This window comes from Pagrus major, chromosome 14 (assembly GCF_040436345.1).
Source record: "Pagrus major chromosome 14, Pma_NU_1.0".
Taxonomy (NCBI): Eukaryota; Metazoa; Chordata; class Actinopteri; order Spariformes; family Sparidae; genus Pagrus; species Pagrus major.
Window position 1 is genome coordinate 7,863,899 of NC_133228.1, and position 144,179 is coordinate 8,008,077.

At 40.6% G+C, this 144,179-nt stretch overlaps 3 protein-coding genes across 3 annotated transcripts; 1 reads left to right on the top strand and 2 right to left on the bottom strand.

Moving 5' to 3' along the window:
* Positions 1 to 1,292: 1,292 nt before the first annotated feature.
* Positions 1,293 to 83,412, top strand: ano2b (anoctamin 2b). Its single transcript, XM_073480668.1, has 26 exons — positions 1,293 to 1,329; positions 8,625 to 8,818; positions 12,655 to 13,038; positions 26,861 to 26,959; positions 27,083 to 27,234; positions 28,623 to 28,677; positions 28,778 to 28,829; positions 32,465 to 32,520; positions 33,649 to 33,696; positions 34,499 to 34,563; positions 36,001 to 36,135; positions 38,205 to 38,365; positions 38,840 to 38,922; positions 39,228 to 39,314; positions 41,653 to 41,736; positions 50,085 to 50,159; positions 50,414 to 50,615; positions 52,879 to 52,990; positions 53,254 to 53,311; positions 53,414 to 53,514; positions 57,169 to 57,311; positions 65,102 to 65,254; positions 66,042 to 66,094; positions 68,036 to 68,214; positions 82,121 to 82,226; positions 83,023 to 83,412. Exons 1-26 carry the CDS (start codon positions 1,293 to 1,295, stop codon positions 83,410 to 83,412), a joined length of 3,264 nt encoding a protein of 1,087 aa, XP_073336769.1.
* Positions 83,413 to 101,027: 17,615 nt separating this feature from the next.
* On the bottom strand, positions 101,028 to 111,378 carry LOC141008658 (uncharacterized). The gene is made up of 4 exons (XM_073481106.1): positions 111,337 to 111,378; positions 109,624 to 109,923; positions 101,997 to 102,092; positions 101,028 to 101,202 (listed from the first exon to the last, which is right to left on the bottom strand). Exons 1-4 carry the CDS (start codon positions 111,376 to 111,378, stop codon positions 101,113 to 101,115), a joined length of 528 nt encoding a protein of 175 aa, XP_073337207.1. The 3' UTR covers positions 101,028 to 101,112.
* Positions 111,379 to 136,203: 24,825 nt separating this feature from the next.
* On the bottom strand, positions 136,204 to 137,092 carry ntf3 (neurotrophin 3). The gene has a single exon (XM_073480800.1). It carries the CDS (start codon positions 137,075 to 137,077, stop codon positions 136,217 to 136,219), a length of 861 nt encoding a protein of 286 aa, XP_073336901.1. The 5' UTR covers positions 137,078 to 137,092; the 3' UTR covers positions 136,204 to 136,216.
* Between the last annotated feature and the right edge of the window lie 7,087 nt (positions 137,093 to 144,179).

Genomic DNA, 144,179 nt, shown 5'->3' on the forward strand with positions numbered 1-144,179 from the left:
TTTGTCAATTCAAGTCAATAAAGTTCGGTTTGTCATCAAATGAATAAAAAGTAAGCCTGTAAAAATATGTAATTATAAAGACTATACAGCAGACAGTCGCGATTTATTGTGATTTCACCTTTTTTAGTACCTTTACTGAGCCATGTTGGTGTTGGTGACGTGTGTTGAGCGAGACGATGTAGTTCACTGAGCGGTTTCACACAAAACTAGATGATATTTTACTTTAATTACAACAAACTGCGACTTTCTTCACTTGGAAAATGATCTTTTCAATAGACATACATCATACGTGTAGTTCATGTCACTATTCAAGCGGGATCAAGAAATGATTCGTCTTTCTGGGAAATAAGGTCCCATGGGGTCCACCGGAGGGAGCGTGACTCTTTATACTACTTCACCTGACTTCCTCCTTTGCTGATGCTATAATTACTACAGCCACTAGAGGTCGCCGCCTAACAAGAAACGTAAATATGTGTAGTAACAAGCTGCTTTCACAGTCGAGCTACATGTACGGCCTGCTTTCGTCACACTAGCTGTATTTAGACTTTATTTGAACTTTATGGAGTCTAGCAGCTGTGTTTGGAGTGATTTGCAGCTCTTTTAAAAACATCAGAGAAAATCCCTTTTATAGTCGTCCAACCTGCTTGAGATAAAGGTGAGGATTAGTTTTCTCTAATCTTTCCTGGAGATAAATTCTCTGTTTCTCTGCTATAAGTCTCAGGTAATATCCTGACTTTGTTATTGTCTCCATGAGGCACTTCAGTCCATAGTCCATACATCACATTGTCATTATCTCCTCATTGTATAACTTTAATTTGCAGAAGGATGCCTCTCCCCGGGTCTTAAGCTCTATGTGGAGGACCCTGGAGACCCCACAGGTTTGCAGCTAAACCCTAACAGAAGGCGCAGTAATTAATGCACATTACAAGGCCCAATAATCTCTGCTTGTCTTTATGTGGCTCTAATTCCTTTTGAGAAACACCCAACCAGCCTGCGGGTCTGTTAGCCACAAGCCCGGTGTGCGATGTATTAAGGGAGTGTACACAATAAGCTGAGTTGTGGAGTTTCTGCTTCCCAGGCAGCCAGCCATTTGGAGAAGGGTATTATCCCAGCAGAGCTAAGCCTCCACTGAGCTGAGGATCGCACTACTGAGTCAGTGTTGCCGTCGTTCCTCTCACCTGCTGCTGACAGCAAACCAGCATGGCTGACTGACTGACTGACTGACTGACTGGGAGCTCAGAGGAACAAACGAGGCCTGCCTCTCAGCCGGAGTCACTCAGAGTTGAGGTGAAATGGCTCTCCGCAGATCGCCCTCCTCCACCTGTGTAGGTGAGTGCCTCGGTAACGTATAGGAAACCCAGCAGGACCCTCCCATTGTGTGGCCTGTCCTGCCTGTCCCTCCTGTATCCTCAGCCAACAAAAAGGGACACACTAGACAGGACCACCGTAGAGTAACCCGCCTATTGTCCCTTCCCATTTCCCCCAGTGTGTGTGCGTGTGTGTTTGTGTGTGTGTGTCAGCAGGGCCGTGTGGGGCAGCCATCAACAGGCAGCTCTGTACGGCAGGCAGGGTATACAGTTGCATGCGAGGCTGCTGTAGTTTAATTTGATTATTCATTCCGACCCCGCCGCGCTGATGTGGTGCTCCTGTTGTTCTCAGTTTCCTCTTTTTGATGAACTGTTTTGCCTCATTTGAGGAGAAGTATTCAATTTTAAAGGATGAGATGTCTCAGACACGTGCTCCCTCTCTGTAAGCAGGGCGGTAATCCCGGTTAGTTTACATGGCTTTACTGTAGCTGAGTTGAAGAAGCCAATAGGGCTGAATTCAAATCATCCTTTTGGTTTCAGTGAAACAGCAGGATAGTGACAATAACACTCTCATCAGCCCTGAAAAGGCAAAGACTAAACAAAGCATCCCCTGCTGTTTCGAAACCGCCTGCAGCGGAGTAGCTGACTTCAGAAGAAGCAACTTGTGTGCTGTAGTGCATTTTATCGGGCTGCTCCGGGGGAAGCATTCTGAAACGATGCAGCCAGGCGATATTGACTGTGGCAGGGGAATGATTTTGGCAGTTCGGCAACGTCAGGATTTACTATCGAGCCTCCTGCAGGTTTTATGTTCCAGAGTCATTATAATACCGTATCCTTGATGGGAGACGGCCGATTGATAGCCAGTAATGACGCTCCAGCTGTTGCACACACAGCCCTCCTTTGGCAGCCGCACCAGGCTTCCACGTAGTTTGTTACCAAGAATAGCACATGTGGAAAGTTGTATCAGTGCTGTTGTGGGGAAAGTTAAAGACTCCCTCCAGACACATTTGAAGACATAAAATATACTCTGCGTGGAATAACAATTTGTGTCTGATATGGTTTTTCCTCCTCATTCAGTCTCTATCCTGAAAAAAATGAATGCAAATATTTCTTATATCAAAGATTATATCAGAAAATGTCTTTTTTTTTCCTAAATAAAAGTTATGTTGACATAAAGTGTCACTAAAACACATCGTGTGCATCCTTCAGGTTTCACACATGTGTTGATTCCCTCTCCTTCCTCGTAATACATCCGCAAAGCAGTATTTCAAATCCTGCATTGTTTACATCCATGGTTACTTGCTAGCAGTCTTCTTCTTTTCAATTTTTATGTCTTTCTGGGCACACTTCCTCCAGATGAGTGGAATAAGGTGTAATCATAGATCATATTCACACAGCGGCCATTTTCCTCTGATGTCACGCTCAGGGTGGGAAGCTCGAATCCTGGGCCGTTACGCTGCTGTTTTCTAGGTTGCAAGTTGTGCAAATGAAGGGATTCTGACAGACTGTTATCATTTCACCACTTCCTGATCGATTCAGCAACTGAAAAGATGATGGATAGTAAGAATCTTGAGGGAGATCAGGCCATATTCAAGGAAAAGCAACCTATTTGATAACCCTTTAGCTAACATTAGCTTCAAACCACTGTTTCACTTCCAGACTTAAATAAATGTATCCTGTAAGTCTGTTGTTATTCTAAAATTAATCTATTCCTCTCCTATCGTATTGACACTGGCAAACAGTAATGTTAGCTAGGAAGTGGCTGAATGCTAATGTGTGTATGTTGTTTTACCTTGAAACATGCTGCGATTTCCCTCTGGATTTTTACTATCTATTGTCTTTATAGTTGCTGATTAATCAGGAGGCAATGCAATGATACTGTAACAGTTTATCCAAAACAGTATGTTTATACTGTATGACTTGCAACCTTGAGCACAGCATTAAACAATGGAGCTTGGTTTTGCAGGACATGGCAGCACATGCTTCAGCATGCTCTGTGATAGTTTCAGCCTGTGCTCTGAGTGCACTTTGTTATTCAATAATTTGTGTACCCTCTATATATGTGCATGGAAAGTAATAGTCTGCTTTGTAAGACCATTTGGGTGGATATATGAGTTTTATGCTGGAAAACCTGTTGGAAAGGTAGGCCTTTAGGTGCTATATTATAAAAGATGCACCATTACTCCTTTCACAGCAAATTGTGATGGATGAATGGATCTTGTACATAACTTTCAAGTGGGCGACCTGAGTCTGAGTCCTGTGTGACAAAACAGTTTTGTTGTATGGATTTTTACTTTAGGACTTTGTGAATTTGTTGTTTTGAAAAACTACTTGGTTAGGTTTAGGTAACAAAACTACTTGGTTAGATTAGGTAATAAAACTACTTGGTTAGGTTAGGTAATAAAACTACTTGTTAGGTTTAGGGAACAAAACTACTTGGTTAGGTTAGGTAATAAAACTACTTGTTAGGTTTAGGGAACAAAACTACTTGGTTAGGTTAGGTAATAAAACTACTTGGTTAGGTTAGGTAATAAAACTACTTGTTAGGTTTAGGGAACAAAACTACTTGGTTAGGTTAGGTAATAAAACTACTTGGTTAGGTTAGGTAATAAAACTACTTGGTTAGGTTAGGTAATAAAACTACTTGTTAGGTTTAGGGAACAAAACTACTTGGTTAAGTTTAGGTAACAGAACTACCTGGTTAGGTTTAGGTAACAAAACTACTTGTTAGGTTTAGGTAACAAAACTACTTGGTTAGGTTTAGGTAACAAAACTACTTGTTAGGTTTAGGTAACAAAACTACTTGGTTAGGTTCAGGTAACAAAACTACTTGTTAGGTTTAGGTAACAAAACTACTTGTTAGGTTTAGGTAACAAAACTACTTGGTTAGGTTTAGGTAACAAAACTACTTGTTAGGTTTAGGTAACAAAACTACTTGGTTAGGTTTAGGTAACAAAACTACTTGGTTAGGTTTAGGTAACAAAACTACTTGGTTAGGTTTAGGTAACAAAACTACTTGTTAGGTTTAGGTAACAAAACTACTTGGTTAGGTTTAGGTAACAAAACTACTTGTTAGGTTTAGGTAACAAAACTACTTGTTAGGTTTAGGTAACAAAACTACTTGGTTAGGTTTAGGTAACAAAACTACTTGGTTAGGTTTAGGTAACAAAACTACTTGGTTAGGTTTAGGTAACAAAACTACTTGGTTAGGTTTAGGTAACAAAACTACTTGGTTAGGTTTAGGAAAAGATCATGGTTTGGATTAAAATACTAAGTCAACATTCAATTTTGGTTTTTACACTGAACAAGAACAGTGATGATCACAAAAATTATAAAAATAATCTCCTCTAGAAGTTACAAGTGTTGACACAACCAATGTGACCTGATGAGAACGCTCATCAGGCACACAACACTCTGTATGACCTAGGACTACAGGCACTGCCCTCGGGCGGAATACAGAATTTTTTTAGGGAGTCCCCTATTGGCATGATTTGTGTATTGTATCATCCACATGCACATGCACATGCACATGCATATGCACGTGCATTCTTGTGCATTTGCAGTAGACAAACAAAACCCACTCAGAGAAGAACAGCTCTGTAGCGCTACTAGATGTCAAAAACTCCACAGGGAACCTTTACGATGAGCACAGTGAAACTTTGGCCTCTTCAGTCAAACTCTGCACATTCTGCATTTTTCACAGTGATACTCCAAAGACCATGTAACAAAAAGCACAGCACATTTTTGAATGGAGGGAGACTTTAATAATTAGGACAAAATTCTTGTGAAATTCAGCACAACAAAATGCTCTTGTGATGCTTCCAACACTGGTGTTCTTGTCTTGTAAATCACTTCAAAATGCTGAAAATCTTCCCAGCTGTAATACATGAGTATTTTCTTTTAATTAGGATGTTATTAACATGAAAGCAAATAAGACAGGGTTAAAAATGTATTCAGCTGCGTCCTGGCAGAGGCTTCCATACAATCAGTGCGCTTGAGCTGAGACAACATGTGATAAAAGCATCAGCATTAAGTCTTTGTGGCAGTGCTGCTGCCCATTAGCTGTTCCCTCAAAGATGCCCTTTGTCTCTGCCATTAGAAATCACAGTGAGAGTGTTTATCTTACACAATCAGAAACAGAGGCTGTGTGAAATTCCTGAAGGTTCTGATATAAATATGTAACAAGCTGAGGAAGCTTCACTGTTCGGCACTTTAAAGGGGAAACTAAGCCAAAAGTTAAACCTCAATTTAGTGTATTTTGTGTACAAAAAGATTTTACGAGAGGAAATATGTAATAGGATATGATAACACTGCAATATAAATGTGACAAAATAAAATATCTGGGCTGAAATAAACATTAGTCTTTATATATATCTGCATTAATTACACTTAATTGATCATTTGTGAGGGCTGAGATAGACTGCCCAAACATTTGTTCTTCATTTTAAAATCATAAACGTTCAACAGAGCCTCATTTTATATTTCCTGTTCTGCTTTTTTATTTATACAAGAGGGATTTTCTCAGTCATTTCCCCTCCTACCACATTCAAACTGGCGACCTTCCAGTTCCCGGGCCTGCCTCTCTGACCTCCGGGCTACTGAGCTGCTGTCAAGTGAGCTGTGAGGAACAGGAACAACAACTGTTGCCATAAATGATCGTCTCCTAATAGCTCGAAAACGCTTCAATAGAAACTCGTCAAACATTTTTCTCCTCTTGACCTGGCTGTCAGATCACACGATCGTACAGTATGTTTAAGCGTTGCTCGGCTGCGTGTGGAATGAGGGAGAGCAAGGTAGAAAGAAACAGGGAGAGAGCTGTCCGTGGTGCTGAAATGAGAGCACAGCACGTGGCCTGGTGTGTTACTATGGCTACAGCTGTCTGTATCCCTAAAATAACCATACACACACATAGTAACCTTATTGCAAAAAGGAAAAGAAGTGGCAATCTGTTGCAGTCAAATTGATGAAGATGGAGAAATGTCTGTTTTGTCACCACTGACAGAGAAGTGCACGATACACAGGCTGAGCAACAAGTCATCTGCTGCTGCTTTTGTCCTCCCAGCGCACTGTGCAAAATAAAATCAAGACTTCTACAACATTTACAATATTTCTCGTCTTGCGCTTTTTGTTTCCTTGTATTTCATTGTGTTCTTTGAGTCGGATTGTTGAGGAGTTGGCTCTACGTAGGCTTGTCCTTTGTAAAGTGCTCTGAGACGGGGTTTGTGTGATTGACTGACACACGCGTCAGTTCGCATGGTTTGAAACAAAAGCTTCACTAGGCCACTTTGCATATCTGTGGCTCCAGTAACGACGAGCAGCATCTCAACATGTTGATCCTCAAATCCCAGAAATCGTGAGACCGCGCCGTAATAAAGAGGTCCATTAGGAAACTGCCACGTCAAATTTCCACCGTACTTAAGAAAACGTGTGTGAGAAAGTGGATGAGTAATGCTTTCAATTCTCAAATGACAGATCTCAAGATGCTTCTGAGCAAGGCACGTAACACCTCAACACTCTGTTAGGCTGGTTTTGTAGAGCCAAGATACAAGACTGTTTACAGTCCATTCAGTTCAATTCAGTAGACTTTACTGGCATGACATTTTACATGTTTTGCCAAAACACAACCACAATTATGAAAAGATGAAGGAAATTAAAGAAAATTGTGTATTGTGTACAATATTAGCTAACAGAATAAACTAGATAATGAATGAATGAAATAGATCACATACTGTATATATCTTATTTCATTATGTATACACAGTTTACTCTTTTCTTGTGGCAGGAAGTGACATACTTACCAACCAACAGTGCACATTATTTCTTTTCCCCCCAGGATGAGTGGTAATTTATCCCAGGGCTTTTTTTTCCAAATATTTCTGTAATTTTGACATTCTTTCTCTCTAAGCTTAGCTTAGCTCAAAGACTTTTTTGTTTTTACAGTTTAAACAAGTATGATATAAGGTCTTAGTTAGGTAGTGCGCTTTAGGGATGCTGGTGTAGGCAGATCTGGCAACCTTAGCTGTTTGTCCCTGTTTCCGGTCTTTGTGCTAAGCTAAGCTAAGCTAACCAGCTGTTGATTGTAGTCTTATAGGCAGATATGGGTCTGGTACTGATCTTCTCATCTAACTCCCGGCAAGAAAGCAAAAAAAAAAAAAAAAAAAAAAAAAAATGTATTCCCCAAAATGTCATGTTTCTCTCTGGAAGCTTTTCTTAAAGCGACTGTCCCTCTTGTTGCAGTAAGTTTTTTTGAACTGACAGCTAGCAAAGCTTTTCAACCAGTTGTGGAATATAACTTTTATTGTCATGCTGTTATCTTTGTCACACAGTATATATTATTGTTTCATTAGTACAAAACTAAAACATAAAAATGACAAGTTGTATTTTTATAGGGGATTTTGTGGGGGACTATTCTTTTGGCCCTGGGCAGTGACACACATCACACCTCTTCTTCTTCTTCTTCTTCTTCCTCTTCTTTTCTTTTCTTTTTTTTGTTGTAGATTACACAAGTAAGATATAAGATATTACTTAGGTAGTGAGCTTTACGGGTGCTAGTAGGCAGATTTAGTCATCTTAGCTGTTTGTCTCTGTTTGCTGTCTTTTTGCTTCGCTAAGCTAAGCTAAGCAGCTATCGACTGCAGTCTAGGCAGGGACTGGTAATGATTTCTCATCTAACTCCCAGCAAAAAAACATAAAAACATATTCCCCAGAATGTCAAGTTCTCCCTGAAGGTTTTTTTTAAAATGACCCTACTTCTTGTTGCAGAAAGTGTATTTGAACCGCTACCAAATCTTTTCAACCGAATGTGTGAAAATGACTTTTATTGTCATGCTGTTATCGCAGTTATTTTTATAGCAGTATCTTTTTATGTTCATGTTATTACCATTTTGAAGAGCGCAAATGTGAAGCAAGCTTTGAAAATGTAGTACAGGTGGTTGAATCTTCTGGGATAAATAAAAAAAAAGCTTCACAGGACAAGATGTGAAAATACACCTGAATCAATACAGCTGAATCATCCAAGAAGCTCCACATTCACCCTGTTTGAGTTTTGTGTTGTGTCCCTGGTGGGAATTACTTACCTGGAGTTAACTGGACCCACTGCCTGAAGAAGTACCTCTTCACCACCTCCATGTTTTTGAGTTTTAGTGACTGACAGCACAATAAATAATTCCTGGTGAGCAAATTGCTCAAACCTTCAAAATGTTAGTTATTTCAGCCTTCAACCTCGTGCAGTCTTACATGACCAACAGTCCAATCAAGATGCTTAACTGTGATTTGTAAACATGTGTATTTCTCTTAATTCAAATTAATGTCTTCTAGAAACATGGACCAATGGTGCGGGCTATGTCCAAGTGGCCACAGCACTCAGCGAGTCTTCCTCCATCCACAGCGACGCCTTGTACCATCTGAAGGACATGCCCGGGGTGGTACTGGAGCCCATGCCCTACAGCATCCTGGAGGCTGAGCCCTTTAAAGAGGAACCATGGGCTGAGGAATCACAAAGTTTGTTACAGGTGATTAAAGGACCACAGAAAGTGTGTGTGTTTGTATAAAACTTTACACTGTCGGGGTGCCTGCTCATACACACCAGGAGGAACTTATAAAAGTGAGCTAATCATCTAATATTTCCTCTGTGGGTAATGTATTTCACAGCATTGCATCATTTTATGAGTTAGCATAAAATAGAAAAAATCTCATTACACGTGTCCATATATTACAATCAGTGATGATGATGAAGGCAGCTGTTCTCTTGAATTTGGCTTTCAAGGTGTTCAATCTTGTAGTTTTTCAAAATAAGAGTTGTGAAAGAGGTATTTGGGCGACTCTGACCTGAATTTGAGTGAAAAAGTGTGAGCACAAGAGTTCAAGGTTAATGTTAGTTTAGGGAAAAGACTCCAGCTGAGGATTTTAGGCTGATATTAGAAATAGGTTAATGGTAAAGCCTGGGGTGAGCGGTGCCACAGAAGGCATCTCTCTCTCTGTGAGTGCGTATCATTGAGTGAGATGCGTTTGAGGTCTGTTGTGTAGGCCGTTTGAACGATTTCTTCTAAAAATGCACAGAAATCTAATCCTGCGACAAAATGCTTTAAATACATGTTATATATGTTTCTGTGATCATGGTGCAGCACAGGTCTCTGTCCAAGTTACATCAGTGAGCTGTCAAAGCTCAATCTCTCCACACTGCAAAAAATATCCATCTTAACCTGACATTTTAGAAATCAGAGCAAAAGAAATAATGAATACAAATTTTTTTTTTATCAAGAAACAGAATAAAAACACACAGGAAAGGAAAACTAGTTCCATGTTTTATTGCAAAACCAGCTTGTGAAAGGATATTTTTTATATAGTCAGGTGAAATTTGAGGCCTAATATATTTCATAGACTTCTAAAAGCATTTGAAACCACACAGAAAATAACCTGAATTCTCACCAATGTTGCAACAAAACCAAAATGAGTTGGTTTTCTTTATTTAAAAAGACATTTTTTAGACTCAGCATCAAGACGAATTAACATATTGCATCCGGACATTTTTTACAGTGTGGCGCGCTGTGTGCCAAAAGCGCCGGCGGTGCGCAGGCAGCCTCCAGATCACACAGTTGGATAGATGGGTATCACCAGCATGTGATCAGGCTGCTGAGGCTTGTACTCGCTGCCTCTTCAATCTGACAGATCCGTCTTTAACAGAACAATGTAAAGGGGCGCTGACGAGCCGTCACTCCTGTCGGACTGTGGACTATCTGGAGTGACCTCGGGTGTCATTTGGGGGATGATGGGGATGAAAGTGGTGATGGTGAATCGGGATCCCTATTTCTTCGAAAGCCGCCAACTTTCACTCTCTCTTCTCTTCCTCTCCTACTTCTCCGTGTGTCTTTAAAGCGCAACAGCATGCAGATCTCCCCGGGTGAAGACAAGACCCCAGTAAGTACATCAGTATCCATCCGCCGACACTCTTTTTGCCTTTCTCGTCTTTGCTTTGAGTTTAGTTGGCGACACCTGTGACCAATCTGTGTTAACATCTTCTGTACGACCCACTGAGAGTTTTCATGTGAGGTAACCTGGCTGTGAGCCACTGTCCAGGAGCTGATTCTGGAAATAAATGAGATAATTCAACCCAGTATACCTGACAATATAAAATACAGTTTTTATTTATTTATTTTACCTAAAAATATATTATACAGGTTCTTTCTAGGATTAACAACCTTCTGGCAACCTTCAGGGAACATCCCCCAGAGGTTTTGTTAAGCATCTGGGACCCCTCTTGAAACTACAGCTACTGTGAACCAAATGCATCTTCCTGGTACATTTTTCTTTATAATAAAGTGTCAGCAAACACAAACCCTGAGGAAAAGTTCCAAGACTTTGAAGCTGTATGTTTTTATAGAGTGTATATATGGGTGACAACTTCCAAAAATAATGGATATTGTTATTTTACCTGACAGTAGACTTCTGCCAGAGTAAATGTAGTTCAACTGATTACATGTACTAAGACATAATGAGAAATCTCACCCCAAACCTTAACTAATAATTTTATTTTTCGACATCTGTTGATCATGAAACAGTGAATGTAAAGGATGCACACCTCTGAAAACACTGACGTTACAGTTCTGCCTCTTCATAGCTGACAGAAGTCTCTCATCTCATCACTTGATACGACTGATTGATTCATGTTTGACAGTGCTAGCCTATATAGATCATGAATTCCACTATGAGAATTCAGACATTTAAATAAAATAGCAACTATGTCACCATTTTTGACCAATATCTGACTTGAACAAGCGATGAATAAGTGTTTCGGTTCAGTCACATTGCTCAAATACCGCCTGAGCCCCAAACAGCAGACAGACACTTGAGCGGCTGAATATTAGCCTTTCGCTTGCTAGGTTTACCAAACCATGACTCTTGCTAGATGCTAGTGTTGCTTTGTGACAGCTGGATGTTAACTTTTTACGCAAAGTTGACTGTATTAACCTTAAATGCTAATGATATTTTATTACATTTTTCCCAAAAATACTATTCTGAGGCAAAAATGAAGCAATCTCTGCTAGCTTTTGTTACGTTTTAGTAAGACAAAACCAGTGGCAGCAGTTTAGACACACATCTGTGAAAAATGTGCCTATTTAGCTTTCTATTCTGAGTGAACCTTAAGCTTGACTGTACATTTACTCCCATTTATTTATCCATCCGATTTATGTGAGCGACGTTAATGTTTCAGCAAAATAAAAACATCATGGCTTTGAAGCGATATAGCTAAGCTAGCTAGCATAGGGTCCTGGCTAGCAACGGTGTTATTCCATTATTAGCTTGTTTTTGAGTTAAATATTGCACTTTTATGAGTAGTCAGGCAGAAGACAACACTACACAACAGTTCATGTGGTTTTTAAGAAGGAGGACATTACTAAATCTCACACACACACTGGGCTGATGTTATTATAGTCAATGTATTCGTCTAATTCCAACAAATACATTTAGTATGAACATAGCAGAGGATTTATTAGACAGTAGCAGAGATGCACAGCACCATATTGTAGAAGTCTGTCCTGCTGAATAGTAAGAAACCAGCTCTCTGGAAGTGAAATAAATATCCCATCCTGCCCTGTAGAGCCTATAGAGTGTTCCCTCTTGTGCCCTCCATGTTTAGTCTCCCTCTCTACTTTCCCTGTCTAAATAAAGAATCAAACTGCCAAAGGTGAGCTGACTGCCCACTCTGCTGCTGAAGGTTCTCACTTCAGTGTTTTTGAGAACCTGCCAAAAGCCACTTCTGTTTGCGTGTGCTGACAGTGCAGTAGATGTTTAAGTTCATTCAAACGGTTATTACATAACTCCACTGCTGCTTGAAGGTTCTGTTTATTGCCGGCTTTAAACAACTTGTTCTTGTTAAATTGATTGTGATACCTCGTGATGATTAGAGTATGACGAAGATGGCTGGTTTCCTCTATTTTACAACACTTCGTCATAGCATAAATCTATTCAGAAATGTCAACACACATCTTGTGGACATTTGTCTAAACCTGGAAGTGAAACACAAGAGATGTAATCGAAAGGTAATGTCAGTTAGGATGTGGTTGAATGCTAACAGTTGCTAATGGGCTATATATGATTTTCAGTATCCATCATCTTTCCCGTTGCTGATCATTTAGAAAGCTGTAAAAAAATGACAACATTTTGTCAGACCTATGTTTATACCCCTTTCAACCTGGAACACAGCAGCATTACATTATCCCATAATTCAAGTTTCCCACCCTGAGCAAAGGAAAATGGCTGTCATGTGAATAAGATCTATGGTTGGTTCTGCTACAGTATTGTGGGTGATATTTTACATTCCCCTTTGATTTCTCTTGGCTCCCTACAGGTTGTGGGACCAACTGCGAGCCCTCAGAGCAGCGGAGAAGGCCTTTGTTTTTCTGATGGCCGACGGAAAGTTGACTACGTCTTGGTCTTCCATCAGCGACGGCACAGCTCCATACGATCTCCGGCCAGCACCTCAGTTTCACATGACAGGTTATCCATTGTTTCCAACGGCAACTTTCCCCCTTCGGTAGGCTCAGATGTGGAGGCTGGAAGAGGAGGCGGCGTACAGGGAGAAGCTGCGAGTGCCGGCGAGGTGTTCATGGAGCTCGGAAGTTCAGGAGGGAACGAGCCAACGGAGCCTGCTGACCATGAGATGCGTCTAATCAGACAGGAATTCGAAGCCAACCTGCTGGAGGCCGGCCTGGAGATAGAGAGAGACAAAGACGTGAGTGTTCATGTGTGGCCATGACACAGACTGTATAAAATAGTGGTCGGAGCTTCTGGGTCTGAAAATTGAAGCCATTGCAGAAGTGCCTTAAACCTGCATTCTTTCAAATGGCTAGCAGGGGGAGACTCAGAATCAGAATCAGAATCAGAAATACTTTATTGATCCCCGAGGGGGAAATTGCTTGGGTTACAGCTGCTCCCATTCAAAGTCCCAGAAATATGCAGAAAAATAAAAACTATATATAAACAAGAACAACAAAAACAGAGCAAAAACACCAGAAATGTACATTCTACTGGAATATATCCATATATAAAATATGTGTAATAAATAATGCTACAGTTGAAATATGGGTTATTGCACATTGTTTGTCTTAATTATTGCACATTGGAGAGAAAGAAAGCGTCCAGAGAGTGTCTGACACTCAGAGCGAGGAGTTGAACAGTTTGATGGCCACAGGCAGGAATGATTTCCTGTGGCGCTCTGAATGTACTCCTGTGGCTGACCACCACGTCATGGAGTGGATGGGAGCCATTGTCCAAGATGACATGTAACTTGGACACCACCGTCAGAGAGTCCAGCTCCCTCTGTTCAGTCTTTTGGCGTCCGCTACCCTCAGCCTGCTGCCCCAGCACACAACAGCATAGAGGATAGCACTGGCCACCACAGACTCATAAAACATCCCGTGCATAGTCTGGCAGATGTTGAAGGACCTCAGCCGTCTCAGAAAATAGAGACGACTCTGTCCCTTCCTGTAGAAGGTGTTAGTGTTCTTTATCCAGTCCAATTTATTATCAATGTGGACCCCCAGATACTTATGATCCTCCACACTGACCCCCTGGATGGAAACAGGGGTCAACGGCACCGTGGTCCTCCTCAGGTCCACAACCAGTTCCTTGGTCTTTGTCACATTGAGCTGTAGATGGTTCCGCTCACACCATGTGACAAAGTTCTCCACAGTAGTCCTGTACTCATCCTCAGCACCCTCACTTATACATCCAACTATTGCTGAGTCATCTGAGAACTTCTGGAGATGGCAGGTCTCTGTGCAGTAGTTGAAGTCCGTGGTGTAGAGGGTGAAGAGGAAGGGAGAGAGGACAGTCCCCTGTGGGGCCCCGGTGTTGCTGACCACTCTATCTGACACACAGTGTTGTAAGCGCACATACTGTGGTCTGCCAGTCAGATAGTCAATAATCCAGGTCACAAGAGGGGAATCCACCTGCATCGCTGTCAGGTTCTCACCCAGTAGAGCAGGAAAGATGGTGTTGAATGCACTGGAGAAGTCAAATAACATGACTCTCACAGTGCTCGCCGGCTTGTCCAGGTGGGCGTAGACACAGTTGAGCAGGTAGATGATCGCATCCTCAATTCCAAGTTGGGGCTGATAGGCGAACTGTAGGGGGTCCAAGAGTGGTTTGACCAAGGGCCGGAGCTGCTCCAAGACGAGTCTCTCCAGGGTCTTCATGATGTGGGAGAACAGACTCCACTGGGTTCAAAGTCTACAAAGAGTACAGCTGTGTGTTGCAGCTGGAAACAACGTCGAGGAGAGCAGTGAGAGTTAAACAAAATAGTAAAATTACAGGCCTTAATAACCAAAACAAGAACTCAAAGATGCAAAAATGCATCATAGCACTGAGGGTTGGTTGGGTGATAATTAGAAAGTTTTTAGAAGTCATTTTTGGTGCAGCTGTAAGTAGAGCATTAGTAGCTAATGGTCAAGAACATATAAAACCACTAGCATGTCCCTTTTGCTGGTCCGTTGGTAGATTAAGATGTTCTTCCGAAGAACAGTTTGATCAGGATTATAATTCCAGTCTCTAACTAACAGCCTGTGGTTTGATTCACAAACTAAATGCTGTAGTTTTTACTGAGTTTTACAGGATTTTTTTAGGCTAAACCTTGACAGAGGATCTGATGTAACCCTGTCTTGAGCTATTTAAGATGAGCGCCTACATAAGAACCTGGCTCAGATGGCAGGGAAAAGAAGTGGGTGAGACTCGAGGTGTAGTTAAGGATATAAGGTGGTTATTACACCAGCAGGAGCCTAGTGTCATAATAAAGTTTCTATAAAACTTGAAATGTATACTTTATTTCACATTTGAAATTTCATATACTATCTTTTTGTACCATAATCGCCCTGCTGCCAATGGACAAAATAACAGAAACCCTTGTTCTCTATATGTGTCAGTTTAGAGGAAACAAAGTGCAGGCACAACAACAGCCAAAGGCTCACTAAGATTTCCACCATCCATTTCTGGGTCGTTTGTTCACAGTGGACATAATGGAGAGCTCCATTTTACACCCAGTCGTCGAATCAGTCATCAAGCTGTTAGTGTATAAACAGCACTAACAATGGGCAGTAATCTGCACCATGCTACATGACAACAGTTTATTCAAATGACCCAAAAAATAGACTTTTTCAACTCCTTTGAGCAGAGAAAGGACAAGTTCACTTAAAAATGAAAATTAAGTCATTACCTACTCACTCCCATGCCGGTGGAAAGTCTGAAGTTTCGTAGTCCACTAAACATTTATGTAGCTTCACAGTAAAACTGTGTTGCAACGTTCTCCTAAATAACTGATGTAGATGTGGACTTGTTTTAAAATGTAAAAACAACTGAAAGGAAGCATAAGATAGCTCCACACAGCTTGCCTGGTGCAATCCAAGTCTCCAGAAGCCCAGTGATCACAAATTGATGTGAAAAGATTTTATTTACACCCTAGACGTGCGTTTGAGCTTGTGCACCCACTTCAGACGATGCATGCTAACGCTTTTAGCTTAGATGCTCCTGTGAAGATTACGATTTAAAAAAGGGTGTAAATAACGTCTTTTAAAATTGTATGTTTTGTTTTCTTTCAGTTATTTTTTGCGTTTTAAAACAAGTCCCCAAACTACTTCAGTTGTTTTAAGATAATGCTGCAATGCATTTTGGCTCTGAAGCTCCACGAATGTCGTGTGGACTATGAAGCTCACCCAACTTTCTATCGGCATGGGAGTGAGTCGAAAATGACAGAATTTTTTATTTTTGGGCTAACTTTTTCCTTTAAGCTCACCAAAAGACAGAAAAAACACATGACAGGATTAAAAAAATAAATAAAACACCAAACCTTTTTCCCCAAAAAGCCCACCGAGCCACGGAAAAATTCATCAAAAAACCACTGTAATAAAATCCTTCACAGAAAATCCTTCTGAAGTTCTCTGTCAGAGCAGCTCGTATCCAGGGCAACACACAAATGCATAACTCGGTGCAAGCTGCACCAAACCTGCAAACCTGAGCGATGGGAAAAAAAAATCAAGTCTGGTGAGTCATTCAGCCTTGTTCCTTCTCCCAGAAACACTTGCTGGAAGACATAAACCGACGATATATACTGCCAATAGTGTGGATGTGTATTGATCCTACGGCAACTGTAAAGACTGACGACTGATCTACATGGTCAAAATATATCAAACATCACCACAACCAGATTGGAGCAAAGTTGTGTAGCTCTGTACATTTTAAAGCATTTTAATTGTATCTTCCCAAAGTGCAGTGAAGTCTCAGTTTGAGCTCAGTTCAATTCACACTCCTATTGTTGATGGTCTGACCTCTTTTATAGATGGCCGACACCGCTAAATGACGAAATATAGCAAATATAACTCACATTTACCTGTTTTGTAGCCATGATTCAGTTTTTACACTCCTTCTTGTCCATGCTGTCTCTGTTATTTTGAGTCTACTGCCTCTATGACTGGGACTTTATTTTGGAGCCTGGATCTGCACGCGGGCCTCACGGTTCCATGTGTGCTGGCAGACTTTAATTCTACTCCCTGCAGCCAACACAGCTGCTGGGCTGACCTCTTTGTATCGATTTACTAATTTAGCCCCGAAACGGGTAATTTTGTTTTGACATGTACAAATCGCTTCGCCGTGATTGTTTGTCACGTAGCAACCAGTGCTTGCGCATGAGAGTGTGTAGTTTCGTTTGGCTTTTTCTCTGCGCGCGCGCGCGCGTGTGTGTGTGTATGCGCGTACATAATAGGCACTTGGCAGAACACACAGTCTGTGTGCTCTGTGTACTTGTAGTGCAGCTGCAGACTCGCTGCCACACAGTTGTACAAATGTAGTTATTGTTAAAGTTCCACTGTTTGCAAATTGAATGCTGCTGCTCTTTGGCTGCGACACCGAGCCGAATCATTTGGGACAATAAAGTGTCACATTGGAAGCTTCAAGGAACTGTCTTGCAGTTTTGTGAATTGTTACATCACAACAGCACAATGTGGTCACCAATTGGCTCTTACTCTGTGTTGTTCAGGGAAGAATTATCTGGGCTTTAAATGCAGGATAAAAGGATTTGTGTGTGTGTGTGTGTGTGTGTGTGTGTGTGTGTGTGTGTGTGTGTGTGTGTGTGTGTGTGTGTGATATGTATTTAGCTAAATACATGTGACTGTGTGGACATGTGTGTGTGCTGGACAGCAGCCAGTTGGCAGTGTGTGAGGTCTGCAGGCTAGTATTAATCAGATTGTTGACAGTGTGGCCATGGAGCCTAAGCCAGGATGAGATTAGCTGACTGACTGATAGCTCCTTATCGCATCTCATTGATAGAGAGGGGGAGATCGAATCTGCTGCCGAGAGCAGCCGCGATGAAGAGGAAGACTCGCACTCCAATATCCCTCATTTGAATGTAGCGACGGGCGCTCCAACAAAATGACTGACAAACATAATTACACTCCGTCCATTAGGGTGTAGCTGGATGTGGTTGTAGGAGGTGCTGACAAAGAGAAGGAACATTGTCAGATAATAACTGAAGGTTTGCCGCTCACTTAATCACTCGTACAGATACAATCAGAGAAGTGGAAATCATTAATGCATTTAGTCTCTTTAATCTGTGTGCACATATTAAGATAATCCAGCAAATCAGGTTTAGTCTTTTACTTGGACGCATTAGAATTAGTGAAGCACATGCCGTCACAGCAGTAATGAAGATGTCTGCACCAGAATGATGCAACCAGATAATCTAATTTGAAATAAATGATCTTACATCACAGTGACCGGGTATTATTTGCTGACCTGTTGGGTTATAGGGGCTTGAAATGTGTGCCAAAGGGTTTTTAACGGACATAATAGTAGTTATTGAGGGATTATGGTTAATCTGAGGGGTCAGTTAACACTGTTTGTGGGGCTGGTATTCATTAATGAAAGTTAAAATCTGCTATTTAGCACTTTTAAATATTAAACATTTTTGGCTTTGCTTCTTAAAGCAGGTTGAAGATGCGGCACTGAATGAATGAATGAATCACTGAATGATCCAACTGTTCAACTAAGCAACACTTAATGTTTCACAAAGCACACTGAATAATGGAAATGGACATAATGGAGCCTCCATGACCAAGCCAGTTAGCTTGGTTAGCTGTGAAGCTGAAAGCTAAAAGCTAGGTGGAAATAAGTAGCTGTTATACTGTGTTGTATTGTCCTATGACCATGTATTGAGTCTTCACGGCTAACAACTAACCGCGCTAGTTAACTTGTTCAGCTGTGAAACTAGCACTCCTATTTGGCCAACCGCTGAATTCATACTCCTAACAATTAAGGGGCAACATATCGCCAGAGTAATTGCCAACTGCTGCTAACTATATTCTGCAGCTACTGTTAGCTTGTTAGCTCAGTTAGCTGTGCAGCTAGTCAGGCTACTGGGGTAGTGTTGGTGTTTCCACTATTAGCACAAAGAGGTTTTCAGGGCCAGGGCTAGCTGGTTTGCAAATACTTCTGCAACACAATGCAGACTTCTTTGACATAACGACAGACGTTCTGTTTATAATTTTAGTTCATTTTTGAGTGTTTTAAAATATTTTTTTATATGTTGCACCTTTAATGTTCATGACAGGTGTCATGTCAGTGTTATGTACACCCCTTCAAATACAGTGGAACCAAAAGTTCCAAGTAACCAGTGACATTTAGATGAAAAACAAACCCAAAGTATTTTTTTTTCTCCACGCTTGCATTGTACCAAACTTCACTCTCCTGCCTGCTAGCAACCTGTTTGACTTCACATTAATTGGATGGTAGAAAAAAAGAGAATGGCTTAAATGTCAAACATGTTGACTGTGTCTGAGGATTATTGAGCTGACCTTCGATCTCGAGGGACATCCTCTTACAGAACACTTTTAATTAAATCAGAGCAAGATGTTAATTTAAGAAGTGGAGCTGGGACTTGTGAAGAGTTCAGTCTGTGGGGGCTTGGGAACAGAAAGAGCAGGATTAACTGTTTGGTAAGACTTCCCTTTGGTACAGACCGATTCTGTTCAAACAAAGGCAGCAGGACAGCAAACTCTTTTCTCTTGGAGGGAAAGGCATGTCAGGCAATTACTGCAACAGTTGCATGTGTAGGGCGGAAGTGTTACGACTACACGGCCCTCCAAACTTCCTCTCTTCTTCCAGAGGCACACTTCAAACAGAGGGTTATGAGAACTCAGTCGTGTCAATGTATTATGGTCCTTTTCTTTATAACAAGCACAAAACAATCGCTACTTTGCTTATGTCTTGGTAGCTAATGAGCTAGCAAGCTAATGTTACATTGTTTTTGCTGATTTGTACATGACAGTCCCACATTTTGACGTATGTTAATGTTGCATTCCCCCCCTTTGATGAAATTCCACTCAAGTCCAGCAGCGAAGTTGCTGTGGTTGGTAGCGCTCCTCTTACATCAGTGCAGACTGGCAGGGTAGGAGCAGGCTAATGTTAGCCTATAAAGCACCGCTATTGGCCAGGTAATGAGTGTGTTCTTTATTTATGTGATGACTTGATTGAAAGTTGTCAACAAATTGTATATGTATATATATATATATATATATATATATATATATATATATATATATATATATATATATATATATATACACATATATATTGTGTGTGTGTGTGTGTGTGTGTGTGTGTGTGTGTCTGTCTGTCTGTCTGTATGTCTGTATGTAATCAGCATATCTCGAGAACCGCTCATCAGATCTACTTCACACTTGGCAGGTGTGTCGCTGAGGTGCCAAGGAAGTGCAGTGTCAAATTTGGCGCCATTTGGACATGTTCAATATTAATACATTTTGAATAAACAGCAAACACTGCTCTATGCAGCAGCATTGGTGTAAAGGGTAAGGGTAAAAACTGGAAATGGGATTGAGCCATAGAACCACATCCCACAATGCTATTATTCTTAATGTTATGTTAGTATCGTGAAACTTTCAGGTGCAGGCAAGGCAAACTTTATTATAAAATCTGAATACAGCCCATTCAGACTTCCATTTACTGCCAATGGACATTACTGAGTTCCTGCACGCCCCATAGACTTTACATTGTGATGACGTCACAAAATAGCACATAAAAATCATAATACAAAGATTCACAATTAGCCTGTTGTGTCAAAAGCTTTACAGATTTCTTTTTTAATTGTGGTGGGTCTATGAGGGAAGTGCTTTATTGGCTGCAGGGGATTAATCGTTGCAATACCTTAAGTACCATTACACCCAGCTTGAGTCCGGGAGAGCGACAGATACTCAATAGAAAAAGTTGTGAGTCTGTAATAAGGCTAACACATGCAGACAGACTAACACATTTTCCAATTCACCTTGCCCACATGCTTTGTACTCTACGTTTCACCTATTCACAACCAGTCATTCGCAACAAACTACTGAGTTACTGAAAGGCACCTGACATAAAAGGTTTTGAGGCTGCCTTTTAAAAAAGATGATTGTCAGAGCACAGCAATCGGGAGCATAAAAAGTCACAGATGAAATGTAACCGTAACTGTTATAGTGGCAACTCCAGCCTCCATTTATTTGTGTAAAAACGTAAAAAAACCTACATTTTGTTTCTATGTGCTCGAAGAAGGAGTCGTATCAGCTTTTCCTTCAGTGTGTTCTGCAGCCGGTGTTACAACTCTGCAGCAGGATGTAGCTGCTGTAAATGGACTAAAAATGAATGCTTTGCATAATGAGTTAATGCATAATTAAAATAAGGTGTCCGACCAATATTAGAACAGGGTCCTTGGCCCTAGACAATTTATGATCAAGTTCCTATTGTGTGTAGAAACAAGCAGCAGCAGGTTTTAGTGATTTTACAGTGAGTCAACACAAATGATCAGATGTGTGATTCAACAGGTAGCCACAGTTGTATCCAGGTTGATCCCTGCATCCGCCCACCTGCAGGTCTGGAGGAGATCCTGTAATGTCACCCCCTCCCTCTCTCCCTGCTGCCTTTACCTCAGCTCAAAGGCTCCTGCTAATAACCACCTTTCATGCTGTGTTTCTCTTTGTGTCTTTTAATTTGTCTTTCTCTGTGTGATACGTTTAGTCTCCCTCACACTCGTCCTGTCAGTGTCTTTATCTTTCACCCATTCTCACCATCCGTGCTCCTCTTGACTCGGTTTCTCTCGCCGCTCACCACTTCACTCTCAACCAAGCTATCCTATCACCCAACCGATCACCCTCTCATACTCGATGCCCCCCCCTCCATCTAAAGACGCCCCCGGCTGCGTCCTAGTTACCCCCCCTACAGAGATAAAGAGCTAATTGGAAGTCCCGCTACTAATTAACCTTCTCCAGGCTGAAAGGTATTTATATCCTCTGCTTTTTGATGGAGCGATAGAGGAGAAGGGGAGGGAGGGGGAGGAGGGGGAGAGGAAGGGAAAAGGAGGTGGAGGAAAAAGGGGGCGAGAGCAGCTGAGAAATGAATGCGAGCAGGTGGGTGGAATATAATGGATGATGGTGGAAGTTGGGTGCAAGTAAGTGAGAGAGGAGAGCGAGGTGTAGATGACAGTAGAAGAATGAGGTAGCTGCAGTGTTTTCACAAAACATCAATGAACCATTGCTTATTTATGAGTTTTGTGTCTGTGAATCAACAACACTGAAAAGGTGGTATGGGAGGGTAATAGGCCAATAAAAAAACTTCCAACATGTTTGTGTTCTTCAAGGAGAGACAAAAGGAAAGTCAGGCAACAGGGCTTATGGGAAATGTAGTCAGATTTGTGTGAGATGCAGTTTAACAGTTGTTCTAAGTGCTGTATCGTAGAATCACCATGACCTGGATGACTGAGAACCTTCATCAACACGTTTAACAGTTGTGTTGACCATTATTTTTTGTGTTAGCAGCAATTACACTAAGATATACGCTTCATTTGACATTCATTTATTTTAAAAATGTTGCATTAGAAAGTAAGGTTGCGTTCAGACCGATGTGAGCTCTCTCACTAACTGCAACACAATGCATTTCTTCCAGAAAGGTGGTTAATTGGCCCATCAAACACATGTAGCTCACACTCCTGGTAGATCACTTTGGGGAATATTTTGGGTAAAATAATTGTACGCAAGTCATAACCACGAGAACTAATATGCGTAAATGTGTAATGAGTCCTAGGATTCATTTTGCCTTTTGCTGCTGTGATCATGTGGGTAAATGAATTACAACGAGACAGCATAGACTTAAACCAATTACAAATGGAGGTGTCACAATTGTCAAATGATCATACAGTTTGGTGTTTTTGGCATTACTGATTGTACTTCGTATGATTGCAAAATTATTGTACAAATACGATAATTATTGCACACCTGGACGATGCAGCCCCCCTGTTGTTTTGCTGCCCACTTTAAATTTGAGGAGGAGTGTTGTCTGTTGTTCGGATGGTGTCTCGAATCTATGACCACACAGCTGCTATGTTCTACTTGTAACCATATTCATCAGACTGGGTGCAGTTACTCTATCATTGAAAACATAAATTGATATTTATTTTTCCTCCTGAAAAGAATCTGACTTCAAATTTTCACTCTTAAAGCGACATTATGTCAAGGTTGGCATTTTGTGCAATTTTGCACCCCCCACAGCTTCAGAGTGCAACACCGCTCGTAAATACAAAACCCAACAGAATCAGAGCAATTTGTACAAACAAAACTCATTACGTCATAACAAAGTTATGTGTTGAAAACTTGTATGTTGAAGTAAACATGTGTAACGCTGTGATCCTACCCTCTCACTGAAGTTACGTAGAGCAGAAACAAGTGATAGCGGGGCTGAGACAGAGACACCATTCACCATATTACAAGACACTCTACCATCAACATGATTTTGAAGCTGTTATTCAAAGATAAAAAGTTACATAATGTTGCTTCGATGAACACGAAGGAAACATTTTGATAAAAAAAAAAAAAGTCCTCAAAAATAACATGAGGTTGGCGTTCTTTGATTGCTGTTTCTTGGAGAAACAATCAAGCCAACAACAGCTTTGTAGGCAGGTTTGTGATTGAGGATTTATTTTTTTCTGTAAAGTGAGAAAAATTGCCACAAAAATAGCATCGAGTGTGGATGAGATTGACCTCCAGAAAAAAAACAACTCCATCTCTATTAACAGTCTACGGAAACTGCGAATATTTCTCTGATCGACATGACAAACAATAAGTTAACTGTTCCTAGCAGCCATCTTATATGCTGACTTAAAACCGCGTCCTGGGGAATAATATGTCACTCTGGCTTATTCTACCTTAACACTGATTGGTCAAGGCCAAAATAACACCCCCTGCCAAACAGATAAACAGCTACATAAACACAATGTTGCACTGAATAAAGGAGGGAAGCAAAACAAGCACGCACCATTGAGTTTATTGAGTTGATTTTTAAAGTTGTTTTCCACCCTACACTGACGGCCTTTAGTGCAAGTTAAAACATTAAATTAAACCTTCATGTTACCTATAAACAGTTGTCTCAGAAATATACATACATGTGTTTGTAACAAATGCATTTTAATCAAAGAGTGTTGAAGGTTTAGTTGATTTCCACTCCACTGTATCCCATTGTATGGCAAAGAACAGTGTGGATGTGACTGAGGCAGAGGATAATGAAACATTAGAGGAGCAAGAGTGACAGATAGTGAGTCAGCCAGTCAGTCAATCAGTCAGTGAGACAGTGTCTAGCGGGTAGCAGAACGTACAGTAATATGTGAGGAGGGGTGGTGGTGGTGAGGGGGAGTGAAAGATCTCAGGAGAGTAGGAGTCGAGAGAGGAGAAAGGGATCGTCTCGGGTTTCCATCATTTGCCATGCCACCTTTCTCTTGTCACTCCCCCCTTCTCACAGAAGCTGATGGGGGGTCTGAGGAGGGTAAGGTTACCTGGCTGTAGTCCCCTGCTGGCTCTGCTCTCTTTCATTTCTGGTTATACTCTCACTCACGCTGCAGACCAGGAGCCTCATTACAGAAAAAAATCCTAACCACTTGTCCTATCTTAGACCTGGTATCTTAGCTTAAAAAAACCTAACTAAAACTGGAAACTCTTCTTCAATAACCACTTGGTCCAGTCATGCCTGTATCTGTGTTAAAAATGTACACAAGACTGCCTGTATCCATGACAACGGCTGTGTCACCCACATGTCACGTGGTTAGCTGGCGTGCTATAATGGACATGAAAAGACAGGCGTTCAATTTTAGCTTCAATGTGTCAGAGGCATTCATCGCCAGGGTCTGGTAAATTTAAAGCTAACACGCTTACATCAATGTTAGCTTCTCCTACAGGCCAATGTGCCTTATTATGGACCCCACTGCTTTTCTTGCAAGACTTGCCCTACTCTGCCTCTGATTGGTTGCTCTTTGGTGGTTGAGTTGGTTAGAATTAGCCATGAATATGAGTTAACAGCCTCAGTGCGTAGAGGCGTAGATGCTGTATAATGTGTAGCTCTGGTTGTATCTGTTGTTTTTCTTGCGGTTCTGATACAGCGGTTTATGAGCTGTGGTTTCCCCGGTAAACACAGCAACCTCTTCGGCATCCTTCCGGTCTGCTGTTGTTCTTCTCAGGATCACTCCGTCCTCTGGATCCACTCTTTTTGCTGCTAGAGTGTCTCTTAGCTTAGGCAGACCCAACATGGATGTCTGTGGATGTCCACAGGGCTGCCCTAGTATGCTCTGCCTAGCCCAGAAACACAGCAGATGCGACAACCAATGTGTTTACCTGGGAAAGTACAACTCACAATCTGCTGTATCAGCTCCCCTGTTGGCTGTCTGCTTTAAAAAACCCACTGTGAGAAGAAAACAAAACACAACCCATTAACACCAGACAGCCACTGAACATACAGTTAGGAAATAGCACATCAGCTGGCTAATTCTTGTGTCATCTCTGGTCTGATTAGACAGTAAGCCAGGGGTGTACCGACCTCCCACCCTCCCTTTTGTTGTCTAGGGACTACCAGGGCCATGGAAATTTCTGTCAGATTTTTTATTTTTATAATTTATTTGACGGACAGACAGTGCCTATCAGTTGAACTCGCAGTAGAAGTAGCTTCTCCTGTTAAAAATGTGTGATGGAAGCATTTAACACGGAGTACCAGCACCACAAAGCCATCAAGGCTTTTGTCATATGGAAGGGGCTGTGGTTTTACTGTGGAAAAACAGTGTAGGGTGGGTGTTGCATGAAACTGACTGTCATCAGTGTTAACTTCTCCAACAGTTGTGGTTGAGTGGCCTTTCAATCATAACACCAGTGATGCTGTTGTTTCCGGCAGTTATTTTTAATTTAGCACAGGGTCTATGCCATCTTAGATTAGGATTCCTAACTCAGGACGGTTCTGTAATAGCTAAATTCAAATCTTAAAATAAGATTTTTTTCCTAAATGCATTTAGGAAACATGTTTCTTATAATACCAAAAAGCCTAAATTGTCCAATTTAACTCAGTTAAGGTAGGACTCCAGTCTTAGGAAGTCTCTGTAATGAGGCCCTGGCTCTTAATGGAGGAATTTGGAGAAACAGTTTTTCGTACTGCTCACAATGAACATGTTGTTTTTTTCTATTTTTGTTAAATTGTTGCCTTTTAGTCAACTATAGAAGACCAGAAATTAGTTTGTCAGTGCAGTGATATTCAGAATTCAGTCACGGACCTTTTGATGCTATTAAGAGCTGCCAATTATCACATTTTGCTAATGCACCTTAATACTAAATAATAATTACCGTGTGGGCATGATTCATTAGCAGAACAAGCTAGATGAGTCAGGATTTTATATTACATTCAGTAAATACCTTATTTCTGTTTGGTGGAGATGTTTTTAGGAGGAAAAATGCATCAAATGTGTCAGGAACAGGCTGCTACAACAAAGCAGTGAAGAAAAACAGCTCCAGGCTTTGCTTTGGGAACACAGGCTACATCTATCTTTTATAAACACCAGTGATGCTGCCGGCCAAACTGGTTAGCCAAAGTGTTTCAGTGGGTCAGGCTCATGGTAGGGATTGGTCGTGTGTGGTTCAGATGTAAAGTACAATTTGGATTTTTGTACAGAATGTTGAGCTGCAGCCAATTTTGAGGTCTGAAGGTAAAGGCAGCTGAGAGAGAAGCAATTGACTGCAGAGAAGTGCAGCACATACTGAGGTCTCTCCTGCTAAAGTCTGTCGGCTATATTGGATTGCAAAGCAGGACTGACAGATGGTCTGGTAAGCAGGTAGTTTCAGCCAAGCAATCTGGTGATGTATTTCCCAAAAAATGAAAGTTTAGGCTTTGAAAATATTCTTTTATGTAGAAAACTTTGGCTCAGTCACTTGTGGACAGGGAATAGAGACACGTTGGGAATCAAACCCACAATTCTATCGTTGTTAAAGCTGGTGTTTATGCTTGACACAGAAATGAATGTAACTGAGTGTGTGTGTCTTCATGGGGATCAATTTGAGGACACAAGGAGGACCCATTTGCAGCTCTCAAGCTAACGCATACCCAGTAAATCTGACCACATGACTGGGTAGACATGTTTTCTTCTGTTCCTGAATGTTCCTTACTGCATTCAGTTGCGTAAACGTTGTATCATATCTTTACATGAAGTTCTGTTTGTCTTTCAGTTAAAGACCCATGGCCCCAGCTTCACTCGTCTCCATGCGCCCTGGCCAGTTCTGTGTCGAGAGGCTGAGTTTCTCAAGATTAAAGTCCCCACCAAGACGGTGAGATAGCAGTTCTTGTGGTTCTCTGTCCGTATACAGCGCCTGTTTGTGTCTGTATTCTGTAAGGCGGAGTGTCCAACATGCGTAATAATTTGACTAATTCTGTATTTTGTGTTTCAGCAGAGTTATGAACTTAAAGAGGAAAGTGGTTTTGGGTCCAGTATGAGCACCGTGTGGAGGAAAATGAACCAGCCTTTCCAGCCCAAAGTCCAACATCAGGACCATGAACGTACCAAGTTTCTCTCACACTGCTTCTCCAGAGACAAAATCCACTTGTAAGACAAATACACACGCACACACACACACACACACACACACACACACACACACACACACACACACACACACACACACACACACACACACAGATACACTTGCTCCAGACACACAGATAAACAGCATAGCCAAATTTTAAATAAAGTTTAATTTAATTTTAAGGGTCTCTAACAATTTGTAGCGATTTACATGTATTACTCACTTTTTACTGGCCTTGTGTGAGCTGATTGCAACATGACCTAAAAAATGAGACCTTCCCTGTCCCTCTCGGTTGCCTATACAAGCCTGTGGATGATTTCTTTAAGCTGTTTAATGTTGCTGGACTGTGGATTTCTTTGCGATGGACTCGGGTCAGATTTTCCACGGCAGTCCAAAGGATGTGACTTTATGCATGTTCTCAAGCACCTCATCTCAGCGCCTCTCTTCGCTCTGCTTACAGGGAGCAGTAGTGAACGTTAGTTCAGAAATGGAGTCTGCTTACATAAACTGGCTTCCAGCACAACACAGAAGTTCCACAGAGCCTCTTTAAACAAAAAAAACACACTGTTCAGTTTAATGCCTCTAGTGATTACTTGGACTGGTACCAGTAGGTTAGGTGGCTAATGTTAGCTAATGTTAGCAAGCATGAGATAGATTGTTCTGTAACTGACACTATTGTGTCATTTTACTGACTTTATGAATCATTATGACACCACATGCTAATGATGCACTACAGTTTAGCATTAAACATGGTCCATGTTGTTGTCTTATGGTCATGCACCTGCTATTTAGCAAAGGTCACAAAGGCTCACTTTAAAGAAATACAGGATGTGGGGAGATTGCCCTCATGGTCAACCTTTGTTGAACATGTACTAAGTGATAAGAACAAAATGAAATGTCCCTGGTTGATTGTTACTCATGTAGTCTGTGCTAAGGTGCTATCCCTAACATAAGTGGCTATTCCAACCTTGTGCATGAAGTGATACTGATTGATAGTAGCCAAACAATATAATTTGAAAAAATAAGATCCTCTTCAATTGAATTATAAGAATTACCTATATATGAATTTATCATATATTTATTATTGTTCAAATAATGTATTTAAGTCTTAGCATAGAGCTTCAAGGAATGTCCTTCATGTTTTAAGATAAACTCTTACATAAGTATGAGTATAAATGATCGGATCCAATGATCTCCTCGACAAACAATGAGGATTTTTGTGTTCTGATCCATTAAGAAGGTTGACTTTACCAATAGGATTCTAATTAAGCTGGTACTTACATTAAAAAGTTCTGTATATTTGCATGTGATACGCTATCTAAATACAATAATGTAAAGATATAAATGCAGAAAATGCACGCTTTAATATGCATACAGTTTTTATATCCATTGTTTCTGTTTCTTTCAGGTACAACATCACATCTAAAGACACGTTCTTTGACAACGCAACAAGGGGCAGGATAGTAAGTGTTCATTCACATTTGAATCTGTTTGTCCTTTATTTAGCATGTTTGTCCAGGATTAGCTTGTATCTCTGGTTTAATGTTTCTTCATCTTTCTCAGGTATATGAGATCCTGAGACGGACGGTGTGTGTACGAACCTGTCAAACCATAGGTGAGGTGAAAAAACAGTCCATGGGTAAAACAGGATGCGTGCGAACACATGCAGCCTTTTTTTTTAGCCCTATACATTCTTCACGCTGACATGTACACTTTGACACCTGGTTAGTGATTAAATGAATGATATCAGATGGACCCACTGTAGATCTAATATGCTTGCTGCAGGCATAAGTGTCTGACAAACATTAATGATTTTTCCATTATGTTGGTCCTAGTCGAAAATGGTGCACAAAAAAATCGATGGCTTTACCCTCCTCTGTTGGCAAGCAGCAAGAATTGCAGGAACACAATCTGAAATCCTTTTCTACTTACTCTCCCCTTTCCCTTGAAGTATGATGGCCTGTAATTGCTTATAAACAGTCTAATTTTGGGGTAATTCCCAAAAGAGAACAGAGGTCTGAGAAGAATCTACTGAAGAGGTCATGAGTCACAAAACTGGTTTGGCAGCTGCTTGTTGTTTTTATGAGCCTTTGTAGTGGACATGTTGAAACTGGCCAGTCATTCATACTGAGGCACTATCCTCCATCAGTTCAAAAGGTGTCCAAAATGCCAGGAAAACTAAAATCCCAGCAACGAGTTGGGTAACAGTTGAGTCACCAAGAATGAACAGCATCTCTATGAGCCACCTGCAGACATATTGTTGTTATTTCCTGCTGTGGGACAGTAAAAAGCATGCGTATGGTCACTTCAAGGTTCAGATTAAGAAAGAAAAGCAGGTGCAGTGGAGCGCTTGTGTAACATCTTTGGCTGTGACACTGCAGGATAAAGTTGGCTGTCAACTGCATTACGAGGTTGTGCTGAAACTCTCAAATCCAACTGGACTGTTTGATAGACTGCAGGTAAGGTGGGAGGTGATATTGATATGCCCGCTGGGAGTTCAGTGGGGAGGTGAAGTGGAGTGCAGTAGACACAAAGAAGGAGTGCAATGATTGGATAATTGCATGAGACAGACACCTTTTTAACCCTAATTTGTTTGGGGATTGTTTGGGCTTTTTAGCAACACTTTGTACGTCACCAGGCTGTTCCTAGAAAGTTGCCTCAGCTGCATACACCCGATGCGATAAGGCTTTGTTCAGACCGCAAACAAATCAGATATGTCTGTCAGATCACAACCTCAAGACAGACTGACTGTCTGCACTGTTATTTGCAAGTCATGAGGTCAGATTTGCATGGGTTGCTGTGGCAATGAGGTAGACATGAATGACTAAGTATGCTGTTGACGTGGCTGTCCAACGCAGAAGCACAACAAATGGAGATCCATCGTTTGCCCTCCGGACAACCCCACTGTCAGGTCGCTGTGTAGCAGCATGGACTCTGCCTACTTCCACAACTTTGAACTTGATGTTAACATTATGTGTCATTTAGCGAACGACACAAAAGACATTTTGAAATCTGATTGCAGTGGCCAGCATCCAGACTGAGAGACATCTGCAGAAATGTGCTTGGAATTGCTTTTCAAATCACCTTCAAAACAACCTGACGCGCCGGATGGTTTGTTACCAGACACGGCCAGAAACTGTTTGGTAAAGGGCAAGAACTCCCCAAAAGATACTTGGCAGGTGATTGGACGACAGTAAGAGAGCGCTACCACCATCGGAGCCAGCTGGTGAATCAAACTCTTAACAAAGTCAGTCGAGATCCCCTTCTTACCGTGTAATATACTATCTGATGCTATACACATTTCCTGGGGAGGTCTCTGGGGAAACGATTATGGGTGATACTTCTGGTGCTTGACAGAAGTAGTGAAAGTAACAAAGTATAATAATAACTGATGCACAGGCTAATCAATGATAAAGTCGCTAACCCAGATTTTCCTGAATGAATTATGTGCCATACCAATCGCTCTAAGAAAGAGGATTAGCGTCCTGTCGCCATGGAAAATCCTGTTTGTGGTTTAACAGTCGACAAGTTCTTCAAAGGATGTTGATTGGTTCAACCACTCTGTTTTCGGCCACAAGAGCATAGCGTGAGACCTGGCAAGATGGATTTGCGAGATCATGATCACGTGATCTTGTGCCTCCAGTTGCCTTGCAAGGTAACCTTTAAATCTGTCTTGGATCCAATTTGCATGTGTTATTTTGATGTCCGACCTAAAATCAATCTGGATACAACCATAAAACTGGATACAACCTGTCTATGCCAAAAAACAGATTTGGGGTAGTCGTCTGAACAAGGCCTTAGAGATTAAAAGCCCGAGCTTACCCCATCAGCAGTTTCAGTTGTTAATGACTTTTGTAAGCAAAATTGTCTATCGAGATGGCAACAACAGCTACAAAAAGACACTATACATACAGCACATACATACAATACATGACATGATTGTGTCCATAAGAGACAAATGCATCAATTGAGCACACACGTTCATTTAGGTTAAAATGGGTCTTGCCTGAATGGTTACATATCTGTAGATTTTAATGACATGCAGATAACAGCTGCCTATGCATTCATGAGACCCATCAGTCCCATATAGAAACGAGCTGACACCGGTTTCATTTGCAGTGTTCCACCATATGTCTGCTTGGCGTCACCATCACAGCAGAAGGTCTCAGCCAGCGGGTACTGATGGAGCTGCAGGGCAACAAGGGGAGTGAAAATAGAGTTGCATCCCTTTAACCTCTATTTTCTCTTTCCTCCTCATTATTAGTGGTTGAATTTTGTCACACATGCACATGCAGAGCCCACTCCATGCGCCTCTGCTGCCCTCCTACATCTCCTCTACAAGTGGGTCATAACTTCCTGGGTCAGGCTGAGATTGAAGCAGGGGCCTCTGGGAGTTGTGGTTGTTTCTAGCCGGTTCAGTGAGCATTTGTGCGTTTGTGTGTGTGTGTGCGAGCGTTGGTCGTAGGATTCATTAATAGCACAGCTAATCACTGCATAGTTCCCCGTCCCCTTTGAGGCAACAATAATTAATTGATTCATTACTTTGATGATAGAGCCAGCTGCGTGTGCCAGGTCATCTGATGTGTCGGCCCTGACATCCACAGGTCAGGTCATCACTTCCCAAAAGAAATTTTCCAAAGACTAAAAGCGTACCAACGTAACCCAATCCCAGTCTGCCTGACACTGAAAAACTGAATTAAATTGCAGATACGGCTAATTTGTAATACATGGTGGTTGAATCTAAGCCTCCACTGGGAATACAGGGAAAAAAAACCTTCAGTTTCAGTTTTTTCAGTTAAGTTAGGGAAGTTTGGGGCATAATGGTGAGATCCAAGTTTAAAACCGCGCTGCTGTGGTGTCCTTGAGTGTCCTTGATCACAATCTGAATCTAAAGCAGAGAGAAGATGAATGTCATTTCCAGGAATCCGTAAAAAATCGAAACCACTGAGCAGTGTGCAGTAAGATGTATAACAGAAGGGGGTCTTTTACAACGGCTACCACTTTATTTCACGCCACATCTTGGTTACATTTGGTGTAAACTCACTCCTTAACGCCACTGACCGAACTATTACTTCACCAGCTGCTTGGATTTCTGTTTTAAAACTCAATGTTCAGCCCAAGCCTCAAAGTCTCAAGACAAATAAAGGTTAAAATGATTTACATAAAAGGTATATTAAAGATTGAGTGATGTCATCCAAATACTCCTTTGGGTTTGTCTAATGTCTCCCGTCCTCTCTCTCTCTTTTCCAGGCATCAGCACATTGATAGCTAAAGGCGTGTATGACTCTGCCTTCCCTCTCCACGATGTAAGTGTTCCCACTAGACGCCCGTTGGTTTCAATTTGTTTCACTACAATATTCAATTTGCAGAGAGTGGGAATCACACTCGATGCTTTGTTGGATCTAGTTCTATTAGATTTTTTGCACTGCATGTGCTAGTGGGTAGTGTGGCATTTGTTCTTTTACCGTAGCTGTGTGACCAGAAATAAGAATGGAATTAAGAATGGATTTTAATTTTTAACAGCTGACATATATCCTCAGTAGCTGATCTACAAGGGAGTGTTCTCAGAACAATCCCTGCTCTCAACATGATATGATAAAATATCATTGAATAAAGGAGAGAATATTGAGTGACATACACCATTATGACATATGCCTGAAGCAGGTTTTAAGTCTCTGCAGGTTGATTTCCCAATAGAATAAAGGAGCAATGTAACAGAATGTAACAGTGTGCATGAAAATGTGCTGCCTACATGAGCATTTTTAATGTTGAGTGATCTTTCTTTGACATTTTTTATTATATTGAGAACATTTTGACAATTTGTGTGTCATAAGCAACCCAAAGTACCCAGAATTTTGAATCCTAGGAACTAATTTTCAAGGAACTAAAAGGTTCGTTCAGTCCACGAAGATGAGTCTGCTGACGCACCTTTTGGTGGCCACCCCAAGATTTTCAGTGACTCCTTCTGCCCCACCCCAAAAAACTTCTGGGGGCGCCTCTGTGTGTGACTATACAATCGGTCCTTCTGCTGTATGCTTTCTTCTGTAATTCCATGTTGATCTGTTGAAGCATAATGAACAAAAAAACAGTGCAAATTTTGAAAAATGGTGGCTCAAATAAAATGCTGCATCTACTTGACCAATCAGAAATGTTCAGCGCTGCAAGCCCCACCCCAAATTTCTTGTACTTTTAGAAAGTACTACCCCCTGAGCAGGGACTTTTTGGGGGTCAAATAATGTCCCAGAAATTGAATTTAGACCCTTGTCCCTGAGGTGGAACTGCGCTGAGTTCCTCCAAAGATTCCCTGGGAAAAGGTCCTGGGATGGAAACGTGCCTTTAGAGCATGTCTTGTTGCGTGAGTGAGTTAAGGACAGGTTTCTGTGTTTCCATGCCTGTGTGCACTCATGTTTTCACCGTCTCTTCTCGCTCCTCAGGGTGACTACAAGGTTATCGGAGACCTGGAGGAGAGGAACGACCGACAGGTAGACCCACCTTTCTCTTTCTCTTCCTCTGATTCTCTTCCCTCTCTCCACTTTTTTGTCTAATGAAAAGCTACAAAAAGTCTTTTTCTGTAGACAACCGCTGCTCCAGTACTTCAGAGGTTGACCTTGCTAGTGTGATTTCCTTTTAGTACGCAATAAGACGAAGATGTCTAGTACCTAAAAGTCTGCACCTTTTAAACTTCCAGCAGCTGAAAAGCAAGTCGACCTCCACCAAACAATGGTTTCATCTGTGTCTATCTTTTCTCCCTCTTTCTTTTCTGAGATTGTTCCTCCGTCCCATCTGTCTAACACTGTCACAGATTGGAGTTTAAGTTCAGTAAATATTTCTCAGACAGAGATGCTCTCGAAGCAGACAGACAACAATCATTGTCTGAATGTCATGAATTTCCAAAGACGGGGAGAAAAACAAAAACTGCAGAGTGGAAAAACAACAGCAGACTATGAACTCTGGTCAAAGTCTAAGCTCAAAGTTTCTTCTTTATTCAAGCATCATTGTGGGAATTATGTTAAGAGCTGTTGAAGCAGATAATCCACTGTGATGAGATGATATTCCTTCAGCATCAAGAGGCTTCATAATATTATCTTCCTCATACTTGATCTTTGTTTCTCTTGCCTTTGGGATATTGTTCAACCACTCAGGTGTAACTCAAGCATTCTGATTATTCTTGTCTCCAGATCAGCTCTATCTCTGAGGAGTCCTTGTTGATTTTCAGCTTGCCACAGCTGGTAAACGGACACGACAGCATACACCCACACTCTCTCTGTCTCTGTCTGTTGTCAGGTTCTGCATGAGGAGTGGGCCAGATACTCAGCCTTTTACAAGTACCAGCCCATTGACCTTGTCAGGTAACATGAACATCATCAGTCAGTCAGTAACTCACATTTCTTCAGGACTAAATGTTTCTGTTTCATCTAATTTGCATCTCAGGATAACTGTCATAGCTATCTTACATCTGACTAGCAAAAGACATGCAAATATTCAGGAGTTGCAGTGCATTGTGGTTTGTGTAGTTCACTAAGAGACTCTGTTATTAGGCAGGGTTTTACCTTTGAATTCTACACTGATTCCAATTGCCAACTCCATGAGCACACGTGGAATATTTTCAGAAGTCAATTGTGTTACAATATTCACATGCCCCTACAGTATGTACAACATGTCATAGTTAACATATTTGTTCTCCATACTGGTCATGAAGTGATCCCTTTCCAGCATTTTGACTCCATTGTAAGACAAAATCCACTACAAATCAATTCTAATGCTCATCTAAAGTTAATATGAAGCTTCAGCGGTCTGAGTTAGCCACATCAAGGAGTTATCTCCCAAAGTTATTGTCTTTTTAAAAGGGAATTCTCTCTCTGGGGATTCTCTCGCTCCCTCTTTGGCTAAGGCTATAATGACCAATGTATTTCAGTGTACATATGAATATTTGCATGTGTAATAATTAATAATTCCTTGTTAATTGTAAGACTGAAAATCTAACCTTTCCTTTCAATCAGAAATAAAGAGGGTAACACTTTGTAGGGGTGATCCGTGCTACTAGTCCCGGCAGAGTCAGCTAATACGACCGCTAGCTGCATGGTTAACCGTGCTTGCTACAGTAGCCAACAGCAGCTGCAGTTAGCAGCAGGTGGCGGTTAAAGGCCATGAAAACGTAATTTCTCAGTCAGGACTTGGTCCTACATGAACACAAAACATTCTGCTGAAGTTTATAGTCTTTTAAAAGAGAGATTTAATGAATTTATTTGTTTTTGTCTGCAAAAACATAATGTTACATACTTCTGTGCACCAATGAGGATCTTACTAAATTTAAATCAGCATGTGCTGTAATATGTGGGGTTGTTTTGTAATGTTGCCAGATCACTGTCAATCACATCTGATCAAACCACACCCACACAGTCTTGATAAAACAGATAAGCTGAGTGTTAAATAACTCATACCCATGACTGTTTTCTTCCTCTTAACTTTAACTTTTATTTCACATTGTGTAATGGATATTTAATATTCAGAGAAACACATTTTGAAACAAGAAGGCAATTTAAGGTCTGAGTTAAGTCCATGTTTGGGGATCAGGTTTATCAGTTGTACACAAATCCAAGCATCGGAATAGCTCAGCGTAATGAATGAAAGTCCCAAATTAAACTGTGTTAAACTTATTTTTAACACGGCATTAGGACTCTCACTCCTGCGTTGCGTGCTCCTTAATGCTGCACAGTCTGCTTTGCCAACACTGTGTACTCCGCTGTCACTCTCACCTCCTAATTCCTGCCCTTTTGACTCTACAGAAAGTACTTTGGGGAGAAGATCGGCCTGTACTTCGCATGGCTCGGTGTTTACACTCAGCTGCTGGTTCCAGCTTCCATCGTGGGGATTATTGTGTTTGGCTACGGGGTGGCGACAGTGGATACTAATATACCCAGGTACTGAAAAATGCACTGCAGCTTCATTTGTGGAAGAAAACAAATCCCAGTAAAATCTCAGTTTAAGCTGAATTACGGTGGAAAATATGGACGACCAAATGTGACATTCTTCCTGAATTTATCTTTGAAGATGCTAAGTGATAAAAATGACAGGATGTCAGATTAAACACGACAGAAGGATGCAGAAAATGTCCTCCTGCCACATTTAATATGTATGCACACATGCCCTTACACACACTAGACAGGGATTGCCCAGATACCTACTGTATCTGGCTTTAGTCAAGGTTGTGTGGGAGGAACACAGAAGGTACAGCCGGCAGTGTGTGTGTGTGTGTATGTGAGTGTGTCATGAAGCAAAAGGCTGATAATTCAGCCTACACTGACTATGAATAGGGTCAAAGCAGAGAAGCTTGTATTGTAGTTATGTGTTAAAAGTTCCATTCATTTCTAATGCTTAAATGTAACAGACAGGGCCGTCCATAAGGGGGCAAATAGGGAAGAGCTTTCTGGGGCCCAGCCGCTAGTGTTCATCCCAACATACTGTAGCAATAAGAATTTTATTTTGAACCAAAATACTCACCATTACATTTTATTTATAGTTACTTTAGTATATACCCTGTTAAATGCTATGCCAGGTAGGGTTGGGTACCAAACGTTTAAGGGTACTGACTGAGTTACATTGGTACTACAGAGTACAGATTTATATGAGGGGTGGATGTTACATAAAACTCAATGTCATGGAATCAAATACAGTGTAACTTCATATAAAACTGTAGCTCATTGGTTAAATATATTTAATTTTTAAATAATCATTGCATCATGTAAGTCGATATATTGTAATCTGAACTTCTTTCTGTGGACTTTACAATCGGGACATGCTTTTATGTAAAAAAAATTAAAATAAATAAAATAAAAGCTCTTCCCAATTGTAATGTCCACAGACAGAAGTGCTTATTTTAAGATATCAACATGATACTTTATTTTGATTTTGATAAGTAACTGTTTTACATTAAAAGTGTAGAAGTGTTTGATAGCCTGAAAGCCAGGTCCCCTGCAGCAGCCGCAGCTAACGTTAGCACACCTGCATCCAGCGCTGCGCTCTTTCACAGAGAGTTGAACCCTCCTACATGAACGACAAGGCATCAACTTCCTAATCAACATCTTTATGTAATTAATTAGCTAATCGGAGAAGTTGTTGTTGAAGATACTTTGGCTTTTTTCACTGTCTTTGCTGACGTTAGCTTGGCATTTTTGCTAGTGCTATCTGAAATTCCTTACCAACATGCGTTTGCTGCGCATTTAGTTTGCTGAAACAGGATGTGAGGTTTTTTTAGCATGTCTGAAACCTCAGTATGAAACCAATAGTACATTATAGGGAAATACTACAGTATAAAAAGTAGACAAAGCTAGTGTTTCTTCTTCTTTGGAGGCAGACCAGACGCTGCAGCAGCATACTGCTGCCCTCTACTGCTTTTTTCACAGTTGTTCATATTTATGTAGTCTAATACTGTGCTGATATTCCACCAGTTTCTTTATTGTATTCCAGGTATCCAGTTTGAGGAGGGTGCAAAGAGTAAAAACAGTTCCTCAAGCTGCTTCTAGGTCATTTACAAGCTTTCTGCTTTGAAGCAATGCCAGTCAAATTTGATGACTTATTTTTATCAACTGAAATGACAGTTTTGTTATCAGGAAGAAAGTAAAGTACCGATAAAAGGTACCATTGGGCAACAGTACCGGATTCCAGGAACCAGTACTGTGTGGGTAGAGGTTCAAATGTGAACGGTGCCCACCTTAATGCTAGCACCTGCACATATATTAAGGGGCTGGCAATAGCTTTAGACCCAAATAATAATGTAATATTATTATTTTTTCACTTCATAAAGTACATTTGGGGAGGGTCCAATCACTGGACCTTTTTAGCTGCCCAGCCTTGTGTGGGTTCTGATAACAGGCACACGGATCTCTGGGTCTTTTTCACTGGGACTCAATCCAATACCTTTTTAGGTTGTTGTACAAATATTGTCACATGTAGTTGTTCTGTCACTTATGTCTTAATTTCTCCCCCTCAGTCAGGAGATGTGTGACGAGAGTCTCAATTTCACCATGTGTCCTCTGTGTGACGGAGCCTGTGACTTCTGGCGCCTCAGCACGGCCTGCGGCACCGCCAGAGCCTCGCACCTCTTCGACAACCCTGCAACCGTCTTCTTCGCCATCTTCATGTCTCTGTGGGGTGAGGTTACCTGTGTGTTTCAGTGCGTATGTGTGTATGTGAATGAGAACATGTGTATGAAGTTGCTTGTAGCTATCTTATGACTTCCAGGCTGACACAGCACACGTTTGTAAAGGAAATTCTACTTGTTGAAGTTTGAGAGTTGCAGGCTCGGTATAATGAATCAGATCTCTTCAATACATGCGGCATGGAGAGAAGACCCACTGTGTTTTCTGGGTGGGGGGGGCTTTTTGATTTCTGCAGACAAGAAGAAATGAAATTGAAAATCAGTTTAAAGAATTCCTCCTTTTACAAAAGTGGAGATTTTTCAGCGAAAATTGGTTAAAAATATAAGCTGGAAGGATGTTTTTGACCCTGGAAACAGTTATGCAATTAAAAAAAAAGGTCTACTCCCTACATTGTTTTCTGGGCTTTCACATATGGGAAGCTACAAGACTTTCATCAAAATGATTAGAAATTTTTCTGTTTGTGTAGCGGTTCTTTTCCTGGAGCACTGGAAGCGCCGTCAGATCAGTTTGAGCTTCAGCTGGGATCTGACCGGCATCGAGGAGGACGAGGTAACTACAGTATAAATGCACACACACACACTCATACGAGCACACAAGGAAACTCACATATGTAGACACTAATACTGCACTCTGAATACACACAACTAGTCAAGTGTGGATCCATATAAACACACAGTTACAACATCAGTGCCTGGCAACTGCAGCATGTTAAGTCATTTTCCCTGGCCAGATAAAATTACCTGTATTGACACCAAACATCGGAATTGAACAAATCATCTGCTTCAGAATCCTTCAATATGAATTCAAGACTGGACTGAAATGAAATGAAAATGTTGATCCTGTTTTTCTCTCAGGAACATCCCAGGCCAAAATACGAGACGATCCTCCTTCAGAAGAGACAGAGGAAGCAGAAGATTAAGAAAAAGAAGAAAAAGAATGAGGTAGGGAAGATAAGAAACCTCTGTCTTTTTCAGTAAGTGCTTAGGACCACATTTCCTATAAATCATGAATGTCTGCATAATGAAATGTGAACATTATATGAATTATTTTCTTTTAGCTGGACTTGGCTGTCAGCAATATTACTGGAAAGGCATTATACAGTACATCTCGTTAAGTTGTTTCAAATCTCTACTTAAAAACACCTTTCTGTGCTGTTTGTGCTTTCTGTGAGGAGACAGACAGTTCAGTCATCTGAGCGTGAAGCTCTTGGCTCAGTCTTCACACTTGGAATCAGATGGTTACTGTTTATCCAGATGGATCCTGATGGTTTGGTTTTCCAAAGTGTGCGGGACGACATTACTGTGATAATCTAATGATTTGGGACGATCTAGATTCTGTCTGTAAATGGGGTCAATCACATAGAGTCCCGTTGGCCCACATACACTTTGCAACAGATGGCTTCCTGCCACGTTCGGAGTGAGGCAGGAACTACTTCACATGGTACAGGATGCCGGGCACGCCATCACAAAGACCTGACCCGGGGGGGAATGTGGGAAACCTGAAGGATGTGATTTGTCTTTTCTTGAGTTGTAGGGTGTGTCAACTTACGCCATCTAGTGGTTGTATGTCAAGAAGAAGAAGAGGCACCACATAGTCCCACCAGAAGGAATAGAAATGGTTGATTATCCAAATATACCATGGCATCAGCCACTGAGAATCATCTCCAATGATTGGCGTTATGTTGGGTAGTTCTTTGTCTCGATGTCAGCTATTACAGCCAAGGAACGTATATAACTTGTGAGGTACTGAGGCTGGCCCATGTTGATAACATGGTGATATGAGACTATATATTGTCTTGGATTTTGGATATTGTTGTATAGTGACATGGCATAAGTGTCTTTTTCCTTGTTTTAAAGGCTGCATTACAGTAAAGTGATGTAATGTTCTGAACTAACCAGACGACTGTTATACTTGTTTTAACACTTTTCTTTACCCACTTAGTCATTATATCCACATTACTGATGATTATTTATCACAAATCTCAATGTGTTTATATTTTATGAAAGTACCAATAGTCATACCTTCAATATGAAGCAGAACTGTATAATTGAAAACATTGTAGAAGGGAGAGAAGTGAGTTTATGGGTCAGATAGGAAAGCTAGGAGATCATCAGCGTAAAGGGAGAATTTATGTTCGCCTTAACCAAAAAATGTGATACCAGTAATGGTGCTGTTAGAGTGAATAGCAATAGCCAACAGCTATAAAGCTAGTAAAACAACAGTGGTGCACTAGGTTAACCTTGGTGGATGCCTCTGGACCACAGAAAAGCATCCTACAGGACTCCATTAGTTAGAATTTGTGCTTTAGGGCCACTCAAAATGTTTCAATGTATTGAATAACTGTTGTTATGAAAAATAAATGACTGGCGAGGCTGAGAATAGGCTACACATAAAGAGTCACATAAATGCTGAAATTTAGCTCCAAGGGCCAAACTTTAAAAAATTCATAACTTTGGAGTAAAGCTGTAGGATTTTACAAGGTCCCATGAATTTAATAGAAGTTTTAACAAGACTCGTTTTTTTTTTTTTATTTTTACTGAGAAAATCCATGACATGAACTGAGAAAAGTTCGGAATTGTGGGTGAGTTGGCAGTGAATGACCCAGATGCGTCTCAGTCCGACGCTCTGGCCTGTCATTTCGGATTTCAAAGTCTATTTCGTTCTGTCTTTTGTGTCACTTGAAAGACGAGACACAATGACGACAAATGTCAAATCCAGTGTCACGGAAGTGCCTCCGAGCAGCTGAGCAGAATCCATGCTGGAAGACAACACATAGAGCGGTCCGTGGACTTGCGCTGCTCTGAGACGAGATGATGGATCTCCAATCCTCATGCTTTTGTGTTGGAAAGCCGCGTCACAAGCTTACGCAGTGACTGACGCCTACGTTGTTACCAAAGCAACACATGCAGATATGTTGGTGATGTGTTGACACAAAAATCCGATCTTGATCACTTACAAATAACAGTGTGGACAGTCGGTCTTTCAGATCCGATTTGAGGAACAAATCTGATTTGCCTGCTATATGAACAGAGACATTGAGATTGGCATTCACAGTCAGATACACTGGATATTAGTTTGAACAGGCTGCTGCAAAGAACTGATAAATTACCATATTCATAATAAAGACATGAGAGGGTCTGTACAGTGTGCAGAAAATGGCAGAATTGCAATAATGTTTTAGTACATTTGTGCATGAATGTGGTTTCTGTGTGTGTGTGTGTGTGTGTGTGTGTGTGTGTGTGTGTCTGTCTGTCTGTACCCCGTCCCTCTGTCTTGCAGCCAGAGAAGCAGGAGGACGGGACAGTGACAGGGAAGGACAGATGGAGACAAAAGCTGCTGTCTGCCATGGCTGCAGGAATACCGGTAACCTCTCCCCTCCTCCCCTCCCTTCTCTCCTTTCCTCTCCCCTTGCCTTCCTCCTTTTCTCCTCCCATCATCTTCCTTTCCCTCTTTCACTTCCTCTCTTCCTCTTCCTCCTCACGTTCCTCTCCTCCTTTTCCTCTCCTGCAGGCTGCAGTCTATCTGTTCTTCTCTTCCTGTCCCATCCTCTGGCTTCTACAGTCTCAACTCCTCAGGTATTTTGTTTGTGTACATTTCTGTGCAGTTTTCTTTATGTTAATCCAGATATGTGATGGTCACTGCAACAAACAGAGCAATCTTTTCAAGTTGGACTAAAAGCAAGATTGCCTTGCATATCACTACCCACATTTCTCACCTCGTGGAGGTGCAGGTTATCAATGTTGTTAAGTATTTTTGCTTCCAAAATTCTAAATATTTCCTGTGAATGATCACAGATGGAGCTTTGTTTTTTTAGTTTGCCTCATTTGTGCAAAAACGTTCCGTTCATTTGCCAGCAGCGAGGGAACAGAATGCACTTAACTTCAGCAGAAGAGGAGGCAGACACCTGTTCCTTTGGAAAAATAGAGTTGGTATCAATGAAAACAGAGGAACTGTGTCTCACGCACAAACTCACAAAGAATTGAGTCTGAGAAGCCTGTACTTTCACTGAGGTCAAGTAACCAGTCAGCTGCTGAGCTTTTTTAGGCCCTGCCGGTGGTTAATGACATGTTAAAGCAGGAACTGATGGACAGCTAACAGTCTGCTAATGAGGGTTTATCACTGTCTGGGTAGTGTGCAGGTGTGTGTGTGTGTGTGTGTGTGTGTGTGTGTGTGTGTGTGTGTGCGTGTATGACCCACTAATACACTAACACATGGCTAAAGTGTGACAGAGAATAATCAGTGCATTATTGATATTAAATGATAAAGCCGGATATATATTTTTGTTGTTGATATCAAATCCCTTGAAAAGACCAGAACCAACAATGACTTGATCCAACTACTAAAAGTGCCACATAGCTCTATATAAAAGGTGCAATTAGAACATGGCCAGAGCTCCAAAAACATAGGGGGCAACATGTCACCACCAGTTGCTGCTCTTTGTTAGCTATCCCTGGCTGTGGCTGGCTAACATTGGCTAATTGGCTCATGGCTCAGTTAGCCGTGGAGCCAGTGGCATATTTTCACATCTCACTCTGTGAATTGACCAATTTTCGACCAAATCAGAGCTGATTGTGGAAAGACAAATCAAGACTGTGTTGATGAGTTTAATTTAGTTTAATGTCGAGTTTTAATGAAGTTAGTTTAGATAACTAGGCAATTAAGCTCGTCTTAGTTCAGTAAAAGAGAGAAACTTGAATTCAGGAGGTATACGGTTGTATTTTTCTGCTTGGTAAGGAAGAGTATTTAATTTCTTGATATTATGTGAGTTTATTTTGTTTGTTTATTATACATTATTATATTAACAGCTGGCATATATCTGCTAGCTGAATTTAAGGGGGCTATCAGACTGTCTCCTCTCTCTGGTACAAAGTGTTATTAGGAGACAGGAGGGACCAGAACTAGCTGGTTAGCACGCCAACTTCAGCGCACATCTCCGCAATCATCACTGCCGTGTCTTCACACTGTAATAATGTGAGTTCAAGCTAAATTTCTGGTAATCTCTTACACATTGCTCCTTTAAAGCGACAAGGAACTTACATTTTTTGTTGATTCTGGCGGCCACTGTGGTCAAAAGCAGTGTGAGCACCAGCGCGTTGTGTCTCTCGCTGATGGTCTTGTTTCATTTTGTGAGTAATAAAGAAGCATCAGTATTAAATTAAAAAGTTTCACAACCAGTTAAAAGTTCCTTGTTGTATGTTTAAAATTGTCAAAAAATTTTAAAAAACAAAACAAAACAAAGCACGTGAATGAGCCACACTGTTGCACTGATTACCATGAACACACACACTGAACACACTGTAGTTTATTTTCAGTCTGTGATACTCTCTAATAGCCGAAAGCGTATTAATCCACGGCTGAAAATAGTCCCCAGCAATTTAGCGCTTGCTCTTGTTTGAGTGAGGTTTGCTAAAAACTACAGTTCCCAGCTGCTTCAGAACATTACCGAGTGATTTTTAAAAATGAAACTATTTTGTTACCTTCTGTTACAGATTTACACCCTTGGTAGAAATGAATGACTTAAGGGCTGAGTGTTTCAGACAGCTTAAAGATAAAGACACTGGTGTAACTAATAACATTAATACAAGCTTATTATAAGTGCTGGCTCGCTGTTACATCGAAATAAAACAGTTGTCATAAATTGATGCCATTAGTTACACCTGTGCTTTTCCTGCACTGACAAGTCAACATGACTGCTCTGAAAAAACGTCCAAGTGCTGTTATGAACAGAAGCTACTGTATTTCTTCACCTGCCTCTTTGGCAGAAAAACAAAGCATTTGGCAGCGACTTCAAACCAATTGTCTGTGGGACTGAATTAAAAAAGACAAAGAGCGCAAGACATGAAAAGACACAAAGGGGAAAAGACATGAGAGAGACATTTAAATAAACAGAGAGAGACTTGGATGAGTAGAGATGGAGAGAGACAGAGGGAGGGCAGCTGAGTGGGAGTGAGGCATGCTGGGCAGGAAGCCAGGGGTAAGATTAGTGAACGTCACTATGGCGACACAGAAATCTCTCTCTCTCTCACACACACACACACACACACACACACACTTGGACCATTTCATCCTGTACCTGAGACTGTGAAATGTGCTGTAGGATCTATCGTCTACTATATCTCTAAATTATGACTGGAGTTGTTATTTGTGTGTTTGTCTTTATTAGTGTGTGCTGCACCTTTTAATACAAGATATTCTACAATATACCAAACAACGTTAAAGGGGCAATATGTAGTTTCGGAGAGAATTTTAATATTTACAATATTAATGATGCAATAATAAAAACCATAAGTGAATAAACAAGCTGTACTCAGAGGAAAATAAGGTCTCCAGAACCAGAATAATGTTCATTTGCCGCTTTGAAAGTCTCCACATAATATGACGGACACACTGTTCCTCATTACGTTTTTTTTCTTACCTTCTGTTTTACTTATGAGCTGAAGCCAGTCCTCTGTCAGGACTTTTCAAATCATTTCTTAAATTAGGAACTGTCACTGTTAATAATGTGAGACATGCCCGCAGAGGTAAAACAGGATTTTAAATACAGGATGATTTTTTGTGTGTGTGTGATCAATGTTTTAATGGTATAACATGATAAAATATGAGTGGGGTTACAAGTTGATGGATCACAAATAAAGCAGATGAAAAGTTATATTATTATAAGGATTTCATTTAGCAATGGCTTGTTTCCAGTGTAAAATGTCAGAGTTCTATGCTTGTTTAGTCTATGAAGTCGAGATGCTACATTTGTTTATTGACAGAATGTGGAGCTTTCCATCTACAAGCTATTAGTCGCTTGGCAGCTGTAAGTCCAGCTCACCAGAGATGCTTCTGCTAAACACAGAGTTCCAAGTCTGAGCGGTCATTTTTGCTGCGTTCCAGACAACTCTGAGCTAAAAAAACCTAGAAAAACTGCAATAGAACGCCACTCGAAGTCGGAATTCCTCCTTGTTAACTCGGGGCTTCATGAGAGAGAAGCTGTCTGACACACAAAAATGGCAGCAACCAATGGATGTTACAGTCAGTTAGGTTTGGGACTTGGAGCCACTTGGAGGTTAGAAGTTGAAAATTGCAATCAGCAGCCTTGCAGTTGTGGTTTACACACTACACTGATCAGAGACAGGGGGTCGCACATTACAACATCACCCACAAGACATGTGACGGGAATGACATGGTCCAAGTTGTTTGTGCCCTGATTTGCAGCAAATCAAATCTATATGTTTGACAGAATGGAGTAGGATAACAGCTATTATTGTGCCCCCTCCGTACAAATGGAAATCGTTTTTGATAATATGCTTGAAACCCTCAACCAGAGCTCTGTAACCACTGGCCACTCCCACGTTATTTGAAAAAAATGGGCCCAATACATTTTGAGTGACTAGCTAATGTGATAATACAGTTGTTGCTGTAGACTTCAGCTTTTTTTAAAAAAAAATTCCACAAACTGGCAACTACCAAGACTCTTGATGCTGCTGTATACCACGTGATACCAACGGGGTTATACTGTTGACTCACACACCTTGATAGAAGCTGGATCCAACCATCAGAATTGTAGATGTAATGTAGAAAAAAATAAAAATAAAATAAATATATATATATATATATATATATATATATATATATATATATATATATATATATATATATATATATATATACATATATATATATATTTATCTACATTAAAATATTATCGGTATGACCTTTAATATGAATAAATTAATAGTTTGGGTTCTTGGAACAAGCTGCATTTTCTACAGTAGTTAGTTTCCCATTTGGGTTAGTGCTATCTGAGGTGAGGTCCGCCTTCCGCGGTCTGTTGAGACCAGTCCACTGGGGCTGGCCGGAGCTGTATAAAATGGACATGGGGACAGATAGAAAAAGACAGATGTGGCAGGTAAACTGAATTGTTACTGCATGTTTTGAAATGCTCTGAGGCCCTCAGGACCATAAATGTCAGAAAGAGTGTGAACTCCTACCGCTCTGTTGAGGAAATTAAATGGGTCGGCTTCCCAGCGAGTAAAGATGCCAGTTAGACACAATTTTGTAATGTTTTTCAGCAAAAAGAAATTGTTGTTTTACAGGAATTCTTGTCGTATATAACAAGATATTTATTCATCACTTTATCTTGATATATCTTAAACCTTAGCATTATTTTATGAAATGAATTTATCTCATTATGATAACATACTGACACCTCCTGCCAAGCTAAAGTGACACTACAAAAATTTCACTGTCTCAAAACTGGGTATATGAAAGGACGACTGGGGTTTGGACACAAGGAGAAAAGGATGAACAGAGGGGACGATGAAACGATGAAAGCTTTGTTGGGTTTTCCTCAGCGGAGGTTACAAGATAAATATAACACCTGACCCATTTAATACTACCCTTCTCTCTGATGGCTGTCCCCACCAACCGACACACACACACACACACACACACACACACACACACACACACACACACACACACACACACACACACACACACACACACACACACACAGTCTGAAGGTCTCTTTGTCCTTCAATATCCCTCAGGTGCGGCAACCTGTATGAGCGTGTGTGTGTATGTGTGTGTGTGTGTGTTTAAAGCACAACTAGGAAAGCTCTTAAATATCTTGCTTGAAATTAAGGCTAGGACCCAAAAGGCAGATCTTAAAGTGAATACTTAATTGAGACTTTTGGACAAGAAGCTGGACATACATGGTTGTTGATCATAAAAAAACAAACACTTCCTTTTTATTATTTTCTATACTTTTTTAGAGTCCTGCTGAGTGACTGATTTATTTCAGTCTCTCAGCCTGACTGGGAGGTACAAGTATGAGTCATAGCATCTCTTTTTTAAGCAAAAAGGCTCATTTATTAGCACATTCACTAGTGTTATTAGACATTTCTGATGATGGAAGTTGCAGTTTAAACAGTGTTTCTTTGATATTAAATACTACATGTTTTATTGACTACTATCTATGATGACATATTTACTGGTTTAACAAAACAATGTTAAAGTAAAGAGCAGCAGGTGGGATTTAGTGTCGTGTCAGTGTAAATGGAGTAAGCGTGTACTGCAGGCTGCACTGTGCCAGTGTGTTCACTAGATGGTGCTGTTGTCTTGCTAATAAGGGTATTAAAGGTCCTCAGACTACAGACTCTGTATCACTCTGTAATCTGTGTGAGTTAAATTCCTGAGCCTGCTCCTGTATGTGTATGTGTGTATATGTGTGTATATGGGTAAAGTGGGTCACATACCTGAGGATGGAGATGGAGGATGGACATTTGTCTTCACAGAGATTAAACCATGTTTAAAAGCTGACCTTCCAGTGATGTTGCTCTCTTTTTTGATGCAAGTAGGTCAGCTTTTCCCGCTGGTTTTAAGTTCAGGGAATCACACCACATACACTAGTCTTAGGGGTTATGAGGGTGGAGTCACCAGGTTAGACAACATTAGGAAAGTCTGAAATGTTTGTTCATCCTTCTCCATCATAACTTTCAACCATTTTTTAGCACCGGGCCATCCAGAACTTTCGTTATTGAATCCAGTTTTCAGAACATTGTTTTTGATGATTTGTCTTCCGTGGGCCTTCACTTAAAACGGTCTTGCTCATAGCTCTTATTAAGATGTTTGGCTCACCTTTCCACTGCCAGAGCCGGTTGGACACATTACAGTCTTCCCTTTCTTGCTTCAGCCACCACCATGGTGGAGGAAACCTACTTCCAGCTACCACATCTGCCACAGACCTCTGTTTGTTTCAGTGGTCACGCTGATAAATTCTTTGCACTTGGTTTCTTCCACACAGAGGTCTGAGGTCAGCCAGTCAACAACAGCCAAGGAGCTGTGAGGGATTCAGTCCCTTGTGGTGATGATGAGTGTCACAACAGGCTTGGCACTAGAACCTGATTATTGATATAGCTACTGATTAACCTGTGAGCAATTTGTGTTCTAGCATCGATTTAATGGCTACAATAAGTAATAGACACTTTGAGAATATGCCTTCTTGCTATCTTTCCAAGAGTCAGATGAGAAGATTGATACCACGCTAATGTTAGTCAGGTAGTTGTGGAGCTACAGCCAGGAGACGGTTAGCTTAGCTAATAGCAGGCTAACATAAAGACTGGAAGCAAGGAGAAATAGTTGGCCTGTAGAGCTCACTGACTAATACATTATATCTGGTTCTCTTAATACTTGATAAAAAAGATGTGTCCTGTTTCCTCCTGCTGCTTACTTAGCATCGAGGTTTACAAGTGCTATAGATTCTCTTGTGTATTTCCCAAAATGTCGAACTACAGTACTTTTTTTCTCTTCTTTTCTTTAAGCAGTCCAGGTAGCCTAAGTTCATCTCAAAGTTCTTAAATAGTACAGACATGACAGAGCAAAAAATTGGGTGAATCTAAAAGTAAAGTGAATAATGTATGACTTTCATTTATATGCAGTCAGGATGGTGTTTCAATGCTCCGTCACAGTTTCGGTATGGTGGAGGGATTTGAGTGGAGTGGGAAAGGAGAGCGTGATTCAATATGCATGGGCCTGCTAAGGAGAGCATCCCCCTCTTAAAACCCACAAGTTCATCTGAAACTTCAAAACAGCAAGTATGTTAAGTCTGTTTTTTCACATAGAACTGAGCTGGATTAAAGGTAATATTAACTGTTGTTATGCTGGTCTGTGAGCTGACGTTAGCTGATATGTGACAAGTCAACAGCAGAGACAAACAGACTTAATTGCTGTTTGGTTCCAGGTGAACCCATAAAAGCCATTCTTGTGTGGAATGGAGAAATCATGCTCTCCTTGCCCCCTCCCCTAAAATCCCACCACCCCAGGCCAAAATGGTGACATAGCATTGAAACAGTTTTATTATTGAGACCAAATTTAAGTAAACTGCAAAGGACCTGGAAGCTATTGAAAAACACGGCCGATGTTTCCACAAAAAATTGTGATTTTTCTTTAAAATATTCATGAAACATAGAAATTCCACTAAAATCCAATACAAACAGGTGTGTCTCATTCCAGAAGTATAGGATTGCATTGATTTTGAGTCAATGGGACAAAAGACCTGGAAGCTATTGAAGAAAACGGCCGATGACACTGAACAATTTCAACATGGAAAACAAAACTGTCCGTGAAAATAGACTTACATGACAAAAATCATTGAAAAACACTTTTTTCCAGTACAAGTGTTTCACTGTCACAGTCCTGGCTCCATATATTTACAACTCTATCTATAGTTTCGATATTTTTTTTCATTTCAACACTAAAACAACACAAATGTTCCCATATCAGCGCCCTTGTCTGGGTATTTAAGGGTCCATTGAATGAAAACATTTGTTCCGACATGGTCTCTAAACGTCGGATGCAGACTGTAAAACGGGCTATTGTGCTCCTTTATGTCTCTCTGTTGAGACGTAGCAACGTTTCCTGTGGAGGCGGTGAGATACAGATGCTCCCCATTCAGCTTATACCAAACATTTGAAAGTCGGAGAAGGAGGAGTGACAATCCTTTTCACATCAGGACATTTGAGAGATTTGTTTTTTAATCAAAGCAACCGTATGAAAGTGCTTTTTTGTTCTTTTCTATTATTTCGAGACGTCTCAGTAGGCGGCTCCGTGTCCCGCATCACAGATTTCCCAACAAAAGTTGTTGAGGCATTGGACACTGTACGACTGACTGCCAACTTTTCCTTTCTTTTCTCCCCCTGCCCCCTCCCCGTCCTTCCTGTCAGGCTGCTATAGAGAAGTTGACCTGGAAGGATCGTCTTCCTGGATACTTCATCAACGTCTCCTCTATCCTCTTCATGGTTAGTACATACAAATCAGGTTAATGCTCTACTTGGAGTCAGATATTTCCTCAGATGTATGGATGAAAGCACTTTAAATAGAAAAATAAACATGTGCTGTATATGACGCACATAAATGAGTATATATGAGTGACCTACATCGATGTATTCTTTGAAATATTAATTCCAGCTCTGCACTGTGAGTATCGGACAAATACGGTTGAGTAATGATTAATTTATTTTCTTTCTTTTTTTTTTTTTCATTCTGCTCCCAGTTTGGCTTGACGTTTTCAGCAGTTTTCGGCGTCATCATCTACCGCATCACAGTGTCGGCCCTGATGGCGATGAGCCCCGACCCGGAGACCAAGTCCAATGTTCGGGTGACGGTGACGGCCACCGCGGTCATCATCAACCTGGTGGTCATTCTGATCCTCGATGAAATCTACGGCGCTGTGGCGTTGTGGCTGACTGAGCTAGGTACAGAAAAACATAACGTCATTTAGTCTTTAGAGTCCAGAACAGGACAGTGCAACTTTTGAAAGTATGAGCAAACTGAAAAAAAAAACAAATTGGAGCATATTACAAACTAATCTAGCCTATTTCAAAACTAGCTTTCAGCTAGCTTAACTAGCTAGACTAAACAACTTAAGAATCATGCTGTCTGAATCATTAAAATGATACTAGAAAACCACATATTCACTTTCTTGCTGAGTTAGTTAAAAAGATTCATAACTTACTGTCTGTACGTTAAATATGAAGCAAGAGCCTGGAGACCGTTAGCTTAAATAAGCACAAAGACTGGAGGAAACAGTTAGCCACACTCTGTCCAAACGTAAAAACAACAAAATATTTTGTAGAACCACTCCTCTTTATTTTGACTCTTCGTATTGGTTTAGCAAACAGATAATGTGTTAATTTGTTTGATTTAGAAGCGCTAGTAGGCGGATATTTTCCTTCCAGAGCCAGGCTAGCTGGGCTAAGCTAAGCTAACTTTCCTGCTGGTTGTATGGTTATATTAACAGACAGATATGACAGTGGTATCAATCTTCTCTTTCAGCTCCGAGCAAAAAAAGCTAATAAGCATATTTCTCAAAATGTCAAACTAAATTTACACATGAAACAAAATTAGCACAAAAATGCTATGAATCAGTTTTTGAGGCTTGTCCAGATGAAGCTAAAGCTAAGCTTTCTAGATACAGCAAAAAGGTTGCATCACTTATAAATGATTAATGGATGAATTATTGTGGAATTATTCAGACACATGAATCAACAACGAAACAAACATCCAGACATTTATACTCACCAGCATTTAAATATATTGACCCTATATAAATGTGAATGGCCGACATATAACGTGCCTGCATACATCCATAATGAAAATTAAATACATATATGTACACAGCCAATCAATTATAAACATAATAAACAAGTATGAACAAATATAACCCAGAGAAAACAAAATCTGCATGTATACATCTGTTTATGTCATCTAAAGTATTGTATATCTGACTCAGGGCATACATAAATGGTCTGTAATCCATACAGTAAAGTAGAGGGATTTTGTCTATCATATTTTTTCTCATACTATTCCATGCTTTACAAATATATTCAGAAAATGCAATATATATATATGTGTGTATATTTTAAGAAAGTGCTCAATTAGAGCTCCATCCGAGATAAATCTGGGATAAGAACTTTTAAAACAATATTTGGTGCAAATCATGATAAAAAGGACAGTAGAGCATACATGTAATTGGTTTTTCACCTCATTCAGTTCACAATATTTACAGATCCTCGGTTTCAATAGGCCTATGTAGTAGCACAACCTCTCTGTGGAAAGAATGATCTCTTACTTTTAGGTCAGTTGTACTTATTCAATCTTTTCTTTATTAATAATCTTTTCTAAATAAACAGATATTCTGACTTTAACTATTTTTTTTCTTTGGCAATGTTTGTGTGCATTTAACTTCACTTTTATTTCACCTCCTTAAAATAAGTATCAGTTTGGGAATGCGTCATCTATCAAAAAATAATTTTAGAAATCAAATTTACCCAACGTATATCTGATGTTGATAGCACTGTACTCATTATTAATGGGAGTCACAGGTTAACTCAGTCAATATCCATGATGGCCTATATAAAAAAAACTGCCTCACCAACTCAAATAAAAAAATCAACATTTTTACATGTAATCACTCTGCATCTGTGAGTGTGAGAGACAGGAAGAGCCTCTCTGCCTCTTGGTGGACCATTTGATGAAACTTTGATGTTTTCACGCTCCAGTCGTCCCATCAGTCATCCCGGGAGGTTTCCACCACATTCACATTCATATTCAAAACCTCTAAAAAAGAATTGGAGGAAGACGTGTGAGAAAGAGGGAAAGTGTGTGTGTGTGTGTGTGTGTGTGTGTGTGTGTGTGTGTGTGTGTGAGAGAGAGAGAGGGTATTCCATGTAAGACGTGCCAGTATTTTAACCTACTTCCACCACAGTGATTACGTTATCAGTCCAATTCAAGAGTCAGACTGACAGAATCTCCTCCTTTCTCAGAACAGACTTCTCACATAAACCAGTGTGGAGAAAATGTATAAAATACAATGCTAGCCAAACCTGGTATACTGTACACATGTCCCACTTTATGTGTCGTTTAACATGCTCCTTTTCCTGTTTTCTCTTGCCGTCCTCTGACCTCAAGAAACAATGTGAAACAGAGTCTTACAGTTTCGCTTCACCTGTTTTTCAGAGATTCCTAAAACAGAAACCAACTTTGAGGAGCGTCTCATCCTGAAAGCCTTCCTGCTCAAGTTTATGAACGCATACGCACCCATCTTTTATGTGGCTTTCTTCAAGGGACGGTAAGTCCTGCGCTCACATCTGAGAGAGTGTGTTTGAGTGTCACTGTTCTGTAAAACTGCTAAACCATTGGGTAGATTTTATTTGTCTTTTTATGTGAAAATTGTATCTGAGATATTTTAGCTTTGCTGTTGTACAGTTGGAGGAAGCGGAGACGCATCTTCCATCCTAATATACAGTCAATGGATTACGTCCAGAAAAAAACCTGTAGCTACAAGGGAAACCTTTCAGTCCTTATTGTGTGTTTTTGTGTTTTTTCCCGCAGGTTTGCTGGTCGACCTGGAAACTACGTGTACGTCTTTAATGATTTTCGGATGGAAGAGGTTCGTCATTCGACTGTGCATCAGTGTTTCTTATAAGATAAATGAATAAGTAAAACATAAAGTGATGACAAAGTGTGTAAATGAAGTGCGTGTCTCCCTCAGTGTGCACCGGGAGGCTGCCTCATTGAGCTGTGCATTCAGCTCAGCATCATCATGCTGGGGAAGCAGCTGATCCAGAACAACATCTTTGAGATCGGGATCCCGTAAGTAGAACATATATATACATATATACATATATATATATATATATATATATATTTATATTTTTTTTTTTTTCTGTATGTGCTCACTTAGTCAAGCGATAAAATCAGAGGTTGGATATTTTGTCACATGTCAGAGCCGGTGACAAAAAACACACATACCTACATACACACAAGCATCCCTCTCCCGTCTTGTCTAATAACATTCCTCCCATATCTGTACTGTGGTACTCCATCTTCTTCATCTATTGGCTCAGCTTTTACATGCAAAGCCCAAAGGTCAGAGGTCAGCTCTGTTTATAACAACTGTCATACAACAGAGGTGCCTATTGCCTCCAGGCTGCACTGTTACTGTCGCTGTAAGCGCAGTTTGACCTCCTGACCCGGTGGGTGAGTCTCATCAAACGCTGCGGTTTCTCCAGGACGTCCTGAGGGATCAGCGAGCTGCAGCACATACCACCATACCATTGTACATACCATCTACTCCTCCGCTTCACAGTCGTCCACTTAAAAGCTTTAACACCTGGGAGCCGACCAGTAAAACCACAGTCTTTTACTGGGGGAATCTCTGGAGCTGCTGAGTGAAGGCTGTACATTAGAGGTTTTCACACGTTTCAAAAACTGTGCCTGACCTTTAAAGCTCCTGTCTAAAGATGAATGAGATCTGTTGCATAAGAAAGAGCCTGCAGAGATTTTCACATCTTATGAACTTCACTGGGGCTGGCTAACTCCTAAAAACACACCACAGCAAGTTTTTCAGGGGCTGTATCCTTCAAATCAAGCAAGCAATTGAGGTCTCGTACATCCTCCCAAGGAGCATTCAAGTCTGTGGAGACTTCACAGCAGCGTCATTCTGAGCTCCCAGACGACACAAAAGTGACTGGCGCTCAACAGTCATGGCCTGTTGAATTATAAATCAAGGGTGTGTATTTGCTACATTTGAGGTGCTTCAGGACAGGACTGAATTGGGATGCAGTTGGTGTGTATACAAGGAATTATATATGACACAGGTTTGCAAACTGCAAGGAAAGGGGGGAGAGACATGAAGCAAAGATACTGCATGAGATGAAAAGGACAGGTGCATGTTTCAAAAAGCAATGAGACGTTAGTTGTGATTTGGCCCAGGCATCAACAGGATCGGCAGTTACAGCAGCAGTGGCTGTGGCACGCAGCTCATGGGGGCATTTTAACTAAATTTAAGGTCCAGTGTCTAAAATTAAAACATAAATATAATTGTGTTTTTGTTACCTTAGAATGAGCCTTTTATCTACAGAGGGAGCGGCTTCTACAGTAGCCCAGAATGGACACTGGCTCCAGAGAGGGCCCTTAACATTTTTTGCATTTTTAGCGGCCACCATAGAGGAGGGTGAGATGAGGCATGTTCAGGTGGCTGCAGTCTGCAACCTGACCTCTAGATGACACTAAATCTTACACAATTTCAAACCCATAGTGCACAATTGTTGCAATTTGCGTTAAAAGGTGTTATTCATATTTTAAGATTCAGTCTGGTTTACACTTTCTGAGATTATTTCTGATGTCCATTGCAAATTAATGTCGATAAATCCACTTAGGGGCCCCATGTCATGTTTTTAAGTTTCCTTCAGTATCAAAGTGATATAGTTATAGTTGTCTCTACAACTATAGATACGCTGCAAACAGGAACTGCTAATAGCTAATTCAGCATACTTTAATGGTGCCATTTTACCAAAATAAAGACTAAAATAACAGGACTGTAGTTGTTACCCTCAACATAATGCAGTTTCAAAACTTGCAGGGTGTTTCTTTTTGTGTGGGACTTCAAACCCACACACAATTTATCTCATTGGATTGAATTTATCAAAGCTAAAATTGTCCTGAAACATTATTTTTTAGGATTAATATTATATATTAAGTGATTTTGACCACTAGGGGGCAGGACAGTACTCAAACAGATTCACTTAAACACATCCTCAAAATTGTGTGTAAATAGTAGGTATTATAGTTGTTCTTGGTGTACTTGTAAAAAAAGACTTATTAGAGATCAACCTGACACCTGCTGCAACATTAGTCATCCCATTTGGAGTCATGATTGTGGCCACGTCTTTTAATAACACCAACTCCTAATAAAGCCATAGGTCTAGCTTGTCACATTCATATCATAATATCAAACATATGCTAAACGTAGGTTGAATTATAATAACTGACACATTGTCCGATTAAAAGTCTGTTTACATTTCTTAAGGGATGCCCTCCATTTTTACAAGATATATGACCAGTTTTGTTATCACCAGGCAGTAAACCAACGCCATGGGGCAAAGGAGGTAGAAACATCCATTAAACGTTCACAAAGAGACTAAGAGAGTCTTGGCCTACAACAGAAACCTCTAATCACCTTTCAGACCACATCAGTGTGTCTGAAAGTGTGTGTGTGTGGAGAGAGTGTGTGTACGAACTCAAGTAGGCTGTAAAAGCGTTTGTGTACGAGTGTGAACATGTGTGTCTGCATCTACTGTATGCATATGTGTGTTTAAAGGACAGTAAACATTTATGTGCTCACTGCCTCCGTGAATGCGCCGCACCATCTGTAACTCCCCTGTGTGTGTGTGATAACCACATAAATAATGCAGTCAAGCATTAAGCGGCTTTTATTAGAGTTCTTTACAAGCAGTAACATGCATACACAACAATACTTATACACACAGTGCATGCATTGTTTCATACCAATGCTGATGTTTTGTGCGTTCACACAGCCATGCATGCATCATTTTGCATGAAGTATACTGTACATGCAACAACATTATTTACAGGCCTGTACTTACAGAAACACACACATAAACTCTTTTATGCCCAGCAGCAGTTTGTTGGCATCACACAGCTTCACTTTTCACATGAATGCCAATCTGCTGGTTACTTTCTTCAAGAGCGTAGGTTTTTCTTTGAAAACAATCCACCAACAGCTTCTGGCTGTTCGGCCAGTGGGTTTGAAATGCAATGAATGCAGTGCTTTACCTGTGTAAATACATACGCTCTTGTGTATTATGTTTAACAAGCAGCAGCCGTGTTCCTTTATTGTTCCAGGGAAGGTTAACTGAGTATACATCCCGTAAGCCAGCACCACCCTGCCTTGTAAAGTAAATAGTTTACTTGTTCAGGAGACACATTTCTTTTTCATTGAAATCAGGATGTGAAATGTATTCTTCCAGCTGCAGTAAAGATGTCATGTGCAGCATTTTGACTGATAAATAATGACCAATTTTATTATTAAACACAATTTAACCTGCCTTGAACAAATAAGACTATCTCTGTACCACCTTGTTGGATATGAAGTAACAATTTATTCTTTTAAAGCCACTTGAATAGGAATATTTTCCAACTTCGACTCCTCCTGGAAAAATGTCAAAAAGGACAGGAAGCAAGTGGCAGCAGGAATTCAAAGTGGCCATTTAAAATCAGCCACGGTGGTAGGCGATCCAAAGTTGATTTCAATCCCTGTCTGTGATTAGATGACTATATACTATATTCAATTAGTAGGATTCCTTTTTCATCACAGCTACATTACTTTTTTACTGCATTTTTTATTTCAAACTAAGCATTTGCACAAAATTATCAACTTTTATTCTGAATAGTTTTTACCCCCTCTCCTGCTCTTCTCCTCCACCTTTCCCTCCATCCTGACAGGAAGTTAAAGAAGTTGGTACGTGCGATAAAGGATAAAGGATCAGCTGAGGAGGAGAGGGAGGAGGAGAGACCTCCACAGCAGTGGAACCTGGACTACGCCCTGGCTCCCTTTGAAGGCCTCACGCCTGAATACATGGAGATGAGTGAGTCTGCACACACACACACATACTCTTGTGCTCCTATCTTTGTAAGGACACTCATCGACATAATGCATTCCCAAGCCTCTTGGCCTGACCTCAACTATCACAACCAAGTGCCTAAACCGTATCATATTAAAACAAAGTCTTAACCCCCATCAGCCATTTATAAAATTGAGGACCAGACAACATGTCCTTACTTCCCAAAAATTATCTCACTTCCCAAAAATGTCCTCACTCTGTGGTAAAATACCTTGGTCCTCACTTTGGAGCATATACAAACACACACACACACAGAAAAATAGCCCCAGGCCATTTAGGCACCAACATACATTTAAAATGAGTACCCTTGTGTGTCACTGAAAGGTGTTATGTAATGTGCATCTGCATGGCCCAACATGACTTTCTCAGGTAAAAGTAAACATGTGGACCAAAGAGCATGTGCTGATGTAGGATGTATCTGTGTTTGCTTGTTCACCAAGACTGTCCCTTATGAACAGCATTTGTCAATCACTAAAATACCTTAAAAGACCATGGCTTGCTCTGAGCTGACATGACCAGAGAGGTAATTTATAAATAACCCTTGACTTTACACTGGAGATTATTTCCCACCTTCCTCTGACACTCATAGCTGTTTTCTTTCAGCCTAGACTGCAATCGTTTCCTGACCATTTTTCTACCCTAGCTAACCTTTCCCCAACCCTAAATATGCAGTCCTTGGGCCTAAATCGAATCAAACCTTAATCATAGAAGTGGCCAATCAGCAGAGGGTCATAAAAATCATTTTTGAAATGGTCGTTTGTGAAGAACTGACAAACAACTTTTTTTGGTCGCATTCATCCTGTACACATTTACATTCATGTCCATCACAGAGCAAAGCACATAAACAGTGGAGACGCCATCACAGATTAAAGGTTTCTCCTCCCTCATGCATAACCAGTCTCAGCTGTTTAGTTTGATATTGAATCTTAAAAGGACAGCTAGTAATTAGTAGGTGACATATTGTTTGGCCATGGCCCGCGTCTTTCCAGAGCCTGTCAGACAGGCTTCTGTAGATTTAGCCTTCGGGAGTAAGGAGAGAGGTAGTCCCACAGCAGTGTGGCCTCTACATACATACAACATACATTATTCTGAAATAGGCTATTCTGAATGTTGAATACTTTTACTTGACTTTGAACGTGAAACCTCTACTTGTATGAGTATATCTACAGTGTGGTGTTATTACTTTTTCTAAAGGTACTTCTTCCACCACTGAATTTAATGTAATGTTGTGCAATAAATGCAGGGTTCCAATCGTTTAAGGTTTTATTACATAACTACATATTTAACAAAAGTGTTAGACAGGGTCCAACTTGTTTTCACACATTTGTCGATTAAGCTCCTCTGTGGAAAGCTGGCAGTGTCACGGCTTGGAACTACCAATCTGTGGTTACTGTTGGCACAAATAAAACATGTTGGGGAAAAAAACTTAAATCTAATATTACCCAGATGCTTGTTAAGTTTCTTCCTGACAGCGATTGTCTGGCAGGAAAAAAATAGAGGTAACATGAGATGTGAGGGAGGATTCAAGATGGGAAAGTTAAAGCAAAATAAAAATAAAGAGCATTCTTATGTTTTCATATTATTTTCGGTGTGCAACATATAATCATTAAGGTCATTGACAGGTTAAATAGTTGAAAGGAGGGACAGTTATGTGCCAGTAAAAGTTGACTGATTCACTGCCCGTGAGGGGATTATTACTATATGGAGGTTTTAAAGAGCTACAGGTGTTGGGTTGCCTGGGGACACACACACACACACACAAACACACACACACAGCTGCACTATTACAACACACTGCAGTCATAACAAACTAACACTTGCTCAGTCAGAAAATAAAGCCTTGAGGTTCGATAGATAGGTAATAGACTCAAACACTGAACATTTATTTGAAGGAATCAACACTGGAAACATGTAAGTGTTATGATTAAAGTAGTACCAATATATTTGTCACATAAATATCAGTTAATGAAAGTTGTTAAGGATGCCTCCCAGATAGCAAAATTGTACCAGACACATTTATCCGGCCCACATACTGAAATGACCACTGGGAACTCACGGAATGGAACGTGAGCATGTTGATGAGCAACATGGCTGGTGTGATCCGGTTGCAAGGTGGTCTCTTGATTTGTATAAGAACTATATCAGACACAAATTATTATCCCAGGAATGTATTTCTATATGTCTGAAGGCCCAGATAACAAAATCTGGCCCACAACAGACATGTTCATCCGGGCCGTAGATTTACGTGGATTGATGCCACTTGAGCCAGCTACTCCTGTTTGCCAGATCTGAGCCACAAGCAGGTCACATATGCTCAGACTAATAATTTGTGTCTGAATTGGTTTTTCACAAAACAAGATATCATTTTAGGATTGGGTCACACTAGCCACGTCACGTGTCGACATGTTCATGTTCCAACCCATGAGTACCCAGCAGACATCACTACATTATTACATCAGTACTCATGGGTGGGACCACAACCACTTTGAACTCACGTCTGTAAAAGTTTCGTGATGATACATTTGACTAGACGGTTGTGACACTTGTTGTTGACGAAATCTGTCCACAGACATATAATTAAAAACTAACTGGAAATAGCACGTAAAATATTTTGGCAAAATGTGATGTGTTCTGTGTGGGAAATGTTCTCGTAAATGCGGAGTCCAAAATAAACTTAGAAACCTCTGGACCGTACTATAGGGACGGGTACAAGAACTACAACTCTTCCCAACTGGAAAGCGGATTCTTGGATATTTTATGTGTAGAAATAATTAAATGTCGTTTACAGAAGACTTTTACTTGTGCTGTAATGTGATAATGTGGAGATTTCGTGTGATACAGCGTAAGGACAGAGGGAGGAGAGAGGAGGGAGAGAAAAACAGACCGAAGGCTGAGCTGATGTCGCTGCAGGGCACAGGAGGAATGTCAGAAATGTCTGAGCTCTAAATGCAAATACCCAGTCACACATAGCTGTTAAAGTGGGAATGGGTCATTCTGGGCTTGTGTTTACCCATTCATTAGATATTTCTGTGTGTTAGGTTCGTGAGACCCAGTGCTCGTGTTAAGGTGTCTTTTTTGTATGTGTTTGTGTGTGTGTGGCTGGGCCAGGCTCGAACCCGTCAACCTCGGCTCAGGTAGATGGCGAGGTTATTCTAAGCTTGCCCTCTAGCGCTCGCTGCTCCGCTGTCGTATTTTCTTCCTCCCCACTCTTTGTCTCGGCGTGGCGTCCCGAGGTGAAGCCGTCAGTCTCCGGCTCGCTGGAAATCCCCATTCCCACACTGCTAAAGTTCCAGTGCTCTGATCAGAGCCATACATCAGCCAAAGTCATGGAAACCACTGTCTTTCTAATGCTTCCTTTCCACGTTCGTAGGAAGCAGTTGAAAGTTGTTTTGATCATTTAGTGAACAGCCTAAGAGAAACGTTTGCAGCAGCAATAATGTAATAAAGCGTACGTCTTCACATTGACCTGGGATCAGCCCTGTTTCTACTTTGTCCAACAGAGTTGATGCCATCTAGTCTGGGGTTATTTATAGCCATGCATCAGTTAGACTCACTTGCCCGACCTATTGAACCAATCAGAAAAGAGAAAAAAGTCATCCTGATATTGAATCTTGACATTAGTTTGTAATTGGAAGGTTGACGCAAACCTCGAGCCTTGCTCTGTAAGCCAACCATTTTCATTCAAAGAACAAGAAAACAACACCAGCCTAAAAGTTCAAGAGACCAAACTTAACCAAACTTGTTGTTAATTCGAATATATTGACCTGTCTGGATCGTCCTCAGACAAATACCCTGATTACCCACCTGTGTCAGAGCCGTCTTACTGCAGCCAACCTCTGACCTTCCTGTTAATGAAGGCTAACACTTGACCTGTCCAAGCCTGGAGAAGTCTTTTAAGGCACATGGTGCTCTGGTTCATGAACTACTATATGGGTTGACCAGCTTGGTCTCAACAAATGGTGTATGAATAACACACCAATGTTTAATTTTAATTTGCGTGTTGTTACAACACTTTTTTTGCTTTTTGCTGTTATTTAACAACGTCTTGATCAAGCATCATATGGGTAGGAATGTCAGGTGACGAAGTATAAAGAGTGAGGAAGTCGACATATGGAGGTGGTTGGGTTGGATGGATGGGTCAAAGAAACACAGGACTTTCACCCAGGAAAATTGTGTTTATGTCCTGTGTGAAACCAAAAGGCAGCATTGACTCATTTTAAAGACATTATGAACATTGTGTAGAAATTGGCATTTTGTGCGATTTGGTGCCCTCCAGAGTTTCTGCGTGCAACGCCACTGTTGTAAACACAAATCCCCCGTCATTACGTCATAAAACATTGAAAACTTGTATCTAGTGTAAGTATAGTAAAGGTAAACAAGGATGTAACACTGTGATCCTACCCTCTCACTGAAGTTACATAGTGCAGATACAAGTGATGGGGGGCGGAGTGGCTGAGACAGAGACACCATTCACCCTGTTACATGACACTGAACCATCGACATGATTTTGGGGCTGTTACTTTAAAGTAAAAAAGTTACATAAGATCGCCTTAACGTGTCTTAATCATACTGTATTTAACTTACTAACTTACATCATGTACATTCACATAAGTTATGTCACGTGTGGTATTTAAAAAAACTTATTTTAACCAGAATCATGATCTTTTCCCTAAACCCAGCCAAGTAGATTTGGTGCCTTCACAATGTTAACTATGTGTTTATTGTTACCATGGCAACAAAGGTTACCTGACTATGATGACGAACACTGAATGTCATCTAACTTAGAACTTAGAAATGGCACGGGAAATGTACCAAATGCATGACATGACACGCAAAATGTTGGCACAATGGCGTATAATCATCAGCAATTTAAATACGCCATCTCGAGTTGCTGCCAACAACCCTGTCCAGTCTTGTGTGTATGTGTGTGAAGGAGATGTGCTGCACAATACATTCTCATAAACCTCAGTTTAAATTATTCGCCGTGGATGTGTGTCTTTCTTATCAGACTGACTTGGATAACACACTCACACAGACAAACATACAGCATAGATACGCACACACAGTTCCACACTCCGCTTAATCATAAAAAGTCCCAGTTTAGCTGGTGCAGTGGAGTGTTTAACCTTAAAAGGCATCATCTGAACCAGTGGGCGAGCATGGACAGACAGTGTGACTCCGGATCAGACAAATGGCCATTCACGAGTGTCAATCAGACAGCGTCTTAGAGGCCGTTGCAAATGTATGCTTCCCATGATGAAGGTTTGAGTCCTTTCTCACATGTTAACCTCTCATGTATTTTCAAATAGCAGAAAAGGCTGAAAAAAAAACTTTTCTCACTGTGGTAATTCTGACTTCCCGGAGTATAGCACCATGCATTGCAGTCTATCACACAGAATTTTTTCTACTTACACGATCAGTCATTAACTCGAACCTTTTCCATTTCTACATGCGATTATGCAAGCTAGCACCTGCAGCAAGCTAAGGAAATACACCGAAAGCAGTAAACAAGATTTAGAGATCATCCATTGATCTCTTTTCTTTCTATAATTTTGTGAATTTGGAAAATATAGTACAATTCTCTCATTATTATGCAATTATCAGAACAGACCAAAGAGAACTACATAACATAAATGTGACAACATTATCCAGCTTCCAGTATATGACCCTCATATCTAGCGTTCACCCCACTGAAGTTAGCTTAAAACCAATTTCAGAAAACCAATTTGAGGTCGTTCCAAGGTGCTTTTGTGTTCCGTGTTGAGGCTTTCTCTTTAACATAAGTACAGGACTGAATACTAAACATCCTTTTCAGTTGGCCTAAATTGAAAATACCCATGCTTCGAGGGAAAGTAGGACAAATAAGAAAGTCATAACAAACCACTGCCACTGTCTTTGAACTCTGCTGCAAGGCAGTAATTAAAAATATATTGTAATATTTGCAGCAGGACAGTAGCGTGTAAAACACTTTGACAACCATGATATTAATGTGAAGAAAACATGAGCATCACAAGCATATGATTTTGTTTTCATCAAAATGCAGTAGGTTCTTTAAGGACCTCTTTGTTTAAAAATTGCCCTGTGATAGAAAAGTGTGACTCGGGTTCATGTCCTTAAAGCATTGAATTATCGGGGCGCCCTGGTTGCTCAGTTGCTCGAGCATGCGCCCCACATGCAGAGGCTGTGTCCTCGCTGCAGTGGCCCAATGTTAGAATCTGACCTGTGGCCCTTTGGTGCGTGTCATCCCCTTCTCTCTCATCCCATTTCCTGTCACTCCTCACCTGTCCTGTCAAACAAAGCCTTGAAAATAATTCAATGAGTGATGTGCTAACCTTTCCCAGTCTTTAGGAGTCCAGTCATAGCTGGAGGCCATGTGACCATACTAACTGTTGCTACGGAAATGTGTATAATGTTATCAGCATAGTTATGATAAGAAAAAGTGTTCAGGATTCTTATTTGAAAATGCCTCAACATTTAGCGGCCTGCCCACGGGCCATCCAATTGGCTCGATTAACTTTACAAACACGTCTAAGCAAACAGGCAAACGGCTCAGTTTAAGTGTAAAGTCATGCCATACATCATTAGAAAGCTTAGATACTATTCATGCAAACCATTTCAAGATAAGGCCACATCAGCAAAATACAATCAACAAACAAACAAACAAATATGGCTTGGCAACAACCAAGCTAACAAACTAGCATGTAGTTTTGCCAACTCATCAAAAAAGTGTCTGGGTGTTTCAGCAGTGCATCAAATTCCAAAAGCTGTCTTCTCTCATTCCCAAAAGTCCACTATTATAATATCATTCACATATTTAGTCCAAAACAAAGTATTCCATGATTAAATGGTGACAAAAAAAATAATAAAAAAAACGTGATCATGTATGCTTCGTCATGCTTTATCTGTCAAAATAACTCCTCTCGTTTCACAGCAGACACCATTACCCCTCTACACCAGAGATCCTGAGAATTCAGCCGTTTGATGGACAGCTCATTTGAGCAGATAGTTTCTAAGCCCGCCCTAGAGGCTAATGCAACCAATGAGTGATTGTGTACACAAGTGGCAAACTCTTTCTGCCCTCTCCTTGCTGCATTTTGCTCTTTGAATATGCTGTTTTGACTTTGTTTTTAACTATTTTATATGCCCAAAGTTAGTGTAAATAAGTAAATAAAGAGCTATAATGAGTTTTTGCCCATGTAACACTTAAGCGTCCATTTCAGTGATATTGTTATCAAATTTGAACTTGGACCATATAAGACTATATGATGTGGACCCATTGTGTTTTCGCAGCAAATATGGAAGGTTACAGGCCATCTTCAGGCTTGTTTTTGCATTAAACAATGTAGGCAAGGAAAATAAATAAATAAATAAATAAATAAATAATTACAGAAGCATTTATAGAACTTCTGACAGCTTGGGGAAACAATTTAGCTTATAACCTTTCAAAGGAGTCTAAACCCATGCCTGTACTCCAAATGGTTCAACAACAGCTTTGAATTTAGTTTGGGCTAGACTGGGATAGATGTGATAATTTCATATAAGTTTCCAGGTTGTAAGAACAGGTTTATGATTTCATATCTGCGCATATGTTGCTGTTTTACTGCATATTCTTGTGCAAATATAAGTGTGTATGGGGGTCATGGAGCAATCAGGATTATGGCTAATGCGGCCCCACAATGGTAACAGTGTTAATGTTAATAACACAACACTTACTGTAGCATGTTTCATGATTGTTTATCTCTTTTTTTTCCCAGTCATCCAGTTTGGATTCGTCTCCCTGTTCGTGGCTTCATTCCCGCTCGCTCCTCTCTTTGCTCTGCTCAACAACGTCATCGAGATCAGACTGGACGCCAAGAAGTTTGTGACAGAGCTGCGCAGGCCAGTCGCCGTACGAGCTAAAGACATTGGTAAGCTGTCCAATGATGTTGTGATGCTGCACACGTAAAAACAAAATTAAGCATGAGTTACTCATCATCTTCCCATATAACCAGGATTCTTACATAATATATAGATACCAACAGTTTAACAGTTAATACAGCTAAGGATTGGATAGGAGCTGCTAATAGTCAATATATGATGTAATACATGTATAAACCATCAATTATATGCCGCCCCCCCCCAAAAAAAAAAAAAAAAAAAAAAAGAAAATCATAAAACTAATAAGTATTGAATATATTCTCCATTATTTACTTCATGTCAGAGTGGAAACACTTGTCAGGGCATCATTTCAAATACCAAGGGACACCAAAACTCTCCACTGAAACCACACTGATTAAATTCTTTCAGGGTAAGCAGTGCCTGCAGGCAGTGAGGTAGATTTCACAGCTGAGTTTACAAACTGACACCCATCAGCAGCTCAGGATGGACATGTTGTTGCTGTCTGCAGAAAGCTCATATTTCTTTAGCAGAAAATCAGACTTTATTTTAACCTCTATGGATTTTTTACTTTTAAAGAGCTTTACTTGGCCCAAAGGTTGAACTGTGAGTCATTTCAAAGACAATATGTTACATTTTGGTTTAAAAAAAATTCTGACCATCTCTTTAAAACTTTTCTGAGTAAGTTGGTAGTGAGTAGCTGTCAGAACACATTTTTTCATTGTGTTAATACAGAGTTCCCATTGTCCATCTGTTCCCTTCTCCTAAACCTCATCACTTCTCTCTCCTTGTCTCTCTCCCCTGCTCCTCTCTCTACAGGTATATGGTACAACATTCTGAGCGGAATGGGGAAATTCTCAGTCATTATAAATGTAAGTATTAATGCAATGTCCTGCTTCTTACTATCTGCATTGAATTAGTGATGAAGGTACATATGCGCACCATAAAGGCATAGAAGTATTCTACAGGAGGTCCTCTGAATAATGTGGCTGTTTTAAGGTCCCACACAATACACATAACACCTCAGCACTGATTTAATTGTAAGACATTAGTTGAATGAGTGTAAAAAATAGGATGGATTTGTAGGGAAATCAGATGGATTATTTACAGCACAAAACAGACATTGATGTATGGAACATTCAACACATTTTTCACAGGAAGTTCACTTTATTCATCCAGTCTGATGATGCCAAACAGTATTTTTTTGTTGTACTGTACGTAGGTACGTTCCTCCTATTATTGTGAGTTATTACATTGTTAGCAATGTTATCAACTGACTTATTTAAATGTCCCAGAGGAATAATATAAATGACTACTGTAAAAAGGCTTTGAGCTGCCTCTCACTTATTACATCATGCTGAGGTCAAAAACTTCAGTTTTCCGTCCTTCCAGGATTTGGCAGGCTTTTTGGGAGGATGGTTGCAGCCTAAAATGTCTTATTTCACAGCAGTTTCACGAAAAGAAAATTGTGTGCCAGTTGAAATGTTTTAAGGCGTTTATTTTGATGTTGTAGTTTTTGTTTTGTTTTTGCAATAGACTTCTTACATAGACTTACATGCTCTTCCTGGAGCCTTACCCTAACCCTTATCAATGTTTTCCAAATTGGGGATACGGTCTTTGTCCCCAGTTATACTAGTCGTCCCCAGTTTACTGGTCTCAAGTCTGGTGTGTGTCCCCAAAAACGGCCTAAGTCAGACAAATACACACAAAGACACACAGGGTTTGTCATGCAGACAGGCAAGCATGTCGTTTTGTGATTTATAGCAGAGTAATGTTACAACTTGATTCTTTCAGCACTTGCAATGCAACAACGTCTGTTATGATGGTTTGTCTTGTCTGTTGTTCACGCGTTTCAGGTGTTTATGGCTTTTGGTTTTTGTTCCTCCACAACACTGTACACTGTGCAAAATCCTTTATTGGTAATACTCTCAGGAAGCTGTGATGATTGGTGATCAGAGATGATTGGACAAAATTGCAAAATTGCATTCACCAGGATTGGTTGAATTTGCATTAATTGTTGTGATTGGGACTTCCTGGAGGGACTGAGTTTTAATGAAAACAAGGTCAGTTCATTAACCTCAAAGACAACACGGACAGTAAAAGATATCAGAGATTAACAAAGATTAACATAGTGATATTATTGCCTCTGACTTTGAACTCCTCTGCTGGAACATTTCCACACCTAATCCACCTTTCAGCGGCTCTGTTGTGAGTGTGTGTTCACTGCTAATACCTTAATTCATCAAGTGCTGACAGTGATAACAGTTAATATTGAATAAAGATTCAACCTCTCCATTTGATCTGAGAGGTTGTCTGTCGTGACTTTGTGAGATCCCCGAATCATGTCTGAAACACCTTAACATGGCAATCTGTAAAGGTCAAGGTGTGTGTGTACTTGTGGAATCAGGAAAGTTCTGCCTGGGATTTGTCCTTGGCCATCCAACCAAATCCTATTCCGTTTACTTTTAATACTAAACAGATTTGTGGAGGATTCAAAAAAACAACCAGCAGGAGTTTTTATTTATTCTAGAGCTATGGAGCATTGGACACACTCACATTTAAGCTTCCCGGGAGCTTCAAGGCAACGGCATACTGGGAGCAGAATTGCCCTTTTTGTGCATGTATCATGCATCTTTAAATGCTATACACTTTACTTACTGTTTCTAAAACAATACATGTCATTGCATTACTCAAATATCTCTAAACACGCAGTAATTTTCTTGTCTGATGGTGTATCTTTTTTGTTGTCAGTGCTCATGACAAAGGATTGCTTCACTGTCTCACTCTGTCTGTCTATCTTTTCCACTCCGGAGGCCTTTGTGATCTCCTTCACGTCAGACTTCATCCCTCGGCTCGTCTACCAGTACATGTTCAGCCAGACTGGCACCATGCACGGCTTCATCGACCACACGCTCTCCTACTTCAACGTTTCTAATTTTAAACCTGGCACAGCACCGCAGAACTCTGAGCTTGGTGACATCACCGTCTGCCGGTAAAAACACGCACACACAACACGCATGTAAACATTTAAAAGTTACAGATGTTACACATACACACACAAACAAATTTGTCATTACTTAATTTGTCTATTTCTGCATCACGGGAACTGAGTTTTGTCTAATTGGATTTTGTCTAAGTAAATCAAACATCGATACATATTGAGGCTAGTGTTTGTTTAATTTTAGAGAAGGATGTCTCTGTTTCATCTGTGGCTCATGGAGCTCATGTCCACCTCCAATTTTCTCGTTCCTTTCAAACCTTTATTACCACCATCAAGGAGGTTATGTTTTTGCCTTTGTCCATTTGTTGGCTGGTTGGTGGGTTTGTCAGCAGGATCAAACAAAAACTACTGAATGGATTTCCACGAAACTTGGATGGAGGACGGCCCAGAATAGATCCCACTTTTGGTGCAGATCCAGGATCTTAGAAATAAAGGCGTAGCTGGCTTTGTACGCAAAATTCTCAATTAATCTGAGTGTAGTTGTAATTGAGATATCAGCATTTGATAAATATAACAATATGTCGTCTGCATAAAGCAATATATGGTGTTTTATATTAAGTTACTAGTATACAAAGTAGGACTGATGCATTGTATGGGTGATGTTAAATTGCGAGAATATAAAGAAAATGCAGAATAGTGGACAAACATTTAGTTTGGTTGAACGTAATTACACTATTTCAGGCAAAGTTGTTTGGCTAGTTTGTGTGTACAGTATATGGGTGATAAATAAAGAAGTATTTGCACTTTGTAGTATGTACTTTTAAACCTGTACCCAAAATTAAAGCATATTCAGCATATACTGAATGAATTGCATAAGTCTGGGTCTGAGTCTCCCCGCTGCGACTACCAGATGATACAATCTAAACTTTTCTTAGCCACAACCATTATGAAGGTCCAGTGAATGTGAGAATTACACAGCAAGGGACAAAGAAACAGTTTTTGGTTGGAGACGTGGACACAATCCTTCAGGCAAACATTAATCAGTCTTTTTGAGTCCTGACACAGTGAAGCTCCATGTTATTAGCCCCAAAAGACAGTGCACTATTGTGCACTAACTTCTATGCATTTTCACGCATGCCAGTGGCGAGCATCTCTTTCATAATATCAATATAAAGCGCTGTAGAAAAGGTCATGGGCCTGCGCCCACAGAGGCCAACCTGCTGTTACATAAGACAGCAAAGAATGACACTGCCAGAATACAGTCTTTGTGCCAACGTGGTATGGTACGTCATGTTGCAAACACGACAAGATGCTGTCCGCCATGAAGACTGGAAGATGTTCCAAGAAGGGTGTGTGAATCCTCAGTGTGTGGAGCTCTATAGTGTATGTCTAGACTGTATCTGAGCAGTGTGTTAGCCACTTATGTTGTGGGCACTGCCGCCGGGCTCAAGGCAAATGATTTAAATCTGTATGTCATTCAAAGCATGCTCCAGACAGTCCATGTCTTTCTTTTTCCTTCTTCCTTTTTGACCCAGTTAATTTGCGGACTCCGGTTGTATGAATGAATATATGCAGGAGGGAGAAAAAGAGGTCAAGAATGGATAAATGGACAGATGATGTCAAACAGGAAACAGAGAGATGAAAGATAATATAACTGAACAAAAGATTAGATTAAGCTGGGGATAAGGAAACATGGAACAATGTAGAAATGAGACAGAGGAAAGGAGAGGCAGTGTAGTCAGATGGATGGATAAATAAATGGATGGTGTGATAGAGGCCAACCACTGAGGTATTAAATCATTAATTACATTTAAAAACAGCAATGTGAGGACAGTTTCTGCATCAGTGGGCAGAGCATCACTGTACATCTCTGCAGTCATGTTTTCTCTACTGTATTCCCAGTGCTAAATGAGTGCCAAATAAAAATGTGGGTTAAACTAGGAAGTCTAGATGGTGGCTAAAATTGAAAAAAGCTTCCGGAAAACTTTGTTTTCAGAGATTTCCAGAGAAGAATTAGATTAGGCCTCATTAGTACGGCGTAAACTAGTTTTACACTTAAGTTATATCAGCCTGAAATGGAAGTTCTTTTGAAATATTGGGATGCTGCAGTACTTAAAGTGAAACTCTTGCCAAAATGCAACCTAGGCTTTTTTTGTGAAGGAACCCGAGTCAAACCTTCATGTAAGAGCATAATTACGAAACTTTGCTCGTAGTATCACCAGGGTTTCTACACATGAACACGTGCATTGAGAACATTGTTTGTGTACACAGAGTTAACTAAAAAGAAGGTTGTTGAACAACTCACGCTAGCAGTAGCTTGCTCCGCTCGCCACTGTCCTGCCAGTCGATAAGCGTCGATCGCCTCAATGCTCGTGTTCATGTGGAGAGACCCTGGTGATACTACGAGCAAAGTTTCATGTTGTGTCGAGTCTTCTTATTGTTTTAAAAATAGCGATTTTGATGCTACCGTAATGTTGCCCCTAGCACGCCATTGAAAATGATTTTGACCCAAAAACGAAAATACGGTAAATCTTAAAAGTGGCTTTTACACAAAGTTTTGACTCGGGTTCCTTCACAAAAAAGCCTAGGTTGCATTTTGGCGAGAGTTTCACTTTAATAGCAAACAGACATAGCAACCAAAGGATTCAAATGAAAATATTGCTGATGCCGGTTCTGTAAACGTTATGTGAATGATGGTCAAATTTAAGTTTGAAGTACATCAGTAATCAAATAACAGCAATGGCAGAAGAGGGAACTGATATCATTGATATTTAACACATTACAATTAATTTAACTACCAATAGATAAGACCCTCACTCAGATAACTTGCATCCTTTAGCCGCGTTTTGCAGTGCAAGCCACCTGATTGGATAGAAATTGATTGAAAGTATGCTTAAGGTTCAGTGTGTAGGATTTAGTGGCATCTTGCTGTGAGGCTGCAGATTGAAACTAATGAAAGGTGTTATTGATAACATTCAGCTGCTAAATGCTGCATTCCATCTCACCCCTTTTATTCACGTAACAACACTGCTGTTGTTCGAATCATGTGCCTTCTCAAGTGGTTGCCAGATTGTTGTAGCTAAAGTTGCTAATGCTAGCTTACATCACTAATCTTGCTAATGCTAGCTAAAGCCTTACCTTGCTAAAGCTAATGTCACTAATGCTAACTAAGGTTAATGTCGCTAAATCTAGCTAGCAAACATTAGGACAGGACAGTAACTGTGTGCATATTGTAGAAATCAGCCATTTTTAAAAACAAATTTCCACAAATTGGCAACTAACAAGACTCTTGATATTAACGAAACACAGATACCACGTGATACCAACGGTGTTATACTATTGGCTCACAAACCTTGTTAGAAGCTGGAACCAGCCATCAGAATTCTTACACAGAGACAAACAAAACCATCATTTTGGACCTGACAAACATTTTCAATTTTTTGATTAACAATCATAATCGTGTTTTTAAGTAAAAGAGATACTTTTATTCTGTAAATATGAAAATGTGCAACACCTGCTCTGTTACCTGCTGTTATCTTCCTCTTGCTTTTACAAGCAAACTTTTTAAATGGTGGGTGTATAGTGAGCAGGCAAGGAAACAACAGTGTTCATGGAAATTTTGAGCTTGATTTCAAAAAGCACTGCAATTTGCTTCATAAAGCAACTTTACTCATTGCATTCAACAAACCAGCAGGCAGATAGTAGGACTATGACTTGCCTGTTTTTGGGTGGCTGTGGCGATTATGGCAGAATTGCACAGTGATGTGGTATTACATAACAGGGAGAACACCATTGCTTCGCCAATGAACTCTGCCTGAATCGCACAAGGTTTCCATCTCCCAGCATGGGAGCAACATCAGATTTGGTCTGAGTGAGGCCTTAGTGACAGAAATTACTTCGGAAGTCGTCCCGCTGTTCAAAGTATCTGTTACATACATGACTGAAAGAAAAAAGACTGCGCTTTTATTACTGTAATGTTCTCACACTAGTCATACATGGTATTAATCAGGATTTCTCACACACAACAGAATTGTGATGATTTTAATTAACTTTTTTATGTAATATGTAAAATACAAAGAAACGTATTCTCATAAAACGTTTCTCTTTCAAGTAAATTTGGGCCCAAGCCCCTACTGACTTACTATTGAAAGAATATTGAATCCCGAAGAGCCCCGTCCGTCTTTGGGCCAACCTCAGACTTCCATGTGAAGTGGTAGGAGGACTCCCTACAGGGATACACTTGTATCTTTTCTTCTGACAAGTACTGACGTCAATAAGTTGTAAATCAAATTATATTTACCCAGAAAGCAGTGATTTACAGCAAACAAAGAGCATATGCACGACATGAGCAGATACATTTACGATAGTAAAAACAAGAGATAGGACAAATTAACCACAAACTCATGTGATTAGTACGCTTTATATGTTGCAAAGAATTGTCTCTTCCTGAACAACACTTTGAAAAGTAGCTGGACTTATAGACTCCGACCTGCTTCATGTTGAGAAGGAGCTTATTCCCTCAGCTGATGGGAAGTTACATGTTATCACTAAGAGGTTAGGCATTGACCGTTATATTTTTTGATTGCATGCTTTTTGCAATCAAAATATAACTTTTTAAGTGATTTAAAAAAAAAGAAATAACTCCATTTCCCTGGCAATATCCGAGAGTTTGACTAATATCTGGAACAATCATTACAATCCCATAAGGTTCTTATTCAACGGAAACATTGTTCACAACCCCAGTAAACAGGTATGACTTAGCACCTTGGGATAAACTAGTCTGCTCAGCTCATAGAGCCCTTTGGCTCAGCTATTAGCCAGAAAGCTAATGTTATGCGAGCAAGATTCAAAGTCAAAAACTTAACGCAGTTATCATTGCGTCGGGTGGAAGACCAGTACATATAATTTGATATTATGTTTAATAAAAAGGCTAGCTTGAAATTAGCACAGTAGAAACATCATGAAGGTCAGACCAACATGTTTAACTAGGCCTGTGTACTGTAACTTTAAATGTTACAGTTCCGGCTGAAAATGACAACACAAATAAACAAGTCTGCAGATTTCACATATCTCCTCAACACTTATCTGCTGCCAGATTTTTACCCAGAAGTGACTGGTGTTGTTAACACAACATTAAAGTGATTAAGTGTATATCAAGAGTTAATTGACACCCTGCAGCCAATCAGAATGAAGTATTAACCTAGACCATGTTATAACTAGAAGTACAAAAACTTCCAATATCGATATATAATGGCCAATATTCACACATTTTGATGCAATGATCCCTCAAATGTAGCAATAAAACACTTGTGACAGAGATATGTATTGGAGGCAGTTTATTTTACGGTTTAGCTAATGAAGTTGTCAGCACTCGCAACACTGGGGAAATCCTCGGGCTGCAATGTGTCAGTTTCTTCCTGCTGCTGTGCATTATTAAAACATATTACCTACTTGTTTGCAACGTGCCGACGGCTTCATTTGTATTTCCGGGTTGGCACACATTCTTTTATTTTACAGTTTAACAATAAACTTCAGTATCTAAAGTAACATGAGGGTTCTTAAACAACTTCACTGGGAATTAAAATAGTAAATTACCCCAAGCATCTTTTTCTGTATCATAATGTCTAAAACAGTTATCACATTGGCGCATATTGGACAACATATACACCGATACTGATATATATATCAGTCATTGACATATCAGTCTGACTCTAGTCTCCTCAGCTTGACCATGAATCTCTGTACAAAATAGTTGTTGAGATACTTGAGACCAAAGTGATAGCGTTGCTGTCCCTAGAGCTAGGCTGCTAAAAGTGAGTGGAAAATAGTATCACACTCACTCTGTGAGTCTTTTCATGGTTCGCTGTGGGAAATCAGAAACATGTCATTCCCAAACACTGTAATTGAGCTGACATGTTTAAAAACATGAGCATCTGTGAGACAGCTGGAGTTTTGTTTGGCTGCACACGAGCACCAGATATGTCTAAATGTGGAGCACTAAGGTTGTTGTGTTGATACCCGCTGACCATGGAGTCCAATTTAAGGGACTTTCTAATTGTATTTCTCCCCAGCTGAGGCTGTGGAATTACAGATGGAGCAGCATGGTTGCTGACCATTTATCTGTCAAAGACTAATCTGGAACACGACCTGAGCGTCTTCCTCCTCTTGTTCCTCTCTCTGTATCCAACCAGGAGGAAGTCGTAAAGTGCAGAGGGATGGCAGTGTTTTTGGATCAGGGTAAGCAGGGTGCCAGACCTGTTGTCACCGCTCTGTGCTCTTAACAATTCTGGGAAAAAGGGGGATCAGATGAACGGAGATGAGAGGGGAAAAAACAAAACAGTGGGAAAGCACAAACAGAGAGTGTATGAAGGACAGATGCAGAATAGATAGACAGTCTTGTTTTAGGTCATCGGTCTCTGTTAAATGCTACCTGACAGCAGCCATGTTGTGTGTTCAGGGGTTAGTCTGTGTTTAAAGGATGGGAATGGTCTGACCTTTGTTTGTCTTTAAATGTATTCCTGGATCCCAGGAGGCACTGTATTGGCAGAAGGAACTCTCAGGAACACACACACACACACACACACACACACACACACACACACACACACACACACACACACACACACACACACATACGCACACTCACACACACACACACACACACACTATCCATAATCTCATTGAGAGGTCTTATGAAAGAATATTGAGTTAGATGCTCCAGTTGCTGCCGAGCTGAACTATTATAACCAAACATGGAGCGTCTAGAAAATACACACACACACACACACACACACACACCCACACACACACACAGGAAAAGAGAAAGAAAGAAATGTTCCCTGATGATAATATTTCATTCTGCTCAGGCAAGTGAAGTTATATTGAGCGTGGCAGCGCAGGAAGTCTTGCTTTACGGTTTAGTTCACATCGAAAGTTGATCCACAACAAAATACTGTAAATTACTGGCGGGCGAGTGAGAGAAAGATGAATAGATCAAAGAAAAAAAAGAGAGGGAGAGAAGAGTTGACTCTCACAGGCAGCATTCCTCACTCATGACTGTATAAGGAGAAGGACTCAGACACCATAAGACCCTGCTAACACACACACACACACACACACACACACACACACACACACACACACACACACACACACACACACACACACACACACACACACACAATGCACGCACATACACAGATCCCGCTCTCTATTTCTATACTACTAGTCAAGCACTTATTGAGACAGCTCAATCAGGCCAATTCATCTTTTCTGGCTTCAGAGGAATTTTTTCATGACAGAGTGTGTGCGGATGTCAGTTGTCTCAATTGGAAGCTTTGATCTGAGCCATCACATTAAACCTGACGTGTTCAGCTGCTCTGTGTTTACTGTAAAAGATGATTTACAGCGTGACTGGAGTTTTCTGCATTCCAATATTTAAAATTCTTAAAAGTTTAATTGTCGTTTTACAAGCTCCAGCACGTTGAAAAGTCTTGTATTGGATTATCTTTATAGCCGGAAAAACACTGATGTTACTGATACTGTTTTGTTCCAGTGTCACGGTAAGATGTAAGCCAGCATAAACAATACCAGGACCCTGACACAGCTAAAGCAGCTAAAAATGAATTCAGCCATCATTCATTTTATATTCATATATACTTTAAAAGCAGAAAAATATTGATTTACAGCCCCATTACAGTTTTTGATGGCCATTGCCAGACTCAGACGGTTATAGATGTTGTTCAATAGCTGTTTTTTATTGAGTGGGAAGGAATGAAAATTCAGGCAGAATGCATTTTGTCATTAGAAAATCACATTAAAGGTCAAGTGTGTGGGATAGATAGGCAGAAATTTAATACAATATCCACATGTATGCATGTTATGTTTTATCACATGAAAAGGATAATCATTGTGTTTTCATTACCTTAAAAGTGGGTCTTCTTCCACCGAGCGGGCCATGTTGACTGGCATGTTTCTACAGTAATCCTGAATGGATGAACTAGTCACTGGCTCTAGAGAGGTTCTTTTGCGTTTTCATGTTTTAGGGGGATTTAGTTGGTTGCAATCTACCTCACCACTAGATGCCACTAAATCCTACACACTAGACCTTTAAATACTTGAAGGACAAAATCAAAAAGAGCAAAAATCAGATCACTTTGAGACTGTCCTCTAAAGCAACAGGTCGACATGTCGGGAAATATCTTGTTTGTTTGTTTTCTCTCTCACTTAGAGTTAGATGAGATTGACTGAGTTTGATACTGCTCTAATTTCTATCCGTTAAATATGAAGCTTAGCCTCCCATAATGACTGGAAATAGCTAGCCTGGCTCCGTCTGAGAGTTATAAAATCTGCTAATTAGCTCATAAATCTCACAAATTCACAAATTAGCTCCCATCTGTTTAATACATAAACATTTATGAGCAGGGTCTTCCTGAAGTCTTTGACGTCAGACAGTTAAACCTCAGAAATCATTTGCTCCCAGCCAAGAAATAGTCGGCACACAACTGCCTATAAGATGACATTATTTACCCTTGTGTGGCATGGCAGTGTGCTAGTGAGGATGAAAATACTCTTGAGAAACAGTGGCCAGCCTACCTGTTCTTAATTTTGGAGAAGCAACAGCTATTATCTTCTTGCTACATCTATGCCATTTTATGTTTGGCTGTGGTCCAAAGTCTCTCTTTAGTTAAAGGTTCCATATTAAGCTCCGTTTCAGGGTCATATTTTTATCTAGGGTGTCTGCTTGAAAATGTTTAAATGCTTTAAAAAACACATCAAAATGGAAGATGTGAAACAAGGCAAACTACTTTGTTACATAGGGCAACCAATTGTTTTAGAATTGTAACTTTGCAAAGGGTTGTATGGGTGAGTTTCCTAACTGTTGCAACAGGAGTTTGCTTTTGAAGTAGACTGACAAAAACAGATATAAACCAGCTCAGATGGATTGTTGGTGTCCTTCTTTCGTGTTACCAGACTCTTACTTTGTTGGGGTCAGTTGTACTTTAGACCTCGATGACCTGGACTTGATTAAGGGTTGCATCTCTTCATGGCTTTTCTTAATGTTGATCATGCAGTAAAAAGGGCAAGCTGTCACCAACCGTGGAAACAGATTCATGCATGTTGTGTTTGTTACTAGTTTCCCTGCAGTCCATGCATGTAGTGGCTCATCAACATGTCATGGCTTAATAACCTCTTCTTGTTATATGTTTGGCACAGAATCTTCCATCTTGATCTTGTTGACTGACTTTATGTTGAACCATGTGTCTTCCCCCTATGGTTTGACTTTAGTTTGACTGTCTGATGTCTATCTAAATGTCCTTAATGCACTAATTGACCTAATGCTGGCTGGAAGACTGCTCTGTCCACGGCCATAGCTCCACATAATGCTAATCTCTGCCTATAAATCTTAATCTCTTATCTCTTCTTTACATTCAGTGGTTCGGGAGGATGCATTCTTCTGCCATAAGATGTTCTCTAGAATAACAATGAGATAGATTGTCTCCAGCTCTTGCCTTGAAAGGAATTCAGTATGTTGTACTTTGCTTCCCCTGGGGGAAAGGCTGACTCTTTTAAAATAGCGTTGGGAAAATGGAGCCCGAAAGTACCATAACATAAAGCTGTCCTTCACTACACTCCTTTCTTTTGCTAAAAGACACAAATACAGAAGTATTTTCCTAAAACATGTACTCTATCTGTAGATGGTTGGTTCTGAAATGTCCCTTTCTGGTCTGCACTGTTTTCAAATGCGTACAGTTGAAGGCCTTGATTTAATGGTCCATCTGTGCCACTTTATGGCACAGATGGACAATATGGCAATATAGTCGGAGCTGATTGCGCCTTTCTAGATGATATTCGCGTTTCCACCGGCTGTGCCACGCTTCATTTCAACAGCGCCCCAGAAGTGACTCTCCAAGTTACTCACCAAGTTTATTTTTGAGGGAAGCTGACCACAGTCACGTCAAGCTGCACCGAGCAGATTGGGCCAGACAGGAAGTCAGACAGCGGAACAGCAAATTGGATCCTGGCAATTTTCTGAATCAAACACCCTGTGGAGACTCGGGGTCAGGAAAGCGCACAGAAAAGTAAAAAAAAAAATCACAATAAACACAGTTAAAACCAACAAATAATGAAATGATTTAACCACAAAGGCTAAACAACCATAGCAGAAGAAGTAGAACAATATCAGTCAGGCATGCAGTCCATTCCTGAAACGCCCCCAGTGGGATATGAGGCCGTGTGGAGGATTGAACAAAACAGTAACAGAGATGTTCCCAGTAGAGTCACAGGGTGGTAAGGGGACAAATGGACCCAAACCATACCAGCAAAATGCCACCAAAGGCATGACAGGGTCATAGGATCCCCTCACTGTAGAGGTCAGGCATTCAGCCCTGCTCCGTTTACTTGGTGTATTCGAGAATCTGACCATATGACTATTTTCCAATATCATCTGTGGTTAAGATTTTTGCACCATTCAACTCTCAGATGTGCATTCCTCTTTGTAATGGGGGTTTATGTACTGCAACCCCTCTATAATATCCCTCTGTAAGTAATTGTCAACGGGCTGTTGCTGGAGTCACCTGAGGATAAGTGGATCTTCTGTTTTTCCTCACATATCACACAAGAATCACCGTCATCAATTGTGCACAGTCAATCACAATTTCCGACCCTTTTCATTGATGTCTTTGCCATAGATGTAAATGCAGATAAGGTCACATCAGTCACTGTTCCTATTGAAACACGAGGCGGCCGAGCAGTCTTTGTGGTTCAAACATCTGCCATCTGTGCTCCAACAGTGAACCCTGTCAAAGTCACTTAGATCTTTTTCTCTGGCCATCTTGATACCAAATCAGAATCAACTGGGCCTGCAAAACATAAATACCTCTGCCAAGGAGGATATGTTTTCACCAGTATCCGTTTGTCGGTTGGTTGGTCAGCAGGATTACACAGATGGATAAAGATGAGTCTCCGCCGGGAATAGACCCCATTAACTTTTGGTTTGTATCCAGATAAAGGGACGGATGCTGGAATTTTCTCTCACTTTCTTTAACATTGCGAGATTTTCTTGTTGTTTATTGTTTTGACATTTTCATTAAATTCAATTCAATTAAATTCAGGGAGTAATTTGTGGATCTTGATGAAGAAAATCAGGGGCATTAAGGTGGCTGGTATGAGTCCGATTTGATGCAGATCTGGTGATCTTAAATTATTGTTAAGCAGTTATGGGTGGTTTTAGATTTAGAGCTATACAGAGCTATTGAGTTTGATATTGGATCAAGCTTGATAGAATTTAAAGGGACAGTTGGGCCTTGGCGGAGATATGCACTCTACTGAGTGCTGCCATTGTAGCTATACATGTCACAAGTTGATTAGACGACGGTACACCTGTGAGGAAGACTCTGCATTCTGTATGTTTCTATACTCATTTATTCAGGTTTTTTTTAATTTTATTTTGTCACCTGTCTCTAGCTTTGTCCTTGAAACAATCTGACATTGCTGCTTGTGCAGACATCAGTCCAGAATCAAACAGTGCATTAACATGCAAACAAACAAATTGATTACTTTGAATACCCATATTAAAATCACAGTTTGATAAAAGTCTCCCAACTTCCATGATTACCTGAGTTATGTATTTTTCGACTCCTCAGATTTTAAGTAGTAATAAGTTAATATTTTTTTAAAAAAAACTGTATTGCTGTTCATTGCTTTTTCAATTGTTTTTGATGGATCTGACTATGTGCAGCAGGTTTTTAATCAGTAACAGACTACACATCCCCACCCAACATTAATGTCAACTCAGCCGGCTGTTTTTGTGAGGAGATCTTTTTGACTGATTCCTGCTGTATTCCTTAACGTTTCCACATGTGAATGACGGACTGCATCCAGAAAGTCACATTATAAATAAACCGTGAGGGTGAGACCCTCTTTATGTTTTCAAGCAGTTTCCTATTGGCTGCAATCAATCCTAAATAACAAAAAAAAGAGGATGAGACCGTCTTTATGTTACAACTGAGGAACAGGGGGGAAAAGATTGTGACGTATTTAACATTTGGTCAGATATTGAATCGGTAACACTGATCTTCGATGGCCAACTGGAAACTTTGGTGATTGTAGAGATCTTTTTACTTTACCTTTTTACTTTGTTTTCTGATCAATCCTGGTTGCCTTGCACTGGGCAATTCAGCAGCAGCAGCAGCAGGCATGGCTACTAAACTGTGTGAATGTTGAACTTTACATTACAACACCCTGTTTTCATTTTTCTTGGCTCTTGTATAGTCGACTAATGCAACTTTTGCACCAATCTGTAGTCTGTACACTTAATGCACCAATAAAAGAGTCAGTCATGACCAGCTGGCTTGGTCCACGCTAGCAGCCTGCCAGCGATGATTAAGGACATTTTCAGCGATATTGAACTAATATTTTATTAATAGTCTTAAAGGAGACCACAAAGCATAAAAAAACAACAGAACCGATATAATGCCCTTATTTATGAATAAACAATTAAAGACAGGCTCATCCTCCACCCACTCAAGCTTTGAACCGAAATGGGTCCAAAACAGATATACAGCTGCTGTGTGCGATTTACCAGATGACACCATATCCTCAACCTTCCCAGTCAAATAAATCCCATAGTGGTCGTGTTTCATCTGACAAGCCTGCTATAAACAAAACAAATCTTCACCTCTGTCTTTCTCTCTTTCTGTCCTTCCTTCTGTCATTTCTCACTTTTGTTTCAACTTTTCCTTTCATTCGTCTGCCTTCTTATTCTCCTCTCTTGTCTCTCTCTGATTCCTTGTCCTTATTTTAATGCCGTCTTCCCTGAGCTCAACATGTGGTTCCAGTTTTCTGCTGTTTGTCTCACCAGCACAATAAAGGATGTTTATTACAAAGAAAACAAAGGAAAGGAATCCTAATAAAGTTTATTGCTCGTTGAGTCGAGACGCAAGCTGAGTGGAGGAGAAGTGTGTTTTAATGAGGCTGGATCTCAGGTAAGGATAAATCAGTACGGGTCACAAGGTAACCATTTGAGGAACAGGGGAGGAGGAAAGTTTGTCTGAGACGGACTTTGCAGTGCATCTCCAAGTGATCATCTTGTTTCGTCAATTGTCAGTCAAACAGTCTGGGAGGTGCCTTCCCTGGATTACCTGTTGTTTAAGTTTGTGTTTCTGTCAGTGGAGCTCACATTTAAACCTGTTATGTTTTTGGTTTTTAGTCATTTCCTGTTTAATTTTTGTAGATTAGATCCTTGTGTGTCATGTTTTACTTTCCACCTCCTGTCTTTGTCTGTTTTCCTGCCCCTTTTTCTGTGTAAACCAGTGTTTTATCACACTTTATCAAAAAAGCAAACACAGAGCCAGACAGGTTGGGCAAAAAAAGCAAGCTATAATGATGAGCTGATATCCAAGGTCCAAAATGCAAATAACAAAAGGAAGGCAAGGAAGGAAAGTTCAAGGAAAAAACTAAAGAGAAATACAAAACTGAAGACAAATCAGAAGCCATGAAGAACAAAGCAGGAACTGCAAGGACAGACAAGGACCAGGGAGCAGGCACAGGAACACAAGAGATGTAGGAAAACAGACGAACCAACGAAGTGTAGAAGAAAAACAGATTAAAATACATAAGGATTGAGGAGCAAATGAACACAGGTGTACACAGAAAAGGGCAGGAAAACAGACAAAGACATGAAGTGGAAAGTAAAACATGACACACAGGGAAATAATCTACAAAACTAAACAGGAAATGACCAACCAAAAACATTACAGTGGGTACAGCCTTAACCGGGTTAAGCATGAGCTCCACCGACAGAAACACTTCCTAAACAATGGATAAAAAGGAAATGATCAAATAATGATCAAATCAAATACTCCATGACACCAACTGATTAAAAAAAAAAGAAACCAGAGAAATTTGTGTTCCATTTTTAGTATCCACGCTACATTCATGTGAGTTTTGTCTCTAGGTATAAAGACTACAGGGAACCCCCCTGGGCTTCGGACGCCTACACCTTCTCCAAACAGTACTGGTGTGTCCTGGCTGCAAGACTGGCTTTCGTCATCCTGTTCCAGGTATGAGCTCATTGAGTTCAGTTTATAAAGTGATTCTTGTTATGTTTATGTCTATGTTAATTAGTCTTTAACAGGTGCATACAAGTGGTTAGTATTTTTCCAACACATCAGGCAATCTGCAGTCTAGCAAAATGTACACACTGTGCTTTCCACTGATAGGTTTCATATGTCGGCGGCCCATTTTTGTGGTGTTCTGAAGTTGACTCTAACAGATTTGTATCATAAAAAGACAAACTAATTGTTTGTGCTTACGTGTGGGCCAGTCCTTCATAACGAACAGATGCCTCTGTTAATTTAGCGACCAGTTTTTTTGATAAACAGCTCTTTCCTCTGTCTTCCTGCACGCCTAGTTAATGTGTCTACCAAATGTCCTTCAGAGTCCAAGAAATCCAGTGCATGGTACGAGACATATGAGGCAAAGATACACTTTGAGGTGAAAGGGACCGGAGCATGCCAGCATTGCGTATAAATAATAGAAATAAGGCACTCATAACTCCAGAACTTGAAGTTTTCTTCAGCATCAGATGAATACAGTGATAGGTGTCTGTACTAGAATGCGTCTCGGGATGCATTCATGTGAATTTTTCCAGACAAGAACTATTTAACCCTATTATTCTGAAACCACATGAATATGGCAAAATTAGATTGTGGTTACATCCCCCAAAGCCCCCAAATTATGGGAATTGTGGTTCGAACACTTAAATCATGATTACCATTACCACCAGCCATCTTTCTTCATTTGTCTTCGATCCATCTCCCCCTTTGTCACTCTTCTACTCTTCTCTCCGTACTCCAGAATCTGGTGATGTTCCTCAGCCTCGTGGTTGCCTGGGTGATTCCTGACGTTCCCAAAACCATCGTGGAGCAGCTCAAACGGGAGAAGAAGCTCTTGGTTGACGTCTTCTTGCGGGAAGAGAAGGAAAAATTCCAGCTCATCCAGAGCCTCTTCTCCAAGGATGCCACCCTCCAACCGGGCAGCCACGTGCTCCACCCGGGCCAGGCGCCCCCGATCCCGGGGCGCTACAGTACTCTACCCCCGGGTCCAACGCAGCAGGGCCTGGCTGGTGACAGAGGAGGAGAAGGGCCGAGGGCGAGGTGTAGGGCCGCCAGCTTCAGCCAGTTCACCAGGAAGGTTCCCCCGTCGCCCAGAAGTGAAAATGAGACTTCGAGACACACAGCGGTGTGACATGTCAAACGCACATGTGTCGGGGTGCGTCAGCTGGGCTTCGGGACTGGAGAACATGTTGCTCGGGTGATTTGGTCCGTGAATGTCTCTGCCTGTGTCTTTTGTGTCCTAGTGTGTGTGACGCAGTAGTGCTGTGATTAAAAAAAGGAAAACACAGCATCATTTTGAACAAATTTGACTTAACTGGTCTCAGTGGTTGAATGGGTGTCCGTGTGTTGTTCCTCCTCGTACCGACTGTTCACCTGATGAAGTGTTATAATTTTTACTTTTTGGTAAAAATAAATTACTTAGCGAGGCAGACTTGCTTCATAGCGTAGACAAGCAATAATTACTGTATTAGGCTGAACACATGAATATTACAAGAACCTGGAAAAAACTGGAGATACAGAAAGGACTATTAACAAATGGACAGATTCAACACAAACAGATTGATGGACATTGTGGCTCATTTCTGGGGCTGGGGACTGTCTGATTTTTCCTGCTTTATGTGCTAATGCTCTTTATGTATTTTTGTTTTTGACATAATTTGTAGCAGCTACAACATTCCACATTTTCTGTACTTTTCAATACATGGCACTGAAAGCACACGTGAGCCTTGTAGAGGAGCAAATCATTGTCTTTACACCCTTGACTGTGGTACAGGTGATCTTTACTCCGTAGAATTCAGGAATCACTTTGAATCAATGTCAGATTTGACTAAAGTTGTATTGTAAGTCATTACACAGCTGCCGGTGTTGTTTCTCTACACCCTGCCCTACATATTGGATGGTAGGATGCACATGCCAATGCGGCACACTGTTGTATGCCACTCACTTCATGCTACAGTTTTAGCAAAGCAAGTATTTATACCAGACTGTACACTCTGACATTCCTGGAGGTAAGTAATAAATCTCGGTTGCTAACATTCAAAAAGAAGAGATGTATCTTGTATAAAAGAACCTACTGGTGTCACTCAACCTCTGCCTGCCATGTTGGAAATCTTCAGATATCAAGAAACACTACTTCTTCTTCTGGCTTTTGTATTGAGCTAGCTAACATGCTATCTGGTCTATTACTGTAAAGTTGGTAATGACTTATTAGCATACTAATTAAATTAGCATTTGTATGTTACAGTCCAACTGGATTTTCTTTTTATGTTAGTTGAAACTAGGTCTTTTCTGCTTTTGAGCAGTTCTCTGGGCATATCTTGACCGACATTTGGGATCTGGTGGTGTTGTTGGGGACAACGTCTGTAGTACGGACTTCTGATCATTAACACAAGAAGTTTTTTTCCATCTGGTCTGCCCTATACTTTCCTTAATTAATTATTTAATAATACATATTTAAGGTGCTCCACTATTAATACTCCAATTGCCAAGTTAGGCTACTTTGAGATCAATAAATAACTGAACAGTCTATAATGCTGTCAATGCTTCTGCCTATAGCTAGCAATGAATCTCTCCTCATTGCTAGCTAACCCTTCGTGAACCTCTCGCTGCTTTTGCTGCCACAACAACACTTGTCGAAACCTGGAAATATTTTAAACAAATTTATTGGACAACTAATCAACTGTTGGGCTTTTACATAGTTTTCTCCAGTTTCTGGGTACTCTGTTTTGCTAATAGCTCTGGTCCATTCCTCAGGACGAGCCCTTTTGAAAATATTTTTTAGTAGTCACTGGATTGAGGGAGAAAGCATTCAGCAACAGAGTTAAAGAATAAACAGGTACATCATCCTCTTGCAAGAGCATTTTATTTTATTTTAGCTAGTATACAGTGTGCTAACCTCGACAACCCTGCTAATGTTAACTTATAGCTATCCTTGCTAGCTAGACGCGCATGATTGTGTTTTGAGTGGAAGTAGAGGAGGGTTTATTAACAGGCAGGTCTGTTGTCAGTGTGTTCATGAGAGAGAGAATCAGTGCTGTATTCCGTAATTTGGGAATATCCTACATTTCTTGGGAGATGGTCACCCTAGGAAGGAGGACCCATTGTGCTATTAACCACATGTTTCATTCAGAGGTCGAAGCTAACAGCAAGCTAAGCTGACTAGTGTTTAACTCAGGATATGGAAGCTAATTAGCCTAGCGTGCTATGTTGCTTGCTATTTCAACAGTTGGGTATTCACAGCTCTCACTCACTCAGTGCCGTTAGTCCTATATTATAGAGTGAAGCCGGTCCAGGCAGACTGTCAAAACTCACAGTTGTGTGTCCGTAGGAATTTAAGTCATTTTTACGAACCATGTTTTGTGCCTACACTAAATATTGGAACACTCAAGATAATCAACTTGTTAGTGAACCAAAAAATCATGCTGCCTTCTCTAATAGAAACATTAATGTAGAGGTCGCTAACATTAATAAAAGTTAAATATCTTGTGTTTGGCAATTACATTTTCGACCAATTTAATTCAGTTAAATTTAACCACAGTTGGTTGTGAAAGTTTCAGTCCTGCTGTCAGTGTGTATTGCTGGCCATCTGTGACATCAGATGTTTTGCATAAGCAACTTCCAGTGAAATGGATGGAAGCCATCTTGGAATACCATTCAGTTCTTGTTATTGTGTTGACACGTCGACATGTAGAACTTCATTACTGTTTCAGAGGCAGCTTGTAACAAAACCCAACATCTGTCTGCACAGTTAGGACTAAGGATAAGTGACGGACCGTAAATGCATTAACATGGACTTCAGGACACGGAAATTGTGGTAGTGGCGTTATACTGGTTTCTGTCATTCAAGAAGAGAAATGTCCGTCTTAACCTGATCCTTACCATACTGGGCTGGTGTAGTTCTCAATAGGTGATTGTTAAATGGATTATGAAAAGATCATCACATGTTGTGTGGTCTGTTTGCTTTTATCTCATTGATCTGTTCTTTTTATTTAATTCTTTGGCCTATATAAAATGACCTGGCAAAAAGAAAAATCCTCAGAAATCAACAAACATACAAGGCTGAAGCAGGTTCCTGTGCTTGTTAGAATGTGACATTGCAAGCAGTCAGATGCAACAGATTATCCTCCAAGAACCGATGTTGAAATTCTTTTGTTAATGAACATCATATTCATCACAATCTGTTGCGCTTGTTTCTTCCTGTAGGCTTCTCTAATTGTAGACCTACATTTATCTTTTGGCACCAGATGAGGTGAGGGTAAATTAAAAACTGTCTGGGCTTGATTCACTTTGCCTGGAAGTTTTTTGGCAACCAATAGATCAGATGCATAGCAATGCCAGCTGGTCAATGGATGATCCTCCCAAAGTCTGTTGTTCTCCTTGCTTTTTGGGGTTATAAAGGGACTTAACACTTATATTCTCTCACAAGTTGGTGGAGACTAAAACAGGAATATTTAATTTCCTAAAACAACTTTATATAGCAATGGTGCACCAGGGCTGTGCTTTAGAGAGTTTCTGTGTGTATTTCTGCCCCCTAGTGGTCACAAAATTGCTAAATGCAGCTTTAAATGTCTCATCTTCTGATTGAGCCTCTGTCCACTCCATCACACAAGAAGTACTGAACCAATCTACGACTATTGGTTTATGATGATACTCTTCAAAAGTCATTCCTACATATGTGATACCGTACCAATTCTTTTCAAATGATTTTATTATTAATTATTATTAATTAATTAGACTTCAAGTGGGCTAAAGTATTCCATTTAGTGATGAATCAATGAGCAAACTCACAGCTTGACAGGAAGGTAAATTCATACAGTTTTTAAACAACTACCTCTCACTGGCATTTGCAGCTTTAAACTGGTAATCATTATAGTGCAGTAATTCTTTTATAGTTTTTCTGTTTTAAAATGTATCTATTTATCTATTTTGTCAATTGAGCACAGAGTGGAACATCAGCTGTTTGTTTAGTTGTGTTTTCTGTGTCCACACTAAAATCTTTTGAGACACAGAACCATGACTGGAGTGATATCATAACTGAAGGTCATTTTTCTGCCCCGTGACAGATGGTAACTAGGAGTTTTATCCTGATATAATATGGTTAAGAACCTCAATAAACTGGTAGTTGATAGATGCTGGACAAAAAAGAGCATTTATATTTCTTGTTCTGGACAGAAACCCTTCAGGAGATGTAAGAGAGAGAGAGTTTGAAAGCTCAGTTGATAGTTTTAGAGTAACTGATAAGATAGCAGTGGTTTAGAGTCGTAGGTAGGAGATATAGAAAAAGCCAAATGTAACACATTGGACATACTTTTTTGTCATATGTTGTACTGTGGGAATCCCTCAATCTTTTAAAGTAAATGAATGAATGTCGTGTTGTATACTATGGAGCTGTGTGTGTTTATTTTTTCCTTTTAAGTGACCAAAAGGTAAAGAGGTTAAATTATTTTTCATGTGGTTTGGTCATGCAAGAGCAACTAAGGTTTCCTAATTTTCCCTGAATGCAACACTCACGTAGTTTCCTGTCTGTGGATTGACATTTTGGAGCTCATGGTGTAAAATTGTAAAAGAAAATGTAAATTAAATTAGGATAAGGGTGTTTTCTTCATCAACGACCATGGAGCCTTTAATCCAACACCTGATTTGCATCATTTTGAACAGGTATGTAGTGAATGTTTGCTGATCAGCAGCACTAATATGTCGTCTTGTTTTCTTATGTTTTGAATGGTACATGTTCGAATGAATTTAATTAATATCACTACTTACTGAATAACAGATAGCTCCCAATAGGTGACAGGTTTTTCATGTTTTATACTATTAGAAGAAAGAACTGTTTATCCATAACTTTTAGCTGTTTCAACAGTTTATCTTTTACTGTTAGCTAGCTGTTTCAAATGTTCTTCCATAACTTCTAGCTATCATCATCAGTGTATCCTAAAGGATAGAAATAGACTAGTCAGCTAAAAGTAAAGTTACTTTTAACTAGCCTATTTTAACTGTTTATCCATAACTTTTAGCAAACTCCATACACATTTTAACTAGTTTTAGCTAACTATTTCAACTGTTAATCCATCACTTTTAGCTGCTTCAACAGTTAATCATTTACGTTATGCTTACTACTTCGTACACTTATTCATGAGGCTTATTTCAGTTAGCCATTTCAACTGTTTATTCATTACTGTTTCAACTTTTAAGTCATTTCCCCCTAACCATTTATCCATAACTTTTAGCAATACTTCTATGCTGGATTGCTAAGTAGCATTAACAAACTCTCTCTTGCAAAATGTACAGTGTTGTTCAAGTGTTAGGCTACACCTAACTCACTATATGCTTAAAACAAAACAAAAAACACTACCCCTGGGTAAGAGTAGGCATACCCTGTGTGCGTGTGTGTGTGTGTGTCTTGGAAGCTATCAGGTAATTTTCCGTTTTGTGGTACTGGGCCAAATTGGCATGCAACCACAACATAAGTGAGGTAAACCTCATTGCAGAAAAATGAGCTGTCGTTAGCACATGCACATACACACGCACACACACAGTAAGGGAGGGAGACTACAGTGTGTGTGTGTGTGTGTGTGTGTGTGTGCGTGTGTGTGTGTGAGTGAATTCAGCAACTGCATCTTGTTGTAAACCATTGCCAAACTGTCCGTCCTGTCTTTTGGTACGTGGCCATCCCACTTGAAAATGTGCTGACCTAAAGTGCTTAAGCTAATTGAACTTGAGTTTAACGTCTAAATCCAGAATTTGTTAGAATCTGTCGTAAGCCTTCAGGATCCATCCTTCACGCTCTGTCAGTGAGTAGAAACGGCAACAGCAGGCTTCATGCCATCTATAGTAACTCTTTCATTTAACATTGGCGCTGCTAAAACACAACATATGGAATCAGTACAACTGCGTCCAGTCACCAGCTGCTTACATGATGGTTGCATTCAGATCATGATCAACACCAGCTGTTCGGTTGTGTGCGCTTATGGACACATTCATGCCAATCAGCGTCATGAATTAGATTCGCATTCCTGACATTTAACTCGGATTGAACTCTGTCCATCTCTCTGTATCAGAACAAGTCATTTGAAATCTGTGAGCCGCAACATTGAATCACAAAGCAGCCTTTTGCTGGAGCTTCTGATTCAACGTATATGGAGAACAAGCCTGAGGTCAGTTAACTGTGCTCTGATGATGATGTAATAAACCACAATTAAGCCAAATCTGGATGTGCAGCAGATATTCTCTATTCATAAATCTGATCCGTCTGTCTGATCTGAGTGTGTGTGTGTTTGTGTGTGTGTGTGTGTGTGTGTGTGTGTGTGTGTGTATAACTGCATTTCCAAAGAGGATTATGTAAGTAGTATAAGGCTTCACTATAGTCTATAGTCTGGTTATTTGATAAACCCTGATCTGAGGGACCAGAGGCACGTAAATATTTGCGTTCTCACAGAACATAAGCTGGGGATGTACACTGTTGGTATCAATTGGGCATGGATTCCCCTCTTCCTTCAGCTATCTGCATGTACTGTTTTCAAAATCCCCATCGTTACGTGAAACAACAACAGTCACGTCCAGGCTAGCAACATACAGGCATAAATTGGCAAGTTGCTCTGAAGTCATGGCCGTAGGAGGCGTTTCAAATGTGGGTGGGATAATGTTTAACGGAGGTTTGGGGATTGTCCCCTAGAAAATATTTTAATAGAGTAGACGCCATTTCATGTGTTCTGGTGCCTTTGAACAGGTGGTTTGATACTTGTAAATTGATTCAATGATAAACTGTACTTTTTTTTTTCGACTAAAAATACACATTTGCTAACATTTCAAATAGAAAATAGCTTTTTTTGAATGGAATAAATGTGACACAATTAATTACCAACAATGACTTTTGCTGTTTTCTTTTCATAAATATCATAACTTCAAACTACTATAAAGGGCCCAGTTGTATCATCTAATGAAATGGTAACATTGCAGTAACAGTTTAAAGATTTAAAGATAATAAAAAATAAAAGCCTTTATGCCCTTCATCCCATCTTGTCACATTTTCAACATGGTTAAGGTTCCCCTGACACTATTTTACCGGGGGACCATTGCTGCATCCTGGGTTTGGCGCCACCCAAGATGATTGTGATTGGTTTCAAAAAAATACAAAGAAGCCACGGACCTTTCTGGATATAGGTCTGGCTATGTGAGACGAGTTCTTCCTATGAAGGAAAAAGTGGGTGCAGACTAGAAGTAGAAACAGATGGTGTAACAGTTATCGTAGAGACACAGAAATTATAGAAAGGATATTTTAAGGATGGGAGAATGAGGTGCAGCCTGTTTTGGAGGAGTCCCACTGGTTTTCCCATAACTCGGATAGACCAGGAAAGAACTTGGGAAAAGGGGGAGAGGTTGGAGAGAACAGAGAACGTACAGTATTAAATGTATTTATAGACAGAGGATGGACAGTGAGGGACCTTGCATGGTTTTGTATTTTACACTCACTATGCAGCGTTGATCTTTGCCATGAAGCAACCTGTTGAATCATGAACATTCAGAGATGAAGGTAGACTCTTGGGTAGCGATGTCTTTGTGAAGGTGAGGTCTGCCTGGCTCGGCCTTCTACATTTGTTTGACAGCTTTAGCATGTATATTTTAGCCCTGTTAGGGACTGAGTGTGAAGACACAGGATGCATAAACATTTACCTCACAGAACTTGAGAGTTGATGTACCAATGCCTCCTTTAGTTCATTTGTGTCTAACAATGGTATTTTAATGTATTAATACATCATTACGGAGCGGACAGGAGCCCCCAGACCATGCATTGTCCATGCATCTCCCATAGACAGTACAGCTGTCACCACAGTCTGGCACCAAAGTGAGATTCACTGATGTAATGACCCTCCTGTCTTTTTTAGGTTCCTTGGAAGAAGACAGGGAGGCACTTAACAAAATGAGACATCAGTGCTCCGGAGCCAGAATTTAAAGCACGTCAGTTAAATTAAAATGATGTGTGGCACAGCTGCATCATCTGTCCATTGTTTTTTTTTGTTTGTTTTTATAGTCTACTGCTGTATTTAATTAATTTGAATTCAAATTGCTTTTCTGGCTTGAACAAAAGACAAAACATGTTGAAATTCGTATTAAGCTATCTCAGATAAGAATTACAGTGTTCATGGTGACTTGTTTACTTTTAATTCAGTTTACGACGCGTCATAATGTGACATAAATAACATCAAATGTCATCAAGGAATGTGGTTGGCACAGCGCCTCATGAAACGCTACATTAACAGTGAAGGCATTTGATTTATATCACATCTGAGTTACACAACTTATGAATACAATGGATCACATTTGTGGAGCCCTGTTCCCATCATGGTTTGTATATCCCGGCTGTGTGCCACACCTCTTTTGGATGTCAAAATGCCTTCAGCAAAAGATACACCTGTGCATCCTTGTTCAAAGCTGCTCCAGCATTGAGGAATTGAGACATCCTTCAATATGGCACACTGAGATCGACAGAGGAGACGAGGAGGCACAAAATAGAGAAATGAGACACTGCTCACTAGATTAGTTGAATCTTGTGTGCAGGGAAGGCAAGAAAAAACTGATGTTAATGAAACTTAAAAATACATTTAACAGAAACTAGTGTCTATATATGCAATCTACCTATAGAAACAAAAAATGCAAATACACTTAGATGTAAAATCAGATGCTGGCTTTAAATTAAAATTAAAATGATATGAAAACTATATGGAAACTGTAACTACATCTGAACCTAAATGAGTGAAACAGTCAAGTTGAAGTGAAACGTGTGGCACGGGAAGAGAAGGGATGAACTGGTGGGCGTTAATGGAAGGTCGTGTGCCTCTAGGAGTTTTACAGCTGAATCATCCAAACAGCAGAGTCACCTCACAGATGATGTCAGACCTCACCTCACAGATGATGTCAGACCTCACCTCACAGATGATGTCAGACCTCACCTCACAGATGATGTCAGACCTCACCTCACATCAGCTGATGGATGTTTAATTTATGCGTCAAGGTCCTGAGCTGACATCATGGCTGACTACTGTACATGTTCATGCGCACACACAAGGAGCTGATTCATACCACTTTTAAACCCTTCTAAAATGTAGAGCATGAATTGACATTATTTCATAGATTATTATACTTACTTACATACTTAATATCCCTGAAAAAAAAAAAAAAAAAACCTTGAGCAGCATGGCTTTACTCTGGTGTTTTTTCTCCTGCTTTCCACCCTTCCAAAAATGTCACATGACAAATTTGTCTTATCCCCCGTGGATTTCAGGGAACTCTTTTAACATGTTATGTTTTTTTCCCCACCTTTTTTTTTAAAAGTTATTGGACATTTTTTATCATTCAGACCTGTTATCATTCATGGTTTTCTCAAGGTCTGTACTTTCGGTGGCCAAAGCAGATATACTGTAGATAGAGCTGTTTCACACGGCGTCATGTGGTGCATTTCAATACTTTACATGTCTTTGTGTGTGTGTGTGTGTGTGTGTGTGTGTGTGTGTTTGTTTCCTGCCTCTGGCTAATTCCTGGCCTGCCCTGATTTGTCTCAAGTCTGCATTTACGTACCTGCCATACCTGCTTGTACTTAATCTACTCTTCCAGGAAGGTGCACAGACATTTTGAAAAACACTCCAACACTCTTATTACGCATGTCAAAAATGCCATACCAGGAAAAAGAACAACATTTGGTTTACTTGGTGTTATTTAGTATTTATTCTATTTAATAAGTCTATGGTGTAGCCTACATTTAACCCAATGTCAATCATTAATGTGTTTATTTGCAACTTTTAGAAAAGATTCAGACACAAAATTACTCGAACTTGAACTAGAGTGTGAGCAACACTGGATTTTTAAGAACACTTGGCACATTAAACATGCAATCAACCAATGCACAATGTGCTGTATGCTAATTAAAGGCCCTGCGCCAGCACAGGTGTTTTTAATAATCCAGGCTGATTACACTCTGCTCAGGTCACCACGGTCAATGCAAATGAGAGTTTTGAGGTCACTTTCACACCTGTAGTTCGGTTCATTTGGTCCAGACCGAGGAGGAAAACATTCTACATTGTAGCCTTTTAGTTATGTGTGGTTTGTGTTCACGTTTAGTTTTTTTGTTTTACTTGCTGATTGGTCGATCTTTCATCGTCGGAGCATCATCAGGACGCAGGTCAGTCTGCACTTCAGTGCTTGCATGTGTATATTTACGTTCCCTGGTGTCACAGATGACTCAAAAAGAAACTGGATATGAGCATAATTAGTATATTGAGACAGCACATCAACCACATGTGATGAATGATGATTAGCAGGTAGAAGAAAGATAAAAGGGAGGCATCAAGTACGGCAGTATTCTGTGGGATCACACACGTGTTAATGGACTTGATGAACTGCCAAAGTACATTAGTATCATACAAGCTCAACATGCTGCAGATGTAACTGCTTTTCAATTGAGCAGAACCAAACAGATTAGGTATGACATCCTTAAATTAAGCTGTCCCCTCTGTGCATCAATACTAGCGAGGTGTCTATCAAACTCTGTACACGCCCACACAGTGTGTGTGGGGTCAAATCAGGCCAAGTGGAAACACCTGTGTGGATGAATGAGCTGTTGGAGCTTGAACGGAATAATGGCAAACAATTAGGAACTAAAAACCAAACATGCAACCATAACTAATGAACTGAGAAACATAATGATAATTAAGAACAGCTCACACTGAAGAGAGAATAGTCATTGGGGGAAACTGTGGAGCTCGTCAGCTCTGTCACTGAAACTAATCAGTTCAGACACAGAAAGCGATGACATCTGGTCAAACAAGAGCTCGACATTAAGCAAAGCCTCCTCAACACATGCCTCAACCACAACAGTGCTACTTATAAGTCCAAGACTGGTTCTGGCTTAAAAACAACATTATTTTGAACAGAATTATGATATTATTGTTTTTTAATTGGTCTGGAGAGGCAGCACTGCTGTCTTGTCCTCTCATATTTCTTTTTCTTTTTTAAAAATGTTGCTTTAATCTTTTTTTTGTTCTGTCAGCATAACTAAAACACATGTCTGACAATTGCAAAACTTATACTGGGCTGACGCTACAGAACTGGTACAAACTATTTCTGTTTGGATTCAAGGTGATTTATTTGTCATTATACAAAACAGGGCTGCATAACAAAATGAAAGTTTGTGAACTCCATGCTACACAAAATAAAAAATATATACATTTATTTATATACATAATACATATACATAAACACGTAGTGCATTTAAATTTGTGTCAGGCTGAATGTTGACAAGAAGCAACAAGATGGGGATGACAATATGGTCAGCACTTTCATATCAAAAGTTTAACATCAGGTAAACACTGTCCACTGTGACTGTATTTGAGCACCAAGCATCGATGACGTAAACACGGAGTCCAACAAAAGCTTGTTCCAGGATGATGTGGTGGAGACAGGTCTCTGTAAAGATGCCTCCGGCACTGATCGCCTCAAAGTCCGCTGCTCTTAATCCAAATCCCGATTTTTATTTTTATTTTTATTTTTTTTCTCCATTGCTGATGAATGTATTTCTGTCATAGGTAATACTTGTTTCAGCAATAAACCTGAAAAAATAACAGTTAAAAAGTAACAATAAAGAGAATTTTGAAGGAGCTACCAGCCGCAGCATCTGCATGTGCCACTGCTGCCAATGTGAAGACACTGGAGGAAGAGTATGATTACAACTCATTCTTTTTAATTGTTTACGGAAAAATACCAGGAAAAGTAGCCGACCAAAATATATATCTTATTTTTGCAGATGAAGCTTCAGAATCTAAAACGGAGTAGAGAAACAAAAAGATAGCGGTAAAACTAAAGAGCATGTGATCTGCAGATGGTGCTTTCAAAATACAAATTAAACCATTAATTAAACTAAGTACTAATAAAAATCACAGATTTAAAACAAACATAATCATGTGAAAACCTGCACAGAATGAGAGGCATGTGGGCCAGAGGCTCCTGCGGATGTAAACACTGAGAAGACCATAGGGAAGTATCAAAGAGCGACGGTGGGAGGGAGGGAGGATGACGAGCTCGGAGAGAGTTCATGTTCTTGTATGTCTGTTTCCTCGGGCAATACTATACTCTGCATTGTAAGTCATATACTCCTCCTTTTTCTTCTGTTGCTCTCCATCCGACACACTGGAAACTCCTGTTCCTCGTCATCTCACCTTCCCCTCTCTCTCGTTGTCAGCAGCTTTTGTCTCTTTTCCCCTTTAATATACAGATGAAAGACTTCTATAGATGTGAGTTCTTTCATGTGTCAGTCTGAAAACTGCCTCAGGCCACACCTGCACATACACAACCAAGGTCCATGCATTCACACATTGCATGAACAGAAACACACTCACATGCACACTTGTTGTATTCTTGCACACACATACCCACACAATTAGAGTAGAACTAAAAGCGCTGTGTGCAAAACCTCATATATGCACATCTGCACACAGAGCCATGCAGAAACCTACGCACATGCACGCTTACTTGCATACAGCATCACAGCCAGGGCGCACCCTATTCTCTGTCCATCTGTGTAAATACATTAACTTTGAAGTGTGAGGTGTGTGTGTGTGTGTGTGTGTGTGTTTCTTTGTGTATGTTACTCCAAATCTTTCCAGGGTGCTCACTTCACTCATCCCCTGCTACTCTCTCCTTCACTGTAAAAAATGACAAAGATATGTAGAAGTTGGCTCAACACTGTCTCATTAAAATGCTTTTCTTATATAACTCATTTACATTGGCCAACGCAGTTTGGAGGAAACATGATGTCTGTCTCCATGGATTAAATTTTTTTTATTTTTGTTCATATTGATCATTTCTGCCAAACATTCACAGCCAAGGTTTTTCTTTTTCTTTACCATCTCCATTCCCGACAACTAAAACATGAGTAAGATATTTATTATGTCGTCGCCGTTGAAAGCACTTAGTTAAAGCTGCGTGAATTGATTTTGGCCACAAGGGGGCAGAGGAACCCCCAAAATAAGCCATAAAGCCACATTTTGAGTAATTATGGCTAACATCTTAACAACCAGCTGCTAACTTACATTTACTGCTGACACCGTGCGACATAATCGTTATCATCATATCGGGACATTGTGTTTTTGAGCGCATGTGGTTCAAAACAATGAGCTACAACAGGCATTAGAAATCAGCTCTGTAGAGCTGTAGTTAGGTGCAGATAAAGAGTTATGTGATTATTCTGTGTCAGGGACTCTCTCTCAAACTCATTTGATTCAAAATCTATTTAAAAAATATAATAATGGAGCTTTGAATAAAAAATAAAGCAAACAAGTCCTCTCTCGTGCTTCAAGACTATCTTTTGTAAAACCTAGGGAATGGTTGGACATTTTAGGAAACAATGAGCTTTATTGTGCAGAGTTGGATGTGAAGATTGATACCTGAGCTGTGATGGTCAATAAGAATCTACTGAGTTGAAGACAACACGCACACCACTTGCTTTACCTATTTTTTTTTTTTTTTTATGGTGCAGGCAGTCAAGTCCTCCAAACACTCTTATTCCAGTGAAAAAGAGTCCCAAGACAAAGACCGAAAAGTCTTCAATGCAGAGGTGAAAAGTGTGAGCAGGAATTACTCCCTTTCAGTGAAATACTAAACTATTGCCAGTGGCAGGTTAGCCTAGCTTACCACAAAGACTGGAAACACCTCTGCTAAATAGTAACAAAAGTGCCTTCTAGCACTTCAAAAACTCACTCAATAATACGTTACAGCTTTTAAAAAGTGACACTGTTACTGTATTCAGTGACTAAAAATGACATTTTATGGTTAAGTTAAGCAGCTGCTGGCTTTAGCTTCCTTAGTGGCATCAATCTTCTTGTCTATAACTCTCAGAAAGAAGGCAAATAAGCATTTTTGAGTATAAGTTAGAGTATGTAATATATCACGTTACAATATATCTGTCTGCATAGAATGATAAATTACTTATTACACTACTTGTTAGTAACTTTCAACAACATGCCCAAGTAACCTATATAGAACAATTAAATAGCTGAGATCTTTTTAAGTAAACTAATGTCCTTGGACACAGTGATGAGCAGGCAGACAAAGGATCAAAATCTGACATATTATGAGATGGGAATAAATATATTTAATTGTAAGCTCAGTCATATGAAACACAATAAACCTATACATTCTATAATGACATGACAAGACAAAAATCTCTTCTTCTATGCCTTTTTATTTTAGTCCACAGAACAAGGAATGCATGGACATGTGTGATTCAAGAAAGTGCACTTGGAGGATCAGGCTTCATCATTAGGCTTCATCATTAGGCTACAAAATACGGCTCATTTCAATCCCACAGAGACTGAACAAAGAACTTATAGGCTAAATATATTACTGTTACCCCCAACACTGCATATGACTTAGCTGTGGTAGATGAACGTTTTATGACCTGTGACTCTTAATGACTTATTTGGATTTTTGGAGACAGATGTATTACTGGAGAGCAGAGAAGTAACAGAAATGTCTGACTGCCTGATACTGACCAATGAGGATGAATGCTGGTCCAAAGGACATGCCTTTACTGCTGGACCATCTCTGGTCATGTTAGCGTGTTTCTGTGTCTGCCTGAGTGACTTCATATTTATTAATGTCATTTTCTATTTTCTGCTGTTTTCTCCTTCTTCTGCCCTGCGTTTACCATAGAAGGCCACAGTGAGCTGAAGTCTCAGGACCTCTTAAATCTTGTTTATATAGACAGACATTCCTGCCATATGAATACACATGTACAGTCACATACATGCAAGAGCAAATACAGCCCTCAGACATTATTAGAAAGCATGACACGAAAGTTGACACCAGTGCCGGCCCTGACCAATTTGGTGCCCTAGGCAAGATTTTGGCTGGCGGCCCCTTGCATCGCAGTCAATTCCACAATCAGTTTTCATACACTCACACAGAAACTACATGTATGTATTCAAGATTTTATTTCTTTTAAGTCAAAAATATCACACCAAATAAAAACTGAAGAAAGAAACAAGTGATAAATTAAAAATACAATATAAATAAGGTATTGCACAAACATATTAAAGAATATTCTATTTACATACAAAATAAAAACAGTCTGTATTCTCTGGGAGGAAACCTTTTGCAGCAGAAGCAGTGCAAGCTGTCATTCTTGTTTAAGTACATAAGCCAGCTTCTTTTGATTTCTTCCCCACTGACTAAGACTCTGTGAACTAACTCCTTTCTTACTTTGTCAGTTAGAAGAGATGGTCAGTCAGCAGGTATACTGGTGCAGCCTTTAGTCCTGATGCTGTGTCACTGGCGGTGGTGGTGAAATATTTTAAAAGTGCATCTGAAGAGAGAAGATATATGTGACCACTGGATGTTACATTTTAAAAAACAGATGCTTGGTGTGTGCTATACATAAGACTAATATAGACTAAAGTAAAGTGCAGTGAAACTTATATATAGCTATATATATATATGTAGCCTATGAATGATATGGGAAAGCTAAGGTATGGAGTACTAACAGTAATACACTTTAACTGCACTTTAACACTGATGTAAACTTTAACAAACATAAACTGTGACACAATAAACCAAAGTCTTACAACTACCCTATTACTTATAAAGGGGATGGAAAACTAATAGCATTTTAACTGACATACAAGCAGAGAAAACACAGCCAACAGGTTAAAATAACACCTGAACAGGCCTAACGTTAACTTTCCAAATGTCCCTGATGAGTTTAAGGTGGCGTAACATTAACTTGCATCAACTCAGCTATTTACTGATTATTAAACAATGCTACTATCGTCCGAAGTCAGCGAGCAAGTTAACACTCTGCTCCAACAACAGTAACTACGATGCATTAAACTATTAGTTTCATTCACTTCATCACATTGACGTTACTGTACCTCTTTCCTTTTCACGTGTTTCTTCCTCTGCTTTCCTTCTTTTCCTTCCCTGGGCGCCGGATGGTTTCAGTCTTTTGGACATGGTTCCGCTACAGTATCAATAAATGTCTCTCTTGGTCTTGGGGTCACGGTCCGGTCAGATTCAGGCAGCTCGCCTCTCGACCCCGCCCCCCACCCTCACAGAGGGCAGGTACAGTGCAACGAGCCAGGAACCCAGAAGAAAGGCCTCTTCATTATTTAATAGGCTTTGCTATGAAGTTATGTTGCTGTGGGCTTATATAATATTTCGAAATAATATAAGTAATAGCCCTGGTAAAAAATAGTATTATTATTTTTTATTTTTTTTCTCCCCCCGTTCGCGGCGCCCCCTGTGGATGACGGCGCCCTTAGCATTCGCCTATACTGCCTATGCCCAGGGCCGGCCCTGGTTGACACTCATGTACAGTAGATTTATGTATTGGTGAGATAAATCACTCAGAGCCTGAACCCCTGCGCCAACTCATTATCTGCTCTCTAGGCACAAAACATTTGGAGCAAGATTCTACAGATGATGTTGTTTAAATGGTGTTTTATAGCCCAAAAATGACTTGCAGGCCTCATCCTTTTCTCATTGGATGCCACATGAAAAGAGAACACAACAGAGCAGAAACAGATGAACGGTAATTATGGAATTCTTTTCTTGATTGACCCATCTGCGATTTTGAGCCGCCACACTGAGATGATCATAAAATGGCCGCTCAATTATACCGTGCTGCATCTAATTCTATCCATGCACTGTGACTTTTATTTAACCTCATGCTAAGCTAAGCTAAGTTCCAGTTGCTTAAAGGCCTGTAGCTACACAGGGATTGGTACTGATCTTCTTGACCAGCTAAGTTGAAATGGGTGTATTTTCCAAAACGTCAAACCATTTCTAGGAATTCATGTGCTTTATGGTTCTTGCGAAGAAACTGGAGGATTGTAACCAATTGCAGTTGTTGTGGATCATTAGTGCTACTGTGGAAGTGTCGTGACATGTGGCAAGTGGAGGAGATGTTTTGGTTATTTCAGGTCTGGTTTAAATGGAGAAACAATGCATTGACTCATTGTCCCTGCTACGCAATCTGAAAGTATTTTACTACTAGCACTATTTGGCTCTTAACTGGTCCACATCTGAGACATTTTAGGCTTTCATAACTCCAAAGCAAGCAGCGGTCACTGTAACTGAGTTAAGTCGATGTGGAAGGTCCTCATGCTGCAGTTCCTGTAGCCGCTGACCACTTGAAAAAATCCAGTTAAAACCATCATCTTTAGCCTGCAAGGCAGCTGAATTTTTGAGATCATGTGATCACGTGATCCATTGATGAGTGCATCTCAGCAGGCTTCAAGCTACAGGCTAGTGTCCAAGCCACGTGCTATGGGGAACTACTGGAAGCTATGGGCATGGTTTAGGTGCAACGACAGCGAGAGAAGCAACAGTTTGTTTAAAAAAAAACAACAATGGCAGCTCCTCGAGAAGTTAGCATAGATGCTGCTATAGCATCAGTTGTATCATAATTGAAGAGTTTATTTCATTGGAAGAAGAACAAAGAAGGGTTATGAAGGCCAAAAGTTTGTGCTCTTTGTTTGATTTATGAGCTGGCTCTGCTGTGAGCGCTCTCCTGCTGTTGATCTGATTGGTCAAAATTAGCCCAGGATAGATGGTGATTGACAGATTGTTTGTCCAATCACCTGCCAAGTATTTTTTGAAAGGATCTGCATTTTTCCAAACAGTTTCTGAGGGGATTTCCCCGACCATCAGGCACATCAGGTTAGGATCATCTCATTTATTTACATTGATCGCACTGATGTCTCAGGTGATACCGTGACACAGCCTTTATTGATGTAAAGCACGACAAAAAGCACATTTTTCACAAGTCACTCTCTCTGTAGTGCAGCTACATCCTGGTGAGAAGCTGGTTGACTGCGAGGCCGGCCGCCCCGCCCTCCATCCCTGACTCCTCAACCAACACCTTTCTCTGGAACTCCTGCAGGAGGAGAAGAGTGTCAAGAAAGAAGAGAAAAACAAAAGATTGAGCAGTTTTTACTAGTTTACATTAACAGGCAAAATGTGTTTATGCTGAATGATTGAGGAGTGACATTGCCAAAATATCTTGAAACAGAAACAAAAAAATTGTCAGAAAATATTTAGTTCATCAAACACAAAGTCTGATAGAGAGCCAACTTCAACAGAAAGAAATCATCTGTTGTCCCTCCCCCAATATTTGATTGACAGGTGCAGTCATGAGCCAAGCAAAACACACCTCAACGGAGACTTGGCACCAGAGTGCCATGAGATAAAAGCTAACTCAGTGATGACAGCTTTGAACCATTCACTCTTCCAAGTATTTGTTTTTATTGATGAGCTAATGACAAGTCCCTTGAAACAGCGTCTGATCAAATCAATGACCTTAAACCACGACTGCTCTGTAAATAGAGGATGACTTCCAGGAACCCTCAGTGTCTGATAAATGGCTCGTCTCAGATCTTTAAAAAGCTTTCGTATTGTGCAGCAGCTTTGAAACATTAGAAGCTCTGTGGATGCTGAAGCCGTCACGCTGTGGTGTTACAGCAAACTTAAATATGTCCAACGTGTCAAACAACAGCAGCTGCTTGATTTGTCAGCTGTGTATTTAACATCAGCAGTTGGTCTGCAGCAAAGTATCAGATCGTGTGTGTGTGTGTGTGTGTGTGTGTGTGTGTGTGTGTGTGTGTGTGTGTGTGTGTGTGTGTGTGTGTGTGTGTGTGTGTGTGTGTGTGTGTGTGTGTGTGTCACTCTCACCCTGAATCTCCTGAGTCTTGCCAGTCTGTCTTGCAGAGTCTTCTCCTGGCTGGAGGCCACATGTGCTACATGAGTCCGCCACTGCTGCTCTCTCTCCTGACACATAGAGGATATGTGCAACTTAATGTCCACTATAACACTGAACACCAAAATGCCGTTTTAAAGGTGCACGAATCAATATTTTCACATCGACAATGGATCAAAACACAGTGTAATCATGAAGAAATCTTAGTTTTAGGGACTTTCAGTCCATTGCTTTGATTTCATGGCCCACAACTTTACTGATTTGGTTCAGTCTCACCACTCTCATCAGCCCTGTTTCCAGCCAGGAAACAAGCTGGTAAACATGGTGAGCGTTTAGCAGCTAAAGAGCCAGATAGTACCCTCGGCGTTAGTGAAAACTAAAACAGAGCTAGAAGTAGAGATATTGTCTGCTCATTCATTTAGTCCAGAAACATGACTTCATATTATTGCTAATGTTGCTCCATGTCGGCTGGATGAGTCAGTAGACAATCTTTTGCTAACATGTTTGCTATAATGATTTTATGCAGTGATAATGAGTAAATGTTGGTTGTTACACTGTCAAAAAATACATTGTAGTATAAAGAGGAGCATCACCACATGGCCTGCTGTTAACATGTGATCTGTATCTGGATACATTAAATGGATAATGGCGTTCAATTCACAGGCACATGTCTCAATTATTCACATTCACATTATCTTAACTTCGCCAATGCTGTGATTGAATCTCTGTGTTTAAATCAACGGAGCGGAAGTGGTGGACAAACATGCAAGCAATGTCATGGAGGAGCATGGAATCTTTGTGTGGAAAGACTTGCTAGGTACTGATATTACTTTTTGATCTGCCATGTTTGCTTAAGCTAACACGAGCAGGCAGAGTTTGGTGATATTTCAAATGCTGGGTGGATTGTTTTTTAAGAGTATAGACTCTCTCATATTGTGCATCCATGCTTTAAAATGTTATTTTATCATGTGGAGGCAACATGTTCTCACTCGTCAGATATAACCGCTTGGTCAGCAGCCTTATGCTTCAAACTATGATACTCTACCTACCCATCTAGTGTCAGCTTTGCATGTGGAGGGTTGCGTGGTCAAATTAGCAATAACACATAATATGTAACATCCAATGAGAGGATGTTACAGGATGTTAGTCTGAATTTGACTTTTCTCACTCTTTATACTACTTCAAGAGAGGGGCACTTCAAGAAATGACACTAGAGAGGTAATTACAGCGTCAAACGTAGAAGCTTAGGGCCACTGACCAGGCTGCCTTATTTGATGCATAGCGAGTGAGAACAGGCTGGCAGAGGTAGCTCCAGTGGCACAACCTCATTTCATTTATGCTGGTCAGAGGACTCTGGTTGTCCTGTAAACTATCTAATTATAGAAAGTAAGATGTTGCATTTGCCAAGCCAGACAGTAATGTGACTGGTCAGTGTCTCAGTTCCTCATTTACCATGGAGCACTAGTTTTAATACATCTGAGATTAGAGGAAGGAGGTTCTGAAGGTTCTTGGGTCGAGGTAAATGTTTTATCTATGGCATCTGTTAACGACAAATCTTAAAATATCCTGCTCCATGTAAAGCAATGATGAATTGATTTTTAAATGCCACAACTTATATAGCCAATCCTATATAATGCTCCATTGTAAAGAAGAACAACTATCGTGACTCAATTCTGCAGCTGCAAACTAATGGAAGTTGACAAAGAAAACACCCACAATCCCTCACACTAAATCCTCTCTTATGTCTTAAAGCTCTGTGGGATCGTTCTGAAGGTTACAAAGTTCCCCTGGTACGATGATATAACAGTATATATGTTCTGCTGGGGCTTCCCCTCTGAGCCTCAGCTAGGCTTGTTCATGTGTGTTTATGTGTGAAAGTAAAGAAAAGTGGTGGGTCTGCTGGATGTGTACCCCTGACCTCAAAATGGAATCAATGTTACTGTCTTGGATCAAGTTCCTGCTGTGTGTTTGTGTGTGTTTCTGTCTATAACTTCCACATGTGTGTGAGAAAAATCTGAGATCTTTTGGGCCCTCGTAGGAAAGACTTTAAACAGTTCAGATAGGAGGCACATGAGAGGTCCAAATCCGGGTTCTCTCATCGGACAGTGCCTGTCATCAATTAACATTTCTGTCACGCTGTGTGTGTTTCTTGGGTGGGGAAATAATGTGTGGAGGAAGCTGAACAAGGAAGGCCAATCAGTTTAAAGAGGAAGACATGCTGACACATATGGAGCGAAGGTGAAAGCAGTTAAACCGTTACCTCCTAATTACATGCTGAACGCGCGCACACACACATACATACACGCACACTTTCAGGCGAACAATCAGGACATTCTTTCCAAAAAAGCCTTGATTTGAAAATGAGGGTTCAGACATCTGAAGGATCACTTCAGTCAGTTCTATACACACTTGTTCGTAGAGGGAGGAGCACATGTTGAACAAATTGACTTAAATTGGCGATCACTGACAAATTGACAAATTGCCTTAATTGTTTTCTGTCTCTGATCCAATCATGACTTCATGGTGGCAATTTGCCATCTGGCCGGTGGTGTTGGTTGTAGCGCCAGTGTGCAATTAGAGGGTCCTCAGGTTGAAACACATTAACTGTCTGCAGAGGTGTGAAAACGTCCCACCAGAGCCATGGACACGCTGTATAAAACTACTGTTCCTTACTGTGGACACTCTTATTCTTATTCTTTGGGGGATATTTGTGAGACTACAGCATGTTTTTAATATAGAAGGCTATTTACTTAGACTACAGATCTAATTAGCGCATTAGCACTTTATGTGTTAGCATTACATTAAACTGCCATCAGTGCCACTTCATGAGACTATTATAAATGTTTCATGATTTATTTTTCTTGACCTTCTACAGTGTTTTGGCTTGTCATTAAAATGTCAGTAAAAGTTAGATTGTCAGAAGCTTTTGTAACAGTGTTATGGCTACATTTCTTGACCTCAACTAAAGTGGTAACAGTTGGACTTGTCATTAAGATGTCCTTACATTATGTAAGGCTAGTTTGACAGCAGGGAGTAAGCACCGAGGTGATTCAGTTTAGTTTTACTTGCTGCTGAGGTAAGCTAACTGCTAACTGCTGCCAACTGCAGCTAGAGGCGGTGACTTAGTTAGCTTTGTTAGCCGTGGAGCTAGCAAGTTTATGAAGGGTTATGTTGTTTTGGTCAACGTCAAGTTGTCAGAACAATGTCAACTTTCCATTAAAAGTGACATAACTGACAGAATGAGACCTCTTTCAGTGTTACCAAATGTTTTTTGTTTTAAAGAAAACTGAACCAATTCAAATCAAAATTTGGACCCCATACCAGTGGTAGAGTAAAAGTTTGGATCACCACCAGATAAATCATCTGGGAACCATGAATGTCTTTGTCATTTGAGACAGTTCACTGAATAAATGAAAACATTGTCCTGCTGATGCAGTTAAAGCTATAGTTGGTAATGTTGGAGAGCTAGCAAGATTTGAAAGTGGCACCTCCTCTAAGCTCCTCCCCCTCCCATCAGTGCTCCGTCCAAAGCCACGCCTCCACAAACCTTCAGCTCCCTCAGTTGTCTCCACCGTTCAAAAGCTGAACCGATGTTGACTCTGGTTTTCATTGCAGCCTTTTCTGCCTCCGGCTTTCTTTTCTTAGCCCATTTAGTGGGGCGAGCCGTTACAAGTAACGCTGGAAGTGCTACTTTTGGCTGCATTTTCTCTGCCATTGTTCTCTCCTGCTAATTGGGTATGGAGTGTGCTGAGTATTTCCGGCAACGGTGACACATGAGTGCACCACTGTTGCCAACTCCTCAGAAAGGAAAGTCGCTATTGGCTGTCCTAAAAGTCGCTAGAAGTCGCTAAATGACGCCATCACCTTATTTGCATAACTGGCCATGTGCATTTAATTGTAATGGACACTGTAGGAGAGAGGAATAACGTCGTGGCAGAGATAAAAAAAAAACACCCTTAATATGTTTAGAACAAACAAATGAACTTATTTTAGTGCAGTGATTTATTTTGGACAAAGAAAATTTTACGTTTACATCCAGCCCTGACTGTAAGCCAGGGTGGGATCAGCCAGTGGCGGCTTCACGCATGCGCGACTCGCAGTCTGGACGCGAGGGGTGAACTTCTCCTGCTCTGACTGCAGCTGGGAGGGACTGTTGCGCGAGGACTGACTGAGTGCTTTGGGACGGTCCCACGGCAGCACCCAGCGCTCGTTGAACGAAACGTGCTTTTACGTCAGAGTCTCCACAAGTCTCCAGATACACCAGAAAAAGTCGCTAGATTTGTCGCTAGTCGCTTTTTTGAAAAAGAATCGCTAGAGGGGTCTGAACACTCGTTTAATATAGTGGCAAAGTCGCTAAGTTGGCTACACTGGATTGATGCAGGGAGGAGGGAGGGACAGAGGGAGGCGTGGGCAGGATGAGACATGAAGGCATCTGATTGGTTCTTTACACTCGCACCGAGAGGCAGGGATTGGTCAGAGTTTTTACAGGCCTGCAGCTGCCACAGAGGTCTGATTTTTTTCGTTCCTTTTTCTGAACAAATTATGTATTGACTACTCTCAGGATGGGAGGACCATTTCACCCAGTATAACAAAAAGTATTTCTGAACAGGATTACCAACTATAGCTTTAAATGAAGAGATAGGAGATCAGCAAAGTCAGTGCAATTAATTCTCTCAATGGATCTGTGTCTCAGATTTAATGGCAATCCAATACTTGTTGAGATGTTTCAGTCAGGACCAGTGTGTGTCTTGAACCATCTCTAGAGACGCACTGCTTGCATGGCTGAAAAGCTCACAGGTCTGCTTACTGTCAGGGTTTAATTGGCTGCGTCAATCACTTTGCACTACACTTGACCTGCAGTGAGGCATTCAAAATACAGCATAATACAGCAAAAACAACACATTCTCAAGCAGGAGGAGAGGGAAACGTAATGTAAAGAATCAGTTGCAGTGCCAAACAGAAAGACTTGAGATGAGATGAAACTTGCAACACGCATTTTGTTCATTTTACCGATGAAAAACCCTCAAGCTCAATATCCCTCTGTGTTTTTATACAGTATGCAGAGACCTGTCAGACCAAATCTTCATCTCTTACTTGAACTTCAAGCCGCAAGGAAATCCTTTCAGATTGACGTCAGGGTCGTTTCAGGTTTTCAGGGACAAACAAACCACATCCGTTGCCAGAATTGCAGAGTTTTTGGTTAATTAACTAGGTTTCTGTGGGTTTCAGCCTCTGCATTAAACTGCTTTTCCTGGTTTATTGTACTCTTACTGGTCCAGGACAGTACAGTTGCTGGATTCTGTTTGTACAACTGCATACACCAAGTTTTTTCCTACTGCTCTAAAAATTAAATAGCATGTAATTACTGTTAGTGGAATTTAAGACACACAAACTAAAGACAGGAGATGCCTCAAAGAATTCAGAGATTCATTTATGGAGTGTTGAAGTAAAGATGCCCAGAAGGCTTCAAGCTTTCTTTGGAGTTGAACTCAATGACGTTTGTGAGAATTGGCAGCATGAAACTGCACCCATGCTTTTATCACTCTGCACTCCCTAAATAAAGTTGCCAGATTCTTAAAGAAAAAATCCTGGATGGCTGGATCTTTCTGAGATAGGAGCCTCAAATTTGTCGACGTTAACGTGAGATGCAAAGTCGTTACACAAAAATGTTTTCCCCGCTTGCTGTTTTTGGTCAGCTTGCACATTTATGTAAAAAAAAAAAAAAAGCCTAAATGTGTTTGGAAGACGATATACTGCCTTTTTTCCAGAGAGCTAAATTGGAAATGGCATTCAGAATGTGCCTCGGTCATAAAATGTTGTGCTTTTTTCTGGGCAATTTGGTTTAATTTGTTGTAAGTGGTGAGTAGCAGTTTTTCATTCAACCTGAATGTGAAGTTAGAAACATGACAGAGTGCTTCTGGAATTCCTCTGGCTTGACTGGGTCCAGCGGGGTGTGTGTGTGTGTGTGTTGGGATTGTGTCAAGCGTAACACTTGTTTGTGTGCGTGTCTCCAGGTTTAGGCTGCGTGCATGCCTTCTGTGTATGCATACGTGTATTTGAGTGTGTGCGTGCACATGTCAAGGGTCACATTCACAGGTCATGCAGTTCCTGTGTGTTTGTGTATAGTGTTTGTGTGTGTGTGTCTGAGGTTAAGTTAGGGTTCAGTGGAAAGTACATTCCATACTGAGGTGAGAGTGACTGTCAGGGTAAATGTTGTCATCAGCTTCCTGTGTGTGTGTGTGTGTGTGTGTGTGTGTGTGTGTGTGTGTGTGCAGCGGAAACACTGACAACAACAGCCGACGCCCCCTTTTGACCTCACACACTCTTGTCAGAAATGGGGTGGCTGCTCTGAGCACCCACAGCTGTTTTGCGTGTGCATTCCATGTCTATGAGGATGTCCATCTGTTTTGGCAACTGTATGTATGTGTGTGTTTCTGACTGAATCTAAATTGTGATCATGCTTCTCCTTTTTAAAAGGAAATGGGTGGTTCAGCCGCTGTTAAGTGTGCTCCAACATGTCTATGTTTAGTGATTGAAGCTGGAAGCCACTGATAAGCCCGGCAGCCTTGACAGAGGGCCAGAGCTGTGTGTTTCCCGGGCCGTCATTTCCATGGAAGTGAATCTGATTTCGCCTTGAGCAATGAAGTGAACCTCGCCGGTAAATTAACACTCATCGATCCGGCGTCACACGGCTGCCTGTCTGCCTGATTGTTCAGCCCGCTGTTTCCATTAGACTGATTATAACGGGCTGCTCTCATGAAATGTTAAGCACAGTCTTCAAAATGTGAATAACGAGCTCTGTTCACAGGAAGGATTAACCGGAGGAAAGGGAAGTCAGTTTGACGTTTGCTAATTGCTAATAGTTTAAAGGAGTAGTCACCTTGATTAATACAAACAAATAGGGGCAGCATATTACCAGAATAACTGCTAACTGCTGCTGCCAGTAGCTATTGTTAGCTCAGTTAGCCGTGCAGTTAGCTAGACTACCAGGGGAGTGTTGGTGTTCACACTGCTAGCGCAGGAGCTTCGGAAGTTTTCAGACCTGGGGCTAGCTGGTTAGCATGCTAACCTTATCTCTTCAACACAGGACATGGACATCTTTCGTCAATACTCTTATTTCTTCAGACTCTATTGATAGTTGATAGATAAAATTCTTACTTATTGCATCTGGGATGCTTCTGGCTTCGAAACAAAATCCTCAGTTCAAAGCCGGTTTAGGAGACAAAGAAAAACAAATATGAGAACAAGAAAATGAGGGCTGCAATCCAAAATCTCAAGCGTTCTCTTCCCTTCTAAGTTCAGCTGCCAATAAATTGTGTTGACAGCCACAACGATCTGTCATTACACCAATCAGATCCAGCTACTGCAGCCTGGTTGTGTGTAGCAACCTGTGTGTCTGTGCTTGTGTTTGGGTGAGACCAAAAAGAGTCTGCATGCTTGGCATTGGCAAGAGTCCTCTGTCCTCAGGAGAGGCAAACAGTGTGTGTGAGCTTGTGTCATTTAGCAAGAGCCTTCATGCTGTGCCAATGTTTAGTTACACAGATGTACAGACATGTAGAGTGTGTATCATCCTGGTGTGTGTGTGTGTGTGTGTATAGTCACCTTCTTGCCCTCTTCTATTTCGCGAAGTCTCTCTTTTTCCTGTTGCTCTCTCTCCAGTCGCCAGCGGACCTGAAACACACAAACACACACAGAGATACTTAAACACAGCGTGTGTGTTTTCTCAGTTGCTTGGGGTGTAATAATAGTGTGTTTTGGCTCCTCCTCATCTCTTACCCTCTCCTCCTTTTTCTCTCTCCAGTCGTCCTCCAAAGCTCCGGCTCCTTCTGCCGTTTCTTTAGTCGTATTTTCGGACGTTCCCAGAAACACATAGTCTTCCTCTTTACACAAACCTCTCATTGACTAGAACCAGAAAAACAGCCATTCATTTAGTGTAATTCTAATATACATCTTCCTCCCAGAATCGCCTCGAGCCTGTTCTGATTTTCAGTGCCTAATTAAAACGTATTCACCCCCTGGGAAGTTTTGATATTCATCAATGAATCAAAGTAGATTTAATGTGGCTTTATTGACTCTGATCAACAGAAAAAGAGCCTTTAATGTCCAAGTGAAACCAAATTCTCCACAAAGTGTTCTGAATCAAAGCGCCTACAAGGCACTTTCATTTTTGTGGATTCTGGCGGCCCCTGTGGACAAAAGGGAAACAAAGTAAACTTTGTTTTAGTGCTTTATCGTCCCACCAGTCTACAGACCTCAGTCTGTGAGACTCCTCAGTTTATCCTCAACACTTCACCATGAAAAATCATTTTAATTTTATGACTTATCTGACCGAGATAACTCCGACCCAGTGGCAGGCATAAAGAATAACTACAATGACTATTCAGAAATAGCCAGTCTTCTCGCTGATGGGCTTGTTTGCTTATAAAGGTCATAGAGGCATTAGTATCAAAGTTCCTTGTAGTACATTTAAGTAAAAAAGGAAAAAAATAAAATATATGTTTGCTGTAAGTGTTTGCCTCTTTAATAGGATGCACTTATCATTACTGGTGCAGCCAGTTGGTTTGAGAAGTCACATACAGGTAATTAGATAGTTAGAGATCAGCTGTGTGGGGTCTCAACTGATTGTAGTATACGGATCAGCCACAACATAAAAACCACTGGCAGGTGATGTGAGTTGATCATCTCATTACAATGCAATGTTCTGCTGGGCAACCTTGGGACCTCCCGCATATATGTGGATGCAACTCGACACGAATCACCCATCCAAACACTGTTGCGGACCAAGTACACCACCTCATGGCAGGGGCACTCCCTAATGGAAGTGGCCCCCCAGTACAGAGGTACTGTACTCAATATGAAAACAAGGTCAAAATATGAAACTGTCAGATTGGTAGATTGCATGTAATTGGGTGACAAATCAGGAAAAACCCGGTAGGTGTGGTCTGTGATAAGACGTCAATGCCCCCATCCGCAGGGCACAATGGGAACAATGAATATTTTCACGAGTTCAAAATGATACGAATCATATGCCTTCACAGCCATGAGATCTCAACCCGAACTACAAGATCCAGATGCGGAACAAATCCACTGTGGAAACTTATGTGGGTTACTTGTTGTTTACTGCTGTCTTGTTATGGGCTCCTCTCAGAAAGAACTGTTTTGTTCCACTGAATAACATTTGGGGGTCGTCACATGACTTGGTATGGGATCGATACACATAAAGAAAGTTCATAACTGATAAACAAGGTTATTTCCCAGTTTGTTGTTATCTCCTCAGTCAAGTTTCTACCTTGTTTCCAGCAGTTCTTAACGTACCTTCGACATGGGGATCCCTTGAAACCTTTTCACGTGAGTCATCTTAATCCAGGACGTGTCTGCTGCTCATGACACACAGATATTCACAGTGATTCCTGAAGTCTCACTGATTTTCAGATATTTACATTATTGTACATGTTCTACAACTATTTAGATGAGAATACTGACATTCGTATGTGCTTTGTGATCAAACGTAGTATTTGTGGTAAAAGCTCTAATAAGGTCAAACTGTTTAAAAATTTGCACAGTTAAAAGTCAATTACTCACCTGTAGGTCAACACTGACTATGTCACACACTCCCAAGTGTCCGCTGTGTGCTGATCAATACCTGCTCCTTTATTTTCTAATAACAGATGCGTCCTTCACCGACTGATAGTCCCAACAGTTTCAGATCAGAACTACACAGGTTCTTATATGGTGACGGCACACAGCTAACATGCTAGCTATTTCCACAGTACAGTGACAGAAGTGCCACTGTCCCACTAATAAAAAGTCAGTCAAAAGACAGAAGAGCATCATGGATCGTTCTGAGGCTTTTTCTAATTTGGTGAGATCAGTCTGAGGCCTCTGGATACTTTATTTCAACATTTACAACAATACCACAAGTCAACACACCTTGCTCTCACTATGTGGTTTTGTCTGCCATTGGGCACGAACCTCTTGGGGAATGAAGGCTGGCAGCCTGGCTCCATTGTCTGCTTTCACGTCTGTATTACAGACTGAATTAACAAACTCATGTTTTGACTAGTTGCAATTACCAGACCACACTGCCAACAGTAATACCATTTGAAACTCCAGCAAGGCGCTAGCAATAATTTAGCTTTGCAAAAATTTAGCTTTGCAAAAAGACTGGAAATAGAATTTTTTTTACCTTTTTTATTTAAAAAAAGATATATATATGTTCTTACGAGCATCTAATAAACATGCTACGCCCTTTTTGTGTAATACGTACAAACACCAAAGAATAAAAATAAGTTGTGGTTTCATTACTCCCAGTTTTGACACTTGGCAGTCAGCCATGCATCTAGTGGTTCAAACTGCGAGCTTAGAGAGGTGTTGGTGTTCACGAGTTTGTTAAAACAGGAACCCAAAGTTCTAATAATTATAATAATTCTAGTAATTATGTGAATGTCAAACACAGACTGCCGTTACCTGCTGGCATGAAGAATTATTTCCTCCCACGCTGACTCAGAATGTAGGAGCCACCTGGATGTTGGCTGTGGTCACTGCAGTGTGTTCAAGTGCGACTTTTTGGCAGAGACACACGAGGTGATAAAAGCAATCATTGCTAGTTGATGTTCTTTTGTGTCTCTTTGGTGTGTCTGGGCCCTTAAAGCAGTCGTTGCGGTCATTTTATTAACATGTCAGCACAGCTCCCTGTATACTTGCATCAATCACGGTTAGCACTGTAAACATGCAGCTTCAGCTTTATTTACAGCCCACTTTCTCCTGCTGCATTTCCCTTTCAGAGTCAATAAAGTTCATCATGTCCTCTTATCTTAATGAATAGCTCTTTCAGCAGGCTGCTAATAAGGAGCGTGACAGCGCCAACAGCTGTCGTCATGGATATACAGTAAACGTTTCCAGTGAACTCACCCTGTCACTGTGTTGACACATTTATGAGAAACAGGTCTGGGAGCTGTTACAGTGCTACTCGAAGTCAAAGTGAGAGTGAACCTCCTGACTGTGTTGATCATTTGTTTGACAATCAACTGTGTAGTTTGCGATTTGAGACGGTGTCGCAGCACATTCATGATGGCAGGCAGACCCAGTCAGTATGAATTATACTGTTGATTATACATGAAAACACACATTTCATCCGACACAGCAGGATTACACAAAATAAAAAACCCTAACCCTAAAAATTGCATGAAACACAATTTTGGTTATTTTATTTTATTTTATTTGTAGTACAGCACAGAATCATGACAGGAAAAGTTCACCCAAAAGGAAGGAAGAGCTTCACAATAAAACAGTGTTGTAGCATTCTCCTAAACAACTGAAGTAGATGGGGACTTAGCAAAAACATAGCAAAGTAAAACATAAAATGGCTCCATACAGCTCGTCCAGCGTGATCCAAGTCTCTGGTAGACCCAAGATCCCAAACTGATTTTACAAGAAATTATCAACAAATCTTCAATGCTGAGCCAAGAGTATTAGCCCATCTGGAGCGGTGCATGAGCTCGACCGCTCATCGAAGGTGAAAATAACGTCTTTTTCAGATCGGTTTGGGATCTCTGGGCTTCTTCACACTTCGATTATGCCAGATGAGTTGTACAAAATAATGTTATGTTTTGTTTGAAGTTTTAAAACGTCCCAATCTACTTTAGGAGAATGCTGCAACACTGTTTTTCTGTGAGACTCCACAAATGTTTTGTGGACGACAAAACATCACCTGAGTTTCCATCGGCATGGGGGTGAGTACATGTTGGCTACATTTTTATTTTTGTTTGAACTTATCCTTTACGTTACTTACTGTAGAGTGCTTATACAATATCTTACACAATATAAAATGTATTGTATATCTTGTACACAATTATATACAGTACATTGTCTTAAGTTAATATATTCAGCTTGATAATTAATGGACAAAAAACATAAGAAAGATGGAAAAAGTTATAATTACAAAAAGCAATATGATCTCCCATGTAACCATTCAAAAAAACTTTTATTTCAGTCTATTTGTGCAGCAATAGTACACAGATGCAGATTTGTGGTAGTATTATTGTGGTACAGTCCAGATTCATTTTGTGGAGCACAATGAAAAACTTCTGAAAAACAGATTTTTAATGAAATGAAACATAAAAAAAATACCACCATGTAAATGTTGCGTAGTGCAACCTGCTGAGATAGAATAGGAAAATGAGTTAGTTCCAAGAGAGGTTAATCACCACTGAGTCTGACTGAGAAAACACACAGTATTAAAGACTGTGTGTGTGCCCAAGATCAAAAGAAGTTGCATTTTATGTTTTTGCTCTTTATGAGGTGCGACATTTGCATCCTCCCACTGTACAATAATGTATGTTAACGTGACTGGAGCTATAAATGTGTTTTTATAGGTCGTTAACCTCAGAACAAACTCGTAATGAGAAATCGCAGAACTCTGGCAGCCCTGGAAACCATGTGGATAACGTCCTCTGTGAGCCTCACACACATTTTGCCTAAATAAAGCCATACTGTGGCATTCAACACATTGTGAAAACATTTGGTTAATAAATCTAAGATGTAATGACGTTGTAGTGCAGTCAAACATGCCTGAATTAGATTGAACAGGTCATTATATACAATACATATCTGCAAAGAGTTCCTCAAACATTCTAACTGATCACAACATAAGGATGCAATAAGCAGGACATCCTAAATGTAACAGTACATCTTAGCTGGTAGCTGGAAGTCAAACTAACTTGAAGTCTAAAACCACAAAAGGGCACTTATGGCGTCCATATGTTCTCAAAAACAGACAGGAACACACACTCTCACACGTTGAGCTACTGTCCCACATCACTTCACACAGCCTCTGTACATTCAGCACCCTCAGAACGCGCGACAAGCTGTGATCTTTGACCTTAACATCCCCGATGTCCTGACATCACTCACCAGCCTGTTGCTCATAACAGGAAACAGCTCTGGCCCTTCAATGCTTCCCCCAGCAAAAACATGAAATAAACCTTTAGAAATGTGTTATATATGTGTATTTTACAATGAAAAAGCTGTGTAACCGCTCATGATTCATTAGAGGTTATAAATCTAGATTGGCCCTCAGTAGAGCCCATACTTCCGCCATTCCCAACGGTCACCTTTAATTCAATCAAGCATAATGTTATATCAAATAAAACATGTTTAAGATCCAGATTTTTATTTGGATCCATGACGAAACAGCCTCACTGTAGCCTCACTGTCCCTATTACTCCCCCTTCAGCTCTGGAAAACCATTCGTTGCTAGTTGATGTAAAAGCCATCACTACCGTTGTGCCAGTGTAGGAAAGTCACCAGAAACTCCACATTAAAATTTAAAAATCTATACTGCGAAAAACAGAGATTTATCTGGAAGTGATGGGCAAGGCCTTGAATGTAAAGGACACTCGTTTATATGTAAAAGTCCCACACTGCAGGTTTAAGCTCCTTATATGGCCTTTGTGTTCAGTCATAGTCATTGCTACCCCTTGGACTCATTCATGCCACTGTAATCCATTTTTAATAACATTGCTCTTCACATGGTCTTATTTGGGCAAGTGGGACAAAATGCAGAGAACAGTGATATTTCTGTTTTGGCTTCATCTCTAAACTTGTGCTGCACCTATACACATCTGCAAACTGCTGCTGAATGGATTCCTGAATGCACTGACTTTTGATACACATTTGATAAAAGTTCTCATCAGTAGCTTCTATTATTATTTTAGGCTCAAGTCAGAATCTCAAAGTCTCTTTGGGCTTGAGTTCTAGTTTCCATGCATCCTTATTTCTACTTTACAGGCAGCTTGCCAGATTTTAAGCTGTGACCTGAAGTCTATGGCTGGTGTGAGGACCAGTGAAAGAAGTGGCTGTTCATTTGAAAACAACAGTGGTGGCTCCTCAAGAGGTTAGCTTAGATGCAGCTACAGCATCAGTTGACATCAGAACTGGATAGTGTATTTCATTGAAAGGAGAGCAAATAATGCCGCTTCTTGATGAAAAAGGTGTATTTGATCTTCAACTGGCTTCCATAAGAGTTTGACTTACCAACTGGCTCTGCTGATGATATCACTCTCCTACACTGGTAGGAAAGTGCTGATTCTTGAAGCCAGCCCATGATAGACAGTGATAGACAGATTGTCCGTCTGAGCCTGATCTTTCCAAAAAGTTTCTTGCGTCACCTTTTCAGATGGTTCTGTTTTTTAGACTATCTGGGGCATCAGGTTGAAGTTCTTGGCTGCAGGCTGGGCTAGCCCATCTCATTTGGTCACATCATAAAGCTTTTCATGCTCTTCCAAAGTGAAAAGACAGAATCAAGCCGTCTCAGCAAATCCAAGGACAACATAAGTTTATGTTCAATCAACAAAGCCCAATAGTGCCCATAGTAATTATGACTCGTCTTCTGTGCAAAGGAGGTAGTCAAGTGATATTATTACGGAGTGACAACGTCTGCATACTTCAATGAAAGATCAAACACAGCAGGCCACTGTTCACTTTCAGTTGCCAATGAAAGTCAAAGTTGGTTCTGTTAAATTATGACCACAATTGCTCCAAAAACATGGCTGATATTGTAACCCTAAAGCACATCTTCCCGAAACCTCACCAAGTCGTTTCTGTGGCTCTCAGTGTCAATCATAACAGTGCCACATCTTAAAATTCATCTACGTATTCTTCAACTGTGATTTGTGATGGTTTTGGAAGGGACAGACAGATTACACCGTCATGCCAATAGGGTCATCAGATCAGACAACACTTCTGTTGTTCTAAAGGACATTCACAAATGTGTGTTCGTCATCTAATTTGGAGAACTTCTTGAGACTGTTTTAGGCCAGGCAGGATGTATGATCCCTCGAAAATGTCTAATTTCTTCTCTGTTGTGGCATGCCTAAAGCTCTCTAAAGAGACGATTCTCGGAGACTACCAGACGCCAGAATCACATCAACTGACTCCTTCCAACATCCTGTAAAAGAAACTCATGTGGGTCGCTTGTATCCGCAATCTCATTCTTTCAAGCAATTCCCCAAGCTCATGACCCAAGCTGAGGGTTGGAGCATAGATCAGCTGGTTAATGGAGAGCTTAGCCTCAAGGATCAGCTCCATCTTTACTACAATAGTCTAGTATGAGTCACACAAGTCTCCTGGCCAATGAATCTGTCCATCTTGCAGATCTGGACCTTATTCATTGAGAATAACATGAGATACTCCTTCAACAGGGGTAGTAATTTCTAGTTTTGAGCCACTGGATCCAGTTATAATTGACAGTTTTGGCTTCAGAATGGCTTCAGACAGCGCATGCATGTACAGATGTAGACAGCTGCCGACCAACATTGACAGCTGTGTCATAGATCAGACAGAACGCTGTAAAGCCCAACTAAATGCTGAGGTCAACTGAACTGACGCAGGAGCAAAGTTCATCACTGCTGTGGCACGATGCCTGCGTGACATCACGTCCTTTATCATTCCAAAGATCTCAGATGTTGGCTGAAATCAGATGTGAGCACACTGCTGTGTGGTGACCCGGCGTGACTCTGTGAAAGCTCTTGTCATGAAGGATTCCCAACACGCCTTGTGTCTTAATGCCTGATCCCTCGGCCACTAAGTCGAGCACTGCAAGAGGCTTAACTCCTCCTCAGTACCCATTGTTCAGCACAGTTCTGGGCCTCAGGGGACTCGGCTCCACCCGCTGAACACTCATAGTAGTGCAGGTGTACATATGTGTTTGGGTGTGTGATCACTATAATGAGGGTCCCGTAGGGTCTGGACCTACCTCCTTTGTCTTTTTAAGGCATGTGCATGAATGTATCCGTACATGTGTGTTTGCGGAGGCAGATCCTGTTTTTAGATGAGGCAGAGTGGTTACTGTAGGAGATCTTTGTTGGCAGGGACACTGTTTGGACAAATTCCTGACCTCAATCTCTCTATGGTCAGGAGTGTGTGTTAGTCATTGAATGTGATTGTATGTGTGCTGGATGTACAAAGCTGTGTTGAATCTCATCCAAATCCCTGCAGAAAAGCTGGGTTTACACCAAACATGAGTGTGTGTGGGCTTATATTTTGTTCAAGATGTTTCATTACATTCAGAGAGTCCCTTGAGACTGTGCAAACTAAAAAGTTCCAATCTTATGAGATGAAACACAAGACTAACCCACCTGAACATGTCTCATATTTCTGATAGTTAAACTTTTTGTGCATGGCACATTTGGCACGAATTTAGTGGCATCTTAGCTAGTAGTTGCAGATTGCAATATCCTGAACACCCGCCGTCTCGCCCTCCCCTTTTGTGGCTGCCAAAACACAGAAAATGGGCCTTTCTAGACCCAGTGTAAGGTTTGTCCGTTCTGGGCTACAGTAGAAAAATGGCGGTGCAACCTGGTGGACTCCATGGGAGAGGAGCCCCCTTCTATAGATGTAAAAGACTCATTTTAAAGTAATGAAAACACAGGAATTCTTAGTCCCAGGTGATTATATAATAAAACACTGGACCTTTAACAAAACTGAAGTCTGGAGCCCTACTGTTTGCTCTGTGAGGCTTACTTATTAGGTAAGTGGTTATAAACCAAGGTGTAAGCCACTTTTTTACATGATGAGGGTGTAAATTGATTGCTAATTTTAAGGAAACTGTTAAGATATTAACTATCTGGACCAAATTTCATGGCAGTCCATTCGGTAGGCGTTGAGACAATTCACTCGATAAAAATTGTCAACCTCACGTTGGCAGTAAAAGTCATTAAGTCCACTTTTATGATTTTTGAAGCATGAACGCAATCGGCAGAAGCGAAAAGCTAACATTAGGCTACAAACAAACTAAGTCATGGTCACATAACTTCAACGTCACAACCTCTTTGCTTCATACAATCCAGTCAATTGTATTTATACAGCCCAAAATCACAATTACATTGTCTCAGTGGGCTTTACATTCTGTACAGTGAACGACATCCTCTGTCCTTAGACCATTGATTCAGGTGAGGAAAAACTTGCTATATTGAAAAAAAACCTTTTAGCAGGAGAAAAAAAATCTAGGTTGTAAAGTTTGTCCGCCTGTAAAGATGGACTAGTGAGTAGACGAGTCTCCCTGTTCAGCATGATGATGTTTAATGTCCCCGAAAACCTCTGTAGTCTCACTTAGCAGCCACCTTTTTAAAGACACATAAACAATTCAAAATTCACAAGTGGGGGTATTTACTGGTGTATTTCATGTCGCAGAACAAAATGTGAAAATCTCTTAAGCTTGTGCGAACCACAGACCTTATTTCAGGCATCTAACTAAAAACCCATTTATGTTGAAACGAGTGAAGTGGAAGTGTAAAAATGTTGACTTATTTCCAGGTTTTAGGACTCAATCCTGTGGCATTCTATTATGGTTCATCTTCTGGGAACCACGAATGTGTGCACAAACTCTCGTGCCATTCCATCCAACAGTTGTAGCAATACTTCATCTGAGGTGGACCAAATAACCAGTATTGCCATTCCTATGCATGAATACCACTTCGACAGCAAAGGTGTCTTTCTGCAGTTTCCTGGTTAGTCTGGATAATTCACAGACCTCGCTATAAACGGTTTACTATAAAAGTAGTTTCTACCAAAGAAAACGTTCAAATTGAGATTGTGTTACGATGAAGATCCAGATTTACAGGGACACGCACTCTGTCCAAAAAGCATTTGTAGCTTACATATCGCTCAACCAAAGTAATTACTGTATTTATGCAAATAAAAAAAAAATTCTTCCGCTTGTTTCATGTAAGAGGGAGAATATATTTTAGTCAAGTTTGTCTGGTAGCCAGTCTCAGTGATTTATGACACCATCCCTATGTGAACTGCAGTAAAATTAATGATATTTCTCGCGGTGATCCATCTGCCTTAGAGACCGGAGTTGCCGTTTTTTGTTACTTTGAAGGATAAACATGAGGTTTTATGACCAAAACTGGGGCACTCAAGCTGTGAGAGAAACAGACAAGGTATTATTTAGAGTGACCGGGTTACAACTCCACTCAGACAGGGACTAAAATAACATTATGTCAGAGAGTTATGGGAACAGGAGTGCTGCGAAGAGGATCTCTGTCTTTCTCTTGAAGCCAAGAGCTCACATTGCCATCTTACACCCTAGACTTGGGAAACAGACCAGTTATGACACTCTTTAAAACACTTTGAGGTTTTTCTTTGTCAAATCCTCAAAAAGAGCTGGAAATGTATAAAAAAAAACAAGCACGCAAAAGGGTCTATTCCAGGGAGGGTAAGAAATATCATAACAAGCTTAAGAAAATGGAGGAAAGACCCCTGTGAAAACAATTTACTGTGTTTAATATGATTTCTCAAGGCACTATTAGACATTAGAGGAGTCAGAGCTTTGGCTTTCGGAGAAATAATGAAAACAAGAGTGATAGCCATTGAATTCCCTGTGCACCATAAAGTAGCAGCTTTTGCAGAAGTCCACATGGATGTATCAGCCTGTGTTTATCCTGCATTAGTGCTGTCAGACAGTCAGTCAGTCAGACTGCTTTTTAGTATTGCACACCGGCTTTATGCTCATTTCTCATCGATAAATAAAATACTTGTTTACTTCTCAGAGGTTAGAAAACTTCCCCATCTGGCTTAAAGGTTATATATATTTGTCTGCACGCATCTTGCCAGAAACCTTACTCACTTCCTTCCACTCGTGCAAAGTATCAACAGAAGACTTTGCACAAAACTAAACAAAATGATTTGAATCAGCAAAGATCCATAGTCGCGGAAGTTCATTAATTTTTTTTTCTTGGTCGCATCACTGTTCAGTAAGTAAATGTATCATCATTCAGATTCACTGCGGTAAGTACCAGTGAGCGCAAGCATTGTTAATACAGCCCGACGTTCAGTGCTGATTCTGACTGTCCTCAGTTCAATGGTATGTTCAGTGCGTCGACAATCTTAGCTGTCAAGTTCAGTTGAGTTCAAGACTAGCTCATACAAGCCCTGTAGATAAGATTACTAGCTCAGCAGCCTATTAACTATGACTGAGCTATCAGATTACGATTGCTTCTGTTGCTTTCGCTGTCATTTAACAGGCTCTGTCACTACTAACGGTGATTGTGACTGATGGCCTGTTTATGTTAATGCTGTCCAGAAGAATTTGCACAATAAAACTGACTTTTGTCAGCATAAAAGTAATATGTTTTATTTCTGCCTGCATTGCAAGTCAGTTTCACATTGAGATAATAAAGCAAACCAACTTCAATTATATAAAATATTGGCTAACTGGCTGTTTTTCTCCCATAAAAGAGAAAATAAATCGCCTGGCAACCGGAAATTAAACTAAGCTTTTGGGATGATGTTCATTATTTTTTATGAGTTTCCTGACTTGTGACTGAACTCCTAACGAACAAATGAAAATATGTCCAAAAAAGAAACATATTTCAGACGTATAGTAATAAAAACCTATAACCACATTTAATAAAAAACATCTCAATTTAGAGATTAAGTTGGATTACATAAAATAAAAATCAAACATTTTGGAGACTGGAGTTCTTTATCAGTTTCATGAATCATCAGAAATAGAACATTTGACCCTTGGAAGATTATCTGTTGCATGTTTTTGTTAAGAACAGGGATTATTAGATGTAATCATTTTCTAAAGCTCTGCCATGCATACATTTTCATCTCATAGAGATGGGTCACTTAATATTTTGAATTGTGGACTCAACCTCTTTTTATACCAGTCAGGCCCAGCTGTATAAACTGAGCCAACCTTGAACTCTAGAGGAAAACATACATTTACAATACGTATGCTCAGAGGATTTCAAACCACAATATGACCCTGGACATTCAAGACGTACGAGGATTTGGATTTGGGCGTGAATCACCAGCGAGCGAACTACACAAACAGACAGGGGTTAGCTCTACATAACAACAAACACCACACAGAAAAACATCCTTTACTAAAATAGAAATCTGTCACATTAATTACTTCTCAGGAAAATTGGGGGGTGAAGAGGGGAAAGCACAAAGACTCCTTTGATTAGTTTTGTACTTTTGGCACATTCTTCTGATATAGAAACACATTTGACTGGATGAAGCGGTAGACATCCATTCATTGCACTGGAGTCAGATCTGGTGGCGTGACTGATCACAGTAACTGTCAGGCTGCAGGGCGAAATGAAATGTTCATTAAAAGTTGAAGTTGGAAAACAAGGAAATATCTAATTGTGATGACCCTGCTGAACTACTGCATTAACCAGACATCCATTTGACTGAGAACTGGTTGTAGCTGGTTCTCTGAAGTTGTGACCAAGTGTAAACCCACTGTGACATCACCCATTTGGTTGTGGACAACATATGGCCATTGCACCTTGATTTTTTTGGACCAAGAGGGGGCCATAATTGGCCAAGAGGGTGGAGCAGGGGAGAATATTGTGATAGTCACACCATAAACTCATCAGGAAACTGTTTACTGAGGTAGTAAATTGAGTTAGAAGTAGGATCATTTTCTCAGAAGCATACATACAAACGGACTGAAAACCACTTTGAAGCCAGTGAAGTCACCTGCTGGCCATAAGAAATAATTCAGGTTTAAGCATGTGTGCATTGGCTACACAAGCTCCGTCCATATTTTATACAGTCTGGTCTGTAATGCTCAGGGAAAATCAGCTCTGTGTCAGAGTCATTAGCCTGCAGAGGAGACGAACCACTTAAAAGCATGTTAAATAGAAAAGTCTGTAACGCGAGTATGACACATATCACGCCCCTTCATCCTCAAAAAGTCAATCGTCTGCTTTATAGCAGCCCAACCAGGAAAGATATCAACCAATCACGTTGTTGAATTGACGGGAGTGCACAGTCAAGATTCACAACAGTTTCTGTAGATCGACTTGGGAATATGAGGCAATGAATCTTTGCTCCTAGATGCTTAAAAAGAAAAAAAAAAAGAAAAAACTTTGTATGCAAGACAGTGGACAGTAACAACAACAGCAAAGATGGCTTGTTATGTCAAACAGCCATACTGGGAGGAAACTAAATGATGAATTGAAAGACGTGTGCAGGATGGATGCAGATTGTAAGTGAGAGGAAAAGTTGAGCTGAGCTGTGGCTCTGCACTGAAACCTGCTGTTTAAATCTAAAATATGTGCAGCCAGGAAATAATATCTGTTTTATCTTCAAATCCAAAACTCAAACAACTGCAGACTGTCTGTAGATTATGTTCATGTGATTGTCTCGTTCCAGCAGTTTAGAGCTGTGAAACCCTCAGACTCTGTGGGACCTTGAACAAACAATCAGTGAGTCTGACTCTGTCTGACAGAAGATCTCACTTGATACAAAGCTTCATCAAAGACATCCGAGATCACATGATGATAAAATCAAATCAAATCAGTGTTATTTATACAGCCCAAAATCACAATCACATTGCCTCAATGGGCTTTACAATCTGTACAGTGAACGACATCCTCTGTCTTTAGACCCTCGATTCGAGTGAGGAAAAAATTGCCATGTTGAGGGAAAAAAAAACTTTTAACAGGATAGAAGAAACCTCAGGAAGAGCCACAGTGGAGGGATCTCTCTCCTAGGACGGACAGACATGCAATAGATGTGGCATGTACAAAAAAGAACAACAAAATCCCAGTTTACAAGTTGCATTGACAGAATCTCTGATACAATTTATAGTATGGATCCAGGAGACGACTGACTCGGCCGAGGCATCGCCAAGTGATGCCCGAGCCACACGACCTCCTCTCCACCGTGGTGACCTGGAAGAGGGAAGGCCACACAAGATAATTAGCAGGAGCCAAGAGAGGTAGATGGTCCCAGGGGCCCGTGCTCCATCAGAAGGGAGCCTGAGTGAAAAGAGAGGACGAGGAGGAGGAAGCTATAGAGAGTGGACAGTGAGAGAGTGACACAGGTTGCAGCTCGTGGGGACGGAAAACAAAACAAAAGTTAGAGAAATGCGATGTTAATCAGAATAAGCAGATTGTTTCTCGTCGGCAGGACAATGTAAATTCTAATCCTATAGGAACTCATTGAGACTGAGACCGACCCACTGAAGAAGCTAGTCAAGGACTAATTAAAGGCTAAGTCAAAGAACTAAGTTTTGAGTTTAGATTTAAAGAGCCAGATTGTCTGATGTCAGCTGGGAGGTTATTCCAGAGGAAGGGGGCACGATAGGAAAAAGTCCTGCAGCCAGCTGACTTCTTCTTAACCCTGGGAACCGTCAGGAACCCTGAGTTTTGAGAGCAAGAGTTGGAATATATGGTATAATGAGATCTGACATGTACGACGGGGCGAGGCCGTACACAGTTTTGTATGTCATCAGCAGCACCTTAAAGGTGCAGTTGGTAACTTTGAGGAGAGAGAGGACTTACCATTAAATTTGAACAAGTACAACTTTCAGATCCCTCCCCCTCCCTCTCCGCTGCACTCCTGCTTCCAAAGTCCCTCCCCAGGAGGCTGGCGTGCACGACGTCATGCGACGTTAGATATTACTGTTGTGAATAGTCAACATTGCTGGCCAACAAACGAGCATAAATAAATCATGTCGACCTGAAAAGCAATCTACAGCAATATGTATTCAGTAAAAACCCAGCACACACTGATTTCAGTAAGTTACTTCGATGTTTTTTTTTTTTTCTGGCTTCCTCTTTTTACTCGTCTGTTGGTAACGGAGGTATCGGTAGTTTTTTCCTCGCTGATGGTTGTTGCTGTGCCATTACTTTCTCTAAGCTCCTGAAGCCGCTGTCGGAGATATGAGCTTGACCGAGCGCTAGCATGAGCTGAGGAGGAAGGGGGAGGGCGCTGTCCGCAGTGTGTGTGCGTGAGCAGTGATTGACAGCTGTCAGACACTCTATCAGACACCATCCTGGCTCTGATTGGTTCTTTTTGTCCAGTCGCGGTAGATTCTGGCAATTTGCAGTAGGAGCAGTAGGTGGGGCTAGATGAGCCTGTTTTTTTTTTTTTTTTTTACAGATTACTAGTTTCATATAATGCTGTCTTTACATAGTGACAGTTTTAGCAAATATGACAAAAAGTTACTTTTATAAGACTTACCAACTGCACCTTTTAAAGTCTGATCTCATATGAATTGGGAGCCAATGCAGTGAGGCTAGGATTGGTGTAATATGATCAAATGTTCTTGTATGTGTTAAGACTCTAGCTGATGATCAAACTACAGGCTCCAGATCAGATGTTAGATGTATTCTTGTTTTTTCTTGTCTTTGATATTTATTTGTTTGAGAATCATTATCGTCCTCATTTAGGTTCATCAGTGAAATCTGCATCTCATGTTTGATCTGCACCTCATTAAGAACTGAAAAAACTGTGTGTGGAGGAAACAACACTCCCTTATGGACTATATGTGCTCCAACAAGCAAAGCGCCCCCATAGTCACACCCACATATGTACTTACATGCATACTTACCCAGTGGGTGGCCAACGCTGCGTTTAACTCCAGATGTTCACGCTGCAGAGACGCCTTCACATCTCTGAAAATTTCACCTGCCAGTCATCTTATGAAAAGGCACCTCATTTCCTCCATTTCCTCTTTTCTTATTCCCTTGTGTGTGTGTGTGTGTGTGTGGGGGGGGGGGGGGGGGGGGGGGGGGGCTGAGGGGGGGCTGACCCTGTGCTGTCTACACAGGCCTCCCATTGTCACCCAATTAAATGTCTCCATGTGGGCTTCTCTCATCCACTGCCAGTGTCAATAATATTGAATGTACATAGTTTAAAAAGTCCTTTACACTCTGAGCGTTGTCTTTCCTCTTTAGATCAAGCAGCTGGCAATGCTTCTGTTTATCTTTTGTCAATGTCAAGGTCCTGTGACAGCAGTAAAGCTGTGTGACATGCTGATAGAGAGGAAAACACATTACAGGCTTGTTATTATATGAAACACTGTTCAAGTTTTGTCTGATTGACACTATTAAAGCTCATTTGTGGTAGCTTCAGTTTTCTGGTTCTGGTATTTTTATAGGTCAAAATGAACTTTCTAAATATAGGAGAGTGTAAATCAGTGGCAGGATGCATACAGGCCTTCCTGACATATCGCTGTAAATGAATTTGTAAATGTAATTGAATCCCTTTCTTTTAATATGTTCATGTCTGCCGCTTTGAAATAACCTCAAACCAAATTTAATAAGGTTGTCTCTGTTTTGCAGCATAATGGTCGACTTGTCTCAACATAGATAAGCAGCCTTTGCAGAGGGCTCAGCATACATACAGTAGATTTAAAATTTATTGCAGAACATTCCTATTTTGGGCACTGCTGTGAGTTGGCTTCCCTGCGGACCATATTAGGACTCATGTCTTGAAATACTGGGAGTTTAAATACATGGTATTAGTGGATCCCTCAAAGCCGTTTTGTGGAATGTCTAGTGTTGAACGAAACACTTGCTCTGGGTACGCCCTGGCCCTCTAAAGCGCGGTTTAATCCCCGGAAAGTCAAATCTTTTGGCATGAGAGCAGGGCGAAATGTATGTTTGACAGGACTCCCACACGCAATGAAAATTCATGCAGGCTTGAGAACTGTCAGATGTTACAAGTGTTGGAACATAAATGGATGGCCCCTTTTTAAAATTATTTTCAGTCACAACTTTATTTATTGCATAAGCTGTCATGTCTTAACTGTGGTGGATAGACGTGCCTTGGGCCCATATGGACTCCCTGTTTGTGGTAATTTAGGTAAAGTTATGACATAACATTTTGCATTAAAATGTCTAAAAATGACTAAACCTTTTTTATATATCTAGTTGAGTTGTGCAATTACATTATCGTAAATGTTTCCAAATATGTTCAAATACAGAGAAATTTGTCATTTTGAGTGTTTAATTTGGTCACCTGTCACTATAACTTCCAGGAGAGAGTCGGAGAATGAGGAAGGAAACGGAGCCGAATGTAAAGTGAATAAAACTAAAAAAACATTAGCTAATTTTCAAATAGTGCCAGACTACTTGAAAGGCAATAATGCAGGACCCAACTTAAAGCAACATTATGTAGAAATTGGCATTTTGAAATCCATCCAACAGGTGTTGAACTATTTAGTACGGACAAAATAAGACCGACTCACTGACTGTCATACCAACGTCACTGACGTCTTGCTTTGATAGGTCAATTTGCAAACAGTAGCCGGTGGTTAAGAAGGACATTTCTCGGTGCCTGTAAATTCAGCTCCTCCTCCTCTGTTTTCTAATCACACATAAAGCTGATTGTTTATAATAACCACATTCATTTATATGTATTTTATGTTTTCCTGAGTAAGCGGGACATTGCTTCTTCTGCAACAATGAAGTGAAAAGTACCTTAGACTTGTGTGTCTGCTTGTCTCTTCTCTGTTTAGACACAGCTGACAAATATGAGGAACAGATACATAAAAACGCAATCACAAACAGCAGTTAAACCATCGCTAATAGATTATTAGTGTGTTTTATTGCCCGATTCGTTTGTAACACGAGGAGGAAAGAGAATGGATTCAGAGACGATCGCTGCTGATGGCAAGCCATTCATTGAGCTTCACGCTCAGCACGCTCTCTCTGAACAGCCCCATTTGGTGACACGGTCAGCGCTTCTGCTTGCATGTGTCCCAGGCATGTGAGAGATGCCGCAAGAAAAAGTCACCGTACACCAAAGAGTAAAATGGTCCACTTCAAGAACTGCTCTAGAGCCATGTTGTAACATAGCTCAAAAACCACAGTATCATTGGCTTTGACACTGACATTTTAGTAAGGGCTGTAAGTAAGTTGGACTTTGATGAGGGAAATAGCTTTGCTCTTGCTTCCTGCCACACATCAACAATGATTCCTTTTAATCATGACTATGATTGAAAACAAATTTGTTTGGTGTCTTAAATTCGCCAAACCCTACCCATATCAGTTTCAGATCAGAGAACTGTTTTATTTTTGCAACAGTGACTGAAAAATGAATAAATAAGGGTGTCACACCAGAAAATGCCCTACTGGATGACTTCTGGAAGGCAGTTATAAGCGCTGTATTTTGTTTAATATGCAGGACTTGTTGAAAGGTTTGTGTAGGAGGCTTCTGAAAGAAAGAAGTGTTTACTGTAAAAAAATATATAAAATTGTGGTAGACAGACTGACTTATGCCATACTCAAGCCAAGAAAAATGTTGTTAATGTGGAAATCACCACAAAGACCTTATCAGCTAATCTTCAGGCCACAGGCGAATTCCAGCTAAATGACTTCAAAAATGTTTGAGATATCTTGAGAACAAATAGATAAGTATTGGTGGACACAAAACCTCTCTTGAACTTTGTTGGCTGAGGTCTTCAAAGCTGGAAGCTTGTTGCTTAGAAGCAGTTTACTATTATTCAGACCTAATGGTAGAGTTCCGGTCAGAAATACAGTAGCAGCAATGAGCTTCAATGACAGTTGCCAAATCTGGTGGACGGTTCTTATCCTTGTTGTGATCCTGCCATCTGTAAACACTCATGACCTGTGACCTTCAGGCTTTCAGCAGCCTCCAGCACTGTATGAAAACTCCTAGTTCAAGACAGGGATGTCACGCACCTCTCAGCACGAACAGCATACAGAATACCCTCCACTCCAGATCCCCTCTGCAGGTATCAATGCAGGATTGGGGGGAAAACCCTTTCAAGCTCAGCAAGGCCTCTTTATGCCCATGTCTGTCAAGTCAGTGCTGTCCAACGCTGAAAGACTCCTATTTCCTGATATAATCCACTGTCTTTTCTTGCTTGTCAAGCATGCAACAGGGATATAAGTTAAGATCCTAACACCCAGGCTGAGCAGCTGTGCTGCCTGTAGGCAAATTGTAATAGGTCGGGGGATCTGGTAATATATTTGGCAGGGTTGGGAAGGAATGGTAGAAAATGTGGTAGTGAATATTATTCTTTTAGGGATATAAAATCATTAAGAAAATAAGACGATAATGTTTATTTGGGCTTTTACCCCTAAATGACCCTCATAATATTACTGTCATTGAAAACATGAAACAGATGGGGAAGGTTTAGGAGTAGTTCTCCCTGGTTACAAGCAATATTCTTGCATTAGCACCTCTCCCTCCAAATACGTAATCATCCTGGCTGCTCTTACAATCACCTTTGCTATGTTCCCCTACTAATACTGTCTGGACCTGTACGTTGGTGTGACATCACAGATTAGACGAGTTGGCCGTGTCTGCACTTTTAGCTCAGGCTGCAAGAGTAGGAATTACAGAGCTAATGAGAGACGGGAGTAATGCATGTTTTGGAGGGTACTTATCAATTGTAATTCATGAATTTTGCACACATAAACTCTAGTCTAAGTCTTTGGGCCGATAGTTTAAATTCATGAACACGCATAGAATTAATCATTACATCTTAACTATCTAATTGCTTTAGTAGTGTGTCAGTAATTACAGAGATGTTTACTCCTTCCCAGTCCTACTCAGAGAGTCTGCCCGAGGGTTCAGTTTCTTTCATTCACCAAAATTTGCCCTTTACAATCAAGTGTGCCTCAATTGAAATATACGCACACATTCAGTCAGCACATTGACGGCATTGCTGATCTGCTCTCCTCTGCAGCCTGACAAGTGGTAAGCTCCTCTCAGAATAGGAGATTACTGCCTCAAATCCCAGCTCTGCATGTATGTACATCTCCTTAAGTCAGCTTTACCCCTCTGTAAAACCCCTGGGTCATTAGAGACGGCACAATGTGTTGCTCCCTCCAACCGCTTTCCTCACCTGTCGCAAATTAATAACAAATTAAACACCTCTGAGGGTGCTGCATGAATAGGCTTTGAAAGGAGGGCGTGTCTGATCACACCTTGAGATAGGAGGAAACAATGGGGAGAAATGATCTCTTGCTTGATGACGATTGGGCTCCTAGGAGGGAAAAAGGGGTGGTGGCTAATCGTGGGATGTCTAATTGATGTTGTCACATTTTGTGACAAGCTTTGGTGAGAGATAATCAGCAGTGGATGACCTCAGTTGAGCAGGAACATCACTGCCAAGCTTTGTGCCTTGCTATCATTACCATTAAAGTCTGCTGGCAACAAAAAATGTGAGAGTATAAACTACAAATGCAATAATCTTCTGTAAGAATAGAACTGCATCGTCAGCAAAAGCCATTAACAGAAGAGAGACCCATCCAAGCTGTGGATTGTAATACTAGTATTATACCAAATCATGCTACTTTTATCATAATTTTCAACACTGTGAGTGCCTTCCAGGAAAGGTTAGCAGTGTTGCTTTCATATTTACACTACTTGAACCTCTCTCAACTCTTCATGACCGCTGGCCTTTCACTCTGCTTTCCAATGTGGGCGTTTAAAACAACTGTGAACACTTCTGATTCCAATACGGTTGAACAACCCTAACCCATCATCAGAGCAAGTTCTTTTATAGCATAACCCCTCAAACATTTAATTAGGGAACATTATGGAATTACTTTATTAATTCATAGAAAATTAATGTTAATTGCTGGCTTTTGATTGTATGCAAACTCCAATTTCCTGCATGAAAGTCAGACATGCTCCACATCTATCCACCACCCAATGTCAGTACCATTACTTTCAGCCTTACTACATATAGGGCACACTACTTCCCACATTGACACTGAACGTTGGCATTTGACATACAGTATATCATGACGTGCAAAATCATCCAATATGAACTAACTTACTAGGCATATTGGGCTACTAAGAATTGACACTGTGCAGTACAGATTAACATCAGCACCAAATGTAACCAAAAGAAGACCATCACACTCCCATTCAGTACTACCCGCATGTTTTTAATTGGTAAACATGTAAAAACCAGTGCTTGAGTTTGGTTCGCATCCTTCTGAAGAAAATATGCCTATCCGCTTTGAGTTCACAAAGTTCATTGTCATAATCACAGAGGGCCTGGACCAGCCACTTATAGAATCTAATAAAAGTTGCATAAGAGCTTTATATAGACTGTACAGTATCTGTATGTTATGGCACGGACATTTACAGTCCAACTGAGAGATGCAACTGCCCCGCAAATTACAGACGCTGTTGTGGATTTTGAGGTACTATAAAGGTTTGGGAACAAATCCTGTCTCCATAAGGAAAGATCTGGTCAAAGAGGGTAAAGTAATTACCATTTACAATATTTGCCCTGAAGTAAGGCACTTAAAGGGAAAATCCACCTTCAGATTGTACATTGTGTTGACTTTATTATTTAATGCAGTGTGCAGTAGTAGCACGTATCTTAGAGTTCACCTGGTGAGACGGCATGATGAAACCTGTGCAGATGACGAGGATGCTACTAAAGCTAGCATTAACAAGAACATGCAAGACACGGAGATTGAACACTTTTCCAGCCACAACTTAGCCACAACTCGGCAAGGTCTAAGGTTATCAAGGCATCTACAGCCCATTTTATTGCCGACTTACAACCTCTCTGCTTTTAAACGTGTTGCTATCATTAGCTGTATTCTGTGACTGCTGCTAGTACTGTACACTGTTAACTGTCCCTGAATCATACCGTAGCCCATGTGTCCAGACACGTATTGAATCGTCTAATAAGGGAGAGATTTACATCCCTACAATGTCGGCGATAGTGGTTAGTGTAGGGTTTGGGTTGGCCAACGTCCCAGCGGCCAACCCAAAGCGTCAGTTGTTGATGGCCTGGGAAAGAGACTCAATGATCAACTATCTTTCTCTAGAATTGTCTCCTTCAGCTCTTAGTAGCCCCAAGACAGAATACCTGAACCTGTACAACGCAATAGCAAGAACAATGCAACTGCATCTTGTCTGGTTAAGAGAGTCATGTACGAGGGGTAATTGACAAGTTCATGGTGGAAGGTAGAAGGAGGCCATTTCTGACGGTCATGGAGCATACAGATTCCTTCTTTGTAAAAGTTGGCATCTTGGACCTTCAGAAAGTGGTCCACAGCAGTGATAATGATGACGAGCACTGAGCTCCTTCTTCATCTTGGGGAAGAGGTAGTAGTCCAAAGGTGTCAAATCAGATGAGTAGGACAGATGTTGGGTGAGTTCAGAGCCACGTTTCTGAATGGCAGCCATTGCCACTGTGGACTTGTGGGCTGGAGCGTTGTCGAAGACAATACCGACTTGAAATTTTCAAAAATACCTCAAAGGTTTTATCTTGAAACTTTCTGCATAATCACTCAAAGAGTTGAACTGCACTTGAATAGAGCAGTAGCTGTACAACTCATCTTATTCTACCTTAGGCCTTAAACTTATCATTCACCCTTCAGATTGTTAGTCATGCAGCTGCATTGTCACCTGGTCTGTTTTTTGCCTCTATGTGTGTCTAATTGTTTGTTATCTCTGGTTTTATATAATAAAGTTTCCCATGCGATTGCCAACCACTGATACATGTTGGCAGCTTTAGCAAGAAGACAGAGAAGATCTGGACATGATACCACATATTTGGCCAATGGTTCAAGAGCATCCAGCAGCAGTCCCCTGACCCTTTAAGTGATTGATTCCACAATCACTGTACATCCATTTTTAAAAAAACTTTATTCCTGAATGTCAGTTCATTTTGAAACAACACAGTTCTTATTGCTTTGAATGAAACTCAAGATGACTCATACCTTGTGGTAACCCAGAACATGCGCTGCTGTCGTGCTTACGATCATCTGTTATTTATCTCTCTTAACTGGATGCTCCCTCTACATTTCTTCTGACTGACTCAGTCTTCCTGTCTCCTCAAATACCATCCGATACTAGGCATACAGTACTTTACCTGAACACACACATCCCAACTCTCCAGTGAGTTTTGAGGAATTTGATAATCAGTGATTCATATATTTGTCAATCCCATTTCCTCTAACACTCAAGATGACTCAGGATGACTGTTTCTGTTTCACTGCACATTTTATGAAGTCTGCAGGTTGTTGGCATGAATTAAGATTTGTTTCTGAGCTTTGAAACGTTTCTTTGTTGCTGCTTTGGATGTTCCTGGTTCCTGATGTCCCTCCTTTTGTGAGGCTGGATATATTCTTTTTTCCTTTCTTCAGGCCTGGAATGTAGTTTTACTGGCAGAAAAACAATGAAAGAATTATCACTCAGGCTACTTTGCGCTTAAATTTTACCCTTAGGTAAGGTTCTAAATCAGGCTTTTTGGGTTATTTCAAAATACTATAACTAATATCAGATAATAACAATGCCATGGTGATAGCCATCACTGAAGTTCGACTTTGAGTTCATCCTGCATTTACGCTACATTAACACTGCACACAGTGGGAACCATTGTAGAAGCCCCTTTAGATACTTCCTGTGACCATTATGCATTAGTTCTGCAGATAATTGATTTTTGTCATGGAGGTAGATGAATGTTTGTGAGTGAAATAATATTAGGCAGCTGGGAGTTTCTAGGACTTCAGGTCTCTTCAATCTTTGAACAAATAACACAACTTTGCACTTTCAAATTGCATGCAATGCATATGCCGAGGTCCAATTTTGCGTGCAGGTGATACGCCAGTCCTTCCCATTAATTTAGTATTCATTTAAGATTATATTACATACGTGACATAAGTTAAATACGTCTGTTGAAGGTGTAATTTTAAATGGCCAGAATTCAAAGATAGCTTAAAACTACAGGGGGCAGCTTAACGACTTACTGCTGCTCACTATACTGGACTTGTTTCTATTTTTTTATCTTTTATCTAGCTATTAGCTGACGGAAGTCTGCCTGTACCTTGGATGACAGGGTACACCCTGCCGTTGATGGGGCTCTGTCTACCGGCCTCACAGTGAACACGGCTGGACACGAGGCTGGACTGAACACATCTTCTGGGACAGACACATGCCAGTTTGACAACAGAAGTTTCAGTATGGACACGGTTTACAGCAGCTCTGACCAGAACTATGACTCCTCGGATGAGAAGGCAGGGTGAGCAAAGACAGTATGTAAAGCCAGAATATTTTCACATCTTAATCTGTAAATTGAGGATGTATTTCGAGGTAGTTTTCGTGAGTTTTATTGTTTTAGTTTTTTTGTTGTGTTTTACGATGAGTTCATGAGATATTTAAGCTCGTCTTAGAGCAGTAGAAGACAAAAACTTGAATTCAGACAGTGTTAACAAGTCAGTGTGACTCTTGGTTTCACAAGGGACACAAACACCACTCTCCTGGGTGAAAGTCCTGTGTCTGTTTGACCCATTGCTTTCATGCTTTTCAGTCACAGACATGTTTTTATGCATGCTACTTGGACGGATCTGTTTTAAGCAGAACTTCAAGGAAATGATTGGCGCATCACCTACATGCAAAATTGAACTCTCATATATTTAGCCTCCTGCATGCAATTCAAGTTGTGTTATTTACACACAGATTAAAACAACTCTCCATGTCCTTTGACCACTGACCCCATTCGATAAAGATTTAGCTCCATCCGATACCTTCATTCTCTCTCTGTGCTGTAACTGGTGAGATAACTGAAGTGTAAAACATCTGATCAGATAGCAGAATAAATGACTATTGATCAGACCTTTCATCAACCATCACTGTCTCTACCACTGGCTGAATTGTGTACTCCCTAGAAGTCCCTGAACACAAGACCAGGAATCACCACTAGACAATGTTTGAGGAAACTTAAAGGACAAAGCTTGTGATGCCCAGGAGGACATCAAAACTAATCATGCATTAGTTTGACTTATCTGTCCTGGCTGTGGCCACAAGATCATCGGTTCATGCTGAAGTTCTTTAATGTTGCATTAATGTAGCAATGTAGAATTGATAATGGGTAACAACCATACAAAGGAAGGAGGACTGTATTATGTCTTGGAGTAATATAATATGGTATCAACTACATAATATAATCTTTGTCACCATGTTCATTTTTTCAGAATTTGAAATGGTACTTGTTAATGAAATGTTTCCAACTTTAAGAAATATAGTTTTTTATTAACAGGAAAAAAAACAAAAAAAAAAACAGCTCATGACAACAGTTGAGAGTAAAAACGTTGTGAACAGAGTCAAAGTGGTCTGAGGAAAACCAAACAGTTGGATTCTCTTCAATCTGTCAGTCACTGCCAGCAGATTCCAGAAGAGGAACTTCTATGTTCAATTCGTCAAAATTGTCTCCCAGAGGAATGAATGGACTCATAGTGTATTACAACATAACAGTAGGATCAAATGTGAAAGTTGTGTAAATGTATATATTTGGTCAATCAAATCTCAAATCTGTGTTTTGGTCATAGGATACCTTATAACTTATGATATATTTATTTGTCTCGTAAAGGGGTAATGCTAAGAAATTGGGCCACATACTAGCCCAGGGGGATGTAAGCAAATCTATGTTCCCCGGGTCCCTAAGTTCCCAAGGTCCTATGTTCCCAGGTTCCCTAAGTTACCAAGTTCCTGTGTTTCTTTGCTCCCTAAGTTCCCAAAGTCCTTTGTTCCCCGGGTCCTATGTTTCTCAGTCCAATATTCTGTTGATGCACATGAACCCTTCTATTGTGTTTGGGTCAAAACCCTAACCCTCGGGAACATAGGACCTTGGAAACGTAGGAACCCTAGAAACATAGGACCAAGGGAGCATACGACCCTAGTAGAGCACATAGTACAGGGGAACATGTGACCCTGGGAACATACAGTAGCACCATGGAAACATAGTAACCTGGAATTGCAAGAAACCCGGAAACATAGGACTCTTGGATTATAGGAATGATTCCAAAGTGACAGGACAGGTCCCTGAACTCTGTAACCTTTAAGGTTCACCCCAAAACATTTGCGGCAACTGCTGTCTGTGAGTTACCATGTCCTATGTCTCTGCTCTGCAGCCACACTGGTCAAGGCACATGTAAAGTCTTACTGTGAAGCACCTTTGCAGCCCAGCTCTGTATTATAGCCTCAAAACGAGTTCATAGCTTGTTTTGTTCCTTTTTTTATAGACTTTTTTTTATCCTTTTGAAGAAGACTTCTTTCAATAAATAACACAAATATATTCATACGTCATATATAGATAGATAAACATGTATAAACTACATGCATTTCATATAATTTAAATAATTTATATGTACAGTTCCCCCTCACACGCTCACTCCCTCCCTCCCTGACCCCTCTCAGTTGAGTTCTTCCATAATAGCGGCGCTGTGCCGACTTGTGGATTTGCAGCAAATTCATGTGAAATGTCATTTAAATTGATCCAAGATTTCTTCAGTAGAAGTTTCATTTTATAGCAGTATGTTGCTCTTCACCACCATGACACATAATCCTGTGGTAGAGAGCACTGTGAACAGGAAATATAATCCTATACAGGAAGTAGAATTCCAACAGGTAGTCCTCAGCAGGGCTTGAATTGTTTTGTTTACGTCCTATGACGTTTCCTTGACAATGCGCAGACGCAGGAAGTGTCTATGCGTATCCACCTCCAGCCCACTGAGTTGCGAACTTGCGTCAGCGCTCGAACGTACGTCTGTGTCGTCTTGCACTGCGAGTTCCAGTTCTTGTCATCAATGCCCCTGCAGCCACCTTTGAAGGGCCTGGGGGTCCGACAGCGTGTCTCGTAAAAGTACTGTTTGATGTCCTGCGTGGCACTGGTTTTAATTTTGGCCAGAACAGTGACAGGGTCCCCCCTGGTGTCCACCGCTTGGGTTTTATCCGTCACCCACTGACTCTCGCTGTCGCACACAGAGTATTCCCCACGATAGCTCTTGTGCTCAGCGTACCGCTTCTTTCGAGTCTTATTCCCTGCTGCCCCGCCATCAAGTCCACCGCTCACAAAATCATCAGCGAGGTACAGCGGCGGCGGCTGCAGTGGCAGCCGGTCGCTCAGCAGCACCCGAGGCGAGTTGTACCGCTTGTGCTGCCTGAGAAGGTCTGTGTTCAACAGCATTAACTGTTGGTCAATGACGCCATCGCTGCTCCCTATGCTGCGACCCCCCGCCCCCCACTGCTCCGCATCGCCCTGCTCCTCCAAAGGAAAGTTTGCAGTGAGTAGAGGAGGCAGCGGGTCATGGGGTTCAGTGTCCCGGCTTTTCCCCTGTTGGCTCTGGTTCCCCCTGGTCCTACCCCTCGTCAGGTCGGCCTGAAGCAGCTGGATGATAAGCGAATTTAAGGGGTCGGGACTTGGCTGCTGCTGCTGTTGCCCCTGGCGACTGCTGTCCATGTTGGTTGCCTGGATACCATAGAGGTACACGAGGACCATCACATACAGCAGGATGGACATCACTAGATTCACCTGTAAAATCTGCAAAGAGAGAAAGTTTTAAAATGTTTTCTTCCTTACAGAATTTAGAACACAAGCATTGACTTACACTTCCAAGGTTTATCATTATGCCACTATCATTATGTCTCTCGAAAAAGAAACGTCTATGAGAAGAGAAATCGTGGGATATATTAAACATTTGCCTGAGGAGATGGTTCAATTTTGTCTCAGGATTAAAGTTGTGAAGTTTTTCAGGTTTTGTGGGAACCTTTGGCTTCAACTCAGCTACCACAATGTGAATATAACAACAGTGTGAGTGTTTTGTTATGGACACACATGGGAACTAATGTGCTGCTGCATGTAAACAAACCACGAGGCCATAAAACAAAACCTACAGTTCTGTTCAGACTGACACATTGAAAGGCTTGGCTTGAAACATTTAGTATGTGCAAAATAAAACCTGGCTCACACACACATTTTTTTTCATAATGTGTCTCTGGCTCTGTCTCTCTCTTAACAGCGTCAGTTGGTGCAGTTATGAAGGTGAAAACACGACCCAGTGAACTTCAAAAGTAATTCCATAGTAACTGTGCAGTGTCCAGCAGGATGACTCTGAGAGAAAAGGCCCTGCTTCATATTGAACAGTCTGTGCTGATTAACTGCTCTAACCCGAAACTGTTGCACCATTAAAGAGACACTGAAAGGTGAACTTGTTAAAGGGTAACTCCACCAATTGTACACATTAAAGTCTGTTGACAGATCTTGGGGAGTACTATTGCATATTTGAAAAAAGTAGCTAAAAGCCTTTCATAGCTGCATGTAATCTGAAATCTCAGTGGCTAAGTTGCATTGTGGGTAATGTAGGTTTGGAAGGAAGTAAGAAGAATACATGTGATCGAAAAGGTGATATGTGGTTCTGCAGTATCGACTGTGATCATTTGTTTTTAAACTGTCCATAATGAATCCAACTGTGTAACAGTGCAATGCAAATCAGTGTGCCAACTTTGCCGACATCACCCACAATGCAACCCCTGAGTGACATCACTGGAGACAATTTATCAGTTTGCATGCAGCTTCCTCTTTTTACAATTCCTTGATGTGTATTTCCCAAACTAATCAAAGACAGTTTTGTCAAAGGTGACCTCATACAGCTGCTGTGAAAATGCCACCTGCTGAAAATAAAACTGTTGCGAAACCTGGCCCTACCTAAAGCGTCCATTCCTACAACAGTACGTCATCTTTTGGCTTATGTCCTGAGTGTCGGTACCATTAATAGTGACAATACCTCTTTCATTTTATTGGGTGCACCTAATCATCTATGCAAATGAGTTCCACCTTTTTTCTGTTTGTCTCTCTTTTACAGATGATCACTCCCAGGAGAGTTAAAACGCCCTGTGCTGATAAAGGAGATTCAAACTGTATAACATCATGCATATCAGAAGGCATTTTTCTTATGTTTAGCTATGTCTGTTTTCACACAAAAGCAGATGTTTATGCACCACGTTTAGTCCCAGTCAGCATGAGGTTCTGCTGGTGTAAGCTTCAGGAAAGTGTTTTTAACTGCTTTTTGTTGTTTCCAAACTGTTTTCCTCCAGGTAAACTCACTGACTAACCCTCATTCATAAAGATCCACACATCAGTAGCAACTAGCTGCAGCCACAGTCTTCTAGTGTTGTCATCGAGTTAATATGGCCAACACATTAGTAAATTGAACTCAATTACATATAAAGCAGACACAGAGCAACATTAGCATTCATTTCAAGTCCTGTGTCTGGCCACCTAACAAATATAAGTCCAATATTTACTCTCCCTTTAGCTCTGTGTTTTGGTCTCCACTAACTCCTGAGGAAAATATCTGGCTCTTTAGCTGCTAAATGTTTTACTATGTTCACCAGCTAGCTGCTAACTTTGTCTGTTAGCTGTTTGCTACTGAGCAGGTTAGCATACAGTGGGTTTATCAGAGCTTTTTCACTCAAAACAGCTGCAGGTCCTACCCTGACGTTACCTGATATTCTTGCTAATAAACACCAGTGTTCGCTTTAAGAAAAATGTATACAATCTATAGCAAAAATAGCTATCAGCATACTTTTCCTCTGTGCCACCTGGTGTAATTATAGTAATCCCACAGATAAGCAGGTGGTGATGTGCAGTTTATGTATCAGGGATGTTGTTATTTATGTTGCAATCCATTGCACACACGCATGTTTTCTAAACCTTTGCATGACAAGTAAAGGTTCAAATGCCTCTCAGAGTACGTGACAGAAAAAGGTGGTGAGTGATGATGGACAAACAGACTCCTCCGAACAAAAAGAGGTGACTTGTTCCCATCAGCGATGTTACGGCTGGATGACACAGCTGCTGTTGGATGGAGGGAGGGAGGGGCATCTGTTCAGTAGCAATGTCACCTTGCAGTCAATGACTCAGAAAAGACATGCACGCACACACACACACGCACATGCACACAGCTCTGTTGTTGTAACAACTAAGAAAAGTAAATTGGAAACTCTGAACAAAGACGTGCACTCGCACAAACACAGTTTTACTTTTCCGCTTCTTAGGAGCCCCACTGATGTAAATACATTCATAGAACAGACCTTATGAACACGATGTAAAGGACCGATTTAGCATCGTCAGACTCAGAGTCCACACATTCTTCCACTTTGTCCAAACTTGGTGCCTGCTGTACACATTACATTCACCCAGTAGGTGATTTGAGGAGCGATGGGGAGGCTGCCACCCCCCTTGTCTTTTTGCTTTTTTAGTATCTGTTTGGCCTTTCTTGGCTTTATTGATAGGACAGCTGAGGAGATGACAGGAAACAGGGTGAGAGAGAGGGGGGGATGATACGCAGCAAAGGGCCGCAGGTCTGGCTCAAACCCTGGGCCACCGCAGCGAGGACAAGGCCTCTGGGCACCGCGCCATCCCCCTCGTTAACCTGACATCCCTCCTCCCAATTCTCTAGTAGCAGAGGGAGAGCGGGGACAGAGTGAAATGAACCGGGTCCATCCCTCCCCTGTTAAAAATTAACAAATTGCATGCCGTATACATCCACAGTGCAACTTGCCCACAGATAGTTTGGTCAAATTTGGGTGTAATAGGCTAGTAACGGTTAATGTTGCCTAAAGCCTCTAGTCTAAAGCAGAGATGAAGACTCACTTCTGTCAAACACCACACCAACATTTCCTTTTTCTTCATTCCCAAATGATGCTGACTCAAGTGAGGCCATGTTTCTGACTTCACACACCACCACACCACTCACAAAAGGCTTGACACAACTTTTTTCTCAAATGTAAAGAGTTGGACTGAACAAAAACTGTGTGACCCACACAAAGACAGTGGTAGAAGGCTAACATTAGCACTACAGCATGCTAAATGCACAAAAATTGATTGTTGTGACTGACACAGCTGGTGCTGTTTTGTTATATGTAGTTTATTTTGCTGTAACTAACTACACTAAGGTATATTGTAACGTTTCGTAATAATATATCAGGGGCTCTGTAAAGTTATTAATATTTGGAGTGGCTCAGCCTAAAATAACCTTCCTTTAAAGGGGCACTATGTGGCTTTGGAGAAGAAACTTAAAACTCAGATTTTTAATATTCACAATATTAATGAAATAATAATACAAACTCAGAAATATTTATATTTTCCATCAAACAAGCTGTTCTCAGAGGAAAGTAAGGTCCCCTGAACACTGTTTTAAGCTAGAAGGGTGGCAGGGTCCGCAACATATAAACAGAGTAAAAGAAGTATCAAATTGTGTTTAAGGTCAGTTTGTTTATTCAGTCATGAAAACGAAGAAAGTTTGTTTATTTAGTTTGTTTGGGATGAAAAAAATTTAGTCAATGAAGATCTTTATGATTGAAATTAGAAATTTCTTCCTCAAAACTACATAGTTCACCTTAAAGACAAGCAGATATGACTGACCTGGAATCTTACCCTCAACCCCAGCTTCATACTATATTCCTCATACTAGCAATGTATTAATTCTGCTGCAGCCTCTTTTCCACACTGCTCCTGGATTCCACTAGAAGTTATTTTTAAAAAATACATAAAAACAATACAAAGGTAACAGCAATTATAATGTTCTTCTTCTTAAAAGGGCCATGACTGTGTTTAATAAATCAAATCATGACACTTTGACACTGTGACATTAACCACTCATTGTGACACTGACACAACCTTTGAGTTTTCACTCAACTTCTTTGCCTCCCGCTCTGCTAATTAAATCCAAATGTAGGAATAAGCATCTCTTTGTTAATCAGGCGCCTGGCCCATGAAAACTGGATTTAGTCAGACAAATTCATTTTCCCTCCTGCTGCCATAATCGCTGCTATAAAAGCCCTCAGTGTAGTTTATGATGTTGACACTGGGGCTCATGGAGGCTGACGAAGCACAGCAGGCGAGCGATAACCGTCTCAGTGAGCAGGGTGATAATGAGAGTGTAAGTTTGCACTGTATGCTGTCCTGTGTTTAATGCTTATTTAGGAACAAACCCAAATGCAGGCGTACAAGGACAGGAAAATGAGGAAACACCTCCCCGCTGAGGACACTTTGCCCGTCCTCACCTCTACAAGAAGTTATTTTAGGACAAGGACTTGCTGGTTACACTGAGGTTTAAGGGAATACATGTAGTCAGTGAAAGTCAATGTGTGAAAGAGATAAAAGAAAAAGAAAAAGCTGACAGATGTTAACGATGGCGAAAGATAAAATGTAATACATGTGTTGGTGTGCAGCCACAGATTGTCAGGAAATTATGAGTCCACCTGTTTCCAGGCATCCAGGTGAATATATTTACAGACACAGTCTGGGCTATATTCTGTGTAAGCACAGAGCTGATAATGAAAGACAAACTCTGCTTGCTTCCCTGACTTTCAGTCTGCCATTGGTTGGCTTGATTTACACAGCAGTAGAAAAATTCCCAAATCAGTTTTAATTAAAATTTTTCTTTTCATTTCAATCGCTGAGACTTGGACCTGGAGGGGAAGCACGGCTGGGCATCAGATCGAGACATCCGGCGGCGGCTAAAAATGGCTATCGTCGTAAAATGTTCGATTACTTTTGAACTGCTAATCCACATAAAACATGCCTTGTTTGTGCAATCAGGGGCTCCGTAGAGAACGTGATTACGCACTCATGTTCTGTAGCATTGATTCGTAAAGGAATACCATGTAGTTTCTTCTTCTGGGCCAATGGTCAATAGTTGTAGCAAAACTACTTTTTGCTGTTCATTTTCAGTGGATAAAATCTGTCTCTGAAAAACAACATTTTTACTTCATTGTCCTTTGTAATGATTTAATAACCTTTCTGTTTACTCTCTGAACTGAAGGTTCACCTCAATCAAATGATGTCTGGCACTTGATTGTAACTGCTAGAATAGGGCAGGAAAACCAAAATACAGGAGAGTCATGCAACTGAAAAAGTGATTTAGGTCTCTGAGGGTTAACACGTATAACAACGAAACATGGGAGACATGGAGAGAAAGACAAACAGATGTTTGGGAAGGCAATGCTAAGAAATCAGCATGACATGAATGAAGTGCTTGGTTGTAAATAGCAAGCATCTATACTTATGACTAATTATGACATTTAATTTGAAATTGAACGTGAAAATATGTTTAAAATCATGTGTGTAATATGTGGACAAGTGAAACATGTATACTTTGCACATGGGAAATGTGGTTTTCATGGTACAATATGTGAATCCCATGTAAATAACTATGCTGAACCCATGTAAATTTCTATGTGAAACCTGTGGTATAACATGTGAAACACATCAAAAATGTGATCAACCAGGGCTCACTGATTACTGTACAAAGACACACACCTCATCTTTATTCACTGATTTGGGTGAAACTGGATCATATTTTATGGATAAAATGTTTTCTGGTTGTTTCTCCAATGTCCCCCGGCTGGTCTGCTGGTCTGAACCCTCAGTGATGTACAGAGCTTCCTGATGAAAGATGGCTGGACTTGTTGCTAAAGCAACTGCTAACTGCAACAACTATGAAAATGTAAACTACTGGTTTGATTACATGTATTTCACAACTCCCAAACACTGCCCATTTTATGCAGCGATTGGTGATGAATTTGTGGATGAGAAAGTTTTGAACCTCTTAAAGCCCATTTACACAATTCAGTCTTAATTGAAAAGCATATGTTAATGTATCTGAGACGCATTAGATGGATTGAAAAGATGCTTTCTGGTCACATATGAAGAAGGCATAAATGTGTTCTCTCAAAAACATACAGTAGGCTATTAATCTTTACTTTTCTGCCCTCTGTGATAACAACATCTAAAGTTTCACTGAAATTAGATGTCCTTCTCCACATTTCTTGAGCCGTGGTAGAAAGGTGACTGCACCAATTTCAACATATACAATCAAGCTGAATATGCTGTTGTAGTGTAGTAGTGTAGTGTGAAGTGGCACTACCTGATCTGAGTAGTTGCCTGATCTGAGTAGCGCATGCGCCAGCGCGTCCTCCATCTTGGACAGCTAGGCAGGGCAACACCAATTGGACAAACCATACACAGAATTTCAGTACACGGTAACAGCAATATGAACATTGATAAAGTGCTATGCTACGACAGTCAACCACACATCGCCATCTTAAATCATCATTGACAAATGTAATCGTAATAATAAGTAAACTTAACAGTTTTACTGCAGTTCTGTGTGTGGTTTGTCCAAATGGTGTTGCCTTACATAGCTGTTCAAGATGGCGGATCCTTTGCCTACGCGCTACTCAGATCTGGCAGCTTATCAGATCGGGTAGTGCCAAAGATATTAAACCTTTAATTTCTCTGGTTGTCTTTAGATGCAACATATCAATGTGCATTCAGGTGCACCACTTTCTGGACCCTGATTTGTAAGTAGTCAGGGAAAAGCAAAACAGATTGCGATCAGATTTGTGATCTGGCTAACAGTATTGCATATACAGTATAAAAAGGGAAAGTGTGGAGGATGAATTGAAGAGTCAGTCAGCCTGAGGAGAGAAGCTGCTCTGTAGTCTGGTGGTACAGCACTGGATACTTCTGTATCTTTTGCCAGATGGCAGCAGGGTGAACAGATTGTGCCCGGGGGATAAATAGGGTCTTTTTTACTCTTCACAAACTGCATCCA

Bases quoted from the DNA above. Each gene is read 5' to 3' on its own strand.
- ano2b (XM_073480668.1), top strand. From the start codon at position 1,293: ATGGCTCTCCGCAGATCGCCCTCCTCCACCTGTGTAG. The intron at 8,819-12,654 runs GTGATTAAAGGA...GGCTCCCTACAG, and splicing joins AATCACAAAGTTTGTTACAG to GTTGTGGGACCAACTGCGAG. The intron at 68,215-82,120 runs GTAAAAACACGC...TTTTGTCTCTAG, and splicing joins GGTGACATCACCGTCTGCCG to GTATAAAGACTACAGGGAAC.
- LOC141008658 (XM_073481106.1), bottom strand. From the start codon at position 111,378: ATGACTCACGTGAAAAGGTTTCAAGGGATCCCCATGTCGAAG. The intron at 109,924-111,336 runs GTACGTTAAGAA...TTCTGGTTCTAG, and splicing joins AAGGGATCCCCATGTCGAAG to TCAATGAGAGGTTTGTGTAA. The intron at 101,203-101,996 runs GTGAGAGTGACA...CTCCTCCTGCAG, and splicing joins CAAGACTCAGGAGATTCAGG to GAGTTCCAGAGAAAGGTGTT.
- ntf3 (XM_073480800.1), bottom strand. From the start codon at position 137,077: ATGTCCATCCTGCTGTATGTGATGGTCCTCGTGTACCTCTATGGTATC.